The sequence below is a fragment of the Mustela erminea genome, chromosome 14 (genome assembly GCF_009829155.1).
Source record: "Mustela erminea isolate mMusErm1 chromosome 14, mMusErm1.Pri, whole genome shotgun sequence".
Classification (NCBI taxonomy): domain Eukaryota; kingdom Metazoa; phylum Chordata; class Mammalia; order Carnivora; family Mustelidae; genus Mustela; species Mustela erminea.
Window position 1 is genome coordinate 8,971,743 of NC_045627.1, and position 144,179 is coordinate 9,115,921.

The 144,179-nt window shown below is 39.1% G+C and overlaps 4 protein-coding genes and 3 pseudogenes across 11 annotated transcripts; 2 read left to right on the top strand and 5 right to left on the bottom strand.

Annotated features, from left to right (window-relative positions):
- Positions 1–31,498: 31,498 nt before the first annotated feature.
- On the top strand, positions 31,499–32,623 carry LOC116573588 (annotated as a pseudogene).
- Positions 32,413–89,066, bottom strand: LOC116573399. 8 transcript variants are annotated; one of them, XM_032313503.1, is made up of 8 exons: positions 88,786–89,066; positions 87,759–87,844; positions 86,913–86,970; positions 65,299–65,394; positions 37,880–38,006; positions 36,068–36,206; positions 34,391–34,486; positions 32,413–32,507 (listed from the first exon to the last, which is right to left on the bottom strand). In XM_032313503.1, exons 1-6 carry the CDS (start codon positions 89,044–89,046, stop codon positions 36,193–36,195), a joined length of 642 nt encoding a protein of 213 aa, XP_032169394.1. In that variant the 5' UTR covers positions 89,047–89,066; the 3' UTR covers positions 32,413–32,507; positions 34,391–34,486; positions 36,068–36,192. The 8 variants fall into 8 exon arrangements, with proteins under 8 accessions (XP_032169394.1, XP_032169389.1, XP_032169396.1 ...); XM_032313500.1 differs by lacking the exons at positions 32,413–32,507; positions 34,391–34,486; positions 36,068–36,206; positions 37,880–38,006; positions 87,759–87,844 and adding exons at positions 41,077–41,136; positions 58,484–58,609; positions 65,660–65,786 and having other exon boundaries at positions 88,673–89,066; XM_032313498.1 differs by lacking the exons at positions 32,413–32,507; positions 34,391–34,486; positions 36,068–36,206; positions 87,759–87,844 and adding an exon at positions 65,660–65,786 and having other exon boundaries at positions 37,913–38,135; positions 88,673–89,066.
- Positions 45,934–49,882, bottom strand: LOC116572997 (microtubule-associated protein 10-like). Its single transcript, XM_032312575.1, is given in 4 exon segments — positions 45,934–49,079; positions 49,082–49,167; positions 49,169–49,345; positions 49,347–49,882. Coding segments are annotated over 4 exon segments (2,604 nt in total). The 3' UTR covers positions 45,934–47,274.
- Positions 89,067–111,096: 22,030 nt separating the features above from the next.
- On the bottom strand, positions 111,097–126,837 carry LOC116573589 (annotated as a pseudogene).
- On the top strand, positions 117,115–117,855 carry LOC116573562 (annotated as a pseudogene).
- Positions 126,838–140,926: 14,089 nt separating the features above from the next.
- LOC116573591 (zinc finger protein 248-like) lies at positions 140,927–141,632 on the bottom strand. The gene is given in 2 exon segments (XM_032313758.1): positions 140,927–141,535; positions 141,624–141,632. Coding segments are annotated over 2 exon segments (618 nt in total).
- A 4-nt stretch (positions 141,633–141,636) lies between these two features.
- LOC116573592 (zinc finger protein 33B-like) lies at positions 141,637–142,494 on the bottom strand. Its single transcript, XM_032313759.1, has one exon. It carries the CDS (start codon positions 142,492–142,494, stop codon positions 141,637–141,639), a length of 858 nt encoding a protein of 285 aa, XP_032169650.1.
- Between the last annotated feature and the right edge of the window lie 1,685 nt (positions 142,495–144,179).

Genomic DNA, 144,179 nt, shown 5'->3' on the forward strand with positions numbered 1-144,179 from the left:
ATATGGGGTAGGAAGGCCAAGTTTGTGGAGTGGGGGGGTCTTGAGTTAGGGTTTGAGTGTGAAAAATATGAGGTACTTAGATGAACTCCTAGTGGAGTATTTGGGAGGGGTATCAGGGAGTTATCTGGTTGGAGAAGATTTGAGGTTCTTTTCTATTGTTATGTGTCGATGCAAGCCCTGAAAACAAAAGTATGTAACGTGACGGAGACAAGAACCCTAGGGATGTTGATGCTGCTAAGCATGGTTGTGGAACATATTCCAGGGGTCAGCTCACCCTCAGAGGGAGAGAAGGTGCTGGTGGGTGGAGTTCTCTTTTTCTTCGGTTCTCTTTTCCTTTTTGCCCTAACATCCAGAATGCCATGGATTCGCATTCCAACCAGTCTCTCCAACTTAATGTGAGCTCCAGTTTTTGGACATATAATACTTGAAATTCCTAAGTTGATCCTAGCGAGGCAAAATAATCACCAAAAGAAGGGGCTGTATTAACATAAATTGAGCATATTTCATGCAAAGTACTTTCTCATCTTCAGAAAAAAAGGTTACTTAAAATAGGACTGTTTTTCTCAAAAAATCACCCTTTATATGGAAATTCACAATAAATTATTTTCTCTCTGCTTTGGGAAAGGATCACCATTTAAAAGAGTTGCATATGGTTGTTTGTGTTAGTATTCTTAAAAATTCATAATGTTTGTGTGACATGTAGTGACTGGTAATTTTTAAATATATATTTATCTCTAATTCATCTGCTTATAACAAAATACCTAAATACACACACACACACACACACACACACACACACACACTATATATGTAATCCATGAATTATCTCTAATTCATCTGCTTGTAACAAAATACCTAGGCATACACACACAGAGTAATCCAAGAGAAAGGAATATGAAGAGTTGATGAGAAGCTATAAACTATCCAACGTTGAATTAATTACATTGTTTGGACACTAGCTAAGACTAGCAGAAAGCAGAAACCTTTGTTTAGAGAGTGGTCTCTATATGAGACCAAAGGAGCTCAAGAACCAGCATCACTCGGGAAAATTTGCCAGGCTAGGGTGGGAGTTGTTAAGGACTGAAGCCTTGCTGCTTGGCTAGAGGAAGCCACTCAGGGATCAGAGAAGCCATGAGATAGTCCCGATCCGGTAAGGAGTCATTCGGGGTGGCAGATCGGGAGCTGGGCAGGGAGGGTCTTGAAGTGCTGACTCAAGATCTTCAGGAAGCAGTTGGGTTTCATTTGAAACCTGTAGGAAGAGATCATCAGGCTTATGAAGAGACACATTGGTAAATGTGATTTAAGACTTTCAAAGAGTAATTTTTCTTAAATGTGGTGGATATGCCTTGCGTTTGCTCAAAGAATTTTACCTTCCTCAACATGTTTTTAGAAAAGTTTCCTGACTCCTACAAAAAAAAAAAAAAAAAAAAAAAAAAGGAAGAAAAAGAAAATATTTTAAAGGTCAGAGGCTACAAGCTTTTCATTCTTTAGCCAAGAGACATAGATAATATAGTCCATGTATTAGGTTTAATTTAAATAAAATGTCAGCTGGAGGGAATAACTGCTAAACAATTATCTGAAGATAGATTAGAGTGACATTATACTGTGTCCCTCATGTCCACCTGGGGATCTCAACATATAGTAATTCATCCATTTTAAGCTTTATATATTGTTCCTAGGGAGAAAATAGCCAATCATAATTTTAAATGGTCCCTAAATATTTTATGTTGTATTTGCCTTTTCTGTTCAGTCGTGCTGACATCTCCTAATTTGGGTGTGCATAGGACTAGTGGATTGCATGGTTCTCTCCATATTTTGTTGTGAAATAGAATGTCCACTTTTAGACTCAGGGCTTACAGGTCCCCAAGGCACATCATCTGAGGATTTTCCCCCAAGACCAAGTGTCTAGAAAGATCAGTTGTGAAATAATAAAATCAAAGTGTACTTATTTTAATGTTTTGACAGGGATCCTGAAGCAAGAGGCCTTAGGGGATGAAAGTATCTCAAAGTGAATTAGCAAATTCAGATGTCATCAGTATCTTATGTCCGTTCCCCCTAGGCTTGTTTCCTGGAATCTGTTCCAGGTTCTTCCTCTTGAGTCTGAAAGGTGGTCTCTCTCTTAGGCATCTTGAGCAAAACAAATACATCTTTGAGATAAGTGTTCAGAGACTGGAATCAGTCTCTGAAGGAAAAAACAACGGGGCATCTGTCTTTTGAAGAAACCTGCTTTGTTCATGGTACCGTTTGTCGTCCATAACATTCTGCATATGCTCAGGCCACGTGACTCAATAGGAGGCAGGTATGGAGCTTAAGAGAATTAAGGTTGCAGAATCAACACTCTGGAATTTAAACTCTAGTTAGAGATGATTTTCAAAATACCTCAAAGTAATTAATGATAATTCCAGACAATGAAAGGCCTGCAGTTGGTTATAATTTTGAAAGACAAAATAAGACAAAAAGAGACAGAATAAGAACTAGCAGTTTAGGTGAGCTAAGCCCTCTCATGCCTCCCTGTTTGGCAGCGTCACAAAAATAGCGAGCTAATCCCGCTGTTATGCTCAATACTGATGAGACCCTAATGAGTACATTGGTTCCATTACTCAGGAGGAGCATGGAGAATTTGAAAAGGATTTAGAGGGTAATCACAAAGGTGAGTAATGGAACAAAAAGCAGGAACAGTTAAGAAAACCAAAGCGCTTCTCAAGAAGAACTTTGATTACGTTTTTAACTCAAGAACAGCTCCATAAGAGGAGATGGTGGTCCTGTCTGCCTTCCTTCTGCAGGACTAAGCAGACAGCAACTAGGCATAAAGGCTTTGATGCTGCAGGATGAAAAGTTGTTGCTCAACCGTGAAACTGGGAAATAGCAGGTGTGAGAGCTAAGAGATTGTAAAGTTTAATTGTTCAAAGAATTGGGATATAGAGAAGATGTGTTTTCATGTATTTGTCTGGGTTTCTGTAAGTCCTGTCCATTTCTGTGCATTTCTTCCTTGCTCTGGAGAAACACATCTCAGTGCATTTAGGAGTAGAAATCCGATCATCAGAGGGCATGCAGCATTTGTACTGCTGCTGTGTGTTCATCGCATTTCTGTTTGCTCCATGTTTTATTCACACAGGTTTCTAAAAAAGGTATTGAGGGAGGCGCCTGGATGGCTTTGTTGTTAAGCATCTGCCTTAGGCTCAGGTCATGATCCCAGGATCCTGGGATGCAGCCTTGCTAGGTGGGGAGCCTGCTTCTCCGTCTGCCTCTGCTGCTCCCCCTGCTTGTACACGCTCTCTCTCTGTCTCACTCTCACTCTCTGCCAAGTAAATAAAAAATCTTAAAGAAAAAGGAAACTATTGTGATTGGTACCTTCAGCTCTCTACACCATCATGGTCAAATAGTTCAAAACAGGCTGCTTCCTTTTTTTGTTCACAAGGTTACAATAATGTTCAAGAGCACCATGGATTGAATTGCATGCTCCCAAATTTAACCTCCAGTGCAATTTTATTTGGAGATAGGACTTTTAGGAGGTAATGAAGGTCACATGAGTGCATAAGGATGGGTCCTAATCCCATAGGATTAGTGGCCTTGTTAAAAAAAAAATCATACAACATAGCTCTAGCCTTCTGATCCCCCCACCAAGAATCAAATCCTTCAGAACTTTCATCTTGGACTTCCCTAAGCTCCAGAACTGTGAACTGTCTGTATTTCTGAGCCTCCCAGTCGGTAGCATTTGGTTATGATAACGTGAGTAGACTAATAAGAAGAAAGTCTTCTGCTTGACTCTCATAATCTCATTTGTCTCAAGCTGGCTTTAATTGGCAGAAACCTTAGAAAATTATAGACGACTTTCCTCATAAGTTTTGGTGTAGAGGTGAAGGGCTGGGGGCATTGTGGTAGTGGTGATAAGAGCAGGGCGGTAGGATAAGAAAGGCTTATGCCCACCTTGGACCCTGAAAACAGACTTGGGTTATGCTATACGTGGGAAGCATCAGAACACTCTCTAAATCAGACCTGTTTAATGCTTTAGTAAACAGATCAGGAGATAAACCTACAGGGTTTCCTTTGATTTCATACATAGTGGGGATTATTTTTCCAATATTAATAAAAGATGGACTAGCCTCTGGCCAACCCATAAATGACAGGAAGCCACGTTACAGAAAGATGATTTTCAGTTACTTTTCACACAGCGTTAATTTACATATTAGATACTGCGTATTAGGATGCAGTGAGTTTTATACTATTTGTATGGTAAACAAGTTTTAGGTCTTTAGGTATCTGTGAAGTTTAAGGGAATTAAGAACAAAAGTCAAAATATAATGCTTTTGAATTACCTATCAAAAGCAATTATGATTGAGGTTGTCAGTTGAAGACTTTGATCTGATTTTTACTCCCAGTACAACAGGAACTCAGCCAAGAAAGGCACCGTTATGAATTACCTGAAGAAGATAACTCAAAGATAGGGAACTTTGGCATATTTTCTTCTCGGACATCACCGCGTTTGAAAATGTTTTGTTCCTACATTTGTTTATTCATACAGATGACAGCAGTTGCTCAGTAAATATCTTGCATGAAGGAGTGAATGCTCGGAATAAAAGATCGCTGTGAGGGATAGATATTAATCTAAGAACTGACTCACAGATTTGCTATACATGCTTGGAATTAAATGTCTTAATGATCCTCGCCGGATTCAGTATGATCTGGCAAATTTAGAAAATCACCAGGCCTAGAATACACTGAGACAGAAGAATTCCTAAGGGTTTTGCAATTATTAATTTCTCATTTCATCATAGTGCTCTTCTTTGGGGTGGATGTTATGATCATCATTTCTATTTTGCAGATAGGGTAGTTATGGCTAAAAATATTGTTGTTCGCATGAGTCTCAGGGTAGGAGCTGAACCTCAGCGGTCTGGGTCCATGTTACTTCTAGTCTCTCGACTGCATTTTACAGAGAGAGCCCAAGCAAGGGGAGCAGCATGCAGAGGGAGAAACAGATTCTCTGCTGAGCAAGGAGCCCAATGCAGGACTCGATCCCCAGGATCATGACCCAAGCCGAAGGCAGACACTTAACTGACTAAGCCACCCAGGTGTCCCTCAGATTTCTTTTAATCATAAAGAATTTGATCAACATGGAACAAAAAATTTACAGTTACAATGAAGATAACATTATCTTAAGATGTGAGGTCACATCATGCATGCAAGATCTGCTTCATTTTCCATGAGGACAGGCATGTGGGAGCACCCCAGGTCAGGAAATGAGGCACAAATCCTTTGCCACAGGTTATAGGAAGGGAGCTCAGCCAAATCGGGCATATGACCCTGTGTCTGTATGCACATGCCTTATGTAAATGAGCCATCCAAGTTCTGAATCTTTAAAAGGAGGTTTCAAGAAATAAGACAGGGGTGCTTATGTGGCTCAGTCCATTAAGTGTCTCAGGTCATGATCCGGGGGTCTTGGGATCAAGCCCCGCATCAGGCTCCCTGCTCAGTGGGGAGTCTACTCCACCCTCTCCCTCTGCCTCTCCCCCTGCTTGTACTCTTCATCTCTCTCTCTCAAATAAATAAAATCTTAAAAAGTAAAAGAAATAAGAAAAGGTCTTTGGTTTATTAGGTAAAGTGCTTATATAATGTAAATTTGATCTTGCTATATAAAATCTTTTTTCCTATTTGGTATTAGAGTAGTAGAGACTGCCCTCTCTCTGTTTGAAGAACATTTTATTTTATTTACTTTTTACCTTGAGACTCTGGGGTTAAAAATCAAAAGAATGAAAGTATTCCATTCTCTTGTACATTAATGAGCATATAAAAATGATATTGAAAAAATTGAGTCATCATTTGTATTTTAACACAAGCTTAACATCCTAAAAATTATCACACTAATTTTGATCTGTATCATCTGTCTATGAGAAAAGGTAATTTTATTGATAATATGTACAGCTAATTTTAATAAAAACTGCTTTCACTTTCATATTTTTTTTTACTTTTTAGAGTTTTATATTTATTTTTCATTAACATCTATGTTGCAGAGCAAAAAAAAATTCACTCACTTAAAATAACAAAAAAAATCATAGAAATTACAACATGGGTAAAATTGGCATTGATTATGAAAGACTATTTCTACTTTACTTGGGGAAAATATTCATATTTTGTATATCTTACCATATACAACCTAACAAAATGAATTATTATTTTTTGATTGTTGTTAATTACAAAAATTTAGTATACTGCTTTGATATGTTCATACATTGGTATTACTCACATATTTATTTTATCTTAATTTCATTAGAAATCTGGAAGATCTTGAGGGACCAGTAACTAAACCCATCACCCTCGCTGTGATCAGCCATAGTCATTACATGCAAAATTACATGTAAAACAATAATGGCTTTCATGCATGTTATAAACTTGGGTAATAGAAATTCAAACTTGGCCCATAATAATTTTTAAACTATTATGATAGTTATATGAAATGACTTTTTCCCTCAGAGTAGTAATATTTAGAGGAAATGAAAAGGAAATAAAACTCATTTAGAAAATTATTTTTAAGAACCAGAGAAAAATTTTTTATTGCCCTTTAATTATTTCAGGTTTGTTATTCTATTATTGGCTCTTAAACTACACTTACACAGTTATTTAACTTCAATTGTTTCGGTAACATGCTAGAGAGTGTGCACAATTCAAATAGCCTAATTACCCCAAAATGATTTATCTTGATTTCTGTTTTCTTTTCTAATGAATGGATGACATCTGTAGTTACTGTGATATATATGTATGTATTACCTCTAAACTCAACATCTTCTCCATCCTTTCCATGTATGCATTGACATTATCTCTTGAGTTATTTACAATACAGTGAGTAAGTAGACTGTCGTTATCAAGTAAAGTACTAGAAAATACATATCTGGATTTGAAGCCAAAAGACATGATTTCTGGGTTTGACTTTGCTATTTGCTAAAATGTCTGGTCTTGAGTAAGACAATTAACCTCCCTAAGGTTCTGTCTCTTTTAAAATAAAGGTTCTGCTTTATTAAAATAGAGATAATGAGACCTCCCTTGTGGCTTGAATGAAAATCCTATGTCAAAATATAAGTGCTCTTATCTTGTAAACTGTAAAGTACAATAAAAATGCAAGCTCTTAGAAAAAGAAGAACAAACAAAACCCAAAAGCAGTAGAAGAAAGGAAATAATAAAGATTAGAGCAGAAATAAACAAAATAGAGACTAAAAAAATAGAACAGATCAATGAAACCAGCAACTCGTTCTTTGAAAAGATCAATAAAATTGATAAACCTTTAGCTAGACTTGTCAAAAAAAGGTGGGGAACAGGGAGAGGGCTCAAATTAAAAAAAAAAAAAATCCGAAATGAAACCCAGAGAAATACAAAGAATTATAAGATATAATATAAAATGTATAACCTCCCCAAACCAGGAATCCAAATCAGAAAGAAATAGAAAATTTGAACAGAGTATGAGCAATAAAACTGAATCAGTTATCAAAAAAACTCCCAACAAACAATAGTTCAGGAACAGACGGCTTCACAGGTGAATTCCAGAACATTTTAAAAATATTTCACTTATTTGTGGAGCATAACAAATAGCATGGAGGACATGGGGAGATGGAGAGAAGGGAGTTGGGGGAAATTGGAAGGGGAGGTGAACCATGAGAGACTATGGACTCTGAAAAACAATCTGAGGGTTTTGAAGGGGCAGGGGGTGGGAGGTTGGGGAACCAGGTGGTGGGTATTATAGAGGGCATGGATTGCATGGAGCACTGGGTGTGGTGCAAAAATAATGAATACTGTTATGCTGGAAATAAATAAAAAATTAATTAATTTTTTTTTTAAAAAAGAGTTAATAGCTAGTTCAAACTATTCAAAAAATAGAAAAGAGAGGAAGACTTCTAAATTCATTCTGTGAGGCCAGCATTACCATGGTACTAAAACTGAAGACAACAAAAAGAACTACAAGCCAGTATCTCTGATGAACATAGATGGAAAAGTCTTCAACAAAGTATTAGCAAACCAAATCCAACAGTACATTTAAAAAGTCATTCACACGATCAAGTGGAATTTATTCCTGGGATACAGGGCTGGGTCAGCATTCTCAAATCAATCAACATGATTTGTCACATCAACAAGAGAAAGAATAAAAACCATGTGATCATCTCAATAGATGCAAGAAAAGCATTTGACAAAGTACAATATCCATTCACGATGGGAAAAAAAAAAAAAACCTGCCGACAAAGGAGGTTTAGAGGGAATATGCCTCAACGTAATAAAGGTCATGTATGAAAAACCCACATCTAACATCCTACTCAATGGCAAAAACAAGAGCTTTTCCCCTAAAATCAAGACAAGGATGTCCACTCTTACCACTTTTATTCAACCTACTACTGGAAGTCTTAGCCATAACAGTCAGACAACAAAGAGATTTAAAGGGCATCCAGATTGGTATGGAAGAAGTAAAACATTCCCAGTTTGCAGATGTCATGATACTATATATAGAAAATAAAAAAAAAAACCTCCACCAAAAAGTTACTAGAACTGATAAATTCAGTAAGGCTGCAGGACATAAAATCAATGTACAGAAATCCATTGCATTTCTATACAATAATAATGAAATTGCAAACAGAGAAATTAAGAAAACAATCCCATTTAAAATTGCACCAAAAATAATAAAATACCTAGGAATAAACTTTACCAAGGAGGTGAAAAACCTGTACTCTGAGAATAATCAAACACTGATGAAAGAAATTGAGGACAACACAAACAAGAAGACATTCCGTGCTTATGGATTGGGAGAAGCAGTATTGTCAAAACGTCCATACCATCCAAAGCAATCTGCAGATTCAGTGCAATCTCTATCAAGATACCAGTAGCATTTCTCACAGAACTAGAACAAATAATCCTACAATGGGTATGGAATTGCAAAAGACCCCAAATAGCTAAAGCAATCTTGGAAAAGGATAGAACTGGAGGGATCACAATCCCAGATTTTGAGACATACTACAAAGCTGTAGTCATCAAAACAGTATGGTACTGGCACAAAACTAGACACATAAATCGGTGGAAAAGATTAGTGAGCTTGGAAATAAACCCATGATTATATGGTCAATTAATCTTCAGTAAAGGATGCAAAAACATACAAATGGAAAAAAATAGTCTTGTCAACAAATGATGTTGGGATAAGCTACTTCCAAAAGAATGAAACCGGACCACTTTATTACACCATACACAAAAATAAACTCAAAATTGATTGATTAAGGGCCTAAATGTGAAACCTAAAACCATTAAAATCCTAGAAGAGAGCACAGGCAGTAATTTCTCCATCATGGGCCCTAGCAACTTTTTTCTAGCTGTTATCTCTTGAGGCAAGGGAAACAAAAGCAAATATTAATTATTGGGACTACATCAAAATGAAAGACTTTTTCATACCAAAGGAATGAATCGATAAAGCAGAGGTGATAAAGAAGTGTGTGAGGCACACACACACAGACACACACAAACACAGACACACACACGCACACACATACATACACACACACACACACACACACACACACACAAAATGGAATATTACTCAGCCATAAAAAAGAATGAAATCTTGCCATTTGGAATAACATGGATAGATCTAAAGGGCATAATGCTAAGTGAAATAAGTCTATCAGAGAAAGACAAATACCATATTATTTCATTCATAGGCCAAATTTAAGAAACAAAACAAAGGAACAATGAAAAAAGACAAATCAAAAAAGCGGACTCTTACTATCAAGAACAAACTGATGGTCACCAGAGGGGAGCTGAGTGGGGGGGGATGGGTGAAATAAGGGAAGGCGATTAAGATCACACTTTTCATGATGTTCACTGAGTAATGTATGAAACTGTTGAATCAGTATATTGTACACCTGAGACTAATATAACCCTATGTGTTAATTATGCTGGAATTTTTAAAACTGCAAACTTTTATATGTTGTCACTTATCTTGGAAGTTGAAAGTTATTAAGAAAATAGATCATATATGCTCTCTTCACCAAAAAGTAAGTAATTGTGTATGGGGACAGAGGTGTCATTAACCTTAGTATGGTCATATTTTGCAGTATATACATATATCAAATAATCACGTTTACACCTTCAGCTGGCATTGTAAATCACTAATATCTCCATAAGCCTAGAAAGTAAAAAAAAAAAAAAAGAATAAGTAACAAAAACAGGTTATTACAAAAAACAATATAAATCTGTGGCTAGAACTAGTATCCAATTTGGTAGCCACCATCCCAGCCACATGTGACCATTCAGCACTTGAAATGTTCTACAAGTGTGAAATAGACCATATTATGAAAACTTACTATAGAAAAAAATATAAAATACCTCATTAGTATATTTTATTTGATTAATTTTTGAAATTATAGTATTTTGTATATTTAAGGTTACATAAAAGACTTTATTATTATTATTTTTTAATCCAAGTTCTCAGTGTGCAGTAGTGTAGGTGTCTTGATCGAAGCATAAACACTGGTGGTCTCCTGTGTGGTTTATCTCTCACCTGTCATTTTTGACAACTCTGTGACTTAGGTTAAGATCCTGAACCTCTGTGAGTTTCAACTTCTTCACCTTTAAATGAGGGATTAGGAAAACATTCCCCTCTGAGGGCAAAGTGAAGTTTAAACAAGAAATACATGTAAAGTATTTACAGAAGAGTCTGGCAGGTAGTGAGCATAAAATAAATAATAATTCATATTGTATTCTTTCAAAACATGCGTGTTCAGCATCATACTGGCACTTGTAGGACCTGCTCAGAGGGCGATGAATGTGTTAAGAAGAAAACGTGATTTTTTATTTTAGTTTTGTAATGCTGTTATTTTGTAATATTTATTTTCCCTATCAACTGAGTAATACATCTTTGCTGTAAGAGCTCAGAATATACAGAAAAGCATCCGGAAGTAAACAAAACGACCATCAGCCCAACTACCCAAATAGAACCACTGTGAATAATGTTTTAGAAGGGAAAAATACTTGAACCAAAATAATTTCAGGGAAAACAGGGGATGGACAGGGAATGGGTTTGGGTTGTAGAGAAACCCACATTAAGCATGGAAACCAATGGAGGGGAAGGAATTTGGGAAGTTTAATAGAGAAGGAAGCAACAGACTTTCAAAACTACGATAGTTTTAACAAGGACTGAGACCCACTTTAGTATTCCAAAGACTAAAACACATGTCCTTGCTTTGGGCAGAGTCACCCTGATTTCACCATTTCCCCCACAAAATTTCTCCGCTCTACCCGCAGGGATGTCACCAAAGCTGGTTTAGAGAGATAGCCCTGCAGAGAGGGGTCAAGAGGTACACATATAAACCACTTTCCAGTGTTTTCCCCCAGAAAAATAAACTATGGAAAAAAAGAAAACTAATTCTCTGACTCATTCCCATCGTACTTGTGATGTCAGAAACCACTGTCATTGGTGTCTAGGGGGGGAAAAACTGACAACATAAAAAAGTAGGCAGAGAACGTGGAGTAAATTTGACATCCTTGGCTTTCTGCAGACAGAACTGGGGGATTATTCATACACCAGGGCAATTAAGAAAAAAATATTCTGAGAAAGGAATGACAAACCAACTTTGTCAAATTCGGTTTCTAAAAACAGGCATTAATATGTAATTATTATTTTGTAGAACCGTGCACCATGACAGTATTATAAATGCCACGATGTCTACACTTGATATTACTACATAATTAAGAAGAGATTATTTCAGATCTCGAGAAATCACTCTCCTATTTCCTTCTCAAAAGGTCATTTATTTCTAAGTCATTAATCTAAAAGCAAATTTAAGGTAACATATAGGAAAATAGCTTAAAAGTTTAAAGCAGATTTATTCTTTACACGCTGCAGTAATTTAATTTACAATTGGGGACCCCTCCAAGCTCAGAATCCTGCCCGCCTGCTATGCCTGATGCTCTGGAGTGCTGCTTAGTATTTCATCAACAATGAGTGAGGGGAACCAAGTGCATTTGTTTCTTTCCTCGTTTTGTTTTGGAAATAAAATACGTCTTGCCATGAGGCCACTAAACTGTTCAACAGTACATAGGATTTAAGACAAAATAAACATTGACGTACTCCCAGTGAAGTATACACTTAACTGGCAGAACTTAATTCTTCCAAATAGAAAAGCTAATTAGCTAGAATACATTCCCTTACTTAGGCTGAGCCACACTGATTTTCCCTCTGACCCTGTAAGGATCAGCTGCTACCTTCCTGCAGAAGCAATGAGTTCAATTATCAGTTACTGAGGGTCGACTGTGCGTCCTATGGGCTCTGTCTATGGTGTGTGGGTAGCGAGGGTCCTGGTTGTCTGGTCTCAATTGTCCCTCAGGACCATTTGCCTAAGGAAGGTAGTAGACTATCAATTCCTGATAAGCTGGTTAACAGTCATGGTCCCACAAATTTAACACTTTCACCAGAATTTTAAAGTTGTATATACGTATCTATTAAAGCCTGTAAAATAAACAGGTTTGAAAAGAAAAGAGGGGTGCCTGGATGGCGCAGTCAATTAAACAACCAACTCTTGTTTTTAGCTCAGGTCATGGTCTCAGTCAGGGTTGTGAGATTGAGTCCCGTGTTGGGCTCCATGCTCAGCATGGAGTCTGCTTGAGGTTCTCTTTCTCCACTAATAAAATATTTCTAAAAATATTGTAAAATTTTTAGAAATAAAAGAAAAAAGAATGAAAAACACTCATAGCCTGACCACACTAACACAACCACAGCTAGCATATTGATATTTTTCTTTGAAGACTCTTTTTTCTACATCTGAGTTTTTCTTACCATGATTTTATTAACATTATATGTGTAATTTCTGAATCCTCTTTTTTCTTTAATCTATTAAAAGTATGTTCTGGTTTATTACATAGTTTTCGAAAGTTCATTGTTGAGTGGTCTTTTTTTTTAAGATTTTATTTATTTATTTGACAGACAGAGATAACAAGTAGACAGAGAGGCAGGCAGAGAGAGGAAGGGAAGCAGGCTTGCCGCTGAGCAGACAGCCCGATGCTGGGCTTGATCCCAGGACCCTGGGATCATAACCTGAGCCAAAGGCAGAGGCTTTAACCTACTGAGCCACCCAGGTGCCCCTCATTGTTGAGTGGTCTTATGGACTGAATGTTTATGTTCCCACCCCAACTGCATATATGTTGAAGCTCAAACCCCCCTGTTTGATGGTATTTGGTGGTGGGGTCTCTGGGAGGTATTAGAATTATAGGGGGTCACAAGAGTGGGGTTTAGTGCTCTTAGGAGAAGAGACACCAGAAAGCTCATTCTCTCTCCATGCAAACCAAGTAAGAGGTCATATGAAGACACAGCGAGATGGCCATCTACAGGTCAGGAGAAGAGAGCCTTCACCAAGCTGACTTGGACTTCCCAGCCTCCAGAACCTTGAGAGAGAAATTTCTGCTCTCTAAGCCTCCCAGCCTGTGGTATTTTGTTGTAGGAGTCTGAGCTGACTAAAACAAGTGACTATGTCCCATACTCTTTGATTATGTCTAATTATTCATAGATGAACTCTGTCGAGAGTTATGGATACATCTTTGTGTGTAAAGTACTTTTCTCTAGTTCACATTGCTTCCTTTGTGAAGATTCTCAGAAGTGGAATTATCTGATCAAAGATAAGAATACTTGCTAAGTATTTGTAAATTGTTTGTACCAAATCACACAGCCAAAAGGAATATAGAAAAAGCATGTCTTCTGCCTAACAGTGCTGAAAGGAAATATATGACAAAAACCCTCAGAATATTAGAATAACAGAACTGAGTTTGGAACCAGCCTTAAGAAAATAGGGAAGAAAGTTGGGTTTATTTTCTTTCATGTTTCCTTTTTCCTGTGCTTTGTTTTCCTCTCATTCAGCTGGATTGTATTTTCCTTCAGTTGAAAGAAAAAGAATCCCGGATTCCTGTGATTTTAGATCTTTCATTCTTTCACATGCGAAGATGGTGTCTGGTAATTAGAGGTTTGTGAAAGAAATGCCATACACACACTCTGGGCTCTTCCCTCACCACGCCTTGTCCGGTTCTGTCAGGATACCAGTGTTTTCTACCATCCTCTCCCATTTGAGATGCTGATGTCCTCCAGTGTTAGAATTTTAGATTTGGGAAGGATCTTGGAGGCTGTCATCCCAACCTCCCATCCAACGTTGAGTTATTCCCTCTATATCATCCTCACCGAGTCTCGGTGTGAGCATCTCCAGTGCCCAGAAACCCACCAGCTCACTGGTCAGTTACATTTGCTTATATCCATCCTCTGGAGGGATCACAAACAAATCTAATTCTGCTCTGAGTTGAAAGCCTTCAGAAATTTGAAAAGAGCTGTCAAATAAGCCTTGTCCTGGATAAATCATACCAGTCCATCCCCTGTCCCTTGGGTGATATGGCTTTGAGTTCCCATTAACATCCTGTCATCCCCAGAATGGTCTCCTTTGTGGGCATGTTCCTATTAAAGCAGATGTCATAAACCCATAGCCTGCAGCCTGGCTTTTGATCCTTGAGTATTTGGGAGGGGAAAAAAGAAATAGAAAGATCTGAGGGGCTTTATCTCTTTGGTTTGGCTTGTTCCTCCCAGTGTTCTTGCCCCTAGAAGTTCTTACTCATCTAAGTTACCTGCCGACTTTTAGATGCATTTCTGTTTGTGACCTCTGTTTGAAAGGGCAGGTCCCTCAACGGAACACAAAACCATAGGTCTGATTTGAACTGCTTGGAGGAAAAGAGAGCTGTCCGGTCCCTCATTTTACTGACATTCCACAGATGGGTTGAAATCCGTTTCCTGCATGTATCAGCCATTTATACACTTGGCTTTTGTTTACTTTTCATTTATCTTCTTTATAACACCTAAAGTTCCTGAGGCTTTTTCCCACTGTTTGTATGCCCTTTTGAGTCATTTCTCTGACTTTATTTTGTGCTGTTAGTTTTTCTGGACCAAAGCATAGGACTCTCTGTACTTCAGACGAGTGAGCATCTCCTCCTAAAGTCAGTCCAACAAGGCAAAATTTGGGTGTCCTGGTTCTGTCCATCCTTCGCAGGATTGTGCTACACACCCTCCTCTTCCCCCTGGATTCCACATGCTCCTTGTTCTTCTTAGAGTCTGTCCTCCTTCCCTAGGCCTTGGCACCAGTGCGTGGTCCGACTATAAAAGGGCCATCAAGGGGCGCCTGGGTAGCTCAGTGGGTTAAGCCTCTGCCTTCGGCTCAGGTCATGATCTCAGGGTCCTGGGATGGAGCCTGCTTCCCTCTCTCTCTCTGCCTGCCTCTCTGCCTACTTGTGGTCTCTGTCTGTCAAATAAATAAATAAAATCTTTAAAAAAAAAAAAAGGACCATCAAGTTCTCCTCTTCATTCTCACGGTTGAGAGCTGTTCCTCATCCCATTAGATCTCAAGTTTTGTCAGGGGTTACCGACCTCATTTGGCTACCTGGCTCTTACTCTGAATTTCAGTCCACGCTGCATGACATTACCCTACTGTTTTCCTAAAATATCTCATTCATCATGTCCGTTCTGATCCTGAGATTTTAAAACACATTCTTCCCTGTGGGGGGCATGGGCTCGGTGACCCCGTTCCTTTCTGACCCACCCAGTGTTCTGGGCAGCCTGGACTCTTACGGCTTTGCTCCATTCCTTGCTCATACTATTTCTTTCACTTGGAATATTTTCAGGCTCCTTATGAACTATCCAAATCCGAACTGTTCTTTAAAAACCAGATATAGTCCCCTTCCCCTGTAATCTTTTTGCTCTGGTCCACACTAATTAGCCTTAAGTCAGCTCCTAAAGAATCTATTATCACTTCTTTAATAGTTCCTGTTGTGTTACATCCCTCGTTCTGGGCTGGAGGGTAAGCGCCTTGAGAAGGGGCCATGTCACTTAATGTTTTGTCTAAACACCTTTCCTGAAATAGCATAAAAAACATACAGTGGATGCTTGATGAATGTTGGTTTTAGGTTGATATAGTTACCCTTAAAGGCATGTGGTGCTTAAAATAATCACTGATCGATCGCTCATTTAATTTGACTGATTATGGAATTTCAAATCGACGACAGCATTTGGGGGCAATTTACATCCAACCCTTCTAACAAGAGCTCTGAAGAGCCTTCTACTTGCCCTGTGACCATGGCTCTCTCAGATTCAATCCTGGCCTTCCTGTGAAAGGAGAACACTATAGGTCGATCCTGTTTTGAAAACTTTACAGGGATTTTTCCCTTTGCCGAACCATGAGTGTTACTTGAGCTGACTTTCACAGCATTGCATGCATGTTCACTGTACATCTAGGAAAGTAAGCATTGTCTGTCTCTCTGGTTTTTTCCTTCACTTTAATTTCATAAAAGGCATGCAAAATAAAACCTTAGTATTAATAAAGGTTGTAGAAACTTCTTATGTACTCGATCAGTCTCATATTTACAAAAATAAAATTCACCTCATTTGCTGCCTAAAAACAAAACATGAATCCAGTCCACTGACTTTCTGTGGAGACCTGAATCTCTATTCCACAAAAGTGGCATACCACAAGTAACTTACTTCGTTGTGATTTTCAATGTTTATACGTCAGCCTCATGTCTAGTCTTCAACAGATATCATGTGTGGACTGATAATATTTCAAACTGCTTGCAGAATTTCACAGTCTGTTATTCCGTCTCCTAATTCAGAGTTGTATCCCCACCACAGAAGTAATATTAAGTCCCTCATTAGATGTGGCGCTGGGCTCGGTCTTACAGTAAAGGGAGCAACGTGGATAAGCCATATTTTTTCTCTCCTGGGAAAATCTATTTTGCTTGGTTCTCTTATGAGTTTACATCCCTTTCTGGTTCCTAGAGTGACAGAGGAAGTTTCCAAATTGTCTGGAGATTGCATATCCCCATATGCAGAAATCCTTTTAGGTAGAAGAGTTAGCTTTCACTGCTTCTGTGCCTGTAGACTAAAAGCCAAATAGGGGAGTCAGCTCCTAGTCCCAGCCACATTTGAGAGGTGTCATGTTAAGGTCAACAGATGATGAGTCCTTATTAATACAGTACAAATCAAGAAATTCATAAAGGTTCCCAATCAATGACAAAGTCATCTGGAGATCCTTCAGTTTCTTTTGGCTGCCAAATACATGTCCTCTTATTCAAGCCAAAGCAAGCAAAGTCTTATTGTTTTTGTGAGATGATAACTTAATAAGCATTACATTGAAACTATCCCCCAATTTGATATACCTATCCTCAAAATTTTAGACTGGAAATGGTTTAATCAAGTTAACTACAAATCGATAGAGATATCACTTGAATAAGTGCTAATGTCATCTTGTAAACTTTAGTTGGTGAGTCCACTTAAAATTTGTATTTGATTCACTCCTATTCAAAATGTATTTGTTTATTAATTACTGCAGGAGCAATTCATTTTTGCAGCAAGTTTGCCATCTCCACTGGAAAGAAGGGGGAAAAGTTTGGGGGAATAATTCTGTGGGTGGTAATAAGCATTTAGCCTCTGGGCATTTCATGAAGGTCACAGAGGCTTTATCCAGCTTTGTTCATTTTATTTTTTTAAGATTTTATTTATTTATTTATTTATTTGAGAGAGAGAGAAAGAGCACAAGTTGGGGGGCAGAGGCAGAGGGAGAAGCAGACTCCACACTGAGCAGGGAGCCCAATGCGGGGCTCGATCCCAGGACCCCAAGACCTGAAGGCAGAGGCTTAACCAACTGAGCCACCCCAATGTCCCCAGCTTTGTTCATTTCAAAGACTGATGTGAGAATTTTTGGAAATGCCCTCCCACAACATTTTGAAAATATTCTGTATCAACAACAATTTCTGCATAAATAACTTTGAAGGTAGATTACTCAAAAAGATGAGTAGACACACCTGCATACCGAAATCATGCACCGTATCAAAGCCAGTCTGCAACCAGTACTAGTCAGCAGGTGTGGGATGAAACAGATAATGAAGTGCCGGCTGTGGAAATTAGTAATGAATGCAGTCTTTCTCCCACTGAACTGATGAATCGGTTGATGAAAAGACCTTTTGGCCCAACTCAGACTTGAATTTTTATATTGATTACAAAAGGGAAATGTGGTACACCAGATCCTGGGAGAAGATACAACTTGAAAGGACATGGAAAAGAGAATAAACCTTCAGAAGTTCATGTTAGCTTCTTACCAGGAAAGCAGAAACACAGTTCACCACAAGCTTTTCCCAAGGAGCTAGACTTCTCTTACGCAACCCAGGTAACAGAATAAACATGAAGTACCTTCTCTGTGCAGAGCCCTGGGACCAGCATCATGAGCAGTACCAGAAGGAGGAAGAGGTAGTTCTCACCCCCCCCCCAAGGACTTGGTTTATTTTTTAGAGGAAGATATGTATACAAGTAACAACAAGGCAAAGTAGAATTTATTAATATTTATAATAAAGATACAAATAAAGTGCTACAGGGACCGCAAAAAGAAATAAATTTATTCCAGCTAGCCATTTTGCACAATTTATGGCGGAAATCATCTTCGGGCTAATCGTAAATGATCATGAGGGATTCTCTAGGCATATATGAAATAAATAATTTTTGAGAAGTGAAAGTATGGCACATGGCTGGGGAAAAGCAAATCATCCTTTTTGAGTACAGTTCAAGTTATGACTTTACTGGGACTGCTGTAACACAGTATCACTGATTGAGGGGCTGACCCAGGAGAAATGCATTGTCTCGGAGTTCTGGAGGCTGAAGTCTGAAATCACAGTGCCTGTAGGGTTGGTTCCTTCTGAGAGCTGGAAGGGATAATCTGTTCCATGCATCCCTTCAGGAGGCTGCCTACAACCTTTGGTGTTTCTCGACTTGTAGATGCTTCACCCCCATCCATCTTTGCCTTCATCTCCACATGGCCTTCTCCCATGTGTTTGTGTCCCAATTTCCACCTGTTACAGGGACCAGTCACACTGGATTAGGGCCCACATTAACAACCCCTTTTTTACTTAATTACCTCTGTTAAGATCCTCCTCTAAGTCAGATCACATGCTGGGGTTAGGATTCCAACACATCTTCTGGGAAGGAAACAGATCAACTCACAAGAGTATGTAAAGGAGAAAAAAATGACAGGCTGGGAGAGAGTTTCACTATATGTATCTAGTGGACTTGTTATTCAAAATAAGGTATGTAGATAATATTCTAAGCATTGGAGCTCTGTGGCCAATAGATGCAAGGTATGCAAATTACCTCGGGATGCTACATGAGCTTTCATACACAATTAGGATATAAAGTTGTGAAATGAATGTTAGAGGTAGGTGATACTGAAGATAAAAGAGAAATTATAATTAAATACTTTAAATCTGAGAGGAGGAGTTTGAAAGCAAGGAGAATGGTTAATTTATTGAGATGGAAGGATTATGAACTGAGGGAAAGAATACCTTCATTCAACTTCCAAGAGATGACAAAGACGATGCCACAAGGACATCCCATGACCCAGTGTGCAGACCATCTCCTCCCTCCAGAAACGTTGTTGTTAAGCACCCTGTCCTGTGTTAGATTATCTGTCTCCTGGTGGGTTTAAAGAAGAAGAATTTCTTAGCCATGAGGATTTCCACTACTTCCTGAAACTCAGCATCTAGAAAATTTTTTTTTAATTATTTATTTATTTATTTGACAGAGATCACAGGTAGACAGAGGCAGGCAGAGAGAGAGGAGGGAATCAGAGTCCCCGCTGAGCAGAGAGCCCGACGCAGGGCTCGATCCCAGGACCCCGAGACCATGACCCAAGCTGAAGGCAGAGGCCCAACCCATTGAGCCACCCAGGCTCCCCTAGAAAAAATTTTTTACTGCCTTTCTACTTCACAGGCCCTCTCCACACACATGTGTGAAACACCCAGGGACATGTGCAGACATACACATGTATGTGCATGATGTTGGGAAGCACTAAGGAGGTACTACAAAAACTAGATTTATTATCATAGTAATTTCCAGGGAAATGTCAAAACACTGATATTCTTCAGCTTGTGTGAGAGAAGCGAAGGCAGTGTATGGTAGGAGAAGGAACAGACTTGGAGTCTGGTGGGCAGCCTTGCACATGTATGACATCACCCCTCTCTGGGTGACTGTGGACATATGAACTAATCTTACCAACCTTGGTTAATGTACCACGTAAGAGGGGGATAAATGTGTCCTAGACTCATTTGGACAATTAGATGAAATAAGCTATGTGAAGAATATAATAAGTGTTCCATATTTCTTTCATTATTATGAATTCTAATTATCATAACCAAAAGGATTCCAGACATATCTCCTTAAAGATTTAAACATGTGCTAATGTGCCCACTGATTTTCAGTCCTGCTCATAATTGAAAATAAATTAGCCAGGGACTCTTGGGTCGCTCAGTGGTTAAAGCCTCTGTCTTTGGCTCAGGTCATAATCCCAGGGTCATGGATCCTGGGATCGAGCCCCACATCCGGCTCTCTGCTCAGCGTAGAGCCTGCTTCCACCCCCAACCCCTGCCCCGCCTGCCTCTGTGCCTACTTGTGATCTCTGTCTGTCAAAATAAATAAACTCTTAATAAATAAATAAATAAATAAATAAGCTGGAAAATAAAAAATTCTAAATCTCTGGATGGAAAAACCCATAGTTGTTACAGGACTGTGTGATGAGTCTCAGCGAATGTGGTAACTTTTTGTGTAAAGTTTCCTTCAGGTTATTTAGTTTTGCAAACCCAATACAGAGCTTGAACTCACAACCCTGAGATCAAGACCTGAGCTGAGATCTAGAGTCTTTTAACGCTTAACCGACTGAGCCACCCAGTTGGCCCTGCGAACCTGGAGGTTCTGAATAACGAGACACTTGTTTTAGAAGTAAATATCATCCACATTTTCAAATGAATATACTGATGTTTGTTGGAAGAAAACTTCAGGAATGATTTTAAACATTTTACACAGATGTGTGATCCTGGTCTCACAAAGACATTATTAATAACACAGAGGCATTGGTTTTGAAAAAGGATGTAAATAAAACATCCTCCCCTTTTTTCATTGCTTTTGTATTTCTTGTGCTCAATAATTCCAATAGACATTTTCTGGGCAACAGAGTTTGTCAGCAATTATTCTGTTGAGAATGTAGAAGAGAAAACAGTAATTAAATACCTTCACTTATCCTACTTTATCCCTGACTCTGTAGCTAAACTTAAGCATAGATTGAAAAATAAACATACCTTGGGATAACTCAATATATAAAAGAACTGGCTATCTTTGGCCATGCAGCAATTTTTTGTACAGCTGTAGACATTAAATGTCTTTAAGTATACTATTTTAGCTAGTCCCTTCGATCTGTCTCTAACTTGGTGAATAAATACTATGGGATATTTCATTAAAATACGTATTCATCTCCTTAAAAAGGACTGTGTCAGTATCAGAATGTAGTAATTCTGGAACATGAGAGACGATATGGCAGCAGGATGTTTGAGTCGGGAAGTAGCTTGGGGATGGGTGAAAGCGGTGATGGGGATGAAGGAAGGCACCTGTCATGATGAGCACTGGGTGATGCCTGGACATGTCGGATCACTACATGGTACACCTGGAATTCATATTAAACTGTACACTAACTGGAATTTTTTTAAGATTTTGTTTATTTGACAGAGATCACAAGCAGGCAGAGAGAGAGAGATGGGGGGGAAGCAGGCTCCCTGCTGAGCAGAGAGCCCAATGGGGGGCTCAGTCCCGGGACCCCAGGATCATGACATGAGCCAAAGGCAGAGGCTTAACCCACTGAGCCACCCAGGTGCCCCCACTAACTGGAATTTAAATAAAAACTTAATCATGACCTGAAAGATGAAATAAAACAAAATCCAATGTTAGCAATATAACACTATATAGTGTTTCAGAAAATAGGAAAAAAATACTCATTATTCCACTCAGTGATTCACATTTTTATCCTTTTTTCTATTTATGATCAGAGTGTGTGTGTAAAAGTTTACATGCATTTTATAAACCTTAATTAAATATCCCATTATAGTGTAGACTTTTACATGGCTTCATTGGATAGATAATTCTTGTTTTGTCTGATATATAATATTTTGAAAATAGTCTTTTGTCTAGTTGAGTATGTTTCTATGGTTGGACATTTATCACGATCTCAGTGTTTCAATATTTTCAACATGATAAATGATCACATAAGGAGCTTCCTCTTAAATAGCTAAGGATTCATGATATCTGTGTTACCTCAGAATGTAGTTCCTGAGGCTGGACGATTCAGGTTTTCACTCCTCAGAACCAAGAAAGAAAATATACTTCAAATTATATAAATGTCTTGGCAGATGGGTGCCTGGGTGGCTCAGTGGGTTAAGCATCTACCTTCGGCTCAGGTCATGATCCCAGGGTCCTGGGATCGGGCCCCACTTCCAGCTCTCTGCTCAGCTGGGAGCCCACTTCCCCCTCTCTCTCTGCCTGCCTCTGCCTACTTGTGATCGCTATCTGTCAAACAAATAAATAAATCTTTAAAATAAATAAATAAATAAATGTCTTGGCAGGGTTACTCTGAAGGTGTGAAGTGTTTGAAGAACAGATACCCTTACAATGTAAGCATTAAATATTCCATGAAGGAATGGAAAATTAATTTTCTGAGAAATTAGGGAATCCAAATGGATATGACTTTGTGAGCTGAAGCCAAAAGAGGCAGAGAAAGCGTTTCTTCCATCCTGGAAATGGAGTTCATGAGTGAGTAAGATGCCTATTTTCATTTCTTTTGTGAAATATGCAAGGTAGCTGAAGACAGCTGCTCCTCAGAGGCTATAATGGTTAATTAATAATGGAATTTTCAGGAATGTCCAGCTTGTCCTCCACTTGGAGGTAGAAATGGTTTCTGAGCCTGAGGGTGAAAGGTAGCTTGAAGTTCTTTATCTGTGTCTTTCATTGGGCCAATAAGCTGTTTCATCTGCGGCGGTTTGTTCTTCTGGTTCCATGACAAGTTCAGCATGAACCAACCTTCACGGTCTGCATCAGCAAAAAGACATTGTCATTAGCCAAAGTTGGTGGCATCACAATTCTAGACTTCAATTTCTATTACAAAGCTGTAATCATCAAGATAGTATGGTACTGGCACAAAAACAGACACATAGATCAATGGAACAGAGTAGAGAGCCCAGAAATAGACTCTCAACTCGATGGTCAACTAATCTTCGACAAAGCAGGAAAGAATGTCCAATGGAAAAAAGAACCTCTTCAACAAATGGTGTTGGGAAAATTGGACAGCCACATGCAGAAGAATGAAACTGGACCATTTCCTTACACCACACCCAAAAATAGACTCAGAATGGATGAAAGATCCCAATTGGAGACTGGAGTCTATCAAAATTCTTGAGGAGAATACCGGCAGCAACCTCTTCAACCTCAGCCACAGCAACTTCTTCCTAGGAACATCACCAAAGGCAAGGGAAGCAAATGCAAAAATAGATTATTGGGACTTCATCAAGATCAAAATCTTTTGCACAGCAAAGGAAACAGTCAGCAAAACCAAAGGACAACCAACAGAATGGGAGAAGATATTTGCAAGCAACATATCAGATCAAGGGCAGTATCCAAAATCTAGAAAGAAATTATCAAACTCAACACCCAAAGAACAAATAATCCAGTCAAGAAATGGGCAGAAAACATGAAGAGACATTTCTGCAAAGAAGACATCCAGATGGCCAACAGACACATGAAAAAGTGCTCCATATCACTCGGCATCAGGGAAATACAAATCAAAACCACCATGAGACACCACCTCACACCAGTCAGATGGCTAATATTAACAAGTCATGAAATGACAGATGTTGGCAAGGATTTGGAGAAAGGGGAATCCTCCTACACTGTTGATGAGAATGCAAGCTGGTGCAGTCACTCTTGGAAAAGTGTATCGAGTTTCTCCAAAAAGTTGAAAATGGAATTACCCTATGACCCAGCAGTCATACTACTGGGTATTTACTCCAAAGATACAAATGTAGTGATTCAAAGGGGCATGTGCACCTGAATGTTTATAGCAGCAATGTCCACAATAGCCAAACTATGGAAAGAACCTAGATGTCCATCAACAACCATAAATGGATAAAGAGAATGTGGTCTATATAGATAATGGAATTATATGAAGCCATCAAAATAATGAAATATTGCCATTTGCAATGACACGGATGAAACTAGAGGGTATTATGCTAAGTGAAATGTCAGTCAGAAAAAGACAATTATGATATGATCTCTCTGATATGAAGAATTTGAGAGGCAGGGTGGGAAACTTGGGGGTTAGGGAGGGAAGAAATGAAACAAGATGGATTAGGGGAGGGAAATAAACTGTAAGAGACTCTTAATCTCAGGAAACAAACTGAGGGGCACTGGAGGTGAGGGGGGAGGGATAGGGTGGCTGGGTTATGACACTGGGGATGGTATGTGCTATGGTGAGTGCTCTGAGTTGTGTAAGACTGATGATTTAGAGACCTGTACCCCTGGGGCAAATAATACATTATATGTTAATTAAAAAAGAAAAAAAAGAAAGGCTCTTTATCATTATAAAGCAAAAGAAACATCAACTACATTTTCTTTAAAAATCCATATTTTGGGCAACACTAGAAGGTGGACTAGTGGAGAGTATTAGAATTTTGTCCTGCTTGTGACAGGCTGAGTTCAGGACAAAGTCAATGACCACTGCCCTTTGTGAGCTACAGCTGTGTTTCTCCAATTCTGAACCATGTCCCTTCTTAAAATCACTGACCCACAGAATAAAATGTGGTGATAAGTAGTGTCACAGGAGGTCATGTCATGCTCGAGACTTAGGTCTCAAACTAAGACAAAGAAGCAGAAACTTCCCTGCATTTCCAAGAGAGTTGTCAGCAGTAGGTCTCTGGACACCAACATTAATTAAGGGCTTAATGAGAGACAGGCCAATCCATTCTGCTACCCTCACTGAAACTTTCCTGCCACACTCCTCTGCCTTCAACATGAGCAGAAACCTCAGGGTGAGGGCGATGGGGGAAAATGGTGGCAGGAGAGAAAAGAGAGGCGTCTGGGTCCTGAGTCCACTTGGCGCAAAACCATAGAATGCTCACCATGTGCCAGACCACACGGGGACTTCTCTGGGACAGACGTCAGCAGGCTACAGCTCATGGGCCGAATGCAGCCTGTCATCTGTTTTTGTAAATAAAGTTTAATTTGAACACCACTATGCTCCTTGCTTTCCATATTTTCAACAGCTGCTGGATCCCTACAATTGCAGAATTGTGTAGTTAAAGCAGAAAGTACATGGTTCACGAAGCTGAAAATATTTACTATCTGGCTCTTCACAGAAGAAGGTTGCTGACCCCCACCTACTCTGGGAAAATCATTTACAGAGATTATGGGTACTGGCAAAAGAGGGAGACAGGACCCCATTCTGGGGACCTGGATATCTGCTGGTGCCATTGGTATGTGTGCCTACCTAAACATAGGAAAAAAGAAGTCCAGGAAAATGGCAGAGCAGGGAACCAGGTATGACCAAGGAAACACGTGTCTGGCCACTTTCCAGCATAGAGGGGCTGCAAGGATTTCCACAGGCCAAGGGGAATGATGGGAGGTTGTGGAGCTCGAAGCCATCCTGGGAGTAGCCCAAGTTAAGATGTCAGTCATTTGGCAAGGGATAAAAGCAGCAGCACAGATGGGGCATCATTGTACTATAGCAGATCATTTACAGAGGGTGGAGGGTGAACTGATATCAAGGTCTTGGATATTGGGAAGGTCCATTTCATCTAACAGAACCCCTCAAAGAACTCACACATGCATGCCTTGAGAGCAAATTTTTGTGTATCTGTTACTCAGCTGGGCCTGATGGCCACCTAGCTCCAGCCAGGGAAGCAGAGAAGCCATAGGAGGACCACGAGGACACCAGTTACGTAAGAAACACTGTGCTTTGTCATACATCCCTTCCTCACCCCAACGCAGAAAAGCTAGAATGAAAAGCTAAAGCCAAAAGAAGGAAGGAGGAGAGAAAGAGCCCGCCCCTTCCTCCTCTTACTTCCCATCCCCGATGCAGAGGCTGAAAGGTTCCTGGGAAGCACTAAGGGGGAATTGACAAAGTACATTTGATGAGTATGGGGACTGGACACCAGAAGATGGCTTGCTGTGTTACCCCCTCTCCTCCCCATTCCACATTTACACCCAGCAGTTTAGCTCGTGAACCATGTAGGTGACATTAGTTTGAGTTTTGTTGAGTAATGTATTATCCACTTTCAGTTTATTCTCCTTACTAGCTTTCTTGGTTTTCTTATTGCATTAAAAATACTTTGCTTTTATTTATAAATGAGAAATATTCTCTTAGCATTCCTAACTTAATCGTGAATTTTTAGCACTGAGTACCTGGTACCCAGTAGCATATGATACCAGAAATGAAATGGCTGAGCACAAATTCTTAGCTTCAATTTTAAGAGCCGGGATTTAAAAAAAGAAGAAGAAGGGAGAAATAAAGGGAAAAAAAAAAAGCCAAGGTTAAAAATGGGAATACCTGCAAGATATTCAAACAGTAGTAGTTGGTAGCTAGGGTGTCCCACCGGGGGCATCATTTGTCACCTAATGCAGTACAGAATATTACCTTATACTGGGCTCCCACCCAGGATTCATAGAATAAGAATATAATGCATTAGACTTCTTTCTCATTAATAAGAGTCTTTAGGGAGTAGGCTTTAGGGAGTTTTTTATTTTTATTTTCTTTTTACTATTAAAGAAAGTTATTTAAGCCTTTAGAAGGTGGATGGAGTTTAGAGAAATTTACTATCTTCTTAGAAAATATGTTATTTATACGTTATATAAATAATTTCAATACAATTTAAATCTTGAAATTAAAATGTTAAATGTTAAAAATATATATGTTATTTAAAAGCCCTAATACAGAAAATCTCTTTGAGGAAGGCTATTTTGTGTTTAGTGTCCGGAAATGGATTTTTCAAACTATTAAGCAAGATAGAAGGTCACACTGACCCTTCGTTCCAGGTCATCCATTCTATTCTGGACAAGGCTTTTTAAGATTAAAGGTGCAGCTTGATCCACAGGGAGAATTAAGGCAGCAACATAAACACATGTTACCTACAAAGGAAATTACATTTCACTCTTGACATTCCCCCAAAGCTAAGTGAAAAACAAAAATCAAGATTTTTCTTCTAACTTGAGATATTTTCCTACAGTTACTTTCTTGTGTTATAAAAGTAGCCAGCTTCCAAAGCTGGAATTCTGTAAGTGATAGCCCGAGCATGTTATTATAATCACCTGCTTCATTATCTGGGTTTTTCAGTAGAATGTCAAGCACATAACCAGGGATAGTGTCTGACTTGCTGCTTGTGTATTCCTAAAGCTTTTCATCATGTCTGATACGTGGTTAAGTACTCTATCTGCTGAACAAGCAAGGGTTGATGAGAAGTATGGAGGGTAGGTACCATGCCTAGAGTTAGCTGGAATATTGTAAAAGTCATGATTTACCCCACACTGCTTAGGAATCAGTACAGACAAAACTATGGTCTAGTCATTTGACTATATATCTCTTCTGGTTGTCCTTTCAATAAGGACGTATTTACAATAAGATCTCATACTTACAATAGGCTATTTGAATTGTCAGCATCTAGCTTTGGTTTCATGCTGAATGACTATCTTGTGGCATGCCCTATCTCCTGAAATAAAAGTACTCAAATCTCAAGATCACAGCACTAAAAATTCCAGGAAAAAGTTTAAAGGAAATTTCCCAAGCTTAGTGCCAGGAAAATTCAGTCGAGGGAGAAAATTTTCCCCACTGGGTAGCACATTGTTATCAGAAACTGAAAAATAAGCAAAGTGCATTTGAATGTGTAAAGAAAAAAAAAAAACCACTCCTTTCGGTCATTCTAAATTTCAAAGGATGTACAGGAAGAAATTCAGACCTCATGGATTGATTTTTAGTGAGCCTAAGCAAAAACTGATTTGGGAAACCTACACTTCATTTAGCCTAGAATGAAACCTGGTGTGGCAGGAAAGGTGTACAGCGAATAGAAAACATTAAATTGATGCTTTAATTAACCCAAGAAACAGAGAAATAAATTTGTCATAATCTTCCCTTTACATTGTGAAAAACTCTGAATACTGTCCAAAATATAAATTTGTTTCAAAAGAGTTAAATGGAAGTTGGTTCTCCTTACTATATATTGATAAAAAGAAAGCATGTGTGGTAGACCTGTGTTAAACACACACACACACACACACACACACAACTCCAGTTATGCTCTCCCTGTGTCCACCACCCTGTGCAGTGTGAGTCTGTAGCTCTTTGCATAAGTGGCAACATCTCTTTGCCTTCGCCCTGCTTGTATCTCAGGAGACCTTGTGACTTCCTTTGACCAATGAAATGAAGAAGATGCAACACTGTGGCAGCTCCAAGTCTAGTATCAAGAGGCTTTGCTTGATTCTGTTCCTTCTCTTGGAACCTTTGCCTCTAGGATGTCAATCAGCTTGGGCTCTCCTGCCAAATGTTGGGAGCTCATGTAGAAGAAAGCCAAGGCACCCCAGCTGAGTAACAGCGCACCCCAGTAGCAATTCTGGAAAGAGCTCAGCCAACACATCCAAGTCACAACCACCCCCACCTGACAGCTGGAATAATGGGCAATAGTGAATCATTGCCCCAATCTCTTAAGGGGGTTCTTTTGTTTGTTTGTTTTTTACAGAGCAATGAAAACGTGATAGTTCACCCATTTAAAAAAAGTTTCACCCCATAGCTATGAAAGGAATTCAAGCTGAAACATCAAAATATGCTCATTTATCACCTAGGAGATGGGTAAAACTAAGCAAGAATTTTATACAGAGGCTTTTTGCTTACCTGGAAGGTTGAATTGTACAACCTTTTTGAAAGGCAACTTGGAAATATATGTTAAATTTTCAACTATGCCAGCTATTACTCTTTTTGGATTTTATTCTTTTTAGGTAAGGGGTAGAGGGAGAGACTCTTAAGCAGGCACCAGGCCCAGTGCAGAGCCTGACGTGGGGCTCCATCTCACCACCCTGAGATCATAACCTGAGCTGAAATCAAGAGCCAGATGCTTAACCGACTGAGCCACTCAGGCCACCCTTTGGATTTTATTCTTAAAAGATTATGTAAATTTGATGATGTATCTACCTCCTTTATAATAAGTAGATAAAGTTAGGGAATTAAATAGAATTTTTTTATAAGGGAGGAGCTTTGAAAAGATATGGTGTATCTGCACAATGAATTACATGTATTGACATGGAAAGACTGTTATATCACTTATTGTTATTAAATTTAAAAAGCATACAGAGAATATAAATAGGATGGTTCCTTTTCCTTTATTTAACAAAAATATCTCTGCATATAGAAATTGTATAAAAAGATGTGTCAAAATATCAGTGATTATCTCTGGGAATGGGATTACATGTGATTTTCCTTTTCCATTGACACATCTGAATCACTTGACACAAACCAAATTATTTATAACTTCTAAATTTTGAAAAATCAATTCCAGTTTTTAAGTAGTTTTATACTTTATTATAAGCTACATTTTCAAACTAAATTGACCTATTTGATGACAAACATTGTTGTTGACAAAAAAACAAACACATTTTTAATTTTCCATAAAGAGCATTCTTCTGAATAAAGCAATACGTTCTAGTTTTAAATGAGTATAAAACCTAGAGGTTTAATTTTTTCCCTGAGAAATAGCAGATGGAAAGTTTTTCAGACATCATGAAAACATCATGAACTTAGCGATATATTAATAAACAATTTCTGTGTATTTCAAATAGAGATGCTTGTCCAGGAAGAATTAAGGAATATTCATCATGGCAAAGATTAATTTTTACATTGTAATCAAATCAAAAGAAACTTTTTTAGGTTTTTGTAAGAGGTCTGGAAATGAAGACAGAACTGGTTAAAATTAATTAGAAACAATAATGAAGTGTCTACTGTGTACACAAATTATTTTGGTTGGAATGGACAGAATAACCAATCCAAAAGTCTTTATTTGTATTACATTACATAAGCAAGTAATGCAAATGTAAAGTAAATTCACTTGCTTCTATAATGTAAGAGTCCAAAAATTAACTCTTTCCAGATGTATGACCCAGGAGTCAAATGTGACCAAGACCGAGTTTGCCTGTTTCCATTTTGGAGTGTTGGCTCCATATCCAGGCAGTCTCTCTCTAGTGGTTGCTTCCAAGATGGCTTCCAATATACTTCATCCTTTAGACCCAGTGGGAAAGCGAGAGAGTTTCTCCCAGAAAAGTTTTAAAACATTTCCTCATGCGGAGTCATGTGCCGAACCAATTACTGTTGCCTGGGAGAGGAAATATGCTTGTTGTTTTAAACTAGCAGTGCGGTTAAGCTCATCAAATCACATTGCTCAAGAGAAGAGGTGGAAGGTCATCCCCAGAGGAAAGTAAATATTGTATCCAAAGAAAAGTGAATGGATTCTTAGTTACAAGATTAATAGATGCTCACTATAGCCCTCTAGGAGATGATTTAGACAACGCAAAGAGGCTTAAAACACACCCCTAGCCACAAAATTTATCACGTAAAGTGAGGAATAAACCACAGATACATATAAAAAGAGTTGCAATGGAAGATTAATAATCCTAAAGGGTAAATTAGTTGTACAAATAACAAATGCATTTCAGAGGAGGAAACGCTGGTGCTCTGTTTTTGGATAATTAGACAGACATCATTCCTTCATTTCATGGCTCTAGGAGTAGCATGATGGTTTAAAATATTCCTGCCCGACCCAGGGTTCTTTGGACTCTCAAGTTTTTAACCACATTATTAAGTGATTAGGCTTAAGGACTTAGACCAAAGATCTGAGGCTTTGAAATAGTTTTCCTGTGATTGCAACAGAAGTAAGAGTTTGGTTACCATTTGAAATGCTTTTCCAGTGGGTTTCATGTCTCTCTCTTTTTTTAGAACATACATAATGGAAAACATCTTTGTAATTATACCCTGTGCTGAAACTTTAATCTCTATTGTGTAATTGAATTATACTCTGCAGCTAAGTGGCTTTTCTAGATCTTCAGCAGGCTAAGAACATTTAAATATTGATCATTCCTTGGGGCAGGGAGGAGAAGGCATGCATATGATGTCTTTCTCTCTCCTTCCCTCCTTCTCTTTTGAGAAGAAAATTATCTCCTCAGTTTCCAATGACATTTATTGTGAACCTCTTCAGAAAACACTACTTGGTGAATATTCTGACATCTATGCATTGCACAAATATTTATTGAATGCAATCATGTGCCAGAATATAAGGAATTGTATTTAAATCTGGGTATATAATGGTGAACAAAATAGTCATGTCTCTGTCATCCAAAAGTTTAGAAGTCAAATGATAAATAAAATAAATAGGAAATAAAGCAAACCAAAAAGAAAAAAAAAAACTGCCAACATACATAATTGTATCTTATTATAAACTCTGAAGTAATTAACAGTATATAATGATAGGACATAATGAGGCATGGACAAGGTGGGATAGAGAAATCAATCTTGATAAGATTGTCATGGGGTCTCTCTGAGGAAGCGACATTTAAATCAAAACCTGAAGGATGTTGTTACACCTGTGGTATGCAGCCTTAAGATGTGAAACTTACACAGTGGATTTTATTAAAAAGCAAATTGAAGAGTTCAACACAGGAAAGAGACATTTAGCCAACATGATGATAGAAGATCCAGAAACTTTCACGCAAGAGGACATTGACAGAGCTATTGCTTACCCTTTTCCGAGTGGTTTGTTTAAGAATCAAGCCAGGCCAGTAATGAAGCATCCTGAACAGATTTTTCCAAAACAAAGAGCGATCCAGTGGGGAAGATGGCCGTCCATTTCATTTTCTCTTTTATACCGGCAAACAGTCATATTATTCATTAATGCATGAAGCATATGGAAAGCTACTAGAAGCAGAAAAACGTCAGAATCAGTTGCAAGCCAAAGGTCTATTTTCAGAAAAAAACTGAAACCAAAGACCTGATTGGCAGCAGATGGCTGATTAAGGAGGAACTAGAAGAAATGTTAGTGGAAAAACTGTCAGATCAAGATTATGCACAGTTCATTCGGCTGCTAGAAAGGTTATTGACACTGCGCTGTGGTGCTGAAGAAGAATTTGTACAGAGATTCCGTAGGAGTGTAAACTATTCAATCAAAAAAACACCTGATTGAACCTGTGCAGTATGACGAGCAAGGAATGGCCTTCAGCACCAGCGAAGGTAAAAGAAAGAGTGCAAAAGCAGAAGCAGTTGTTTATGAGCATGGAAGTGGAAGAATAAAAGAAAATGGAATGGATTACCTGATTTACTTTCCAGTGACACAAGACAGAGAACAGATGATGTAACCTTCCACTTCCTCGACCGACTTGGAAAACATGACACGACCTGCACAGTCTCAGGCAGTGGGCGGTCGTCCCAGGCTGGAGCCATACGTCTGGTGGTGGCCAGAGCCTTGTGCAGTTTTGTCACTGAAGAAGAGGTCGAGTGGATGAGACAAGCTGGACTGCTGGCTGCCGATCCACGTGTCTGAGAATGGAAGAAGCCAGGCCAAGAGGGAGCCCACAGAAACTTTACCTGGAAGAAGCGCTAAGTGTTCTTTCACGGGCAAGGAGAGGAAACGCTGTGTATATGTGCCTGGCATGCGGCAGACATACAATAAATATTTTCTGGCTGGTATGAGGGCAACACTATCAGGCATTTGAGTTGGGAGAGGATTTATTTTTAAATGCTACTTTGTAAAGGTTACCTTATATGCATAATTTAAAAAAAAAAAAAAAACACCTGAAGGATGAGAAGGCACATGTGAAGAGTGGAGTAGTAAGTGTTCTATGAAGGGGATCAAGAGTTCCCTCAAAAAGGAAAAGTGAAAAAAAAAAAAGTGAAAAAAAAAAGAAAAGGAAAAGTGTATGTAAGGGTCCTGAGGTATGATTGAGTTCACCATGTTTAAGGACAACAGGGAGGACAGTGTGATTGGGGTAATGAAAGGCAAGTTAGAGGGAGGTATGAGATGATCTTGGGGAGGTCAGTAGAGATCCCATTGTACAATGTTTGGGAGGTCTATTATAAAGAATTTGGATTTTATACAAACCCTAAGAGAACACCATTAATGAGTTTTAATCAGTGAAGAAATATTATCTGAACTTTAGTTTTAAAAAGGGCTTTTGTCTGCCCCACAGTGAGTAGACTGAAAGAGAGGCAAGAGTAAAAATGGGAAGACCAGCAAAGTAGCTACCGGTTAGCCATGGCAAGGAGAGAAATGTGTAATTTCAAGATGTAAGTAGGAAGTTGCAACAACAGGGTAGGATAAGGAGCTGGATGTAGAAGATGACCAGAAGGGACTTTTTCTGTCTTGAGAAACCAGAGGTGATGGCAATGTCCTGTGGCTCGGAAGTCATATCAGTCAGAATCTTGGGGAGAAATAAGTGGTCCCCTCTAATATAGTAACTGAGGATCATTTAACAGAGGAACTCTGGTTGAATATGTAACAGAGTTTAGGGGGCCCATCAAGGGGTGGTGAAGGACCCCAGGACTCATAATGCCAGGAGCCCTTATCCTTGGAACTCAGAGAGAACATAGTCATTGCTACAGCTATAGAAGAGTGTCCCATGGAAACCATGACCTTCTTCCTATGCCAACCCTGCCCAAGGCTGACAGGAAGAGACTCAGGGAACTCTCCAATCTCCTGCCAGCAGCTCTGCTGATAAACCTAAAACAGAAGCTGGACTTCACAGCTTGTTGGTGGCTGTGCTCCACAAAGGTGGCAGAGTGGGGTGGGGAAAGGTAGAGTTGAGAAGGTATAACCCAGAAAAGTACAACCCAGAAAACTATATGGACTGTTTTGGGGAGTGGGAACCAAAGTCACATTGTTGCTAAGTGTGGGACACACTTGAGACTGGAACTCAGAAGAGATATTTGTGCTGGAGATTCAAACAGGGGATCATCACCAGCTGGGTGGGTTTGGAAGCAATTGGAGAGACACATAATATAGACAGGAAGTTAAGGTGGGATTAAAAGGAAGGGCAGGGTAAGAGTGAGAGGGTCCCGTATGCAGATGCAGAGTAAAAGAAAAGAAAAGATTTGTTCTGAGAATCTAGAAAGGGAGGGAAAAACCAAAAGAATGTGATGTCAAGGAACCAAGCAAGAGAGAAGGAAAAGCGGGAAAACATGTTGTGTGCAAATGAGAAGACAGTAAAATGAACAAAAAAATCCATCTCATTGGAGTCTGCGAGAGTAAAATATAACCCTCAATGCCTTTGTTACCTTTCAAAATTGTATGACAAGCTGTAGTCAGTTTTATACATTTTGTGGCAGTGGTATGCTCTGTTTTTAAAACTTTAGGAAACAACAACCGATTTGGCATTTTTAATCACATTGAACTAGGTCCCCAACACAATCTAAGCAGCAAATACTACCATAAAGGAACAGCTGTCTCAGATAATTTTTCACAAAAGACTTACCAACCCTTCAAGGTCAGACCAATCCTATCCCATCCAGATCAATCCAGAGAAGAGGAAGGAGAGGTTGTATGATGTATTTTTCAAGGATGCTATAACCTTGATATGAAATATAGACAAACAATACAAGAAAGGGCGATTTGTAAGTAAAGTATAAACCAATGAAATACAGTAATATAGATAATAGAATACATCAAGACCAAGAAAGAAAAGCAAGGGTGATTCAACTTTGGAAAATCTCTTTTTTTAATTCACCACTAGATTGGAGAAGAAAAGCATATGATTAGCTCAATAGACACAGAAAAATGCTTGATAAAATTCAAGACATATTTATGGTTTAAAAAATCCCATAATAACAACTAAAGTACTAAAGGGAACCTCTTTCCAAAGTGTTTATCTATCAGGCACCTCAATGATGGAACATTCCTTCTAAGGTCAGGAATAGGAGAAGGATGTCCCTAATCACTGCTTCGTGTAACATTGAGGAATCCAGCTCTAGACCACAATCTTAGGTGTGACTTCTCAGGCTCGACCACTGGAAATTACCAGGGCTTCATGTGGCAGGAGTCATGAGGGAAGGCTGCCTTCTCACCACACACTTGGAGCACAGTCAGCAAGGAGGGGCCTGCTGACATGTACTCAGCACCAGGCCCCATCCCAGTACTTTTAAAAATGTTTATTTATTTTTATTTTTTTATTATGTTATATTAGTCACCATACTGTACTTCATTAGTTTTTGATGTGTTCCCTGATTCATTGTTTGCATATAACACCCAGTGCTCCATGCAATATGTGCCCTCCTTAATACCCACCACCTATCCTTGTCTCGTCTCCCTCCCCTCACCATCCTGGGTCCACAAATGGTGGGAGCCTGGTGTCATTTGGCAGGAAAAACTAAACACCGGTGGAGCCAGTCTCCTTTCCAGTTTAGATTTTTGCTTCTACTATAAGTGTGACTGGATTGTTACTCTAATTTTGTCCTGTTTTAACTGCCCACTTTGACCTCTGTGAGTTCCGCTCAGCTCTTGACAAATGTACGGCAAGAAGAGGTCCTTGCCAACACAAAATACTCCCTATCTTTCCCTGAACCCCCCAAGAGGTATAAGAGCTTTAAAACCGTGTTTTAGATCAGTGTGGTTTTCTGCATAAAAGAACCAAGAAAACCTATAGATAGGCCATTAAAAAGAAGAGGAGGGGGAGGAAGATGAGGAGGAGGAGGAGGAAGAAGAAGAGCTTAGGAAGGTTGCTGGAATGAACACTAATGCACAAAAATCAATACCATTCCAATTACATACAAGCAAACAGCCAATTTGAAAATATGTGTTTTTTTTTAAATGTATTTCTTTTTCTTAAAGGATTGATTTACTTATTTGAGGGAGAGAAAGAAAGAGCATGAGGGGGGAAAGGGGGCAGAGGGAGAGAGAGAGAATCTCAAGCAGAATCCCCACTGAGCATGGACCCAGATGTGGGGCTTGATCCCATGACCCTGAGATCATGACCTGAGCTGAAATCAAGAGTGGTTCCTGGGTTCCTGAGACAAAAAATAAAGCTTGAGAACTGCTGGTTTAGACAATATAAAAGAAAAAGAAGGGAGTAGACTTGCTTTTCTAGGTTTCAGTACTTACTGTAAAGCTAGAGTAGCTAAATATAGCAGGAAAAATTAAAATGTCTAGTATTTACCAAGTTTTGCAGTGGAATATGAGGAATTCTCATGCCGCTGGTAGCTCAACCAGCTGTTGAACCACTCTGGAGAGGGAGTTGGCAGTGTGGAAGATGTGTATTATCGCTGAACTTGGCAATTCCATTTAGGTATAAAATCCTGCGGAAATTCAAGCACAGAGGGACAAGAAAAATATTAACTGCAGCATTGTTAGTAATAAGAAAAATCTGGAAACAACCTACATGTCCCCCATCGGGAATGGGGAGGAAACACAATAACCCCAGAGTAATGTTTATCCCCTGGAAGGGAAAACAAAGAAATGGGGGAGGAAACAAGGGAGCTGCCTGTTGTATCTGCATGTTTTGTTCACCAGGGAGGGAGCATGACAGGGAGAGGGAGGGAGGGACCCTCAGAGAGGGAGAGACCATAAGGCCAGCACTGGCTTAAATCTGGACAATGGAATTAGTTGTATTAGTTGTATTTTTTCTTCTTCTGAATGTTTAAAATATTACATGATAAAAACAAGTGAATGGGTCTGCCAATTTGAAATCAAACATATTCATTTACACTCCTGTTCTTTAAAATGCCCACAATGAAACTGGTTGCCTATAAAGGGAATGTTAAAAATTTAAATCTAGGTACAAAGTGGTCTAAATACACACCACAGTCTAGCTCTTCCTAACACCCTGAGAGTGTTAAAGGAAGTTTTATTTGTTGTGAGTTTTATAACCAAGCTATTCCGAGAAATGCAGTCGAAGCACAGAGATCAGAATATTTCAATCTTCTGGTGCTTCTTAGGAGATGCCATATGTTGAAGGAGCTGTCGGCCTGGAAAACATCCGCTGCAAAAGTGCACACAAGCTTCTGGGGAGTCGGCTTGCGTAACCGATCTCCAGAATGAACTTGGAGAATGGAGGTGACATCCAGAATGGGCAGAGGTTATCTTCCTGCTCTGTGTTCACCTCTATTCTTAACCCAGGAAGACCTAAAGATTATCAGCCAAAAGAGTGGGTTGGAGGAATCAACCAAAGAGTTTTGGTCTTGGTTTATTCCTTAGGACAGCAGGACACCAAGTGAGGGGGTTTCATGGATCACCATTCCCAGTGTCCCAGCCCACAAATTTCGGGATGGCAGGGTAGCACGTAGCTAAGCAGCAAGGCAGACAAAGCATAGACTATCCTACTTTGTCAACTATGAATAGATACTGGCTTTAATTATTGCTTCTGTTCAATTGTACAACATCTATCCAAAATGTACAACGTCCACTATAGTAGGCTCCTTGCTGGGGATGAGGATGAGAGACAAGACTGAATAAGACAGTCTCAACACTCGACAGGAGAAGATGCCCAGCACAGGAAAGGTTAGTTTCAGCTATCTGGCACTGCCAACTACCTTTCTGTAATGGCACACAGAAGACTCCTTAGGGAAGTTCTTGGACTCTTGTCAAGAGCGAGATCCCTCTTAGTTTTGTAAATTTAAGTAGAATATACATCCATTTTTTTTAATTGGCCTTAAGGATGAGAACCTTCTTGTGATTTGATGGAGAAGGTAAGTAAATTTGGTGGGCGTCAGATAGGGTCTAGGGAAGAACAGGATCAAACCATGAGTCTTTCTCTTTAGATGTTTGAAATTATTAGGAATTCTGATGTTTTAGGATAATATATGTCCAAATTCTCTCATAGGAAAGGATCCTAAAGACACCAAAGGAAATGAGAAAAATAAGGACCTGTCTTTGTGATCCTTGCTCTGTGGAACATCTAGATCATCAGGGAGAAGGTATTCCAGCCACCCTGTGAATGAGAGATTAGGAGTAAAAACCAAAATAACTGTACCTTCGTGAACTGAGTTGGAGTCAGGACCAGGGAGAGACAAACTTCGGATGCAGCACTGTCTCAACAACGGGAACCAATGAAGCCAAACACCAAGGCCAGCTCGTGGGCAAGTCCCATGGCCTGGCATCTGTAAGTAGGACAGGCCACTTAATTGAGACCAAGTAAGCTTCTCAGACCTTGGACATTTGGGGTGGTACAGTTCTCAAAGTTTTATGCTGGACCTCCTGCTAACATGAGTATATGGAGCGGGCACAAGAATAATCATCATATTTGCACCCTAAACTAGGGAAGTGGGCCTTCCTGGTTACACATACTTATCCACCAAATGTCTGCAAAACAAACCATTTTGAGGACATAGTACTGTAAAAGTCTGCAACTGGTTCTGAGCAAGCATTGTGGAAAGAGTTAGTCTTAAAAAAAATCCATAGGAATCACTGTAACTGACAAGAATACAGTTCATAAATGGTTATGTATTGTTCAATAATTTTATGCTATGCACTGAAAATATTGTATGCAGAATTATACTGATTCTACCTCCAAAGAGTTGCTGTAATTCTGTACAAAAGTTTCAGAAGCCAAATTCGTCACTAGTGTGATATGTAGGCATTTTAGTTCAGACTGCAAAATTAAAATTTAAAAGATAATGTTCAGATTCTTCAGAGGAAATGTGTAGCCTTCAGCACAGTATTCTCAAGTATGATACACAACAACCATGCCCAAAAAGGTTGTGCCAAATATTATGTACATTTAGATAATGCAGAGGAGAGCCTGTAGGTAATTGGATTGCCTTTTACCAGCTTGGAGTAACAGCTAGGGCCAGTGACAGAATTTGGGGAGGCTCCATGAAAAGTCAAAATGTAGGACTCATTGTTCAAAATAGAGGGAAAAGTCACTAAGTATAGAGCCTTTCCCTTTCTTCCAGGGTCTCTCTTGATTTTTCATGGTGATTTTTCTTGGCGTTTTGTATTAATTTTCTATTGCTGCATAACTAATTGCCATAAACTTTGCAACTTAAAAGAACACCTGTAATATGTGTATTATTTGTGGGTTAGGACTCCAGGAATGCTAAGTTGGGTCCTCTGTTCAGGGTTTCATAGGCTTCAATCTCATTTTTGGGTGGGGCTGGGGTCTCATCTTTCAAGCTCACGCTGGTGTTGGCAGAACACATTTCTCTTAAGCTATAGAATTCAGAAATGCAGGTCACAGAGCTTCTCACTTGTAATTCTCTTGAAAGTGTTCACCTGATTAGGTGCGGCTCACCTAGGATAATTTCCCTTTTTATTAACTTAAATTTAACTCATATGGGATTTTAATTTCATCTGCCAAACCCTGTCATGTCCACCATATTCTATTAGAAGCAGATTACAAAGGCCTAGATCTCTGGGGATCATCTTAAAATTCTGCCATGAAGTGTTTTTCTAGTTAAAGAAAAATTAAGAATTTAAATGAGTCACATAAATCTTACTGTTCATCTTTATATTCTGCAATGCCAGTTTTAAATACTACTAAAACATTTACTTGTATGTGGAATCATCAAAATGATACAATTGTTATTTTGTAATGTTTATGTGCACAAGGACTGTGGAAACCCTGCCCCAAACCAAACTAACTCAACTGTTTTACTCACTTCTTGATACTTGCACATTCTATCAACACCCTCTGCCATTGGCCTACTGATGAGTAAGTAATAACTGAGAAGATAAGGAACTTGGGGCTGCTAACAACATGACTCCTAATACTAAAATACTAGAAATAATCCAAATGCTCATTAGCTGTAGCATATATAGTAAATTGGGATGTACAAGCACAATGAAAAATCAGAAAACAATGCGATATGATAAACTACAGCTCTATGCCATGATATGGGTGAATCGCAAACATAAGATTGAGCAAAAGAAACCAGGCACAGAAGTGTGCACACGGTATGGCCTGTGAAACTATCTAGATGTTGGAGTGCAGGATAGCATTTCCCTTTGTGATGGTTGGGTGAGGGGAGAGAACAGCTGGAAGGGAGCGTGAGGAGGTTGACAGGGTTGTGCAATGTTTTATTCCTTGATCCGGATGCTGTTACACAAAAACTCTCCTTAAGGAAATTCCCAGAACCACACTCATATTTTGCACACTTACATGTATGAATATTATACTTCAATATCATTTTGCATAAGACACATATGTAACACAAAATGTAAAGAGAGAGGAAAAGGAAGGAGAGGGAGAGAAAAAGCAGGAGAGGAAAGGAGGAAAAGAAAGACTAGAAACAAGCTAAAAAATTAAGAGATATCTGTATCCAAGGTAATTACTAAAGTAGTTACTAAGTAATTACTAAGTAGTTACTAAGTAATTACTAAGTAGTTACTAAGTAATTACTAAGTAGTTACTAAAAAATTAAAATTTATAACAGCTTTCTGGCAGTTAATTTGAACTTTTGGATGATACAAAATGTTCTTTAAGAAGACTTGCCCTGGTATTAATATTTATTCTAAAGCTGTATATTCAAGAACGTGGAAAAGTAAGCAATGGAAATGTAGAGTGCTTCAGAGCATGGATGAGACAATTTTGGCTTGAGGAAAAATGTAAAGGTTGGTATTACCAATAAGCTGACCCATCTGGAAAAAGTCTGCATTTACCAGATTTGGGGAAATAATGATGGCCAATATATCTTCATAGGTGTCAGGGATTATGCTAATCATTAATATTTCCTCATTTAATCCTTATAATCTTATAAATATCATTGATTTCTCTATTGTACAGATGTGAAAACTGAGTCCTTGAGGGACCTGCCTAACGTTATAGCAGGGATGTGGACTCTAACAGGTTGGCCTGCCCCTGGTCCTAAACATAATGCCTTTCCTGTGACACAGAGGATGAAATTCCCACATCTCTGAATGAGTTAATTCTTTGGTTAGTGTTTTCAGTGTAAATGTTCTAGAATCCAGACATACAATTTGGGTTCTGTGTTTCCCATTTGACACATGAAGTAGCATTTTCAAATGGAAATAATCTTATAGTGGGTGAGGGACCAGCAAACTCCATTTCTTGGGGCCATGTTCCTTTTCTGTAATATGAAGGAGCTGAATTAAATGATTCGTAAAATCATTTCTAGTTCCAAATTTCCTTGAATTCGAGTTTTCTTTTCTGGCAATAACTGGCTAACACTCTCAGCTGCCTTTTAATACCACACCTGGATTCCTTTAGAGTATAATCATAGTCTCGGCATACGGATGAGTTCCTCCTTGTGGATGCAGAAAAGCATACACCTGGTTTAGTAAAAACAACTGAATTAGAAGATAAAAACAGAAGACACCAAAATAATAGGGAGGTCTGAAATACAGCACAGTTTTATAAAGTTCAAAATTAAACTTTATCTATTCATAGGTTCTTGCTATCCACTCTGACTCTGGAAATGATATAAATAATGAAGGAATATTAACTTCCTAATATTTATACTAAGAGCCTTTCAGTTCTTCTATGGCAATGAGAAAGGTTATGGATATGGAAAACAACCTCAGCTTCCTTGTCTATATTAATGCTTACTCATAGGATTCTTCTGAAGATATTGTCAGGCACTGGAAGCTCCTCATCAGCTGTAAACTGCTTATCAGAGTCAGGAAGTATTAGTGTTAATGACAATGGAGACCACATAACCAAAATACTTTAAAAAATCTATTTCCAGTGAAAAGCTAGACCATGATTTTAGTAAAATCCTACCTCTAGCACTGGTTCTGAGAGATTGACAGAATAAGCTCATGCTGTGATCAGTGATACAGCAAGAGAGTACCATGAAATCATATATTCCAGAAAAGGAGCATTGGAACGGAAGAAAGTTCCATCTGAAAATAGGTCTGTCCTCTTAAATACTTGGCTTTTGGCTATTACAGAGAATATCCAGGATAGAGAGTACTTTGCTAATGAGAAGCCAATGTTCATATTTCAGACCTTCTTTTTGGAAGATTAGAAATATTTTTTCCCTCATGTTAACAAATACAGTCCCAAAGTTCTTGGAAATATTCATAAGAATTTTGGATATGTAAGCAATCATTAATCATTTATTTTCAAATCTTCTGACAATAGTTTCCTCCATAGCTAAAGCAATCCATTCATTGTTTTTTATGTCATTCTGAGTCCAGAATTCAGTCCCAATTCAGTCTACAGGATTGACACCGAAATCACAAGCATGAAATACAGTACTCCACACAGTTGTTGGGTGTAAGCCCTGAAATTGAAGAGTTACCCTTAATAAATCAAAAAGAAAAACTTCAAGGTTTCCAGGACAGAAGAGATAACTAAAGGAGAAATTTTTGGATAGAAAGGAGCAGCTTTCGAAGAGCCCCCATATCTTCTTTGTCTTTCAGTATGTAGACCCTGGGAGTATACTGCTCGTCTGTTAGGATTTCAGCTAAGTTAGGAGTACAGCCCAATCCATTTCCTATTACTCTTGAGCTCAACTAAAAGATCCTTCAAGCATGGATTGCATGGAGCACTGGGTGTGGTGCAAAAATAATGAATACTGTTATGCTGAAAAAAAAATTTTAAAAAAAGAACTATATTAAAACCAAGAAGGAAACAAAAAAGGAAGAAAACTGATAATATTCTTAGTTGTCAAGCTTACAAGTATGGGTTTCTGATCCTACAGTAACTAACTTAGCTACTGACTCAGACCTGTTCCAACCCACATTCTTTCTTTATGGTATATGACCTCAGCTGTTAACTTGTCTTAAACTTGGCTGATCTCCTACCCTGGTCTGTTCCCAAACACACACAAATATTCTTTACTAAAACCTGAATATTTTGATTCCTGTTGCCATGGATCTCCCTATTCGGTTCCAATATCTGATCTGAAAGCTGTCTCATCTCTTCCCAACTCATTCTCAAAGTTTCTGGTTCTTTTATTATGACTGATTTTTCACAGCTCCTTCCCCACTCACTGCATCACTTCCAAGGTGTATAAAGGGGCAAATATTTTTCTGCGTCTACTATAGAAAGACTTGAAATATCCAGAAAGAAAAATTTTAAAACAAATTTTAAAGACGTTTTTAACGCAACCTCCTATAGTCCAAGGCACATAGGTTTGCTTTATTATTTTAAAAAAATTTGTCCTTACCTATGCCCTGGCTCAATTCCCTTTCTTAATGAATGGAAAGGAAATTTTGCATCCCCTTCTCCCTCCAAACCCTTCTCTCACCACTGCCTAATACGCTGCACAAAGCTAGATGCCCCCCTGCTTAATATTCTGAGAAGGGCTCCTTCTTCTGTGTGGTTTTGTGGCTCTGCCCTCTGTCCTAAACAGTCTTCTTCACTGGCCAGAAGTTTTGTCTTGCTTTATCTCCATGCTTTACCTTTTTGCCTTGTTGTGCCATGGAAAATTTGTTCAAATCTTTTGAAGAGTTGATTTCCTGAGATTTTAATTAAAAATATAGGGCCCCCTAGGACAGAAATACAGATACCATGGTATAGTCTCTGTAGTTCTAAATTTACTCAACACTCACACGCATATTCACTGTCCATTTGCTAGGTAAAGTTGGTTCAATCTTCAAACCAATCCTATAGTGAAGAAATAGTCTCCAAGAATTCATATAACCTGACCGAGGATGAAAATTACCATTCGTCCATCTCCAAAGGCCAGGATTAAAGTGTTAGTGGTCTCCCCAGTAAAACTGAAAAAGATGTTTTAAAAACATTTTGGTGTCGGGGCACCTGGGTGGCTCAGTGGGTTAAGTGTCTGCCTTCGGCTTGGGTCATGATCTCAGGGTCCTGGGATCGAGCCCTGCATTGGGCTCTCTGCTCGGCAAGGAGCCTGCTTCCTCCTCTCTCACTCTGCCTGCCTCTGCCTACTTGTGATCTCTGTCAAATAAATAAATAAAATCTTAAAAACAAAAACAAAAACAAAAATAAAAACATTTTGGTGTCAAAAAGCAAAAATACTAGTTTTCTCTTTGATCCCAACAACTTTTCTAGTAGATAAACCTTTAGTTGGGCTCCAACTTCTCACATCCTCAGTTCTGCTCTGCCCCCAAGTTGCCCACAACCTGCTTCTATTCCTAAGTCGACTTCGTTTGAAGTATATTTGAGGTTCTTCAGAAAACAAACCCTATCTTCTCATTTCTCCAGCAGCTCCCACCCTGGACAAGGCTGATGGGTAGGTTTCTAATACATTTTTCATCAACCTTATTCCACCAGCATTTTATCTTCCAGAAATTCTTCAAATGGTCCTGTCCTCCAGCAGCATCTGCCTTGTTCTCCAGGGCTACTAAGGGTTCATTCTTATTTTTACATCAGTGATTTCATTGGGGTTTTGGAAGGAAAGACCAAAACCTTCCCTTAATACACAATTTTGTAGCAAAGACTTCTACCTGAATTTTCTATTTTTTTCTAGAGTTAATACACATTATTAGCATAACAGATAAGTATTTGAAAAACAAGGAAGTAATTATATTCCTATGGCTAGGCACTCCAACCTAATGATGCTCTTCCTGAAATCTGTTATTTCCTAGAATGACAGATAAATTTCTGGAGAAAAATAGAAAAATGCCTTGGTCTTTGACTAAGCATGTTTTTCTTGCATTGTTTTAGGTTAAAAATGAGAAGGATCCAGCAAATATTGGCACGTAAATTATCATTCTGCACAATTCCAGTTATCCTAATACCAATAAAAGTGTAAGTAGCCTAAGAGATGGCTATACCTCTAGGCCCAAGGACAGTTTATGATTAGACAAATGTAAATATTGTTTATCTTGTTTATATGTTGCTTTGTTATGAAATTCCTTTGACTTTCTAACCATGGTGTGTTTTTTATTTATGATCTTTAACTCTATGTTTGCAGAAAATAAAAGCTTGGTTCCCAAATAATTCTGTGACAAATGCACTGCTTTTATATGCAGAAAATAAAAATTAATTGAGATGGGAAGGGGTGGCTCTCTACAGAAAGCCAGAAGCCCAAGGCAGAAAGTTCAGTATCATTGTTCCTTGTATCTGAAGCTATGGGCAGTGTACCTATGACCGAGGGAAAAACCAACATATTGTATGCATCCGCAGAGCCCTCTCAGAATCTGTGTACGCGTCATAGCTCAAAGGACTTGTCACTGTTGACAGCTGCCTCCTAAGGTCCTAACATTTTGTGGCTCACTGCTTCTTAGATCCTCTCCCATTCAGTTTTTCCCACAGCAGCTCAGCTACCTATGCTATTCAGAAAAGCTGAATTGCAGTAGCTTAGTTTTACAAACAATTAAATAACAGGTCTCCCTTATTTAAGAGCCTGAAATACTATTTCATGTTTCAATGATTTTAAGCAATTCAGGGTACAGAGAACATTTCAGGAATAGTATCTATTATGATATTCTTAAAAAACTAAGCTTCTAGGTTGTAGAATTAAAACAGGAAGTAGAATTTGAAGATAGATTGAAAATAGAAAGTACTAAATGCATGAAAAGAAGTATTTTTCACTATAATTAAGCTATTAATACTAACACCACAATTCTAGAAATAAATACCAATGGAGTGACTTGAAGAGAATCTTATTTACCTACTTAGTTTTGTAATCTAAAGTACATTAATGCTTTAGTCTTTGTTGTACCCCAGACATACTGAATTAATCATTTTTCTCATCTATTCTCATCACAGGCAATGACTTACTCCTAATCAAATAAAAGCTGATTTTTAAGGAATTATTTCTCTAATGTTTCTGACATTATTGCTTATATTTTTCTCTTCCATAGTAGTGAAAAATTGCTAACAATTTACACACTAAGCTGATATTTAGCTATAACACCTAGCATTAAATTACTTTGATTTTCTGAGATGATACAGTAGATGCTTTATATTAACTGAAAAATTAAGATCATAGCCATTAGCCATTAAGAAGCACTTCATATTTCAAAACATTTACTGGTATAATTTCTGTGCCTTCAGGAAATTATTTCAATAATTTCTAATATTCAAACTGCCATGACTACGTATTGGTGCTCAACTGTAAATTAAAATACTCTTTTGTTTGGATTGCTTAGGTCTTTATTATTATGCTTGGGATTTAAAGCTCCCTACAATCGGGGACTTTTCTTACTCAACAAATATCCTTTCAACCACTCTACCATTCTAATCAAGATATTTTCTCAGTCCCATGAGTACATTATGTTCATTCCCATATTTCTTTTATGCATATTGTTTCTCAAAATATAGTATCCTCATCTTTTACCACCTTTCTAAATTTTACTATCATTCAAAAGATAATACCTGCATTGTTATTTGATTACTTACAAAGGAAGGAAAATTAGGGCCTCACTCTATATATCTAAAAAGATCAGATATATTAAAAGTATAAAAATTAAAATATAATACATAAAAATTACATGTAAATAGTTGAACACAATAAGGTCTAAGTACAAAACCAATGAAAGAAATTATAAAGAAATGATCACTAGATAAAAACAAACTTTGAATACCTTAAAAATAACTATGGAACAACCTGAAATGACAACAATAAACTGAATTTCTATATAAGAAACTGGAAGACACCTTTCTTAGCTTCCTTTCCCAAATACTTTGTTGAACATCTGCAGGCTGTTTATAGACACCAAAACAAAAATATTGTAGTCAAATAACCATGTTTCCAATAAGGATTTTCTGCTGCTTATTCTTAGAATTTTTGCTTGTTTGACTGCTTAATTCTATTGGCTACCATCAGGTTATTTTAAATGTGTGGCCTTCATTAATTTGTTCAACACATGATTTTATCACACCCCAACCAAGGCCAGACTGTGCTAGCTACCAGGAACATATACTGGTGGGCAAAACAGATACAGTCCCTTCCTTCGCAAAACTTAAGAAGATAAACATTAATCAAGTGATCACACAAACTGCATTTAAAAAAAAGTAGAGCACATGATGACATATAAAAAGGACTTTACCTATTGGGGTATGTGATGTGTATATATCAAAGATTTCCCTAAAGAATTCATATATGTGTAAAACAGTAAGCTCTACCTACAGGGGCTGTATGTTAAACATTTTTGTACCTTTCTGCATCTCACACAGTAAGTTCTTCGATATTTGTCAAATGATTTATTCCCGTTAGAAGCTGAGATTATCCTTATTAACTAGGCTTCTTTTTTAATGGTGTGCCTGAAGTCTGCTTTAGGATGACTGATTTTTTCAGAGTTTAGAAAGATACTTTTATTCTTCTAAGATTAAACAACTTCAATCTTACCTAGGTTATAAGGTAATTTCATGATTAATATTGTTCAACTTAATAAATACTATCTAGACATCAAAATAACATATTTCTTTAAAAATTACCCATGTAATTTATGTACTAAAATAATGTAAAAAATTATTTAAAATTGTTTCACTAACGGTACACATAGGTTATACAAAAATAAAATGTTTTTTAAAAGCACGTATTTTCACACTGTATATCCTGGAAGTTTATTTATCACTAATTCACAAATATCCTTGAATTGATTGTAAATACTTAGTGAGGCAACTTCATCATCTTTGTCAAAGTGATCTGGTGCACTGCTGTCCAGGACATTAAGTTCCAGGTGCGACAAGTTAGATGGCAGATAAGAACTCACTTGTGATGTCCGAGGGGACTAGCTTTTTTCTGAAGACTTGCAACCAGTTCTTGTTTTAAGTTTAGTAGGGAGGTCCTGACCCCTCTTTAGAACTTCAGTATTATGCATACTGTTTTGATCTATCTGGTTTTCTTTCTCCTCAGTCCAATGTGATGAAGATAAATCACTGGTAGAGATACTAGACGTTTCCTCCAAACTTTTATCTTTAATCTTTGAAATATAAGATCTTTTACATGAGTATACTGGCGACCCAGTTGAAAAAGGCAGGCTAAGAACAGAACTCTTTTCACTGCTGTTTTTTCATTTGGACAGTATTGCTTCACTAGATTTACTTGTATATTGATTATGTTTTGGATTTTCTGACCCGGGACTGCTATCATGAGTTTGTAAAATTCTGCTAGTGTCCTCAGAGGTAGAGAAATCTTCAGAAGAGCAAGGGCTGGTGAAGTCATCGGAATACCTGAGTTCTGAGATGCTTTCAGAGCAACTATTTTTACATGGTTTATCTTCACCGACATCATCATTAAGAATGTCATCATCAGTGGTTTTGACCTGTTTATCTTCCATTTCTTTATCTACTACAGTTCTGTCAATAACTGCAACTTGTTGGAAAACACATGGACTTTGGACTTTCATTTCTACTTTTCCTTCCAAAATACTTGCATGCATAAACCCTTGTGGAACAGTGGAATTTGCAGGCCTCACAATTTCTTCCAATAAACCATTATCTGTTCTATGTTCACCACAATCTACAGTTTTTTCAGTTGCACATTTCAGGTTAGTTTCTTTAGTCGTGCTAGGGTCATCAAAAACTCCACTGATTTGCTTTGAGTTATCACTGTTTTCAGCAAAAGATGCATCTAAGCCCAAACACTCGTCTTTTGGCAGTTGGCATGGCTTCTGATGTTGTTCTGCAAAGCTTAATACTTTAACTTTGGATGAAGGAATTCTGAGTTTTGCACCCAACATTTGTGCTTGCATTTTTCTATACTGCTTTCTTCTTTCATGTACTACCAAAATATCAAGATTTGTCTGCTTTAAATGTAGTTTAAGTGTATTTGTTAGACCGTAAAGCAGCTTCCCCCTTGGGACTCTTCTGGGGGGGTCACCACTGTTCTTTTCAAAATGTTTACCTTTTCTGAGATTTTCGACTTGGTTCTTTTTATACTGAAGATTCACTGACTTTTCATTTCCCTCCACAGGAAGCTTATCCTTAGATTCAGATTTACATGTGCATTTGGCAGAAGATCCTGGTGACTTCTTATCCTCAGTTCTATATAACCAGGCTAAGTGAGGATGTATTTGAGTAGGGCCTGCCACAGGTTGGTTATATAACACGGACAACTCAACCAACAAGGCATTTAACAAAGGCAGCTGCCTTATTGTATTAATTCTATTTTGTTCAGTTTGAACATGATCTAAAGTTTGGTCACGTGCTCCTGCATCCTGAATGTGCGGAGGATTTATGGGCACTGGAGGATTTTCATGTGCCCCAGAATTAGTACGTTTCAGAAAATCAGTATGTTTGGGGGCAGTTGCACTGTTTTCCTCCACACAAATACCATCCGGTTCCTCAGGTACATTTATCTGAGGCTTAATGGTGATTGTACCCTGTACAGGGGGCATCTTTTCTGGGTCAAATGAGTGTAATACAGAGGAGGGGGGCAAAATGTGTTTGTTTCGATGTCTAACTCTGTGACTTCCTGATTTGGGGGGGCTAAAGCTCCTCACACCACTAGAATTTAAGTTGGTTTTGCCATGCTTCACAGAAACCGTGTCACCAGAATTGGTCTTACTGGGGAAAGTTCCTTCCTCCAAACCCTTCTGTGCTTTTGGGATTTTTAAAACCACGAGAAAACTGTCGGCATGTCTTGTTCTTGGCTCTGAGCGTGGCTGCTGGTTTTTCCTGCCGGGTCTGGGAACCGATCTCTCCGTGCTTCACCCCACCTCCCGTGGAAGCGACCGGCCTCTCAAGATGCCCCAACAAGCTGCTTCCTAAATCGGTTAAGTGGTAGCCCAGGGCAATGTCCCCAATCCGCTCCCCAACTTGGTTATACAGCGGGAAACTCCCTGGATAGCCATGGGAGCAGCCAGGGGCGGCCTGCCCCAGGACCTTGTGGGCGGCGGCAGCCAGAGAGATGATGCAGGCACCGAGGAGCTGCGGGGCGGGCGTGGGACGCCCCGGTGGGGGGGGGAGGCGGGCAGCAGCAGCAGCAAGGTGTAAAGCGGGGTCCAAAGGAGCTGGCTGCTGCAGGGTGGCGGGGTGCAGGCAGAAGAGACAGGACTTGCCGCGACCGAAGCTGACCAGGCCGGGTCGGATCTCCGGGGCTGGGGCGCCGGGGCCTTGCGGACGGTAAACCAGCAGCTTGGGGAAGTCCAGCAGGCAGAAGAGAAAACTATGAATCTCATTATCTGATATGTTGAGTGTGATATCCATCTAGGTGGAAGGTAGAAGTTAAATTTATGAATCTGCAACCTTGAGAGATCTAGGCTGGAAATACAGGTTTACAAGACACCAAGATGGTGATGGTAACCTAATTTCTTCATAGAAGGCATAAATTATAAATAAATATGGCACTGAGACTTTTTTTTTTTTATGTGAGTTATCTCGGGACTCTGCAGACTGTAGGAATTTTGGCTTGATTTCTAAGGAATTAAGATGAGATACGATGCTAACATCCTTTTCTGGGGCAATAACTTTAGGGAGAAAAGAGACAAAGTTGGAATCATTAACTAAAGAAAGGCATGATGAGACTAATAATTTTGAGAGGAAATAGTCCCTAGATTAATGAAACTGATTGAACTGTGAGTCTGGCTCTCTAAAGTACATTGTATCATAAGGGCTGTAGACCCCAGGGACAGATCCCACAGATGGGATGGGTTAGCAGGAATTGTAAAAAAATGGCAATAGTAGAATTAAGTAAGAGCAGCATTGAATTTTGGGTGGCTGGTCTACTTTGGCACGGAAATGCAAACATGTGGGAAAACATCAGCTCCTGCAGGAGCGTGGTGGGGCTGGCAGAAAACCACTTAGATGTCATGGCTCCAACCTGGTTTACTCAGCTTCGGAAAATGGAAGTTAGCTAAGGTGCTACTGAGGGACGTAAAATGGACATTGAATTTTATGGGCCAAACAAATCCCATGTAGGAGGAATCTGTTACTCAGGAACCATGAAAATGCCCAAGACTTAGTCTAGAAACACCAAATACTAATTCCAAGCCCCATTAGTAAAGGCATTCTGCTGTCTGCAGACTTCTGGATTAGTCCAGATTAGCTCCAAAATTAGATATAACCACCTGTAATTGATGTGGGCTGAGAGGGCTGAAGATGATTGCCAGAAGGAAGGTCTAATGCTGAGTAATGAGACAGGCTACATGGAGCTAACTAGGGGGAAATCTACAAAAGGCTTAGACCTAACCTTGGGCTTATGGTGAAAAAAATTGAAGCTTTCCCATTAAGATCAGGAACAAAGCGAGGGTGTCCCCTTTTACCACTGCTTTTTTTTTTAAATTTCTTTTCAGCACAACAGTATTCATTGTTTTTGTACCACACACAGTGCTCCATGCAATCCATGCCCTCTCTAATACCCACCACCTGGTGCCCCCAACCTCCCACCTCCCACTCCTTCAAAACTCTCAGATTGTTTTTCAGAGTCCCTAGTCTCTCATGGTTCACCTCCCCTTCCAATTTCCCTCAACTCCCTTCTCCTCTCCATCTCCCCATGTCCTCCATGCTATTTGTTATGCTCCACAAATAAGTGAAACCATATGATAACTGACCCTCTCTGCTTGACTTATTTCACTTAGCATAATCTCTTCCAGTCCTGTCCATATTGCTACAAAAGTTGGGTATTCGTCCTTTCTGATGGAGGCATAATACTCCATAATGTATATGGAACACATCTTCCTTATCCATTCGTCTGTTGAAGGGCGTCTTGGTTCTTTCCACAGTTTGGCAACCGTGGCCATTGCTGCTATAAACATGGGGGTACAGATGGCCCTTCTTTTCACGACATCTGTATCTTTGGGGTAAATACCCAGTAGTGCAATTGCAGGGTCATAGGGAAGCTCTATTTTTAATTTCTTGAGGAATCTCCACACTGTTTTCCAAAGTGGCTGCATTAACTTGCATTCCCACCAACAGTATAAGAGGGTTCCCCTTTCTCCACATTCTCTCCAACACATGTTGTTTCCTGTCTTGCTAATTTTGGCCATTCTAACTAGTGTAAGGTCTACCAGTGCTTTTCAACATTGAACTGGAATTCCTAGCAATAAGACAATAAGAAAAGAAAAGGAAAGGAATATAAGGTATATCGATTGGCAAGGAAGAAATAAAATTGTCTTTGCTTGCAGATGACATGGTCATCTATGCAGAAAATCCAGAAGAACTGCCAAACTCTTGGAGCTAATAAGTGATGATAGCAACATTGCAGGGTATCAAGTTAATATACACAAGTCAGTAACTTCTCCATATACCAGCAATGAATTTGAAATTTGGAATTTGAAATTAAAAACGTAATACCATTTATTTTGGTACCTCCCCCAAATGAAATATTTGGGTATAAATGTAACAAAATATGGGTAATATCTAAAACCTTGAGTGTCCCACAGGGCTAATAAGGTCAAAACTAGCAGAAAATTTAAAGCTTGTTTTTCCGAGAACTGTTTCTCCCTAATCAGCTATTGTATCTCCTCTGACCCCACTGGCACATCCACTAGCTCTCTCTGCAGAAGCCTGGACTCAGTGTCAACTGATAAGGCCCAGCTTATGAAAAGGCAAGACCGTGCATTCCTTACCCAAGCTAACAAGCCCAAGACCCCATCCAGCTTACACCAGTTCTCACAGCATGCTGCATCTTGTCCTAAGCTAACTTCCTGACATCAGGGGCTGAATTTTGCCTTCTTCTGGTGTGAAGTCTCCACCCCAAAGTGAATTGGGGTGCATGTTCCGTATATGTTCCATGCTCCATCTTTCTTCATGAAGAGTTGTTTTCCCGCCCATTTCATCAATATGTATATAGTCTCAACCTTGTTCTCTCTGCCTTTGGAGCGGTGAGTTTGAGACTCATTTGGCTGCCTCTCTTCCCTGCTGCCCACCCAATGTCTCAGTGATCGTATTTGCTGTTCTGTTATAGATTTATACTGAGGAAAACTAGAAAACTCTGACAAGATCAGAGAAAAACTAAATAAATAGAGTCATGTCTATGGACAGGAAGACTCAATATTGTCAAAATGTCCTTTATTCCTGACTTGACTATAGAGTCAACGCTGAGCTAATCCAAATCCCAGCAAGTGACTTTTGTGGTTATTAACAAACTAGTTCAGAACTCTAGACTGAGAGGCAGAAGGCCCAAAATAGCCAACACAGTATTGATGAGCAGAGTTGGAGAACTGACATTACCATCTTCAAGTCTTACTATAAAGTAATTAAGACTTTATTTACCCTATAGTAAATAAGACAGTGTGGCATTTGTGAAAGCACAGACAAATAAATCAATGGGACAGAAGAAAGCCCAGCAATAGACACATGTAACTATGATCAGCTGATTTTTGACAAAGGAGCAAAGGTAATAGGAAAAAAGCAAAGGCAGTCTACTCAACAAATGCTGCTCAAGTATCTGGACACCCACACTGGAAAAAAAAAAACACAACTTTCACAAAAATCAATTCAAAATGGATCATAGTCTTAAATGCAAGACATAAAACTCCTTGAAGATAACATAGGAGAAAATCTAGATGACCTTGGGTTTAATAAACACTTTTTAGATACAACTCCAAGTGCATTATCTGTGAAAAAAATAATAAGCTATATTTTGTTAAAATTAAAAGTGTTTTGTGGCGCCTAGGTGGCTCAGTGGGTTAAGCCTCTGCCTTCAGCTCAGGTCATGATCTCAGGGTCCTGAGATCAAGCCCCACATTGGGCTCTCTGCTCAGAAGGGAGTCTGCTTCCTCCTCTCTCTGCCTGCCTCTCTGCCTACTTGTGATCTCTGTCTGTCAAATAAATAGATAAAATCTTAAAAAAAAAGAAAAAAATGTTTTGCTCTGTGAAAGACACTGTTAAGAGAATTAAAAGAAAAGCCAAACCCTGGGAGAAAATATTTTCAGAAGACATATTTGATGAAGACCTGTTCCTCAAAATATGTGAAGAATACTTAAAGTGCAACAATAAGAAAACAATCGACCCAAATTTTGGCCCCCTAAAATGGGCCAAAGACCTGAAAAGACACCTCACCAAAGATGATATGTGAATGGAGAATAAGCATGTAAAAGGATGCTCCAGGGGTGCCTGGGTGGTTCAGTGGGTTAAGCCTCTGCCTTCGGCTCAGGTCATGATCTCAGGGTCCTGGGATCGAGCCCTGCATCGGGCTCTCTACTCAGCAGGGAGTCTGCTTCCCTTTCTCTCTCTCTCTCTCTCTCTCTGTCTCTCTGCCTACTTGTGATCTCTCTCTCTGTCAAATAAATAAATAAAATTTTAAAGTAATAATAAAAATTAAGAAAAAATTTAATAAGGATGCTGCAAAAACTGTATCATCAAGAAGATGCAAAGGAAAGCAACAGAGTGATACCACACACGTCTATCAGAATAACCCAGATCCACAAAACTGACCAAATGCTGATGAGGGTGTGAGTAGTAGGACTCTCATTCATTGCAGTGGGAATGCAACATGATACCACCACTTGGGAAGACAGTTTGTTAATATCTTAAAAATGTAAACCTATTCTTACTATACAACCCAGCAATCACCGTCCTTGGTATTTATTTACCCAAAAGAATTGAAAACTTAACAGCTACACAGAAGCCTGCTCATAGATGCTTATAGCAGATATTTCATAATTGCCCAGTGACAGTCAAGCAATCAAGATGTCTTTTGGTAGGTGAGCAGAAAATTAACTGTGGTACTTCCAAACAATAGTACCGTATTCAGTGCTAAAAATAAAATAAATAAAATAAAATAAAATGTGGGCTATGAAATCGTGAAAAGACATGGAGGAAAACTACCTTGATATATTCTGTTAGTGGTCAAGATGACTTGCTTTTAATCCTCAGAATGTGTGCAAGGTTTGAATGTGGATCTCTTTTTCTTTCTTGTCTTGTCATTCCCTTCCCCTCCTAAGTTTCTGGATAGGGGAATCATAGCTTTTTCTATTATGCTGTTGTTAAATCCAGGACAGGGTTAGAATCAGAACCATGAATTCCACTTTGCACGTCACAGACATGAAATAGCTGTTTGTAAATAGTGCAGATAATCTAAAGAAACTGTGAATTTGTCCCAAGGCTCTGCACTGCATCTTCAATTTTTATTTTAAACTTGCCAGAACTTGATACTGGAAATCCCTTCTCTTAAGCTGGCCAAAGAGAAAGACTGAGGGGTGGGTGGGAGGGAAGGCAAGGCATGGGGGTTGGAGTGTAAGTAAGCAAAAGCAGTACTAGTGATTAAAGGGGAAGAGGGACCTAAAAGACCAATCGGATAAATCTCTTCCAGAAAGAAATTAAGGGAAATCACGCAGCATCTTAAGGCTTTGAAGGTATGAGTTCATTAATAAGCTCAGTGTTGCTGAAGATTGATAGAGTGGTTTAGTGAGAGCTCTGTGATGGTCCTTGGCAGTTAGAAACTTGGACTAGAGGAATCGACATAGGCTTTGAAGTCTAAGGGTCCTTATTCCAATAGCAGCTTCTTCATTTCATAGCTGTATAACTCTGGGACAAGTTCACCAACTCTGGGAAGTTTGCACCCAGAATTTCCCGTAGATTCTCAAACTGTGGCATGCACATTCAAAACTAGACTTGGGCCCAGACAATTCTGATGCACGTGTGTCTGCAGAAGCATCTGAAAAAAGTATGTTTGTATAATTTACTTTAACATGAACATGAGCTACGCTGCTATAACAATGTCTTTGTTAAACACTTAATTTTTAAGTATTCAATGCAGCTCTGATTTTTACTCAACAATGTTTCTGGCAGCCATAACTCCACCTATGATTTTCTTCCAACACTCTGAATAGATACTAAGTCAATCGTGTTTAACAAATGGTTTTTATCAGAATTAACAGGAGAGCCTTACCAAACACAAGTTTTTAGGCATCATACTGAAAGATTTAGTGGTTTAATGTCTGTACTTTAAAAAAATATATTTCTGTAAAAACCAGCAAAAATGGTAAAATGCTAATGAAAGATTTTTAAAAAGAATATATAGAATAAATTTAATATTCATGATATTGTTAGTTTTGTTATGAAAATACATATTTAAATGTTATTAAGAAATCTATATAAACCCCATCAAAAGTGTCCTGTTCCTCCTAACACTTGGTGTGTGTGTATGAGGAAGATGATACAAGAATGATAACAAGGTATGGTTTTTCAGTCTCTATGTCAATGTATACCTGGCAACTCAGAGTCTAATGCTTGAGAAACTGGCATGTATGTTTACAAAGTTTGTAGTGATGACCTTCTGAATTATTACGAAAATCTGGCTCTATGTGGCTGCATGGTCAAGCAAAATCGTTAATAATGTGTAATTCTGGATTATTAAAGAGTGAAATCAAGATCTTTCTCTTTGGAAGAGCAAAATCCTGGGGGTTAAAGAAGTCTCGTAAAATACTAGTACCTAATTATATGACCAGGAATTAACTTCTTAATGGACAGACATGGAAGGAGAAGTGAGCTTGTTTCAAGTAAAGGAAATTTGGGATAAAGATTATAAAACATATGTAATGAACACAAGAAGCCATTACTTCCTGTTATGCACTGTTCCCATATCCTCTGTTGTTTCGGTTTCTCATTTATAACCTCCATATTTCCTACAGTACTTTCAACATTATCTTTTCTACCTCTGTTTTTTCAAATTGTGTTTTGATAACTGCAGTGATTTTATTCTTTTTTTTCCAGTTATTTCCTGTGATATAACATGGTTCATAATACAACTTCTTGTGGTCTTATCTCTTTTAGAATGTCTTATCTCTTTAAGAATGTCTTATTTACCTATTTTATGTTCTTGCACACCCAAAGCCATTATTTCATTGTTATTTTATAGTAAAAACTAGTGACAACATTTAGGCATTACATGACAACATTTTTCAGGTGAATTACCACTTGCTTATCCTGTCTTCTCCTGTTTCCTATAATAACTTCAAATATATCTTGTGATTGCTGTTGTTGTTGCTGCTGCTGCTGTTGTTGTTATTATTATTATTATTATTATTATTAATTTTAATTCCTAAGTACTAACGGAGGTGAGTTTTTCCTGATCCAGGTTTTCCCATGGGGTGAACAGAGAACCGTACTCCAAACTGGCAAAAATATTTCTTAACAAGCGCACTGCATCCTATCCTCAATCTTTACTATTCTTCAACTGAGAGAAGTCCTTTTAGTTTTTTCAAGTATAAAGTCTTTTTCATTTTCTATTACTTCACAGATGGACTGACTACAGCTTTCCAACACAGCCCGTGTCTGCGAGTCCTCCTTCTACCCCATCCCTCTGCTCCTCAGAAAGCAAGCCAGTACACAGATCTACCACCACCAGGAAAGTCCTTCCTGCTGTTCTAAGAGATCAGGTTTGACAGTGTGAGGTTCCACCTTCGGCAGTAGCAGCTCTGAAATCTGCAGCTCGGCACACACCTCCAGTGGGTATTTCACTGCTATTAGCAACCCTTCCCCTTGTTGTGTCATTTAACTTTCTTCTTGTTCTTTCAAAAGTGGGGTTTGATTTACATCTGTTAGTTGTTCTTGTATTCCTTTCCTGTTTATGTTTCCATCTTCAGACCTGAGGTCCATTTACTTCTCCTTGAAATACATTCTTCTCTTGGCCTCCAGAATATCATATTCTCTCAACTTTAGTCCATCCTCACAGATTCCTCCAACTGTCCTCACCACTCAGTCCCCCTCATTTTCATCACTTCTAAACCCCTAAACCTTGTGGGGCCCCAGGATTCAGCCAAAAGATCATGTCTCTCCTTTATTTATACTCACAAGCAAGAAGATCTCATACAGTTCCCATGACTCTGAACATCTTCACACTGCTGGTGTCCACACTTACATACTGTTACACATAGTTTAACCACTGAAAGACTAAAAATTTTCTGAAAGAATATATAACTAAAAACTAATAGAGGCAAAAGAGTATAATTTTTAAAAAATCCAAAAGGAGCTGTGAAATGAGGAATAAAACAAGAAAGAAGACATGGTACATAAAGAAAAGAAATAGAAAGACTGCAGGCTTAAGTCCAGTTATACCAGTAAACATAAATGGACTAAATAATCTAAATAAGAAATTTTAAATGTCAGACTAGATTTAGCAAACAACTACTGCTTTCAGTTTATAAGAGACACACTTTAAATTTAAGAGCACAGTAAGGCTGACCGTAAAGAATAGAAAATAATATACCATGAAAATGCAAAAGAATGCTGCTGTAACAATGCTAATACCAAAATCAGCCTTAAAGGCAAAAGTATTACTGCATATATGGAGACAGGCACGGCATAATGGTTGAAGAGTCCATTAAAAAATGGGATGTAACAATCCTAAATTTCCATTTGCTGAATTAATACAGCCTCAAGAAATATCACAGTTGGGAGATTTGAAAACACCTTTCTTAGTATCTGACAGGACATCAGACAAAAGACAATCAGAATACAAAAGACCTGAAAAAATACCAGTGCAGGGGGCGCCTGGGTGGCTCAGTGGGTTAAAGCCTCTGCCTTCAGCTCAGGTCATGATCCCAGGGTCCTGGGATCAAGCCCCACATTGGGCTCTCTGCTCGGCAGGGAGCCTGCTCCCTCCTCTCTCTCTGCCTGCCTCTCTGCCTACTTGTGATCTCTGTCTGTCAAATAAATAAATAGAATCTTAAAAAAAAATACCAGTACAGAACATTATACAAAACAATTACAGACTATACCTCCTTCTCAAGTGTGCACGGAACTTTTATGTATTGACAAATTTCAAGCAACTGAAATTATTTCAAGAAACTGAAATTCTCTGTATTAAGTTAGAACTCAAGAACTGAAGGATAACTAGAAAAAATGATTTTAGAAGCAACTCACTTCTCAACAGCCCATGAGTCACAGAAGAAATCCTGATGGTTTGGGGGGTGGGGAACCTAAAATAAATGCCCATGGCAGGCCTGCAGCTCTGCCCCGGCCGGGGTCCACACAGCTGTGACTGTGAACCTGCCAATGGTAAATTAGCTGTTAGGAGTTGCTGCAAAATATGCACTAAGGGAAGGGGGGAAAAAAAGGAATTTTTTAAAACAGCATTGTATTGTTTTGTGGCTACTACACCCAAATATGTGGTAGAAGAGAATATGGCATAAGTCCTAAAGACAGTCATCCCCACCGAGGAAATAAGGTGAGGAATTTTTTTAAAGATTTTATGTGTTTGAGAGAGAGAGAGAGAGAGCACACGCACAAGCAGTGAGAGTGGCAGAGGAAGAGGGAGAAGCAGGCTCCCTGCAGATGCGGTGCTCAATCCCAGGACCCTGAGATCATGACCTGAGCCACCCATGTACCCCTATGGGTGAGGATCTAGTGTCCCTGTCTAGAAAGTTACAATACTGGAGGTAGAGCAAGCCTCTATGACTGAGGATTTTGCCTAAGAGAGGGAGTGTGCAAAGGAGAGAACATGACAAGGGAGGCAATGTCCAAAAAGAGACTTTGGAAGCTGTCTTTTGGAAAAGTCATTTTGAGATTGCTAATCAGCTCTTGTTAAAATCTGATGCTTAATCCACTGGAGACTGATGATGGGTCCCTAGCCTGCTGAACCCATTTTTTGGGTAGATCAACTTGGAATCTACCACGGTCAAGGTGAAAACGGCTTTTTACAATAAAACCCTGCAAGAAAGGCTTTGTTGGTAGCTCTGCAAAGCCTGGAGTCACAGAGGTTTTTCCTACCTGCTGCTCTGTTGTAGCCTTCAGCTCTGCCAAGCAGATGCTGTGACTATGATATGTCAGAAGCCAGCCCTGTGGTGCTGTGAGCTATGTAAACACCGTGGATCCTGGCAGAACCATCCAGGTCATTACCATGGGGCTAGCTCTGATGCAAGGACCTGAACACAACCCATACCACAGAAGCCGACTGTATTCTGACCTCAGGATTCCTGTGGAAGGTACAAGGTGGTGGGGCAGTGAATCAAAACTCAATTTTAACTTCCTCTAGAGGCTATCTCACTACTGTTGACTTTCCAAGAATGAGCAAGAATAAGTTTATCTGTGCCACCTCCTTCCTGGCACTCACACCTTAGCAAAGCAGACTATTGAATGCAGCTATTCTCAAAAAGGGATGGTCTCAACTCTATTTACTGGGTATGATTAGGAAAAAGGAGATGCATGTGTGGGAGCGGTGGTAGTAAATGCACTTATTTTGAAAATTCTGAAAATTCAAGATCTCACCCTGAACACTCCCCTGGACATGACCTATCTCTTTCTCCTGTCAGCTACTCCAGGCCAAGAGGATGGCCAAAGAACAGTTTCAAGGATTAGAATTAATTCTGTTTAAACTGTGTAAAAATGTTTTTCTTTTAAAGGGCTTTGGTCTCCCTTTCACTCAGACACCCCAAGATGAAATTCTGGTGGAGAGTAGAGATAACTGGAAAAACATGAAGTTACAGTTACCGATAAGATACACAGATTTTGGGGCACCCGGGTGGCTCAGTTGTTAAGCATCTGCCTTCAGCTCAGGTCGGGTTCTCTGCTCTGCAGGAAGCCTGATTCCCCCTCTCCAACTACCCCTGCTTGTGTTCCCTCTCTGGGTGTCTCTCTATCAAATAAATGAAATCTTAAAAAAAAAAGAAAGATACACAGATTTTTAACAATGGAAGTAAAGCAAAAACTCTGACACCTGGGAAAGTGAACCTTTATAACAACATGGAGACAGAGTTCTTGTTCACCTTCGTCCTTCCAATCCATCCTTGGAGCTCTCCCAGAGGAGAAATGCCTCTGCTGCTCTCCCTAACTGCCATCCATCCTGCTTCGCCCAACAACAAACTGTAGTGGATCCCAGGCATTCAAACTGGCAGCTGCTTCTCTCATGCATGCTTGATGTTCTGATCAAAAGACAGAAGATAACAGTCCCTACCTTTTCCCTGCAGAACACCTTGAAGTGTCATGCACACCTTAGAGAACTGGGGCGGTTGGAATGGATCATGGACAAGCGGGACTGTTTGGAACTGACTGACTTAAGGCAGTCCCTCTGAAGAGACAACAAAATCAAAGATTTGGACTGGTGGGGGTGGGGATTCCAAAGCTCACCATACAGTGAAAGTCATGCCAGGGGCCAGGTTTGGGGCGGGGTTAGGGGTACTCCTAACAACTGAAAAGATCTTTCTTTCCAGGTATACTCTCTGGGATTGTGCTTTTGTGTGTGCATGTGTGAAAATAAACCACTAATTTGCAATCTAAGTGTGATCTGCAACCAGGAGTGATTATCAGAAGCTTTCAAGTATTTGAGGAAATACCCGGTAGTGTAGCAGACCTTGGACATGCCCTCTTGGAGCAGGTTGACCTATACTACAGTTATTAGAAAGTGGTACAGAATCTGTTTCTGTCTTGAGCTGAAACGCTCCATGACCCTGCCTCAGCCTGCAAGGCATTCAAGTCAGCTTCAACTGGCTGGCCAGAGCTCTATAGGTAATAGAATGTGCCACAGCTCTATGGTAACAGAATGTCCTTGTAAGCCAAGGCAAAGTCTGGGCAAAATGCTAAGACAAATTGCGGGCCCTGGTTTGGTGCCCTGGGCCAGGTAAAAAGGCAAATGAAAATGAAGAGCATCTAGCTTTCTAAGACACATCTTGGTGGTTAAAGACTAAACCAAAATGACTGAGGAGTGGCATGTACATAGAAAAACTGGCCAGAAATTGGAAATAAAATGAGTGGTATGTGGGAATGTAGGGAAAATAAATTTTATGTTTCTGCACAGCTAGACTTTTTAAGCAAATTTAAATAAAACTTGGAGCTTAAGGTAAAAGAATGAGGCTTGGAAAGTAATTTATGACTAATTAGATAGGGACAGACTCCAGAGAGACTCACATTTCAGTTGGGGGTACCAGAACCAGGAGCCCTGGTGACATCATGGGTATAAGGCTGGAGACACTGGTCTTCTCTCTGCTCTGAAGAAATCTACTCATAGTTCAAAGGGTAAAGTGTGAACTCAGGGTCCTTTCCAAGGGTGCAAAGGTTTTCCTCCCTCCTTTTAAAATGGTAGAGGGATAACTAACTCCCTCCTCTATAGAAACACCCAGATTCATTTTACCAGTATTTTTCACCCAAAATACCAACTTTGTATATATATGTAGAACACCTGATTTTTATCTCATTGCTCCAAGAGTAAGGAACTGAGGTATACTGGAACCACAAAGTTGTTACTTAGTTTTAAGTAAATACTAATTCACCTGCTCTGTTCCAAAAATCTCATGTGTTGTACTTATGGTAAAATTAACAAAGATGAATACTAAAACTTTAACAGTCTAAAATTTAAAATCTCCACCAAAAGATAACCTCAAACCCCAGAAACTTCACAGGTGAAATCTTCCAAACATTAAAGAATAACATAATCTCACATAATATCATCCACAGAATAGAAAAGTGTGAAATGCTGCTCAACTCATCTTATCGAGGTAGTACAATCTTTCTTTTTTTTTAAAGATTTTATTTATTTATTTATTTGACAAAGAGAGGGACAGTGGGAGAGAGAACACAAGCAGAGATGGTGGGAGAGGAAGAAGCAGGCTTCCCGCTGAGCAGGGAACCTGATGCGGGGCTTGATCCCAGGACCCTGGGATCATGACCTGAGCTGAAGACAGACACCTAATGACTGAGCCAACCAGGTGTCTCCAAAAGTAGAACAGTCTTCAACCCCAAACATGAAAACATTACAACAAAGGCTAATTACAGGATAACAGGTCTTATGAACATACACACACACACACACACACACACACACACACAGAAAAATCATAAATTAACTTGTAAAAAGCCAAATTCAGAGATTATGAGAGCAAAATACATTATGACAGAGAATGTATTTCAGACATATCAGGTTGGCTTAACGTTGGAAAATTAATCAAGATTACTCACCATATTAATAATAAATATGAAAAATCATGATTATCTCAATATATGCAGAGAAAACTTTTGACAAAATACTCATTCATGATTCAGAAAAAAAACAATAAGGGGGAGCACTTCAGTGGCACAGTCAGTTAAGCATCCCCACCATGCATGTGCTCTCTTTCTCTTTCTCTTTCTATAATAAATAAATCTTTAAAAACAAAAACCCTCTTAGCAAACTAGGAATAGAAGAGAACTTCCTCAAAATAATAAGGCACATTTATAGAAATCCTTCAGTTAAAATCAAAATTAATTCTAAAATACTCAATACTTGGGCGCCTGGGTGGCTCAGTTGGTTGGACGACTGCCTTCGGCTCAGGTCATGATCCTGGAGTCCCGGGATCGAGTCCCACATCGGGATCCCAGCTCCATGGGGAGTCTGCTTCTCCCTCTGACCTTCTCCTCGCTCATGTTCTCTCTCACTGTCTCTCTCTCAAATAAATAAATAAAATCTTTTAAAAAATAAAATAAAATACTCAATACTTTCTTCCTGAATTCAGAAACAAGACAAAGATGTTCACCTTCACCACTTCTGTACAACATGCTATTGGCATTCTTAGCCAGTACAAAATTAGGAAGGAGAAGTACACTTGTCTTTATGCATATACAACACAATTATTGACCTAAATTTTTTTTTAAAAACTATAAAATAACTATCAGAATAAGTAAACTTAGCATGATTGCAGGATACAAAGCCAGTGTGTGAATACCAACAATTTTTCTATACACTAGAATTAGATGCCAATTCTCTCCAAAATGATAAATGCAACCCCAATAAAAGCCCTAAAAGAGGAGGTATAGGGGTATGGATGGGTGTGTGTGTGTTTTTGTGTGTGTGTATGTGTGCCTTTGTGGAAACTGACAAGCTGATTCTAAAATTTATATGAAAATGTAAAAGTTCATAGTACCATAGCACTGTCCATAATATCTGGAAACATAGAAATTATTTTAATATATTTTGTAGATTAAAGATATTCTTGGCAACATTCTGTATTCATGCTATAGCCAAGCAACCTTGAAGAAAACAGCAAAGCTACAAGGCTAACACTGCCAGATGTCATGACTTATAATTGAATTATAAAGATAAAAGATAATGGTAATGTCAAGAAGATGGATAAATGGAACCCTTATTAGACAGCCAGTAGGGGCACCTGGGTGGCTCCGTTGGTTAGGCAACTTCCTTCAGCTCAGGTCATGATCCCAGACTCCTGGGATCAAGTCCCACATCAGGCTCCCAGCTCCATGGGGAGTTTGCTTCTCCCTCTGACCTCCCCTCTCATGCTCTCTCACTCTGTCTATCTCTCAAATAAATAAATAAAAATTAAAAAAAATAAAAGACAGCCAATAGAACAAAGCAGAAAGCCCAGAAACAAAACCACAAATATATGTTCACCTGATAAATGACAAAGATAAAACCATGATTCAGCAGAAGAAAGGACAGTCTTTTTAACTGTCATCAGAAGTCATCAAGAAAATGGTAAGACAAGGCTTATATAATTGAGAAAAGGCACTGTCAATACATACATTTGTCAAAGATTCATATTTGGAAAAAAAGTTCTATAATTCAACAGAAAAAGACTAATGGTCCCATAAAATATAGGCAAAAGATCTGAACAGTTAACTTTGCTAAAGAAGATGCAAATAGCCAACAAACATATGAAAAGATGCTCAACATCAGTCACCAGAGAAATGGGAATTAAAGCCTAATGAGATAACACAACAAAATGAGTAAAATGGCTAAATTAGACTGACAATACCAAGTGCTCACAACAATAAATGGCAATTAAAGCTCTCATACATTGTTAGGGACAACAGGATTTAGGGGTACCTCTTTGGAAAATTATTTAAATTAAAAAGTGTTGTAGGGGCGCCTGGGTGGCTCAGTGGATTAAGCCACTGCCTTCGGCTCAGGTCATGATCCAGGGTCCTGGGATCGAGCTCCGCATCAGGCTTTCTGCTCAGCGGGGAGCCTGCTTCCCTCTCTCTCTCTCTGCCTGCCTCACAGCCCACTTGGGATCTCTCTCTTTGTCAAATAAATAAATAAATAAAAAATCTTTGTGCTCGCTTTGGCAGCACATATACTAAAAAAGTGTTGTAAAGCTAAGTATGTGATCACTCTACCAAGCAAGTCCATTTCTGGTCACACAACTAACAGAAGAGTTTACATACTCCTCAGAACAACACACACAATAATTTTTATAAATGATTTTCCAAAAAACCTCAAACTCAAAACAAATGTTTCAAAACAAATATGTTTCAAATATGTATCCTAAATATGTTTCAATAACATAATAAAGACATAAACACTGTGGTAGTCACAGTGGAATGCTACACAGCATTAACTAAAGCAATAAGCTAATCATAAACACAATGTGAATATTTCTCATAGACATAATAGTGAATCAAAGCAGGCAGATACTAAATACATACACACACACACTGTGTGTTTATATGTATATTGTATATACACACATATATAGTACATGTGTATACTTAAGATCTGTGTATTTAACTCTATATAATTTATTCCTAAGGAGGAAAACAAACATAACATTGTGTATAAAAGTGACACTGGGAGATACTGGGTGATTGAGTGACACTGAATATTTGAGTCACGTCAACATGCTACTTTCAAAGGTCCAGAGCCTCTAAAAAGTGATTCTTAAAGACCATTTCAATGGCCTTAAAGCTCTGAACTAAGGCTTTGTGATCTAATTTCCTCCTAAACTCCATCTGGCTCATACGTACTCACTCACCTGGTCATTCTGGCTCAGGAACTCTTCCTCTAATATCCACGGCTCCTCTCCTTGCTCCAACTTGAGGATCACTTTCTGTTTCAGGGATGGAATACCCTGTGAATGAGAAGTGGGACAAACTGGATGAGTTTCAGGGCCTCTGAAGGGAGAGGACATTATAACTCAAAGACCATACAATAAAAAAAAAAAAAATAATCCCTGTTATGAGGGAAAAGAAAACAAATCCCTTTGGATAATCAAAAGGTCATCCTTGACCTCCAAATTTCAAAACTAAATATTATATTCCAAAAATCCTGCAAGTTTCTGTAAATAAAAAAGACACACACACTGGGGGTCTATGTGAGAAACAAACACTACCTACCCACTAAGACAAGGTGGCTATAGTTTTCCAGCATCACATCCCTGTACAGGGTCCTCTGAGCAGGGTCCAGGTGCTGCCACTCCTCCTGGGTAAAGCCCACAGTCACATCCCTAAATGACAATGATCCCTGGAAAAGCACATTTCTGCTCAGTCTGAAGTGGTCAAAATCAAGTGACAGGAAAAAAAGAAGTTCAAAGACCAATTCTTGGGGGTATAGCTCTGTGGTAGAGCATTTGACTGCAAAGACCAATTCTTACCATTTTTTACTGTTGAAAACTGGCCAGAAAATGTTACTAAGGACCTCTATTATAGAGCTTCTTTTGGGATATGCTTTGTGAGTTTAAAAAAAAAAAGATCATAATAGAAATACCATTGGTGAATTATTTTGTTACTTAATACAAAAAATCTGAGTGCCCACATGTACCTGTAACTGCCCTAGTCTCTGAGAATTCCAAGTTTAATAAAATACTCTTACTGGTCTTAAAGAAGTTATTCTCATAAGGAAACATACAAAAACATAGCTACCATAGGACTTAAAGTATCCACATCATAAACACGTGCAACAAAAACACGATTTATAAAGGGGTTCTGTGCAAGTTCCCCTGCTCTGAGGACCAATGCCTCTAATCACACAGGTGCAAAGAGGCACACAGCCACTGTTAGTGAATTTCCCCAGTTGCTGCAAGTCCCCTTAAGTTTGTGTTTTCCCCTTTTCATTTTCTCCTCCTTCATTCTTTGCCTTTCCCCCTTTAGGAACCAAACACTGAAGACCAAGACATTAAAAAATAACTGCATATAATAGGAGAATCAGAAAGTAAGGGTGAATACCCAAGGACAGGCTCAGAAAACACTAAGACATTAAGTTTACACATCAGGCAGATCCTTGGCACAGAGACAGCCTACAACAATCAAAAGATAAATGAAAATAAACAAAATCAGTAAGAAAATAAGGAAAACATTGCAGAATGGGAAGAATCTGATTTTCAGAGTTACCACATTATTAGAGTCAAATGCCCAGTGGTCAATCAAAAAAATCACAAGGCATACAAAGAAACAGGAAAATATGTAAACATAAAACTCTAGAAAAAAACACAGGTGGTAAGCTCCTTGACACAGGTCTAGGCAATGATTTTAGATTTGACACCAAAAGCAAAAGCAACAAAAGAAAGAATAAATAAATGGGACTACATCATAACTAAAATTTTTATACACCAAAGAAAAATCATCAACAAAATGGAAAGGCAACTTACTGAATAGGATAAAATATTTCCAAGTAATGTATCTAATAAGGGAATGATATTCAAAATATATAAAGAACTTATCAACTCATTTTTTAAAATTAAAAAAATCTGATGAAAAATTGGGCAGAAGATCTGAATAGTCTTAATTCAAAGAAGACATACATACAACTAACAGGTTTATTTAAAAGATGCTCAACATCATTAATTATTAGGGAGATGCAAGTCAAGACCAAAGTGATATTACCTTACACCTGTTAGAATAGCTATCAAAAACACAAGAAATAACAACAGGAGCTGGTGAGGATGTTAAAAAAAAAAAGGAAACCTTGTGTGCTGTTGGTGGAAATGTTAATTGATGCTAGAAAAATGGTATGAAGGCTCTTCCAAAAACTAAAACTAGATCATATCATCCAGCAATTCCACTTCTGGGTATTTAACCAAAGAAAATAAAAACATTATCTCAAAAGGTTATATACATTCCTATGTTTATTGCAGCATTATTTAAAATATCTAAGATATGGGAACAACCTAACTGTCCATTGATAGATGAATGCATAAAGAAACTGTGGTATATCTATACAATGGAATATTATTCAACCATAAAACAGAATGAAACCTTGCCATTTATAGCAACATGGCTGGACTTTGTGGCATTATACTAAGTGAAATAAGTCAGAAAGAGAAAAAGACAAGTACCATGTGATCTCTCTGATATGTGGAATCTTAAAGAAAATACTCTCAATACAGAAAACAAACTGGTAGTTGCCAAAGGTGGGGAGTAGAGTGGATGAAATGAGTGAATTCTTTTTTGTTGTTGTTTAAATAAATTATTTTAAAGAGAAAACTACTGACCAATATCCTTTATGAACACTAATGTAAAAAATCCTCAACAGAAGGGAGGAGTCAAGATGGCGGAGAAGTAGCAGGCTGAGACTGCTTCAGCTAGCCGGAGATCAGCTAGATAGCTTATCTAAAGATTGCAAACACCTGAAAATCCATCGGCAGATCGAAGAGAAGAAGAACAGCAATTCTGGAAACAGAAAAACAACCACTTTCTGAAAGGTAGGACTGGCGGAGAAGTGAATCCAAAGCGACGGGAAGATAGACCCCGGGGGAAGGGGCCAGCTCCCGGCAAGCGGCGGAGCAACGGTGCACAAAATCAGGACTTTTAAAAGTCTGTTCTGCTGAGGGACATCGCTCCAGAGGCTAAACCGGGGCGAAGCCCACACGGGTTCAGCGTGGCCTCAGGTCCCGCAGGGTCACAGAAGGATCGGGGGTGTCTGAGTGTCGCAGACCTTGCGGGTATTGGAACGGGAAAGCTGGCTACAGAGACAGAGCCGACAGTAAGCTCACAGCTCGGTGTTACCTTGAACTGGTCGCAGGCTCGGAGAGCTCGGAGCGCAGCCGGAGGTCAGGCAGACGGGAATAACTGGGCGCTGTTCTCTGAGGGCGCACTGAGGAGTGCGGCCCTGGGCTCTCGGCTCCTCCGGGCCGGAGACCAGGAGGCCGCCATTTGTTTTCCCGTCCTCCGGAACTCTACGGAAAGCGCTCAGGGAACAAAAGCTCCTGAAAGCAAACCCGAGCGGATTACTCACCCCGGCACCGGGTAAGGGCGGTGTAATTCCGCCTGGGGCAAAGACACTTGAGAATCACTACAACAGGCCCCTTCCCCCAGAAGATCAACAAGAAATCCAGCCGAGACCAAGTTCACCTACCAAGGAGTGCGGTTTCAATACCAAGGAGAGCAGCAGAATTCCAGAGGAGGAGAAAGCCAAGCACGGAACTCGTGGCTTTTTCCCTGTGATTTTTTTTTTAGTCTTGCAGTTAATTTAATTTTTTTCTTTTTCATTTTTTGTTTTTTTTTTTCTCGCCTTCGGGTAAAATTTTTTTTTTTTTTAATTGTTACCTTTTTCCTTTTTAACGATTTTTTACTAGTTTATCTAATATATATATTTTTTCTTTTTTACATTTTTCTTAGGTGTTTTCCTTTTTTTTTTAATTCTTTTCTTTTCTTTTTTCTTTTTTTCTTTTTTATTTTTTTTTCTTTCTTCCTTTTTGAACCTCTTTTTATCCCCTTTCTCCCCCCTCACGATTTTGGATCCCTTCTAATTTGGTTAAAGCATTTTTTCCTGGGGTTGTTGCCACCCTTTAAGTATTTTACTTGACCCTTCATATACTCTTATCTGGACAAAATGACAAGACGGAAAAATTCAACACAAAAAAAAGAACAAGAGGCAGTACCGAAGGCTAGGGACCTAATCAATACAGACATTGGTAATATGTCAGATCTAGAGTTCAGAATGACAATTCTCAAGGTTCTAGCCGGGATCGAAAAAGGCATGGAAGATATTAGAGAAACCCTCTCGAGAGATATAAAAGCCCTTTCTGGAGAAATAAAAGAACTAAAATCTAACCAAGTTGAAATAAAAAAAGCTATTAATGAAGTGCAATCAAAAATGGAGGCTCTCACTGCTAGGATAAATGAGGCAGAAGAAAGAATTAGTGATATAGAAGACCAAATGACAGAGAATAAAGAAGCTGAGCAAAAGAGGGACAAACAGCTTCTGGACCACGAGGGGAGAATTCGAGAGATAAGTGACACCATAAGACGAAACAACATTAGAATAATTGGGATTCCAGAAGAAGAAGAAAGAGAGAGGGGAGCAGAAGGTATACTGGAGAGAATTATTGGGGAGAATTTCCCCAATATGGCAAAGGGAACAAGCATCAAAATTCAGGAGGTTCAGAGAACGCCCCTCAAAATCAATAGGAATAGGCCCACACCCCGTCACCTAATAGTAAAATTTACAAGTCTCAGTGACAAAGAGAAAATCCTGAAAGCAGCCCGGGAAAAGAAGTCTGTAACATACAATGGTAAAAATATTAGATTGGCAGCTGACTTATCCACAGAGACCTGGCAGGCCAGAAAGAGCTGGCATGATATTTTCAGAGCACTAAACGAGAAAAACATGCAGCCAAGAATACTATATCCAGCTAGGCTATCATTGAAAATAGAAGGAGAGATTAAAAGCTTCCAGGACAAACAAAAACTGAAAGAATTTGCAAATACCAAACCAGCTCTACAGGAAATATTGAAAGGGGTCCTCTAAGCAAAGAAAGAGCCTACAAGTGGTAGATCAGAAAGGAACAGAGACCATATACAGTAACAGTCAACTTACAGGAAATACAATGGCACTAAATTCATATCTCTCAATAGTTACCCTGAATGTTAATGGGCTAAATGCCCCTGTCAAAAGACACAGGGTATCAGAATGGATAAAAAAACAAAACCCATCTATATGTTGCCTCCAAGAAACTCATTTTAAGCCCGAAGACACCTCCAGATTTAAAGTGAGGGGGTGGAAAAGAATTTACCATGCTAATGGACATCAGAAGAAAGCAGGAGTGGCAATCCTTATATCAGATCAATTAGATTTTAAGCCAAAGACTATAATAAGAGATGAGGAAGGACATTATATCATACTCAAAGGGTCTGTACAACAAGAAGATTTAACAATTTTAAATATCTATGCCCCCAACGTGGGAGCAGCCAACTATATAAACCAATTAATAACAAAATCAAAGAAACACATCAACAATAATACAATAATAGTAGGGGACTTTAACACTCCCCTTACTGAAATGGACAGATCATCCAAGCAAAAGATCAGCAAGGAAATAAAGGCCTTAAATGACACACTGGACCAGATGGACATCACAGATATATTCAGAATATTTCATCCCAAAGCAACAGAATACACATTCTTCTCTAGTGCACATGGAACATTCTCCAGAATAGATCACATCCTCGGTCCTAAATCAGGACTCAACCGGTATCAAAAGATTGGGATCATTCCCTGCATATTTTCAGACCACAATGCTCTAAAGCTAGAACTCAACCAGAAAAGGAAGTTTGGAAAGAACCCAAATACATGGAGACTAAACAGCATCCTTCTAAAGAATGAATGGGTCAACCGGGAAATTAAAGAAGAATTGAAAAAAATCATGGAAACAAATGATAATGAAAATACAACGGTTCAAAATCTGTGGGACACAACAAAGGCAGTCCTGAGAGGAAAATATATAGCGGTACAAGCCTTTCTCAAGAAACAAGAAAGGTCTCAGGTACACAACCTAACCCTACACCTAAAGGAGCTGGAGAAAGAACAAGAAAGAAACCCTAAGCCCAGCAGGAGAAGAGAAATCATAAAGATCAGAGCAGAAATCAATGAAATAGAAACCAAAAAAACAATAGAACAAATCAACGAAACTAGGAGCTGGTTCTTTGAAAGAATTAATAAAATTGATAAACCCCTGGCCCGACTTATCAAAAAGAAAAGAGAAAGGACCCAAATAAATAAAATCATGAATGAAAGAGGAGAGATCACAACTAACACCAAAGAAATACAAACTATTATAAGAACATACTATGAGCAACTCTACGCCAATAAATCTGACAATCTGGAAGAAATGGATGCATTCCTAGAAACATATAAACTACCACAACTGAACCAGGAAGAAATAGAAAGCCTGAACAGACCCATAACCAGTAAGGAGATTGAAACAGTCATTAAAAATCTCCAAACAAACAAAAGCCCAGGGCCAGACGGCTTCCCGGGGGAATTCTACCAAACATTTAAAGAAGAACTAATTCCTATTCTCCTGAAACTGTTCCAAAAAATAGAAATGGAAGGAAAACTTCCAAACTCATTTTATGAGGCCAGCATCACCTTGATCCTAAAACCAGACAAGGATCCCACCAAAAAAGAGAGCTATAGACCAATATCCTTGATGAACACAGATGCGAAAATACTCAACAAAATACTAGCCAATAGGATTCAACAGTACATTAAAAAGATTATTCACCACGACCAAGTGGGATTTATTCCAGGGCTGCAAGGTTGGTTCAACATCCGCAAATCAGTCAATGTGATACAACACATCAATAAAAGAAAGAACAAGAACCATATGATACTCTCAATAGATGCTGAAAAAGCATTTGACAAAGTACAGCATCCCTTCCTGATCAAAACTCTTCAAAGTGTAGGGATAGAGGGCACATACCTCAATATCATCAAAGCCATCTATGAAAAACCCACCGCAAATATCATTCTCAATGGAGAAAAACTGAAAGCTTTTCCGCTAAGGTCAGGAACACGGCAGGGATGTCCATTATCACCACTGCTATTCAACATAGTACTAGAGGTCCTAGCCTCAGCAATCAGACAACAAAAGGAAATTAAAGGCATCCAAATCGGCAAAAAAGAAGTCAAATTATCACTCTTCGCAGATGATATGATACTATATGTGGAAAACCCAAAAGACTCCACTCCAAAACTGCTAGAACTTATACAGGAATTCAGTAAAGTGTCAGGATATAAAATCAATGCACAGAAATCAGTTGCATTTCTCTACACCAACAGCAAGACAGAAGAAAGAGAAATTAAGGAGTCAATCCCATTTACAATTGCACCCAAAACCATAAGATACCTAGGAATAAACCTAACCAAAGAGACAGAGAATCTATACTCAGAAAACTATAAAGTACTCATGAAAGAAATTGAGGAAGACACAAAGAAATGGAAAAATGTTCCATGCTCCTGGATTGGAAGAATAAATATTGTGAAAATGTCTATGCTACCTAAAGCAATCTACACATTTAATGCAATTCCTATCAAAGTACCATCCATCTTTTTCAAAGAAATGGAACAAATAATGCTAAAATTTATATGGAACCAGAAAAGACCTCGAATAGCCAAAGGGATATTGAAAAAGAAAGCCAACGTTGGTGGCATCACAATTCCGGACTTCAAGCTCTATTACAAAGCTGTCGTCATCAAGACAGCATGGTACTGGCACAAAAACAGACACATAGATCAATGGAACAGAATAGAGAGCCCAGAAATAGACCCTCAACTCTATGGTCAACTAATCTTCGACAAAGCAGGAAAGAATGTCCAATGGCAAAAAGACAGCCTCTTCAATAAATGGTCCTGGGAAAATTGGACAGCCACATGCAGAAAAATGAAATTGGACCATTTCCTTACACCACACACAAAAATAGACTCAAAATGGATGAAGGACCTCAATGTGCGAAAGGAATCCATCAAAATCCTTGAGGAGAACACAGGCAGCAACCTCTTTGACCTCAACCGCAGCAACATCTTCCTAGGAACAACGCAAAAGGCAAGGGAAGCAAGGGCAAAAATGAACTATTGGGATTTCATCAAGATCAAAAGCTTTTGCACAGCAAAGGAAACAGTGAACAAAATCAAAAGACAACTGACAGAATGGGAGAAGATATTTGCAAACGACATATCAGATAAAGGACTAGTGTCCAGAATCTATAAAGAACTTAGCAAACTCAACACCCAAAGAACAAATAATCCAATCAAGAAATGGGCAGAGGACATGAACAGACATTTCTGCAAAGAAGACATCCAGATGGCCAACAGACACATGAAAAAGTGCTCCATATCACTCGGCATCAGGGAAATACAAATCAAAACCACAATGAGATATCACCTCACACCAGTCAGAATGGCTAAAATCAACAAGTCAGGAAATGACAGATGCTGGCGAGGATGCGGAGAAAGGGGAACCCTCCTACACTGTTGGTGGGAATGCAAGCTGGTGCAGCCACTCTGGAAAACAGCATGGAGGTTCCTCAAAATGTTGAAAATAGAACTGCCCTATGACCCAGCAATTGCACTATTGGGCATTTACCCTAAAGATACAAACGTAGTGATCCAAAGGGGCACGTGCACCCGAATGTTTATAGCAGCAATGTCCACAATAGCCAAACTATGGAAAGAACCTAGATGTCCATCAACAGATGAATGGATCAAGAAGAGGTGGTATATATACACAATGGAATACTATGCAGCCATCAAAAGAAATGAAATCTTGCCATTTGCGACAACATGGATGGAACTAGAGCGTATCATGCTTAGCGAAATAAGTCAAGCAGAGAAAGACAACTATCATATGATCTCCTTGATATGAGGAAGTGGTGATGCAACATGGGGGCTTAAGTGGGTAGGAGAAGAATCAATGAAACAAGATGGGATTGGGAGGGAGACAAACCATAAGTGACTTTTAATCTCACAAAACAAACTGAGGGTTGCTGGGGGGAGGGGGTTTGGGAGAAGGGGGTGGGATTATGGACATTGGGGAGGGTATGTGCTTTGGTGAGTGCTGTGAAGTGTGTAAACCTGGTGATTCACAGACCTGTACCCCTGGGGATAGAGTATTATGCCTCCATCAGAAAGGATGAATACCCAACTTTTGTAGCAACATGGACGGGACTGGAAGAGATTATGCTGAGTGAAATAAGTCAAGCAGAGAGAGTCAATTATCATATGGTTTCACTTATTTGTGGAGCATAACAAATAGCATGGAGGACATGGGGACTTAGAGTGGAGAAGGGAGTTGGGGGAAATTGGAAGGGGAGGTGAACCATGAGAGACTATGGACTCTGAAAAACAATCTGAGGGTTTTGAAGGGACGGGGGGTGGGAGGTTGGGGTACTAGGTGGTGGGTATTATAGAGGGCACGGATTGCATGGAGCACGGGGTGTGGTGCAAAAATAATGAATACTGTTATGCTGGAAATAAAAATAAATAAATAAATAAATAAATAAATCCTCAACAAAATATTTTCAAACAGAAGGATTATAATATACTACAAAGCTATAGTAATCAAAATACATGGTACTGGCACAAAACAAGACACAAAGATCAATGGAACATAACAGAGACCCCCGAAATAAACCCATATCTATATGGTCAATTAATCTACAACAAAGGAAGCAAGAATAAAGACTGAGGAAAAGATCATCTCTTTAACAACTGGTGCTGGGAAATCTGAACAGCTACGTACAAAATAACGAAACTGGGACACCTTCTCACACCATACACAAAAATACACTCAAAAGGGATTAAAGGTTATAAAACTCCTATTAGAAAACATAGCAAGTAATTTCTTTGACATTGACCATAGAAAGATTTTTCTAGATATGTCTCCTAAGGCAAGGGAAACAAAGCAAAAATAAATAATTGCAACTATAAAAATAAAAAGATTTTGTACAAATGAACCCATCAATGAAACAAAAAATTTACCCAGCGAATGGAAGAAAGTATCTGCAAATGATATATCCAATAAGGTTTTAATATACAAAACATATAAAGGGCATATACAACACAACACCAAAATAAAACAAAATAAACAAATGAAAAAAGCCACTGATTAAAGAAGACATAACAGATGGCCAACGGACACATAAGAAGATGGTCAACATCACTTATCATCAAGGAAATGTAAACTGAAAACACCTTACACCAGTCAGAGTGCTTACTATCAGAAAGAAATAACAAGTGTTGGTGAGGATGTGGAGAAAATGAGATGCCTGTGTATTTTTGGTGGGAATGGAATTGGTGCAGCCAATGTGGAAAACAGTATGGAGTTTCCTCAAAATATTAAAAATAGAAAAATCATATGATCCAATAATTCCACTTTCTTTGGGTATTTATCCAAAGGGAAAAAACAAACAAACAAAACTAATTTGAAAAGATATATGCAGCATATGTATGTTTACTGCAGCTTTATTTACAATAGCCAAGATATGGAAGGAACCCAAGTGTCTACTGATAGATGAATGAATAAAGAAGATATGGTATAGAGACAATAGAATATTACTCAGCCTTAAGAATGAGATCTTGTGACAAGATAGGAGGACCTAAAAGGTATTATGCTAAGTGAAATAAGTCAGACAGAAAAAGACAAATACCATATGATTTCATTAACATGTGGAATCTGAAAAAGAAAACAAAGGAACCAATAAACAAAATACAGATCCATAAATACAGAGAACAAATAGTGGTGCCAGAGGGGAGGTGGGGAGGAGACTGCTGAGAAAATGGATTAAGAGTTACAAACTCACAAAAGATATAAAATAGATATAAGAAGAGTTATAAAATACATAAATTATGGAGATGAAAAGTATAGAGCAGTAAATAAAGTCAATAATACTGTAATCATGTATGGCAACAGTTGGTGACTACACTTACTGCGGTAAGCACTGACTAATGTATACAATTGTTGAGTCAGTATGTTGTACAACTTAAACTAAATAAAACTGTATGTTACACTTCAATTAAAAAATAAAATAAAACAAAATAAAATGGATTATATGCCATGACCAAGTAGATCTATTCTTGGAATCCAAGGATGGTTCAACACACAAAAATCAATCAGTATAATACACCACATCAAACAATGAAGGAAAAAAACACATGACCATCTAAACTGACTAACCCCATATAATAAAAGCCATGTATGCAGAAAATACAGGAAAAATTATACTCAATGACGAAAGGCTGAAAGCTATTCTTCTAAGATCAGGAGCAAGGCAAGGCTGCCTGCTTTCATCACTTCTATTCAGCATAATATTGGAAGTTCTAGTCACAGAATTAGACAAGAAAAAGAAATAAAAGTATTCAAGTTGAAAAGGAAAAAGTAAAATCATCTGTGCAAATGATATAATCTTATATGTAGAAAAACCTGAAGACTCCACAAGAAAAGCTGTTAGATCAATGAAATGAATTCAACAAAATAGCAAGATATGACAACATACAAAAATCAGTTGCATTTCTATACAGGAACAATGAATAATCTGAAAAGGAAATTACAAAAGCAAATTCATTTACAAAAGCATCAAAAGAAATTTTAGGAATTAATGTAATCAAAGATGTAAAAGATTTGCACAATGAAAACTATAAAACAGTGCTAAAAGACATAAAAAATGACATAAATAAATGGAAACACATCCCATGTGCATGGATTAGGAAACTTATTGTTAAAATGTCAATATTACTCAAGGCAATCAACAGATTCAATGAATCTCTAGCAAAATCCCAATAATATTTTTTGCAGAAATCAAAAACATTCATCCTAGGGCGCCTGGGTGACTCAGTGGGTTAAAGCCTCTGCCTTTGGCTCAGGTCATGACCCAAGAGTCCTGGGATCAAGCCCTGCATCAGGCTCTCTGCTCAGTGGGAAGCCTGTTTCCCTCTTTCTCTCTCTGCCTGCCTCTCTGCCTACTTGTGATCTCTGTCAAATAAATAGATAAAATCTTAAAAAATATTTCATACTAAAATTCATACAGAATCTAAAGAAACCTGAATATCCACAACAATCTTGAAAAAGAACAAATCTAAAAGAAGGTCTCAAAAAGATGTCTGTACACTCATTTTCATAGCAGCATTGTTATTCATAATAGCTAAAACAAGGAACAACTCAAGTGTCCATGGGCAGATGAATGGATAAGCAAGATGTATATATACATACAATGGGATATCACTCAGCCTTAAAAATGGAAAAAAGCCTGCAGTATGCTACAACATGGATGAATCTTCAAAATTCATGTTAAGTGAAATAAGGCAGTCACACAAGGACAAATACTACAGGATTCCACTTATATGAGGTACTTAGGGTAGTCAGAATTACAGAATCAGGAAGTATCATAGGAGTTCCCAGAGGGGAGCTATTGTTTAATTTGGGTACAGAATTTCAGTTTTACAAGATGAAAGACTATGGGGATGAACGGAGTGACAGAAGCACAAGAATGTGAATACACTTAACACCACTGAAGCATACACTTAAAATTGTTTAAGATGGTAAATTTTATGTTATGTTGTATTTTACCACAATAAATAAGAAAAAAAAAGTGAAAATGTACTGGTAAGTACTTCAACATGGATGAACCTTGACAACATGCTAAGTGAAGGAAGCTAGACACAAATGCCCATATACTGAATGACTCCATTTGTAGGAAATACTCAGAATAGTTCAGTCCATAGAGACAGAACACAAACAGCTTTCTGCCAGGGACTGGGTGAATAAGAGAATGGGGAGAAACTCCTTAATGAGTAACAGGCTTTATTTAGAATGATGGGAATATTCTGAAACTCAATTAAGGTAGTGGTTGCATAACACTCTCAATGTACTAAGTGCCACTGAACTCATTTGGTCACTTTAAAATAGTTAATTTTGTATGTGAATTTCACCTCAGCAAACTTTCTTAAAGACATAAAAACAAAGTGTGGAGAATAAAATTACAATGAAAGATGAAGGAGCTAAAACCATGTATCAGTAACAACAAAATGAGAACATATTAAATTCTCAATATAAAGGACAGCACATTTCATATTAGGCCAAAAATGTCTAGTTACATATTCCTTACCAAAAAGTTATGCTCACGAAGAATACGGAAAATCTTACTAAGGTGCAACATCCCCCATGACCCAAAACCCCCCAAGACATGAAAGGAAGGAATGGATGGTGAGTGAGAATGGATAACATCTCCTTTTTGAATCAAGCAGTTTTCACTTACTTGCTTTCAACTAAGTTGAAAGAGAAATTAGAGTTGAATTAAGAAAACGGTTTCATTATAATAACATCTAAAAGAATACTTAAGAATAAATTTAAGCAAGGATGCGTAAGCTTTGCACACTGAAAAACTACAAAACACTGCTGAAAGAAACTGAAGAAGACCTAAGCAAATGGAAAAACACCTCACGTCCACGGACTGTAAAACCTAATACCGTTAAAATGTCAAAATTCCCCAAAATGATGCACAGATTCAATGCAATCCTTACTAAAATCTCAATAGCCTTTTCTTTGCAGAAATAGAAAGGTTAACCTAAAATTCATATGGACTTGCAAGGGACCTTGCTGTAGAAGAGTTTGGTGGTTTCACAATAAATGCAGAACGACCCATTAATTTTACTTCCAGAAAAGAAGTGAAATAGGTCTTCAAACAAAAACTTGTACATGAATGTTCATATCAGCACTGTTCTCAATACCCAAACATGGAATCACTCCAAATGCCCACCAACTGATGGATACACAAAAGGTGGACGACACATCAGTGGAGTATCATTCAGCCATTAAAAAGGTAGTAGTGGTACATGCTATGACATGGATGGGTATCAAAACATTAAGCAAGTGAGAGAAGCCACACATTACAGATTTCATATTGTATGATTCCATTTATATGGGATATCCAGAATAGACAAATCCATAAACAGAAAGCAGATTAGTGGTTGCTAGAGGCTGGGGAGATGGCAGAGTAATTTGCTCATTAATTATGGCACTGCTCATTAAAGGTATAAGGTTTCCTTTTGATGTGATGAAACTATTCTGGAAGGAGAGGGTGGTTACGGTTGCACAACATTGTGAGTGTGTTAAGTGTAACAGTTCTACAATTTAAAAAGGTTCAAGTGTGAATTTTGTGTCGTGTATTTTACCACAATTGAAAGAGGAGAGTCACTCACCAGACTGCAAAAATTTAGATACTGCCCAATGCCCAGGACTGTCACAAAGCCTATTTCATCCTACTGATTACCCTGGATCACTGTGGTCTGCCTGTTGGGATCAATTCCTCATTAAAACATGTTAACCCCCTGGGCCTGCTTGGGCCTACTTAGCCATAGTGACTCCATGTTGCCTAGGTAGACATTTTGTTGTCTAGAAAAGTTACTGCTCTCAGTTCCAGGTAACTGTTACGAAAACACAACACTTAAAACAAGGTAACTGTTACTAAAACACACACCTAAAACAAGGCCAATTCCAGGTAACTATTACTAAAACACATACCTAAAACAAGGCCATTGGTAACCATTACTAAAACACACAGGTAGGAGACATCCAATCAGCCAAAGCCACATATGCAGATGTCTGCAATTGTGCCCTATAAAAACCAGCCTGTAAGACCAAGGGGCGTCGCTCTCTTCGGAGGTGGCCCTGGCCGGTCAGTCTGACTTCTAATACTTGGCATAGAATAAGGCTTTGTGTAACTTTTCTCAGTCTCGTTCCTTTGAAAACGGACCCAACATATGGGGGCTCGTCCGGGATCAAACAATGAGAACTGAGCCAGCATCAGAATTTCTGGGAAAAGCCTCCGGAGGTCAGATCTCCATATTCTGTGAGATCTGGTCTGTTTGGTTGTTGAGCTCCAGGGTATGGCCCACCGGGGAGAAGCTGGATGCAGTCATGCTCTCCAGGGCTAGAGTGGATGTGGGGACGCCCCATCCCTCTTCTGGTAGATCGTCTGTGGGTCTAAGCACCCCGAGGCAGTCATCTGGGTCTGTAGGGGCCGGGTAACCCCCATCTGTAGGAGGCAGGGAAAACCCCCACCAGCTGGTGAGGTCCGCTGGGTCTGTGTCTTTGTCTTGTCTTCTTGTTGTCTGTTTTGTTACTCGTTTCTAGGGGACCGAGAAAATCCCCACCAGGGATTTTTGTAGGGGACTGAGAAAATCCCCCCCTAGTGGCAGGTTCTAGGTAAGAGCCACTGGGTCTGTGGTTGTCTGTATCTTGTCTGTTATGTTGTTTGTAGTGTTTGAAAAATAAATGGGACAAGCAGAGAGTAAGGGGACTCTGACTTTCAACTCTCCTTTCCACCTAATAGATGTGGGACTTCTCCCTTGCTCATTTCTTATGTTAATGGCTATAACTAGAGCCAACTGTGGTTGGTCTAACTCGAGACAGAGACTTTAAGGAATATTCCCAAGCAGCTGCCAAAACTCCCTTTGTTTAGGGGAAGCTCCTTGCCTTCTCTGGCCCGACCTCGACTGCCTGGCCCTTCTCCCTTGCTGGCGGGGCCTTCTGGCAGCACTTTGTTTGTTCTGTCTCCTCCTTCTGTTTCTGCACCAACTTGGGTGCAGCCTGCATAACTGGCTTCTAGACCATCCTTGGTGCTTCCTGCACCACGGCTCCTTCTCTCTTCACTGTCAAGAAACAAAAAGAGCACCCCCCTGGACCTAACACCCCCCCAACTCCAGATATTCCCACCTGTGTCTCAGGTAAACATTAAAAGTGGAGTGGGTCCAGGTGAAACGTAAATCAGTATTTAAACTGAATTAAGTTTGTTGGTTTAATTAAAATAGACATGGCTTTAAAGTTACATCAGTAAATGTGAAACTTCAAAGTTTACTGAAGGTCAAATAAGCTCATGTTATTTGTTAAAATCTGCTAGCAAAGAAATAACTGAACTGATGATTAATTGTCTGTCTCAAAGTTTTAAGGGATAATTGTTAAAATAGCTTTCAAAGTCTTTAGTAACCTGAAACACTGAAGGTTTACTTGGATGACAAATGGAATTAAATTTCTTGGACATCTAGGTCTTAACCAAATGGGGTAAAATACTAAAGCATGAATTACTGGAACCAGGTTTATGCTTTTGAGTTCTTACTGCAAAGAAACTAAAAATATTTAAGTCTGTTGATAAACATGTTTTGTGCTTAACTGATTCATAAATTTGCCATCTACAGAATTCTGTTATAACTATTCACAATTGGTTAATACTTAGCCATCACTAGAGACTAACGTGTTTCTAAGAATAAAAAAATTCTACTAACTGTAACTAAGACTGAAGAAAGTAAAAAAAAAACACCCTATATATAAAAAGTAGGAGATACACAAAAAAAGCGGGGGGGATAAAAATACATTTCGTTAAAGATAAAAGGTAATTTTGTCCTAAATGAGATAATTATTTTAAAAAATGGCTTGGGACAAAACCTAGATACAGAAAAATTATAAAAGGTTTGTGAAGAAAAATCTTCAAAAAAATTTTAGGTATGGTCAGGACAGACTAAAATTAAAATGAATTTTAAAATGTAGCACATCAGAATAATAAATCACATAAAATGACTCCATGTATTCTAGATTACCAAAAGAAAAACGACATTAAGGTTTTTATTAAAAGTTTTAATGTTATCTAAAAAAAAAAAAACAGAGAAAAGGCAGTTGACTGATAACTAACAGTAAGTTTAGAAAAACTGTACACACAAAAAAAGAGGGCCTAAGACAGTAAGTAGTTTTGTCTTAAAATAAAAATATTTGGTTGCATCAGAACATGAAAAGAAATAAAAACTAAACTTGAGGGTATTTTGTAAGTCATAAAAGGCTTGGGGAAAGTGAATTTATTTGCCTTGGTTTATAGGTTTAAAAGAGAACAATGAAATATGTTGGAAATTTAGCCGTATTAGATCAGTTTTGATGGATGTATTCACAAGGAAAAAAAAAAAGTTTTCTTAGATTAATTGATCTACTGTTAAGGAGAGAATATAAATGGTTTTCTCTTTGCCAGACCAGAAAAACCAGTTTCTATATTTTGTTTGATCCATAATCCTATGTAAGCATGTGCTTTAAAACTTAAATTTCAGCAATTATAAGCAAGATTTAAATTGTAAATGAGATCTCTTTGACTCATAAGGCTTTTCCTTGGTATGCTAATTACTCAAAAGGTACTGCTAAACCAATGCTAAACCTTGGGTTACATATGGGCAAATGCTATAACTATTATAGAAATTCTATGCATTTCCTAAAATTTTAACCTTTTGATAAGGTCATCATTTGATATTGTAATTATTGAAATGTTATGTGTCACAGAAGTAACTTGATTTTCTTGCCAGTTAAACTGTAAAACCATATCTATTCTGAATTTTTGTCATTTATAATTGTGTTAATTCTCTTATAAAATAAATTCTGCCTTGAAGAAAATTCATATGGGAGACTTCCAGGACAAATACAGGTCTTTGATATGTTAAAATCCTGAAACTGAAATGGATAAAAATTTCCAGAGCTTACTAAAACTACATTCATACTAAACCAGAATTAGTAACATGGGACCTCAGTCCCTGGCGAATGAAGAACTACTGCCCAAAGGAACCCCCTGACTGGAACCCAAACTCTGATAAAGGTAAGGAGAGTATATGTTTCTACCGCCAGGCTCTGCTGGGAGGCCTCCATGCGACTGCAAGGAGACCCATAAATTTATCTAAAATTAGTGTGGTGACTCAAGATAAGGATGAGTCTCTGGGGCTTTTTTAGAAAGACTTATGGAACCCTATAAAATATATAGCCTGATTGACCCTGAGGCGCCCAAAAATCAGAGGGCAATAAATCTTGACTTTGCCAGTCAGTCAGCCCCAGATATAAGGAGAAAACTTCAGAAAATTGAAGGATTTAAAGGAAAGAATTTGACTGAGTTAATGGGAATAGCAGAAAAGGTGTTTAACAACGGAGATACACAAGAAGATAAAAAAACAGACTAGAAAAATAGTTAAAGTTTTGGCATTACATGAAATGGGGAGAAAACAAAGGAAAAGAGGTCAATGGAAAGGAAAAAGGCAGGTAAAAAAATGGTCAATGGAAAGAAAAGCCTAAGTATAGAAAAAAAAAAAAAAAACTGATGAGAAGACTTAGCTTCAAATCCGTGTACTTACTGCAAGGAAAGAGGACACTGGGCCAAACAGAGTGCCCCAAAAAAAGACGGCAATGCTGGCCACCAGAGACTAAAGGGATTATGGTTCAGAACCCCTCCCCAAACCTCAGGTAAAAACTCAGGTGGAGGGAAATCAACTGATTTTTTTATGGACATGGGAGTCCAATTTTCATCATTACTACAATCTATGACAAAACGATCTGAAGAGGAAGTCTGGGTACACGGGGAAAATGGCACAAAAGGATATAAATAAACAACAGAAAAGACCTTAAATTTGGCCTACAGCTGTTCGCATCAGTACTCCCTCCCCTGGGAAGCAAAGGAAGGGATCTCCATAGAACACACCTTTGCTTCCCGTCAAAAGGCCCAAACTGGGGAGTACCAACCTTTTCAGGACTTGCGGAAAGTTAACAAATGGATTAAAGATATCCACCTGATGGTGCCTAACCCCTCTACCCTACTCTCCCTCCTGAGCCCCAAGAGAACCATGTATACTGTCTTAGATCTCAAGAATACAAAAAAGTCCCTTTTTGCTTTTGAGTGGTCCAACAAACAGAAAATGTTCCAAGGCCAGCTCACCTGGACAAGAACAAACGCCTGAGTGATGGGGTATCAGGCCCTCCTCCTCAACGAACTGAAAGGGAACTTTCCATTCCCTGGCGGTGCTAAATCCAGCCATATTGCTGCCAGAGGAGCTAACTGATCACAGTACTTGCTAATAGCTGCTGAGGACTATAAGTCATGCTTGCGGGGGACAAGCCACTTATTTAGGCTTTGATCTCCAAGAAGGAGTGCATTTACTGTCTGAGTCCAGGAAACAGGTAACCAATGGATACCCCTGCCCCACCCACACTACTGCGGGGAGGTCCTAACCCAGGTCACAGGAATAAGGCCGGATTTCAGAAACGCTCCCCTCCCGGACATGGGACTTTGTTCACAGACGGGGGGTAGCTACATGGTGAATGAAAAGAGGTATGTGGGGGCTTCAATGGTTTCTCCTGAGCAGGAACTCTACTCTACAAAGCGGCCCTGCCACACATCTCTAGGAACAACAGGTATGTCTTTGCTACTCTCCATATACATGGGGCTATTTATTAAAAAAAGGGGCCTATTAACAGAAAAAAAAATTTAAAAACAAAGAAAAAAAATACTAGCTCTCCTCCAGACTATTTGAGACTCGAAAGGTGGCCATTATGCATTGCCTGGGACACCAAAAGGGGACTGATCTGGTTTCAGAAGGAAACTAATTAGCAGATCAAACAGCAAAGCAAGCAGCCAGAAAAATGACTCAAAATGGGTTATACTCCCGGCTCCAGCCCTACCAGAAAAACTGGATTATTCAGAGGAAGATTTAAAATATTTACAAAGATGGACTAAATTAGGCTATAAAGGGGACTGGGCTAAGACTGGGACAGAAAAGTTAATTCTTCCTCGAAGACTAGGAAAAAAATTAGTAAACCAAATACATCAGGGTACTCATTTAGGGACACGGAAACTTAAAAAAAACTCATGGGCAAGCAATTTCAGGTATCTAAATTAGGGCATATGGCTCAGGATATAGTTAAAGGATGTGCTCAATGTCAGGCAGTAAAAGCGGAAAAACTAGGGAAAAGAAAAGAAAGAAAAAGAGGTAGGGAACCAGGAATTTATTGGAAAGTAGATTTTACAGAGATAAAACAAGAAAAATATGGACACAAGTATATGTTAGTTTTTATAGATACATTTTCAGGCTGGGTAGAGGCTTTTTCCACCAAACAAGAAACGGCAGGAATGGTAGCCAAAAAAACTACTAGAAGAAATAATTCTAGATTTGGGCCCTCTCGCGATCGGGTCAAACAATGGTCCTGCATTTGTGAGCTCAGTCTCATAGGCATTAGCCAAGGCCATAGGCACTAATTGGAATCTACATTGTGCCTACCGGCCCCAGAGTTCCGGACAAGTAGAAAGAATGAGCCAGACTCTTAACAAAAACCTTGACAGAGTTAATTCTAAAAACTGGTGGTGGATGGATGGATCTCCTTCCCTTCAACCTCCTTAGGGCGCGATGTACACCCTAGTTAAACAAGGTTACCCCATTTAAAATAATGTTCGGGAGACCCCCTCCACTCTGCTCATGGCTACAAAAGGTTACCCTAACAAAAATGACTGATCAGTCTGTATTCCAGTCACTACAGGCACTACAGTATGTCTTAAAAAGAGCCCATGCAGGGATCCAAGCTGCCTACACTGAGATGGAGACAAAGATGGAACCACATCTTTACCAACCCAAAGACTTTGTTTGGATACGCCGCCATGGAGTGAAAAACTTGAAGTCTCATTGAAAGGGACCATTTACTGTCATCCTATAGAAGACCCGAGGGATTCCAACATCTTGCTGCAGAAATAAAATGGACAAAACATGCGGCTCCCATCCTAATTTCAGCACTAACTTATTCTTTAAAAAGTCAAAGAAATGACTAATCTCGAAAGAAAAGGGGGGGATGTTGGGGTCTATTCCACATTAAAACATGTTAACCCCCTGGGCCTGCTTGGGCCTACTTAGCCATAGTGACTCCATGTTGCCTAGGTAGACATTTTGTTGTCTAGAAAAGTTACTGCTCTCAGTTCCAGGTAACTGTTACTAAAACACAACACTTAAAACAAGGTAACTGTTACTAAAACACACACCTAAAACAAGGCCAATTCCAGGTAACTATTACTAAAACACATACCTAAAACAAGGCCATTGGTAACCATTACTAAAACACACAGGTAGGAGACATCCAATCAGCCAAAGCCACATATGCAGATGTCTGCGATTGTGCCCTATAAAAACTAGCCTGTAAGACCAAGGGGCGTCGCTCTCTTCGGAGGCGGCCCTGGCCAGTCTGTCTGACTTCTAATGCTTGGCATAGAATAAAGCTTTACATAACTTTCACTTTGTCTCAGCCTCATTTCCCTGGCCGGTCAGTCTAACTTCTAATGAATGGCATAGAATAAGGCTTTGTGTAACTTTTCTCAGTCTCATTCCTTTGAAAACGGACCCAACATGCCCAAACTTGCTCCTTCTTTGACAGCCAAGAGCCCTAATGCTGGCACAATTCATGTGCAATTCAACTTTTCCTCTGAACTGGACAAGAATTACTCTATGCCCACCACTTCTTTTTATCATTGCAGGACTGTCACTGGAAGGTACATAATGCCACCAAATGAAGCTTATCAAAAAACTTTCTTATGTTCTGGTTTCAAAACTCAGTAAGATCACAAGATGTGATCATTTATCTACAAGGCCTCTTTGCCCTACTATAGTAGAGGTCAGCAAACTGCAAACAGTTCTGGCAAATGGCCACGTAATAAATATTTCAGGCTTGCCAAGCTACAGAGTCTCTGTCACAACCACTCAGCTCTACCCCTATAATATGAAACCAGCCACAACCACCTCATTCAAAGGAATGCGCATGGCTGGGTCCCAATAAAACTTTATATAGACCCTGAAATCTGAATTTCATACACTTTCCCATCACAAACTACTGCTCTTGATTTGTTTCTCAACCACCTAAAAGTTCATGGTTTGTGGGCCATGGAAAAATAAGCAGCAGGCTGTATTTGGCCCATGTACTGTGATCTGTTGACTTGTGCTCTGCGTTTTCCCTAATTTCTACTATTTCATATGAAGGTAGAGACATTTTATAAACCTCACATATAACAATCACTGTTAGGCAAAACTGTGAACAAATGAACAGCTCACCTGGGATGTGATCATCTTCTGCTGGCCCTGAAGAGTGTGGATAACCATGAGGGTACAGCTGAGAGGAAAGAACCAACATGAGAGATGCCGTCAGCCTGAAAAACTCCACACAGCTGTGGGCAAAACACCCCTGAAGCAGAGATGCCTTGAGAAAGGGAAGAAAGGAGGACAGGAAGGGAGGGAACAGCCCATGAACAATTCCATAGTGCTTGGACACACTAGTTTTTAAATGCAAAAACATTTGTTTTCAGGTCATCTGGCAGGATCAACTGGTGGGGCAACCAACTCTTGATCTTGGGGTTGTAGGTTAGAGCCCTATGTTGGGTGTAGAAATTACTTAAAAATAAAATCTTTAAAATTTTTTTTTCTCCTGATTTACTAACAATGTATGCTCTAAAACAGAAAAATGTAAACAACACGGTACACTAAATAAATTAGAAAAAGCCAAGGAATGGAACATAATGCTTTCATTAAAACTGATTCAGAGCAAAATATTTCAAGTTATAATGGTCATTATAAACCAGAGAATCCTACTAGTTTCTGAAAAAATGGATGGGGTTTTAAGGGCTGGTCTTTTTCCAAAGGTGGGGGGGGGAGAGTTTGCTTTAACTCAGTTTCAGGTTCTCAAACATATCTTTTGATTAAAAACAACAAACTGCTTCTGACTTATCTGTTGTCAAAGCAGAAAACAGCTGCCTGGGCCATCAAGCGATTCAATGTCTACTCTTATTTCTCCCACAACAAAATGCATGAGTAGGAGCAGGTACGTGAAAGAAGACCCATTTCCTTCCCACCCTATCCCAGTCCCATCTTTAAGCAGAGCACAAATAGGTAAGCCTTAAAGACCTTTCCTGCAGTTCCATCTCGGATTCTATCAGACCAGGACAGAGGGATGGCGCTGGCTGTGCTGTAGTGAGCCGGCCGCTGAGAATCTGGGAGTGGAGGAAAGAGGAAGGGATGGAGGCGGCAGTTTGCTCCTCTGTGGCTGCTAAGCACTTCTTTCCACATGATGCCCCACAGCTCTCCAACAAGCTGTACCTTCGGTTCCTGTTACCCTACCCTCCTCTCCCAGCCATAGCTGACATCCCTCCTGAAAGCTGGGCAAATACATCCACCATCACCCAGTTTGCCAGAATCTGGCTATGAACGTGGTTCTGGCAGCAGGACCCAAACTGCTTCGAGCTAAGCAAGTCTTTGCCCCTTCCCCTTCACTCTAGATCTGGGGACCAACTGACTGGCGTCTTAGGTGGGGTCCCTGTTCCTGGAACCCTCCTTCTCCCTCACAAGAGTTGCCTTGTTCCAGGAACACCAGGCATAGCCAGCTGGAATCCCCATCCAAGATGTAAAGCTCTTGGACCTTCCCGACTCCCTCAATCACAAGCTGGACCTTCCGTAAATGCCAAGTGCTGCTACTGAGGGAACAGGGAAGGGTGCAGCGGGTGAGCGGGGCCGGATGCCTCCACTCAGGTGCCAGGCTCACAGGTCAGGGCAACAAGGTCAGGGCTCCTGCAGCTGTTTGCTGTTGGGTCTGCCTCACGCCCAGGTTTGATGCGGGCAGAGGATGAGGCAGGTCCTTCTAGGCCACCTGGGGCTTGCTCTAATCACCTCCCGGCCCCGCACGCGGTTGCCATGGGGACGCTACACTGACCACAGGTGAACTGGAAGACCAAGAGGAACCGTGAGTGAAGAAGAACAACGTTCCCCCCAAAAGAGAAGCGCCCAGCGACAAGCGTCCCGAGGCCGGTTTCCGCCGGTCTTACCGAGGCCTCTGCCGAGCCCTCACGTCGGAGATGAAAACACCAAGCTTCGCTCGGTAACAAGCGCTGGGACGTGCTGGTTCGCATTCGATGCATGAAGACGGAGGAGGACTCACCCCGAGCTCAAGTACCAAAGCCTCTTCCTCCGTCAATCGCCTCTCCGCGGGGAACCTCCCATTTAAAGGGTCACCTACGCCCAAGCCCCCGGGGCTCACTGGCTGCTCACTCACCACCTGAGGCCGTGCTCTCACCGCGGAAGCATCAGGGACGGTTTTCTCGCGAGGCCGCGGCCGCCTACGCGAACTAGACGGGAGCGGCGCAGCGCACATGCGCAGAAGGCCAGGAGCGACTCCCGTGTCCAGCCGCAGGGTGCCCATCAAGTTTCCCAAATACCTGTGCCACCGCGCTGGAATACGACCTTCAGACTTGGGGGATGTTCGGTAGAACTGCTTGATTTAGCAAATAAGGTATAAGCAGGGGACCTACTGGTAATACAGTTTTATTTTTATTTTTTATTTATTTATTTTTAATTTATTTTGTATTTATTTCAACATAACAGTATTCATTATTTTTGCACCACACCCAGTGCTCCATGCAATCCGTGCCCTCTATAATACCCACCACCTGTTACCCTGACCTCCCAGCCCCCGCCCCTTCAAAACCCTCAGATTGTTTATTTATTTTTTAAGATTTTATGTATTTGACAGATCACAGGTAGGCAGAGAGGCAGGCAGAGAGAGAGGAGGGGAAGCCAGCTCACTGCTGAGCAGAGAACCCGACGCTGCCGATCCCAGGACCCTAGGACCATGACCCCAGCAGAAGGCAGAGGCTTCAACCCACTGAGCCACCCAGGCGCCCCTATTTTTATTCGTTGTTTACCCAAAATTATTTAAGTATCTAAATACATACCTATTTCATTAGTTTTTTTCCCTGATAGATGGGCTCTCCTGGCAGTTCCTTGTTTTGCAGAATGCACTTGGCAGAATTTCTTCCAGAGACAGTCTATGTTCCGTTTACATTGTAACGTATCTTAAACAGTATCCATGTCTCTCGCATTTCCTTTTGTCCTTCTGGACATTCACTGATGAGGAAACACACCCGATTTAGCATTATGTGTGGCATGAAGTTAACACTGGGAATTGCTCTTCAAAATCTGATTGCAGAAATACATAATACCGTCTTTCATGGCGTAATTTGCCTTTCCCATTCTTCAAAATTACATTGGCTCTCTTGATTAATGACTTTTAAAAATGTTGTCCACTGACAAAAGAGAACTTTTTTTTTTTTATCTTTGCCAACTTTTCCCTTCCTCTTTAAAACTACACGTGATAATTCACTTGTTCCCATGCTGGAAAAGCACTTAGTAACATTTATGTAAAAAAAAAAAATCAAATTCTTCAAGAGATGAAACTCATTTCATAAGACAGTCATGGCAAGTACAATGATGATTATCCATAAGTCAATTTATTTTCCTATTCATAAGCATTATTTTCCCTTTTAAGAACAAGCTTGACACAAAGATTTCATCAATTCTTCCTTTGATGCTTTCACATTCCACTGAAAACTGGAATATTTAATAATACTTTTTGCTTTTCTTTCAGTTTCCATAATCCTGTTGCTAAGAAGATACTGAAAACTATAAACAAGAGATAAGCAAATTAGTTTCACTCAATGGATTATTTAAAAAGACAACAAGAAAAAATAGTCAGCAATAATATTGGGACATTTTCTTGAGAATTGAAATATGATTTCAGTGCTTTAAATAAACAGAACTCCCTTAACAGTGTTTGTTAAAGAGAGCCAGTGGGTTCCTGAATGCAAGATAAGTGAAGAATACTGAATGCCAACAAAAATCACATAAATCTCTTAGTCACTCAACTCAAACACAGCATAAATTCAATTACTTCAATGTGTATAGAGAGAATATCAAAAGCTATTTGAACAGCAGGTATCATGCATAGAGGCATATGACAGCCAACAGCCCACATCTTCCATAGAATCATTCATGCTTTGTTTCAACTTGGAATAAACATGTCTGCACCTTTATGCAAATATCCTCCAAAATCTGTATTAGTATAGGTATATATAGGAATTATTATAGCTCCACCAAAAGCAGCACAGAAGCAAGGGGAAAATATTTATTTTCTACATTGTAATTACTTGAATCCATGTGATGCTGTTAAAAGGTGGCACCATTTGACCTTGATAATCTCTGTAATCATAAACGGAGCTATTATTTTTGTTGTTAATTTCATCCTGGCACCTGAAATTCTGATTGCAATTTCAGAATCAGAAAACACTTCTGTCAGCAGTACATTCGAACAGTCTATCTGAGCTGAGAGACTGTTGATGATGTACAGCATACTGGGTGCTTACAACTTCTGTTGAAATTACTGTATCTCAATCTGAATTCCTCATAATAGTAAATTTATTTTATCACTTTCTATAGAACTAGTTGAGGAAATAATACAACTCTTATGTTAAACTATTAGTATATGCTGGTTTATACCTGACTGCTATCTTTGCATCCTGGACAGAAACCTTCAAAGGAAATTTTTTCTTGCTTAATCAATGTACACCTTTTAGAAAATCTATCACATGATTTACACTTGCATTTTGACATTTTAGGATTCAAATATATGCAGATAAAACAGATAATACCAAGTACTGCAAAAATTGAAACGATAATCTCATAACTGCATTACATCAGAACTCATAACTAACCACAAAAACGCTGAATCATTGAAAGCATTGCAAACTTGCAAACTAAAAATGTATTGAAGTCAGGTGCCTGGGTGGCTCAGTGGGTTAAGCCGCTGCCTTCAGCTCAGGTCATGATCTCAGGGTCCTGGGATCGAGTCCTGCATCAGGCTCTCTGCTCAGCGGGGAGCCTGCTTCCTCCTCTCTCTCTCTCTGCCTGCCTTTCTGCCTACTTGTGATCTCTCTCTGTCAAATAAATAAATAAAATCTTTTAAAAAATGTATTGAAGTCACATTATCATTTAAGTGGATGTAAACAGCTGTCCTTCAAAGGCCTGCTTATACGTTTTACCCATGGTTAGTACCTGGGAACTTGGGTTTTAAAAAGGCTTGAGAACTTGGACTTCTCAAGTGTTCCTACAAGTCTACCTGATAAAAGTGGCTTACATGTGGGCGCCTGGGTGGTGCAATTGCTTAGGTGACTGCCTTCGGCTCAGGTCATGATCTCAGGGTCCTGGGATCGAGTCCCCCCTCAGACTCCCTGATCAGCGGGGGGCCTGCTTCTCCCTCTCCCTCTGCCTGCTGCTGTCCCTCCTTGTGCTCTCCCTCTCTCTACCTTGTCAAATAAATAAATAAAATCTTAAAAAAAAAGTGGCTTACCGTGTGCCTAAATTTCTTTGTACAAACAATATGGTTTATGCTGAACACCTACTTTCCTTCTGAGAATCTGGAATTTTAGTATGTGTCAGGCAGAGGGACATACATAACCAGCCCCCATAAAAACTGTGAGCACAGAGATTCTAATGACCTTACACGGTAGAAAACATTCTACATGTGCTATCATAGTTCATTGCTGGAGTTATTAAGCACATCCTATGTGACTTCACTGGAAGAGAACCTTTGGAAGCTTATGTCCAGTTTCCTCTGGACATTGGCCATGAGCCATTCCCCCTTGCTAATTTTTCTGGAAAAATTTTAGCTATGAGTATGACTGTATGCTGAGTCCTATAAAACTTCCTAGCAAATCACTGAACCCAAAGATGGTCTTGGGATCTCCAAATCAATTGACATCAGAAGTGGGATTATCTAGAACAGAACAGCACTTACTCATAGAAATATGGCTAAATAATTGTTTTGTCAAGGAAGAAACAGAGCTGAACAGTGAAGCCAAAAACAAACAAATAAGCAAACAGATTTTATTCAGGGCTGTTGCAGTAGGGAAAAAGAGATCTCAATACACAACCAGGCTAAATTCTAAATGCAGCATGGGCAGTAGGAACTTATAGTTGAAGAGCAGGGCTGGGATCACTGGATAGAAAATTACTAAGAGGAAACATCAGGGTTAAGGAGGACTTAGGCTAAATCAACCTAACAAGAATCTTGTTAAAGACAGGCCAAGGCAATCAAACATCACCTGGAGGATGAAAAACCAATCAGATATCCAGAGTGATCAGTTACAGACGATGAAGGGTTCTGGTTAAACTGATTTACCCAAGAAAGCTACCCAAACAGTGGGAATCAGAAATTTCCAGCCAGAATTGTCATTTGGTCTCCAATTGCCTGTACCCCACCTTACATGCTTACTTTGCTGATATATTCAATTTTAGCAAACTCCAACTCACAACACCATTGCCTCAGGTTTGCCTTCAATTATATACCCCACTAGTTTTCCATCCCAATTGCTCCTTAAGGAGCTTGTTAGAAGTCCATTTAGGGGTCCACTTGCTGGACCAGAACTTAAAGAGGAATTGTTTGAGAAGACAATTATGTCTCTCCCAGAATTGTGTATTTTGAAAGATAAAATATGTGCTTTGGATACAACTAGTACTGTCTTGTACTTTGAAGGGAAAGAGGAATGTCTTGGCAAATCCTTGTATCATAGTGTTAGTATATAGAGGGACATGTGATTTTTTAAAAATATTTATTTATTGGGGGAGGGCAAGAGGAGAGGGAGAGAGTCTTAGGCAGACACCATGCTGAGCAAGGAGCCCAATGTGGGACTCGATCTTATGACCCTGAGATCAAGACATAAGTCCAAACCAAAGGTCTGTTTAAGACTGCACCATGCATATACCTGAGATGTAGGATTTTTGTTTATATTTTTAAATTTATATTGTATTTTGAGCATCCATGAGCAAGAGATTCCCAGAGTTCTTTGAAGGGATCAGCTCTTAAGGAATGTGTCCATAGTTCATAATAAATGTGGAGATGGGACTCTTTTTTGGCAAAAGCATCCAGTGCTAAAATGACTACCTGAAGTTTGGCCAATTTTGTTGATTTTTTTGGGGACTCATCCTTTAAACAAAGACCTCCCAAGTGAGGGATGGAAACACCAACATCCCACCAAGTTATATCATCTTTATGATGAATAGTAGTACCAACAAACTCCTATTGTTGTTCATTTGACTAATCCCAAGGGACTCTCCAGGCAGTTCAGGGGTCTTGAGGAAAGGTGGCCTCCTCTTGCACCACGGTATTTGGCAATGGACTGGGGACAGGGGAGGCCACCCCACCACTGCAGGTGGATTAGGCCAGAGATCCCAGGTTTGGCTCCATCCTATATTAAAGAGGCACTGGTAGCTAGTGAAGTTTGTGAGGTGTTGTTTCCACCACCTAAGTATAATGGGCATCTGCATGTGGAGGACCATAGGCTTAGGGTCTCTGAGAGCCTTCATCCCTGAGATACCCCAGGATATAGCCAGTAATTTGTTGTTCTAATGACGTACTACATGAAGCTAAAAGGTTCAGTCTCTTCTATCAGAAGCTCTTGGGCAACTTATGGCCATGATATGTAGTCCAAGACTCTAGGAGGCATGACATGAAGCTGTCAAAGTCTCTTTAATGAAGGAGTTTCTAAGCACTCACAAGAGTGCCTGTTGATTTCAATATGGACAGATCTTAGAGTTTTTTGGCTGGAGAGAGCCCCACTTGAAGTGAGTTAATTTGTAAGAAGCAACAGCAGTGACAGTAAGCAAAATTTATAGATGAGGATTATGTTATCACTAGAACCTCCAAAAGACTAAAAGATATTGGATTTCTATGTCTTTAATGAGTGTGTCAAAAGAATCTCCTCATAGGAGGATGTCACCAATATCATGTCATACCTGTGCTGCAATGTCAGCCACCTGGACAAAGAGTGGTGCAGTTAATAATTTGTCTGCCAAGATTGAGAAGAATGGCAGAACCACTGAAGTATGCTGTGAGTGGTCTGAAAAAGGTGTGTTGTGTCCCTTGGGAACTGAAGGTAAACTGCAACTGAAAGGTTATTAAAATAAGCACTGAATAGGACATGCTAGCCAAGTCTACAAGAGCAAACTATTTATTAGCTGCTGATTGGACAGAACCAGTAATTTAAAAAAATATTGGATAGTAGGAGGGCTGTTATGGCCTGAATATTTGTGTCCCATGAAATGTGTATACTGAAGACCTAACTCATCATGTGGCTATATTTGAAGAAAGAAATAAAGTTAAATGAGGTCATAAGGGTGGGGTCTTGATCCAATAAGATTAGTGACCTTATAAGGAGAGCCCAACAGTGAGCTTTTTCCTCTTTCTCTCCAGGTGCCAAGACCCAAGAGAGCCAGAGAGGACACAGCAAAATGGCAGCTGTTTGCAAGCCAAGAAGAGAGCCCTCAGTGGAGCTGCACACTATCAGACCTTGATCTTAGATGTTCAAAGAGATCGTTCTGAGGTCCTTGAGAAAGACATATTAGGTTGTAAAACTGCCAAGAGGAATTTAAGAAGATTTATGTTCATTCTCAAAGGCACAGAAAAAGAAAATACAAAGAGAAATGTCTCTTGGTTTTTAGAGGAATATTAAACCTCATCCTTTTAATTTTTATTTGTCCTCACACCACTCTTACCACTTAAAGTTAATATTGTACTATGATATTGTACTAAGGGCCTAGACAGGGCAATTAGGCAATAAAATAGAAGAAAAGTGATCCACAGCGGAAATAAAGTGGTAAAACTATCTCTGACTGCAGATGATGTGACCTTATTATTTAGAAAATTCTTATGAACCTGACAAAAACTTCAGAAGTTTGCAGGGTACATGATCAATATATTAATATCAAATGAATTTGCACATGTTAGCATTGAGCAATCCAAAAACAAAGTTCTCAGTAATGAATTTAACAGAAGGAGTGTAAGACTTTTTTCCAGCTGCACCCTGGATAGTTGTATAATGTTAGATGGAGGAAGTATGACTTTGTTATTGTCCTTATTTGGAGATTAAATATGGAATATGGTATTAGAAACTAAGATCTGGGCACTGCATGTACATACTGCTTCTAGAACATTGGTGCACCTATATCCTTAACTGACAGAGAAAAAGATATATTTTGTGTATAATGCAGTTAATAATGCACTGTGTATATAAACGTAAAAACATATATGCAAGCATATGTATCTACATTCAGTTAAATATAAGTTCACATTGATTTTTCCAGCTCTCACCCACTACCACATGGATCACTCTAGCATCCTTTTCTTGCCCATCTGTGACATCCCAAAGCAACAGTGATAAACCTAGCTCTTCCCATCTGCTACACATTTACTTAATTGTTTCATCCCAGAGTAAATGTATAGCAGTACCAGAATTGTTAACCTGTACCCCATGGAAAACAACTTTTTCAACTAGGGTAGAATGGTTATGTGCAGTTCTTTGTCTTGAGGCTTATAGTCTCCACGCATTTCCATAGTTACTTAAATCAGCACACGTCACCCTCCACCTCCTTCAATGAGGTGGTTCCATAATTAGTTTACAATCCCTTCTGGTATCCTTGGAACCCCTCAATGGCTTTTTAAATCTGCCTACATTAAGTTTCCTTATTTATACTGTAAAGTCCTACAGGTCTGAACAAATGCGTAAAGCCATGCATCCACCATAATGGTATCCTACAGAATAATAGCTTCACCACTGAAAAACTTTCCTGTGAATCATCTGTTCAGTCCTCTGAACCTCCCCTTGAAGCCTTCTAAATGTTAGTCTCTATAAATCTGGTTCTCCCAATGTCATATAAAAATGCCTGGGTGGGTTAAGCCTCTGCCTTTGGCTCAGGTCATGGTCTCGGGGTGCTGGGATTGAGCCCCACATCAGGCTCTCTTCTCAGTAGGGAGCTCCCCCACCCCGCCTGCCTCTCTGCCTGTGATCTCTCTCTCTCTCTCTCTGTCAAATAAATAAATATAATCTCAAAAAATTAAAAATAAAAATCAATCATACATCAAGTAGCTCTTTCAGACTGACTTCCTTAACTAATATGCATTTAAAATTTCTCCATGACTTTTAGTGGCTTAATACACCATTTTTTAAATGACTGAATACTATTTCATTGTATGGATATGCCAGTTTGTTTATCCTCTCATCTACTGAAGGGTATCTTGGTTGCTTCCAATTTGGGACATTATGAATAAAGTTGGTATAAGTATTCGGCTGGGATATTCGTGCCTAGAAGGGGTTAACCCAATAGAGCAACAGTTCTTGGGAACCTCTTCAACCGAGGACCTTCACAGGTGTCTCCCTGGTGATTGTTACAAGAACATTGTAAGGTTTGGCTTGTTTTCATTGCAGCTTCTGTCTCAAGACTAAGCTAATAAGGCTCCTGTGTTTTGAGAATATTGAGTTATGGCCTAAGTGTCCAAACCACGAAGGTCAAAGCTGTCTGATATCCCTGCATGGCAAGCTACTCTCAGGCCAAAATAGAAACTAGATGTACAGAAGGCGATTCTCTTACTGTGTGGTATAAATCGGAACTCTGCAAAATAAACTTTGGCACTTGCTCGATGCGTTTGCCTGTGTCCCTCCTGTTCCCCACCTTCCCTTCCTTCATTCTATCCTTCAACCCTGTTCCCTCCTGTCTCGCCTGCCGTGACAGTATTCATATGCAGGCTTTTGTGTAAATGTTAAGTTTTCAAATAAGTTGAGTAATTACCTAGGAGTGCAGTGCTTGGATTACACCAGACTATGTTTAACTTTGTAAAAACCTGCTAAAGTTTGCAAATATTTTTAACCTCAATATATAGTAAGAAATACACTTTAATTCATGATCCAATATAAACAAATATTCATTTGATATTTATCCATTGAATATTTACAATGTGCCATAACCTAGGCACTGTATTTATAGTACTAACTAAAATAGAGAAAACTCCCAGTTTTGATGGTATTTACATTCTAGTGAGGGAATATAAAGAAAATAAGCAAGACATTTCATATGCTAAATATTGCCTCTGTAAAAAGTTACAGTAGGAAAGGGAGCAGTTTACAGAAAAGGAAAAACTATGGAGACAAGATAAAATAACAAATCAACACTTCCCTTGTCACCCGGTGTGAAGCTATTTAGCAGCAAATGCTTTATTCCCCCTCTATAGTTATTAGTAAATACCATCATAAACTGTTTGCTTTCTGCTGGCAAGGCCAGCAATACACCTTCACTGTCCTATCTCATGGGCTTATCAACTCTTCAGCCCAATATCACAGTCTAGGCTACAGACAGCCGGATTGTCTTTATCTTCCACCTGATGTCTTGCTGATTCATTAAACTGGTGATATAATGCTGGTTGAACCTACTGTGCTAGGGAAGTAGCAAATACTCAAGACACATTGGTAAGACACTTGTCTGCTTCAGGGTGGGATCTAATCCCACAGAAAGGCAGGGGAATGCCACCATGGTAAAATTTCTAAGGGTCCAGTGTTGTAGGGCATGCCAAGGTATTCCTTCTAAGGTAAAGAATGAATTGCTCCTCCTACCAATAGGAAAGAGTACAACCATTATCGGGCCACCTTGGATTTTGAAGACAGTATACACCACATTTGGGCCTGCTACTCCAAGCCATTTACTAAGTGAACAGAGAAGCTACCAATTTTGAGTAGAGTCCAGAACAGGAGACTGTTCTGCAACAGATCCGAGCTGCCAAGCACATTGCTGTGCCATTTGGGCTGTATTAATCAGCAGATCTAACATTGCTTGAAGTATTGGTAGTGGAGGGTCCTGCTTAGAGTTTTTGGCAGGCAAATATATGTGAATCACACCGCATACCCTTAGGATTCTTTAAGCAAAGCCATGCATCCTCTGTAAACAACTATTCTTTTGAGAAACAGCTTTTCGCATGCCTGGTGGGCCACAGTGTTAAGACTGAACACTTAACCCCAGGCTACCAAGTTACCATGTATCCTGAACTGTCCATCAAGAACTAGGTGTTGTATGATCCACCAAGCCATACAACTGAGTACTCAAGCAGCTCTTCATCATTTAATGAAACAGCATATAAAAGATTAGTCTCCAGCAGATTCTGAAAACTCAAGTATGCCCATGACCTCTACTGACGCCTATATTCTACCCTCTTACTGTCTTCAGTTCAAGCTATAGTATCATGAGAAGTTTATGACCAGCTGACTGAGAATGAAAAAGCTCAGGCTCTATGTACCGAGTGCCCAGTATATGACCAACAACTGATGCTCCAGTGGTGTATATGGCAGGGCCGAAGAAGGTAGTTTCTCATGCCAGAAGCTCACAGGCAATTAATGGCGAAGATGGATGGTCTACAAACTCCAGGAGGCATGAGAGGAGATTGCTAAGGTCTCTAGAGGGAAGGAAGGGCATTGACAGGAGTGCCTGTTGATTTCAATCTGGATTGATTCTAGAGTTTATTTTTGGAGAAGGTCCTGTACAAGTTGAGTCAATTTGAAATTAACAGCATTAGTGAATTAAGTGAACCTTGTAAGTGGAGAACAAGTTGCTTGCAGAACCCAAAAAGGACTAAACGATGTATTTGCATTAGCATCCTGTGTGCTAAGAACACACAATAGAGAGAATCATCAATAGCTATTTCTTGATAGTGCCAGGGATGGAGCAGCCCTTGGTTTACCAATACTGAGCCAGATCTTTGCAAATATGTATGGGAAAATGAATTATCCACTTTTGTGATTCTTTTGTATCTGTATGTCGCCAATGAATGTGTGAAATAGCTCCTCAGAAGAGGATGTCATCAGTATCATACCTGTGCTCCTAAAGAAATGTGGATGCAATTAAGATACTGCCTGCAAAGACTATGTGCAGAGGCAGAGGTGCTGAGATATCCCACTGGTAGCCTGGGAAAGGTGTACTGTGCCCCTTCGGAGGTAAAGGCAAATTGTGGCAGAGGCTATTGAAGAGGGCACTGAACAGAATATAGTAGCCAATTTTGTGAGAATAAAATCTGTAGTGGTGGCTATTGGGATAGAAGGAGTAATTTCAGTAAAGTGGTGTTGGGTCCTGAACAGATGGGCCATAGCACCGAGGTTACTGTAACCCACTGTGACGTGCCATCAGCATTTCCAGGTTTAAGAAGAGACTATACTGGACTATTAAATGGAGAAGCAGTAGTGATAATCACTTCTCTGAACTTTATAATGGTTTCAACTAAAGGTGTACGGTACATGAGGGGTCCCATTTTGTCAACTGACTGTTTAGTGCCCAAAGTTTATATTCACTGGATCAGAACCTACTGTGGGATGGTGCTTTAAGTCAAAGGGTGCTATACCATGGAGAACTTTGGCTACAGTTCTGTTGGTTAAGGTTAAATGAACCTATTTATCCTGAATGTCTCAGATTGTTCAGGTTGTTAAAACAAATTATCAGAGACCAGGTGGCTTATAAACAACAGAAATTTATTTCTCACAGTTCTGCAGGCTGGCAAGTCCAAGATCAAGTCACCCTGCAGTATCAGGGTCCGGTGAGGGCCTGCTTCCTGGTTCACGAACAGCTGTCTTTCTGGGTTGTCCTCATGCAGGCAAAAAGCTGAGGGAGTTCTGGAGTCTTATTAGGGCACTACTCCCATTCATGAGGGCTCCATGCTCATAACCAAACTTTATCCAGATACCATCACAATAGGGTTTAGATTTCAACAAGTGAATTTTAAGGAAAACACCAATATTTAGTCTATGGAACTCCTATTTTATATTCAGTAACTCCTCCAAGATTTTAAGGAGTAACATGATTAAATTGAGTGGAATGCCCAGATACAGCCGTAATCTGAGCCCTGTTTTAAGGCCACGGAAATTTGCCAATGGTGCATTTCAGCAGATATTTAAGTCATTTCAGAAACTAAATAGTAGAAGTACTTTGTCTTTGTTGTATAAATTAAGTATGTTCCCCCAGTTGGGTCAATCCGTGGACCTTCATTTTCATCATTTTGTGGTCGCCTCTTCCTGTATCCAAGACCCTCCCCCTTCCTAATTATTTCTTTCTTTCTTTTTTTTTTAATTTTTTATTTTTTATAAACATATATTTTTATCCCCAGGGGTACAGGTCTGTGAATCACCAGGTTTACACACTTCACAGCACTCACCAAAGCACATACCCTCCCCAATGTCCATAATCCCACCCCCTTCTCCCAAACCCCCTCCCCCCAGCAACCCTCAGTTTGTTTTGTGAGATTAAGAGTCACTTATGGTTTGTCTCCCTCCCAATCCCATCTTGTTTCATTGATTATTCTCCTACCCACTTAAGCCCCCATGTTGCATCACCACTTCCTCATATCAGGGAGATCATATGATAGTTGTCTTTCTCTGCTTGACTTATTTCGCTAAGCATGATACGCTCTAGTTCCATCCATGTTGTCGCAAATGGCAAGATTTCATTTCTTTTGATGGCTGCATAGTATTCCATTGTGTGTATATACCACATCTTCTTGATCCATTCATCTGTTGATGGACATCTAGGTTCTTTCCATAGTTTGGCTATTGTGGACATTGCTGCTATAAACATTCGGGTGCACGTGCCCCTTTGGATCACTACGTTTGTATCTTTAGGGTAAATACCCAATAGTGCAATTGCTGGGTCATAGGGCAGTTCTATTTTCAACATTTTGAGGAACCTCCATGCTGTTTTCCAGAGTGGCTGCACCAGCTTGCATTCCCACCAACAGTGTAGGAGGGTTCCCCTTTCTCCGCATCCTCACCAGCATCTGTCATTTCCTGACTTGTTGATTTTAGCCATTCTGACTGGTGTGAGGTGATATCTCATTGTGGTTTTGATTTGTATTTCCCTGATGCCGAGTGATATGGAGCACTTTTTCATGTGTCTGTTGGCCATCTGGATGTCTTCTTTGCAGAAATGTCTATTCATGTCCTCTGCCCATTTCTTGATTGGATTATTTGTTCTTTGGGTGTTGAGTTTGCTAAGTTCTTTATAGATTCTGGACACTAGTCCTTTATCTGATATGTCGTTTGCAAATATCTTCTCCCATTCTGTCAGTTGTCTTTTGATTTTGTTAACTGTTTCCTTTGCTGTGCAAAAGCTTTTGACCTTGATGAAATCCCAATAGTTCATTTTTGCCCTTGCTTCCCTTGCCTTTGGCGTTGTTCCTAGGAAGATGTTGCTGCGGCAGAGGTCGAAGAGGTTGCTGCCTGTGTTCTCCTCAAGGATTTTGATGGATTCCTTTCGCACATTGAGGTCCTTCATCCATTTTGAGTCTATTTTTGTGTGTGGTGTAAGGAAATGGTCCAATTTCATTTTTCTGCATGTGGCTGTCCAATTTTCCCAGCACCATTTATTGAAGAGGCTGTCTTTTTGCCATTGGACATTCTTTCCTGCTTTGTCGAAGATTAGTTGACCGTAGAGTTGAGGGTCTATTTCTGGGCTCTCTATTCTGTTCCATTGATCTATGTGTCTGTTTTTGTGCCAGTACCATGCTGTCTTGATGACGACAGCTTTGTAATAGAGCTTGAAGTTCGGAATTGTGATGCCACCAACGTTGGCTTTCTTTTTCAATATCCCTTTGGCTATTCGAGGTCTTTTCTGGTTCCATATAAATTTTAGCATTATTTGTTCCATTTCTTTGAAAAAGATGGATGGTACTTTGATAGGAACTGCATTAAATGTGTAGATTGCTTTAGGTAGCATAGACATTTTCACAATATTTATTCTTCCAATCCAGGAGCATGGAACATTTTTCCATTTCTTTGTGTCTTCCTCAATTTCTTTCATGAGTACTTTATAGTTTTCTGAGTATAGATTCTGTGTCTCTTTGGTTAGGTTTATTCCTAGGTATCTTATGGTTTTGGATGCAATTGTAAATGGGATTGACTCCTTAATTTCTCTTTCTTCTGTCTTGCTGTTGGTGTAGAGAAATGCAACTGATTTCTGTGCATTGATTTTATATCCTGACACTTTACTGAATTCCTGTATAAGTTCTAGCAGTTTTGGAGTGGTGTCTTTTGGGTTTTCCACATATAGTATCATATCATCTGCGAAGAGTGATAATTTGACTTCTTCTTTGCCGATTTGGATGCCTTTAATTTCCTTTTGTTGTCTGATTGCTGAGGCTAGGACCTCCAGTACTATGTTGAATAGCAGTGGTGATAATGGACATCCCTGCCGTGTTCCTGACCTTAGCGGAAAAGCTTTCAGTTTTTCTCCATTGAGAATGATATTTGCGGTGGGTTTTTCATAGATGGCTTTGATGATATTGAGGTATGTGCCCTCTATCCCTACACTTTGAAGAGTTTTGATCAGGAAGGGATGCTGTACTTTGTCAAATGCTTTTTCAGCATCTATTGAGAGTATCATATGGTTCTTGTTCTTTCTTTTATTGATGTGTTGTATCACATTGACTAATTTGCGGATGTTGAACCAACCTTGCAGCCCTGGAATAAATCCCACTTGGTCGTGGTGAATAATCTTTTTAATGTACTGTTGAATCCTATTGGCTAGTATTTTGTTGAGTATTTTCGCATCTGTGTTCATCAAGGATATCGGTCTATAGCTCTCTTTTTTGGTGGGATCCTTGTCTGGTTTTGGGATCAAGGTGATGCTGGCCTCATAAAATGAGTTTGGAAGTTTTCCTTCCATTTCTATTTTTTGGAACAGTTTCAGGAGAATAGGAATTAGTTCTTCTTTAAATGTTTGGTAGAATTCCCCCGGGAAGCCGTCTGGCCTTGGGCTTTTGTTTGTTTGGAGATTTTTAATGACTGTTTCAATCTCCTTACTGGTTATGGGTCTGTTCAGGCTTTCTATTTCTTCCTGGTTCAGTTGTGGTAGTTTATATGTTTCTAGGAATGCATCCATTTTTCCAGATTGTCAAATTTATTGGTGTAGAGTTGCTCATAGTATGTTCTTATAATAGTTTGTATTTCTTTGGTGTTAGTTGTGATCTCTCCTCTTTCATTCATGATTTTATTTATTTGGGTCCTTTCTCTTTTCTTTTTGATAAGTCAGGCCAGGGGTTTATCAATTTTATTAATTCTTTCAAAGCACCAGCTCTTAGTTTCGTTGATTTGTTCTATTGTTTTTTCGGTTTCTATTTCATTGATTTCTGCTCTGATCTTTATGATTTCTCTTCTCCTGCTGGGTTTAGGGTTTCTTTCTTGTTCTTTCTCCAGCTCCTTTAGCTGTAGGGTTAGGTTGTGTACCTGAGACCTTTCTTGTTTCTTGAGAAAGGCTTGTACTGCTATATATTTTCCTCTCAGGACTGCCTTTGTTGTGTCCCACAGATTTTGAACCGTTGTATTTTCATTATCATTTGTTTCCATGATTTTTTTCAATTCTTCTTTAATTTCCCGGTTGACCCATTCATTCTTTAGAAGGATGCTGTTTAGTCTCCATGTATTTGGGTTCTTTCCAAACTTCCTTTTCTGGTTGAGTTCTAGCTTTAGAGCATTGTGGTCTGAAAATATGCAGGGAATGATCCCAATCTTTTGATACCGGTTGAGTCCTGATTTAGGACCGAGGATGTGATCTATTCTGGAGAATGTTCCATGTGCACTAGAGAAGAATGTATATTCTGTTGCTTTGGGATGAAATATTCTGAATATATCTGTGATGTCCATCTGGTCCAGTGTGTCGTTTAAGGCCTTTATTTCCTTGCTGATCTTTTGCTTCGATGATCTGTCCATTTCAGTGAGGGGAGTGTTAAAGTCCCCTACTATTATTGTATTATTGTTTATGTGTTTCTTTGATTTTGTTATTAATTGGTTTATATAGTTGGCTGCTCCCACGTTGGGGGCATAGATATTTAAAATTGTTAGATCGTCTTGTTGGACAGACCCTTTGAGTATGATATAGTGTCCTTCCTCATATCTTATTATAGTCTTTGGCTTAAAATCTAATTGATCTGATATAAGGATTGCCACTCCTGCTTTCTTCTGATGTCCATTAGCATGGTAAATTCTTTTCCACCCCCTCACTTTAAATCTGGAGGTGTCTTCAGGCTTAAAATGAGTTTCTTGGAGGCAACATATAGATGGGTTTTGTTTTTTTATCCATTCTGATACCCTGTGTCTTTTGACAGGGGCATTTAGCCCATTAACATTCAGGGTAACTATTGAGAGATATGAATTTAGTGCCATTGTATTGCCTGTAAGGTGACTGTTACTGTATATGGTCTCTGTTCCTTTCTGATCTACCACTTGTAGGCTCTCTCTTTGCTTAGAGGACCCCTTTCAAGATTTCCTGTAGAGCTGGTTTGGTATTTGCAAATTCTTTCAGTTTTTGTTTGTCCTGGAAGCTTTTAATCTCTCCTTCTATTTTCAATGATAGCCTAGCTGGATATAGTATTCTTGGCTGCATGTTTTTCTCGTTTAGTGCTCTGAAAATATCATGCCAGCTCTTTCTGGCCTGCCAGGTCTCTGTGGATAAGTCAGCTGCCAATCTAATATTTTTACCATTGTATGTTACAGACTTCTTTTCCCGGGCTGCTTTCAGGATTTTCTCTTTATCACTGAGACTTGTAAATTTTACTTTTAGGTGATGGGGTGTGGGCCTATTCTTATTGATTTTGAGGGGCGTTCTCTGAACCTCCTGAATTTTGATGCTCGTTCCCTTTGCCATATTGGGGAAATTCTCCCCAATAATTCTCTCCTGTATACCTTCTGCTCCCCTCTCTCTTTCTTCTTCTTCTGGAATCCCAATTATTCTAATGTTGTTTCGTCTTATGGTGTCACTTATCTCTCGAATTCTCCCCTCGTGGTCCAGTAGCTGTTTGTCCCTCTTTTGCTCAGCTTCTTTATTCTCTGTCACTTGGTCTTCTATATCACTAATTCTTTCTTCTGCCTCATTTATCCTAGCAGTGAGAGCCTCCATTTTTGATTGCACCTCATTAATAGCTTTTTTGATTTCAACTTGGTTAGATTTTAGTTCTTTTATTTCTCCAGAAAGGGCTTTTATATCTCTCGAGAGGGTTTCTCTAATATCTTCCATGCCTTTTTCGAGCCCGGCTAGAACCTTGAGAATTGTCATTCTGAACTCTAGATCTGACATATTACCAATGTCTGTATTGATTAGGTCCCTAGCCTTCGGTACTGCCTCTTGTTCTTTTTTTTGTGTTGAATTTTTCCGTCTTGTCATTTTGTCCAGATAAAAATATATGAAGGGGCAAGTAAAATACTAAAAGGGTGGCAACAACCCCAGGAAAATATGCTTTAACCAAATTAGAAGAGATCCAAAATCGTGAGGGGGGAGAATGGGGATAAAAAGAGGTTCAAAAAGGAAGAAAGAAAGAAAAAAAGAAAAAGAAAAAAGAAAAAAGAAAAAAAAAAGAATTTAAAAAAGAGAAAACACCTAAGAAAAATGTAAAAAAGAAAAAATATATATATTAGATAAACTAGTAAAAAATCGTTAAAAAAGAAAAAGGTAACAGTTAAAAAAAAAAAAATTACCCGAAGGCGAGAAAAAAAAAAAAACAAAAAATGAAAAAGAAAAAAATTAAATTAACTGCAAGACTAAAAAAAAATCACAGGGAAAAAGCCATGAGTTCCATGCTTGGCTTTCTCCTCCTCTGGAATTCTGCTGCTCTCCTTGGTATTGAAACCGCACTCCTTGGTAGGTGAACTTGGTCTCGGCTGGATTTCTTGTTGATCTTCTGGGGGAGGGGCCTGTTGTAGTGATTCTCAAGTGTCTTTGCCCCAGGCGGAATTGCACCGCCCTCTCCTGGGGCCAGGGTGAATAATCCGCTCGGGTTTGCTTTCAGGAGCTTTTGTTCCCTGAGCGCTTTCCCTAGAGTTCCGGAGGACGGGAATACAAATGGCGGCCTCCTGGTCTCCGGCCCGGAGGAGCCAAGAGCCCAGGGCCGCACTCCTCAGTGCGCCCTCAGAGAACAGCGCCCAGTATCTCCCGTCTGCCTGACCTCCGGCCGCGCTCCGAGCTCACCGAGCCTGCGACCCGTTCAAGGTAACCCCGAGCTGCGAGCTTACTGTCGGCTCTGTCTCTGTAGCCGGCTTTCCCGTTCCAATACCTTCAAGCTCTGCGACACTCAGACACCCCCGATCCTTCTGTGACCCTGCGGGACCCGAGGCCACGCTGACCCCGTGTGGGCTTTGCCCCGGGTAGCCTCTGGAGCGATGTCCCTCAGTGGAACAGACTTTTAAAAGTCCTGATTTTGTGCGCGGTTGCTCCGCCGCTTGCTGGGAGCCGGCCCCTCCCCCCGGGGAAGATCTGTCGCTTTGGATTCACTTCTCCGCCGGTCCTATCTTTCAGAAAGTGGCTGTTTTTCTGTTTCCAGAATTGCTGTTCTTCTTCTCTTCGATCTGCCGATGGATTTTCAGGTGTTTGCAATCTTTAGATAAGCTATCTAGCTGATCTCCGGCTAGCTGAAGTAGTCTCAGCCTGCTACTTCTCCGCCATCTTGACTCCTCCCCCTCTTTCTTTCTTTTTTTTTAAGATTTATTTATTTGACAGAGAGAGATCACAAGTAGACAGAGAGGCAGGCAGAGGGGGGCAGGGGAAGCAGGACCCCTGCTGAGCAGGGAGCCTGACGTGGGGCTCGATCCCAGGATCCTGGGATCATGACCTGTGTCTGAAGCAGAGGCTTTAACCCACTGAGCGACCCAAGCGCCCCCTCATTCTTTCTTGCTGCATCTTTCCTTTTTGTTGTCACTAGATAGACCTCAGGGTTTTTTTCTTTATTCTGATCAAATTTACAAATTTCCTTCCCCAGAGATCCTCCAGTCAGGATCTTCAAGGCCATGGGTCTGCTCCATGGTAATAGTCGCTTCTTACAGATTAAAGATCCTGGGCTTAAGTCGCATTCGAATAATCCCCTTTGCTGAGGCACAGAATGAGTGTTTTCCCCTCTAAACAAGAGGATGAGAATTTCTTTCCAACACAGGCACAGGGAGAAGACTGGAGCAGCATGAGTGTGCTTGGCCAATTACTCAGTGGTTGATGGATCATCTTCTCTATGGTTGTCTCTTTTTTTCTACCATGCCCATCATCTTCTCTCTCTCTTTTCTCTCTGTACAAATTCCCTCAGAGTATTTTGGATTTCTAGCCATGTAAAGTCACAGGTTTCTATTTTCGTCACCTGTAGCACGGACCTGGGTGGTCAGAAAGCAAAGCACCAGGGGCGCCTGGGTGGCTCAGTGGTTTGGGCTGCTGCCTTCGGCTCGGGTCATGATCTCAGGGTCCTGGGATCGAGCCCCGCATCGGGCTCTCTGCTCCGCAGGAAGCCTGCTTCCTTCTTTCTCTCTCTCTCTCTCTGCCTGCCTCTCTGTCTACTTGTGATCTCTGTCTGTCAAATAAATAAATAAAATCTTTAAAAAAAAAAAAAAAGAAAAAAAAAGAAAGCAAAGCACCAGAGCCTAGCAGTCGGCCTCTTTGGCAGTTGTCGCTTCCTCCAGGGAATGCCAGTCAATTTCCCGGGGGTCAGGGTTCACAAACAGTAAGGTCATTTGTCCATAGCCCGGGTCAAAGCCATTAAGCTCCATAATTCCAAGGCTAGACCCTTGGAGTAGTGATAAAACAGCAGTGCTGAGCAGACCTCAGGTTCACTGGCTAAAGGTTTTGCATCAGAAGAGCATTTGAGCTACTTTCTCTGGCGATTTGGAAGGGATCTCTTTTCTTATCACCAACTGAGCCACAGGATACCATAAATGTGCACCTCAAAACCATCGGGCATCAGATGTGTACACAATGGCAGCAGGGGAAGGAGTAGCAGAGGAAAGAGGGAAGGCTCCTGCCCTGAATAATGTGAGTTCTTAATTTTTTAAGTATAGAAGAAAGCAGCTTCACAGATTCATCTACACTGCTACATGCAGGCAGGGTTGTTTAATACACTTTATTTTTTAGAGTACTTTTAGAGTTACAAAAAAATTCTTGAGCAGAAAGTACAGAGTTCCTATATACCTCCTTCACTTTTACCCACTGCTACAGTCCCCTTATTCCAATTTTGCATTAGTGTGGTACATTTGTTACAACTAATGAGCCAATATTGATACATTATTACTAACTGAAGTCCACAGTTTACCCTTTGTGTTTTACACTTTTGGGCTTTGACAAATAAATGACATGTATCTACTATTAAAATATCCTACAGAATTGTTTCACTGTCTTAAAAATCCTCTACAATCCACCTATTCAACCTTCCCTGCCTTGCCCCAAACCCCTGGCTATCTCTCATCTTTTTACTGTCTCCACATGCTTCTGCTGTTATCAGAATGCACTATAGATGGAAACCAAAGTGTAAAGCCTTTCAGATTGGCTCTCTTCATTTGGCAACATGTAAGTAAGTTTCCTCCATGTCTTCTGTTCCTGAGAGCTCATTTCTTTTTACCATTCAATCACTGTACCTTGTAACCTTGTTATAATTGCTTACCAGTGTCTAGGTATTCTATTGTTGACTCCTTGGAATTTTCTATCTACAGAATCATGTCATGTGTGAATATAGGCAGTTTTATTATCTCTTCCTTCCAAATCCAAGTTTATTTTCTTTGTCATACTGTGTTAGCAAAGACTTCCAGAAGGAGGCTGAAAAAGAGGTCAAAGGGGCCCCCTTCCTCCTTATCTTACCGGGAAAGCATCTATTCTTACCATTAAGTACAATGTTAGCTATAGGGCTGTTGCAGATATGTCTTACCGAGTTAAAGAAATTCCCTGTATTCCTAGTATGCTGAGATTTCTTATTGTGAATGTGGGTTAAGATTTTGTGAAATGCTTTTCTGCACCTATTGGTATGATCATATGGTAATTTCTTCTTTTGCCTGTTGATGTGATGGGTTACATGAACTGATTATCAAATGTTGAACCAGGACTGCATACCTGGAATAAACCCCACTCGGTCATGGTGTGAAAATGTATACTGTTGGATTCAATTTGCTAATGACTTGTTGAGGATTTCTGCATCTATGTTCCAAGACATAGACTTCTGTCTGCAGTTTCCTTTTCTTGTAATGTCCACCTCGTTTTGGTACTACAGCAATGCTGGCCTCACAGAAGGAGGTAAGAAGTACTTCTGCTTTTACTTTTTGGAAGAAATTGTAGAGAAATGGTATCACTTCTTCCTGAAGTGTTTGGTAGAATTCACTAATGAACACAATTTGGGCCTGACACTCTCTGATTTGGAAGATCAAATATTAACTCAATTTCTTTAACAGCTTTATGCCTAGTTAGATCTGTGAGTTTGGGCAGATTGTGTCTTTCAAGGAACTGGTCTATTTCATTTCATCTAGGTTGTGAAATATGTGGACAGAGAGCAGTCCATATTATTATCCTTTTAATGTCCATGGAATCAGTTGTTATGGCTTTCCCTCATTCTCTTGTCAGCACCTTGTATCTTCTCTTTTTCTTAGTTAATTTAGCAAAGATGTTTATCAATTTCATTGACCATTTCAAATAACTAAATTTTGGTTCTACTAAATTCTGCTTGAAGTATTATTTCTTTTGTTTTGTTTATGCTGGATTTAATCAGCTCCTTTTCCTAGTTTCCTAAGATGTAAGCTTAGACTCTTTGTGCAAGTTAAGATCATTTGTTTCTGTAACCTTGTTTGTGTAATCTCACTGATGGTGTAATTTATCATACCACCTTTATACCCTGTTAGTCAATAAATGCCCCACTCCAGCACCACCCGCTCCAGTCTCAACCCACCTTCTTACAGAGCCAAAAATCTCCAAGGGCTCAGATCTGTCTCTGGCTACACCGGCCTCAGCCTTGGGCAGCTACTTGCAGAGGGTTTGTATAAAATTTGGGCTGAAAACTAGAGGACTCACATATGTACATTCGAGGCACCTCCTGGTTTGACATGAACCATGAATGAATGGGGAAAATGAGACTAGGAACTAGATATCCCTCTGTACTGAATACATTCTACTTGCCACTTTGCTATTTTGATTTATACATTCTAAAGGGTTACAAGTTAGCTCTGTGGGCCTCCTTTTACAAACTGCTCAGCCCTTACACACATGGGCGATGTGCCTGATATGGTAACAACTGCCAAATTAGGAGTGTCTGTTCTGTGTTCACAACTAGATTAAGTTGCATGATGCATATGAAGCACAGTTTATATAAGGTACCGTATGTGGATATGCAAATCCTGTACACTTGAGGGACGCTTCACATAAGGATTTAAGGCTGTGGCCCTAGTTACTCAGTTTATTTCTGCTTTTAAAAAGCTTCATATTCACATGATTGCCAGAATGGGGGCTGCAGTATGATTAACACGAGGGAACTTCTTGTGATGAAATCGTGATTCCCTTGTAATTCTAATGCAACAGAAACTCCAGATTCCTTTTCAATTTTGTAAGCTATGTTGATGGTTACTCAAACTATTAAGTGATAAAATTTCACAGAACTACACGTACACACAAACTGCATATAAAAACTGAAGTGAGAATAAGGACTGTATGTGACTTAGTACTGTGGTACCATCAACTCCCTGTGCTTGACAATATACCATGGTTGTGGAAGTCAGCAACAAAGGAATCTTGCTGGAAGGCACGTGAGAATTCTATGTACGACTGCAACTTCTTGTAAGTCTATTTTTTCATTTTACTTTTTTTTTTTTTTTGGTTTTTAAAGCTTTACAGGGCACAATATACTTCTATAAATTACAATTTCTTATGTTTTCCAAAGATAAATACAGCATCAAAACCCAAAACTCAACTTCTAATGTTGTGTTACTTCTAAAAATAATCTTCAAGCTATATACACCAAAATTGAAAGGTTTCCCTTTAATATAAATTCTGACATAACCTAGTCTGTATTTTTGCTAAAAAAGAAAACAAAGATACTTTTACAAAATAAAAAAATCTGTAACGCTTTATACCAGTATTTGCTTGGTGACATTCAATGGAATTTTACTTAACAAGACTGTCCTGCATTTGTCACAGTCTACTTTGGAGTAAAATAAGGCCAGTTTGTGTGGAAGAAGGTTCCTGAACATTCAGGATGTCAACAGAGCTTCTGCCAGTGTGAATTCTTGTGTAATGGCTGCTGAAGTGCAGCTCAACACTCCTAACATCCCCTTCAATTGTAAGATTTTTCTCCTGTGTGTGTTCTCTGATGTACAATGAGGTTTGACTTTTGAGAGGTTTTTCCACATGCATTACATTCATAGGGCTTCTCCCCTGTGTGTGATCTCTGATTTTTAGCAAGGTCTGACTTGTGGTAAAAAAATTTTCCCACATTCAATACACTGACAAGATTTCTCTCCTGTGTGAGCCCTGTGATGTACTGTGAGGGATGATTTGTCACTGAAGGATTTCCCACATTCATTACATTCATAGGGTTTCTCCCCTGTGTGTTTTCTGTGATGTAAAATAAGTCCTGACTTCACACAGAAAGATTTCCCACATTCATTACATTTATAGGGCTTTTCTTCTGTATGAGTTCTCTGGTGGAAAATTAAGGTGGACTTATGACAGAAAGCCTTTCCACATTCATTACATTCATAAGGTTTCTCACCTATGTGAATTCTCTAGTTCTGTGTGAGCTGAGACTTCTGACAGAAGGTTTTCCCACAGTCGTTACATTAATAGGGCTTCTCCCCTGTGTGTGTTCTATTATGTTTAGTTAGGTATGATTTATTATAGAAGATTTTCCCACATTCGTGACATTCAAAGGGTTTCTCCCCTGTATGTGTCCTATAATTTTGAGAGAGGGTAGACTTATGGCTGAAGAATTTCCCACATTCAGGACATGCAAAAGGCTTCTCCCCTGTGTGAGTCCTCTGATGTACTGTGAGGTCAGACTTCAAGCAGAAGGTTTTCCCACATTCAGAACATTCATAAGGTTTCAACCCTGTATGAATTATCTGATGCTGGGTGAGAACTGACTTGTGGTAGACTGTTTTCCCACATGTGTTACATTCATAGGGTTTATCCCCTATGTGAGTTCTCGGAAGTTGTGTAAGATGTGACTTCTGACAGAAAGATTTCCCACAGTCAGGACATTCAAAGGGTTTTTCACCTGTATGAGTTCTCTAATGCACTGTAAGGTATGAATCCATACAGAAGGAGTTCCCGCATTCATAGCATTCATAGGGTTTCGGCCCTGTGTGTGTTCTCTGGTGTTTAGTGAGTTCTGACTTCTGATAAAAAGTTTTCCCACATGCATTACACTGATAGGGTTTCTCACCTGTATGTGTTCTCTGGTGTAACGTGAGGGCTGACTTGTGGCTGAAGGCTTTCCCACATTCACTGCACACATAGGGTTTCTCTCCTGTGTGTGACCTCTGATATTTAGTGAGGTCTGACTTCTCCCAAAAAGTTTTTCCACATTCATTACACTGAAAGCATTTCTCTCCTGTGTGTATCCTCTGATGTCAAGTGAGGTGGGATTTCTCCCAAAAGGTTTTCCCACATTCATTACATTCAAAGTGTTTTTCTCCTTTATGAGGTTTCTGAAGTCGTGAAAGGCATAAATTCCTCCTGAAATTATTCCCACTTTGATTACATTAATAGTGTTACATATATGCCCCATGATGTTTCAAAAGGGTAGATTTTATACATAAGGATTTTCCACAACCACTAAATCCACAGTGATTTTCCTCTGAGGGATTTATCCGATGGACTAAGAAGGAGTTATCAAAGAAGGTTCTCCCATATTCATTACATTCACAGTCATTACCTTCTGCAATCTCTCTCTTGTACATACTAAATATTGCCTTTTCAAGGAAGGTTTCTTGATAAGTATTATAATCAAAATTTTGCTCTAACATTTGAATCTTCTCAGGATGAATAGGGTCCTCATCATGACTCAACGTTTTCCCATTTTTAAAAAATTCACTTTTCTCTCTAGTATGAGTTTTCTCATGTTTAATACTGAGTAGCAATTTCCCACAGGCATTAAATTCATCAGTCTTTTTTCCTAAATAGTTTTTCTTATCGATAAACAATTCTGAAATACAGCTGAAATTCACTCCACATGAGTCCCACTGACAGAGGGTTCTTCTGGAAGGAAAAGACTTTGTGTCCAAGTTAAGTGGTTTTTCTACTACATTACCTTGTTCTTTAGTTAGTGTTTTATTATTGATGAATGCAACTTCCCACACATGTTTAGGCTGGTTTCTGTGGCTTCTTTCTTTCTTATGATCAGTTTTCCAGATTTCTAAAAATAAGAAAAATTAACCTTACATAGAAATATTAACACATTTTTTATAGAATGCAATATATATACAAATGCCCTATATTATAGCTGACTTGGATTTCTTTTTTAGTCTCCAGAGAAGAAAATAATTTTAAGCACATAATTTTTTTTCTACTCTTGAATTTGATATGAAAAAACAGAAATGAAAACAAGAAACAAAAGCCTTGCACAGTGCAAAAAGGGAGCAGAAACTGGCTATTATAATGTGTACATCTGCATTCTGATGTCTAAAAAATAACAGCACCTATTAAAATCTGAATGTCTCCATCTCCCCTCTAAACAAATGTATGGATCAATATAAGGAGAGCAAATAAAATTATCTACTACAACCCACAACTTTGGCATAACTAGGAGATACAAAGTACTACTAAATTCAAATCACCACTAAGGAAAGAAACATTTAAATACAGAAGAAACTGATAACAAACCCACATCCATTGAAAGAGTCAGCTACATACTATAGCAACCACACATAAAGAAGAGAGAGGGAACTCAGAGATAATTAAATGTAAATAGAATCATTCCCAGAAAGGGGAAGTCCCACTATGAGTGGGGCAATACTGAGATGACATGTCAGTTCTGATACATGACAATTCAGACCACTCAGGGAACTCAGGGACCACTCAGGGAACTCCAAGAGTATATGGGAACTAAGGACACAACGCTTAGTGATCTAGGTGAGGAATAATATTGCAAAAATGACAATGTGACCTTGGAATAGACTTAAATTACAAGGAGCCAGATATGAACTGAATTGCCCCTCTCCCAAATTCATATGCTGCAGCCCTAATTCCCAATGTGATTGTATCTGGAGACAGTGCCTTTAAGGATGCAATTAAGGTTGAATTAGGTCATCAGGGTGTAGGGCTAATCTGATAGGAACAGCATCCTTATTAGAAGTTGGAGACACCAACTTCCTTGCTCCCACCATGTGCACAAAAAAAGTGATGTGAGGCTACAGCAAGAGGGTGCTGTCTGCAAGCTGAATAGATATGGCTCACCAGAAACCAACCCTGCTGGCACCTTCACCTTGGCTTTACAAACTCCAGAAGTGTGAGAAAACAAAATTCTGTTATTTAAGTCACCCAGTCTGTGGTGTTTTGTTATAGTAGTCCAGGCAGACTGACAGAGAGCCCAAAGAGAAAAGAGACTTCACTGGAATTTTAATAAATAGCATTGAAAAAGGCATGATGACAGAGTAGAAAAAAATGACAATAAAACTAAAGCAAGAAGAAATGGATCACAAGGAAGGCCCCGGCTAAAGAAGGTAGTCTGCAAAATAGATAAAAATTTTTAAAACAAAATTATATGCATATATGTAGGATTATATTCTCTATAGAGGATAAACCCTAGAAAAGAGAAAATTAAACCCAAAAGCAGTAAGAGAAGTAAGAAATAAACCCAAAAGCAGTAAGAGAAGTAAGTAATAAAGATCATAAGGAAAATAATGAAATCAATGAAATACTATACACATACTTCATTTCTAATATAAAAATTTCCTATATGTTGATTTCCTACTAATTCTGTTTTCATGAACATTCAGCTCAAATAGTTTCTAATTTACCCTTCAAATTCTTCTCTGAACCTTCAAGTTATGTAAAAGTGTGCCATTAATTTTCTAACTATTTAGGAATTTTACAGCTCTTTCTGTTATTGATTTGTAATTTGGCTAGATCTAACTCTACTCTGGTAAGAAAAAATATTTTATATGACTTGACTCCTTTTAAATTAATTGAGATTTGTTTTAGATCTTAGAATGCGATCTACCTTGGTTTATGTTCACGTGTTCCTGAAAAGAATGTGTATTCCACTGGTTTATTTGTGTGTAGGGGTAGGGGATATTTTATAAATGTCAATTAAGTCAATTTGGTTACTCAGTGTTCTTCTATTTATCAGGAGAGAGATATTGAAACAGACTGTAACTGTGCATCTTTTTCTCATTCAAGTTCCATCAGGTTTTCCTTTCTAACACTTCGAAAAACCATCTGTCATCCTAGTAACACTGGGCACCCCCAAGGCAGAGCCCTCTGACAAGAGTCATTAGAAACATACATTGTGGAAGGAAAGGACTTTAAATAATCCAACCCAGTCATTAAACAAATAAATAAGCAAGGAAAAATAACAACAGGCCCTTTCAGAGAAAGAAGGAATCAGTATAAGGCTATGTACAAAATATCTAAAATATCCCTTTTGTCCAAAGGAAAAAAAAAAAAAAGAAAGAAAGAAAGAAAGAAAGAAAGAGCGAGCTTTGTCTTGTGATTCATAAGACAAAGAGGAAAATTTCACATATATGGGGGAAGGAGCAGGCAGCTAACTGCCCTTGAAAGAGTCCAGATATCAGACTTAGCACTTCTGAAAGCAGCTTTTACAAACACCCCCAAAAGGCAACCATGTTCAAGGAAGTATAGGAAGGTAATGATGGCACCCTCATCACATAGAGAACATCAACAAACTGAAAAGAATGAACCAAAAATTCTCAATTTGAGAATTATAATATCTGCACTGTAAATTTGCTAGACAGGCTCGTTGATTCAAGCTTATAGAAGACGAATTAGTAAACTTGAAGATACATCAATAGATATCATTTACACAAAAGAAATAAGAATAAATAAAACTGAAGAAAGCCTCAAACAAATGAAAAAAAGTGCTACCTGCACCAACATATTCATAATGGAAATATCAAAAGAACAGAAGGAAGAGTGAGAGGAGAAAAATCATTCAAAAGAATGATGGCAAAATCCTGCAAATTTAAGAGAAAAATAATATGCAAATTCAAGAAGATAAACTCCATTTGAGATAAACAGAGATCCACGCCAAGATGCATCATAGTAAAAATACTAAAAAAGAATCACAAAAAAGAAAACAAGTATCAAGAGAAATACAACTCATCACATATAGGGAGATATAGGGAACTCCAGTGAGACTGATACCTGACATTTTCTGTATGTTATTTTTTAAATTTTCCTCTGGGCTGTCTTTTATTCATGCTTTACTTACATGTGTCTTGTCTAATTCTGAAGTGTTTAGGTATTTTTCTATTGCCTTTTTTTAAGATTTTATTTATTTGACAGATACTGATCACAAGTAGGCAGAGAGAGAGAGAGGAAGGGAAGCAGACTCCCCGCTGAACAGAGAGACTGACTCTGGGCTCAATTCCAGGACCCTGGGATCATGCCCTGAGCTGAAGGAAGAGGCTTTAACCCACTGAGCCACCCGGGTGCCCTCTACTGCCTTTCTATTACTGATTTGCAGTTTGATTTCCTTGTGCTAAGAGAACATAGCACAATTTTGGTTTTGCTAAATTTACTAAGATTTGTTTATGGCCATCCTCTCACTCGTGTTCTTTCTGTCTCTCAGATAAATAAAATAAATATTTAAAAGAAAGAATAAAAGTGAACACCAGGGACATTGTGCAAGTGGCCGGCACCATGAAGATCTGGACTTCAGACCACGTCTTTGACCACCCATTGGAAACTATTACAGCTGCAACACAGAAAGGCCCAAATGTGGTTGGAGGTGATGTACTGGACAGACATACAGATCACTCTGGAAAGCTGTACAGCCAAAGACTTCTCAGCACAGAGTAGGGGCTGCCTTCCAATGTGAAATCTCACATTGCAGCAAAAACTAAAACATTTGTGCAAGAACACTCTGTACTTGATTCTGCAGAGAAAATGATGGAACTTAAATCTACTAATATTTCACTTACAAATACAGTTTCTGCAGTTTATACACAAACCAAACCAGGACCCAGAAAAAAATATTTTGACTCAAGAAGTTGTGATCACTGAGGAAGGAGTCAGTCTTAGCAGTTACCTTGAAAGACTGATGGCAAGCATGGTATCTTCAAATGCCAATAAAGGCCAAGAAACAGTGGAATGGGTAATACATCAATTAAATGCTGAGACTGAAGACTTGGCAGCTTCAGCAAGAGGGAGCATGAAGACACCAATGGCAGTGGCAGGGTTTGTAAGAAAAAATGAGGATGAAAGCTGTTACATGATACACCCGCTCCCCACATCTCTGCAAGCTGGCAATATATACTTGTTATTTAAAAATCAGAAATATATTTTAGGTAGGATATTTCTTAATAAGCTGAAGAAAAGCTATATGATTTTTGATCAAAACAAAGAGGTGGCAGATTTCTAAATAAAGGGATCATCTGAAAGTAGTATTGTTTGAAATGTCCATCTAATTCCTGAGGATTCTAGTAGTTATGTGAAAATTTAGCAATTTCTGAAAAGGACCTAGAAAATCATATTGGCATATTACATCTCCTTTAATGCAGAACTATAAAGCTTTTCATGCATTAGTACTCTTCCCAGCTTTGGACTAACCCCAGAACAAAGCTGAGCCACCTAAATACATATAATTATCTTGCTACAGTAAACCTAAAGAGCCTGCATTAGGGAAAGCTTTAAAAAAGAGAGAGAGAAATTATAGGGGCACCTAGGTGGCTCAGTTGGTTAGGCATCAGTCTTTGGCTCAGATCATGATCTCAGGGTCCTTGGTTCAAGCCCCACATCAGGTTCCCCACTGAGCAGGGAATCTGCTTCTCCCTCTGCCTTTGCCTCTTCCCCCTGCTTGTGTGAACACTTGTTCGCACTCTCTAAGTAAAATCTCTAAAACAGAAAAAGTTTTACAGTTTTAAAAGATATTGATTTGTATAAAATAACTTGCTCTGTTATAAACCACCATTAAAGACCACAGTGTTTTGTTTGGTACTTAAATGACATTTTTGGAGTGAAAATTATTACTAAAGTAATACATAACTCCAACAACAGCAACAACAACAAATAATTTTATTGTATTAAAGAGTACTGTACTAATTTGCTACAGTTTTGTAACTTAGGAAAGGTATTACCTTCCCTGGATTTGTCCTTTATGACTTAGTATGCTATAAAGTGGGCTTAAGATGTTATCTGAAAAATAAAGTCAACCTGGAACTTTGTAGCACTCCAAAGAGAGAAGAGCTGTTCACATCGTTTAGCATTTCACATTTGAATAACTTATAAACTGCCAGGTGTCAAAACCATGGTACTCTAATTGCTAAAGCATAGCATGCCAGGTTATTTGGATAGAATTACTTTTTGAAGTAATTGTGACTACAAAACATCTTTTTTATGCGATCGGGAGGGAAACAAACCATAAGAGACTCTTAATCTCACAAAACAAACTGAGGGTTGCTGGCGGGGGGGGGGCAGTTAGGGAAAGGGTGTTTGGGTTACAGACACTGGGGAAGGTATGTGCTATGGTGAGTGCTGTGAAGTGTGTAAACCTGGCGATTCACAGACCTGTACCCCTGGGGCTAATAATACATTCTATGCTAATAAAAAATTAAAAATTTAAAAAAAAAACCACATCTTTTTTTACATGAAGAACTCCACGTTATTTGAAATCACTCAATCACTGTCTTTCTGAAGCATACATCCCAGGCACTTAATGTTTTTAATAATATGGTGCAACTGCAGGGAGGTGGGGCATGGGAAGGGGAGTGATAACGAGAAGAAAAGTACTGATCTAAACTAAGCCCTACATGAATTGCTTTGGAGATTTTATTTACAGGAAATCCTTAAGGAGCAGCTGCAATCTGAAAAACAATCCAGTAAACATATTTTGTTTCAAATTTTGTAGCAATTATTAGCTAGTAAATACCTTTGATATTTGCAATTGTTACATAGAATACTATAGTTAGAAGGTAATTAGCTCTTATCCTGGATTATGTAATGCTTGATGTGATAAACTCATCAGATTTCCTATAAAAGAAACCAGTTGATATATGTTTATAACCACAGAAACAGTATACCAAACTATTTAAAAGTTCGTGTTTTCCTACTTAAAATATTGTTCAGCTTAAGACTTCTTAGGATATTGGTAAAACCAAGTTAAATCCAAAGAGTTTTTTGTTTTAAGATTTACTTATTTTATTTTTAAAAAGATTTTATTTATTTATTTGACAAAGAAAGGTCACAAGTAGGCAGAGAGGCAGGCAGAGATAGAGAGGAGGAAGCAGGCTCCCTGCTGGGCAGAGAGCCTGATGTGGGACTCCATCCCAGGACCCTGAGATCATGACCAGAGCTGAAGGCAGAGGCTTTAACCCACTGAGCCACCCAGGCGCCCCTTGATTTACTTATTTATTTTAGAGAGAGCGAGCACACAAGCAGGAGGGGCAGAGGGAGAAAAAAAAATCTCAAGCAGACTCTGTGCTAAGCACAGAGCCCAATGTGAGGCTCAATCTCCCCACCTCAACACCATGACCTGAGTGGAAAACAAGAGTTAGACACCTAACCAGATGCACCGCCTAAGCACCCTCTAGTAAGGTTTTTGATTACTTTTTGCAACTGAAGATGGTTTTTACAACTGAAATAATATTCTGGCAAAACAAAACATTGCTAAACATTGATATTTGATAAAAAGCTGCCGTCTATAATTTCTGTAAATTATACTTGTTCTGAAAAAGATGCAATGCCCTAAAGATAAAAAGATTTCTCAACAGGGTGCCTGCATGGCTCAGTGGATTAAGCCTCTGCTTTTGGCTCATGTCATGATCTCAGGGTCCTGGGATCGAGGTCCATATTGGGCTCTCTGCTCAGCAGGGAGTCTACCTCCCCCCCCCCCGCTCTCTCTGCCTGCCTCTCTGCCTACTTGTGATCTCTGTCAAAAAAATAAATAAAATAATAAAAAATTTTCTAAACAAACAAAAGTAAACATCAAGTCAATTAAAACAGGCATAAATGTGAAAGCCAAAACAAAAAAATTTAAAAATAACAGAGGAGATTATCTATCTGGCCTTAGAGTAGGAAAATTAATTTTAAACAGGACATGAAAGATGGCAACATTAATAAATTTAATAAACTAATCCAAGGATCTGGAAAGTCTTCCTTGTAAAGATCCAGACAGCAAATACTTTAGGTCTTCAGGGCCAGATGGTCTTCATCATTTCACTATTTAACGCTACCACTGAAGCCACTGATTACACACAAATGAATGACCAGCATAGTAACAGGTAGGGATTGTGAGAGGAGCACAAGGGAGGCTTTAGAAGTGCTGCCAGTGTTTGCTCTGACCTATGTATTAGTTATGCGGGCATTAGATTTGTGGTAATTCACTGGGCTCTACACTTACAATCTGTGGATTTTTTAATACATTTGTTGTATGTATAAAAATAAGATTAAAGGGGCACCTGGGTGGCTCAGTGGGTTGAGCCTCTGCCTTCGGCTTGGGTCGTGGTCTCAGGGTCCTGGGATCAAGCCCTGCATCTGGCTCTCTGCTCGGCGGGGAGCCTGCTCCCTCCTCTCTCTCTCTGTCTGCCTCTCTGCCTACTTGTGATCTCTGTCTGTCAAATAAATAAATAAAAATCTTTATTAAAAAATAAGATTAAAAAATAAAATACATTTTAGGTTAGTGATCAAAGAAGGCATCAGAAAGGAAACGGAAGCCTGTGTAGAAAAAAAAAAAAAAAAGCACCACATATTGATAGTTGGTACTGATTCTGCAGCCAAAGTAGTAGTAGAGGGAAATTATATCCTTACATGGGCATAACAAAGAGCTTTACAATAAACTCATCTTCAAAAAAAGTTACAAAAGGGGCACCTGGGTGGCTCAGTGGGTTAAGGCCCCTGCCTTCGGCTTGGGTCATGATCCCAGGCTCCTGGGATCGAGCCCCGCATCGGGCTCTCTGCTCAGCGGGCAGCCTGTTTCTCTTCCTCTCTCTCTGCCTGCCCCTCTGGCTACTTGTGTCTACTACTACTGTCTGTCCAATGGATAAATAAAATCTTTAAAAAAAAAGTTACAAAAAACATCCTATAACCAAAGATATCTGAAGGAAAGAATAAAGGTAAAAGCAGGAGTTAATAAAAATAACAGTGGAATGGAGCCTGGGTGGCTCAGTGGGTTAAGCCTCTGCCTTCGGCTCGGGTCATGATCTCAGGGTCTTGGGATTGAGCCACGCATTGGGCTCTCTGCTTGATGGGGGCCTGCTTCCACCCCCAGCCCCACCCACTGCCTACTTGCGATCTCTCAAATGAATAAATAAAATCTTAAAAAAAAAAAAACAGTGGAGGGGCGCCTGGGTGCTAGAGTCAGTTAAGCATCAGTCTCTGGATTTCTGCTCAGGTCATGATCTCAGGCTTGTGAGGCTGATCCCCACACTGGGCTCCAGGCTCAGCATGGAATCTGTGTAAGACACCCTCTTCCTCTCTCTGTGCCCGGCTTCCTGGGCTCAGGCATGCCCATGATCACTCTCTCAAATAAATAAAAAAAAAATTTTAAGATTTTACTGATGTATTTGACAGAGAGAGAGATCACAAGGAGGGAGAAAGGCAGAGAGATAAAGAGGAGGAAACAGGCTTCCTGCTGAGCAGAGAGCCCGATGTGGGGCTTGATCCCAGGACCCTGAGATCATGACCAGAGCAGGAGCAGAGGCCTAACCCACGGAGCCACCCAGGCGCCCCAAATCTTTTTTTTTTTTTAAAGGGAAAAAAACAGAGTGAAAATCAATAAAACCAAAAGCTGGCTCCATGAAGAATAAAATACTATCTGTGATAAATATTAGTTCAAACAAATTAGAAAAGCCATTAGGAATAATAAGGAACAAATTAAATATTTTTTCCAAATTTTTATTTAAATTCTAGTCAGTTAACATACGGTGCAATACTGGTTTCAGGAGCAGAATTCAGTGATTCATCACTTGCATACAACACCCAGTACTCATCACAAGTGCCTTCTTTAATACCATCACCCATATAGTCTATCCCCACCACCTCCCTCCACCAGCCCTGTTTGTCCTGTCCTTAAGAGTCTCTTATGGCTTGTTTCCCTCTCCTTTTCCCCCCCTCCCATATATTCATCTCTTTTGTTTCTTAAATTACACATATGAGTGAAATCAAATTAAATATTTTTTAAATGATTAAGAATACTATAGACAAGGTTATGGAAAAAAATACTGACAAACAGAATTACAGTTATCATCAAAAGAGTAACACTCTTCGACCAAGTAGGGCTTCTTTTAAAAAATAAAGATTAGTTTTTAAGAAATATGGAAATATAATAGATCTAAAAAATTATATCATCATTCCCATTAAATGTTAAGAAAGCATTTGGAAAAATTATTCTAATTTTCAATAAAATAAGACTCCAAGGATACTTTGTGAACATGAAAAAAACCACCCAGTCCAAAGTCAGCAACGTGCATAATGGAGAAGAAACACGGCAGGCATTCCCACTCATGTGCATTGTGTTAGTCCTTTTATTGTTCTGCTTATTTTTTAGAGATGCTCAAATATAAAATCAGATCCCTTATCACATTATACTAAAAAAAATTCTAGATTAAGGTACTAAATATTTTTAAAAACTCTTATTAGAAAAAAGAAAACAGAAAAATGTCATCAGGCCCCCAGGGTCAGGAAAACAATAATAAAAAATAGAAGAGGCAAAAGGGTTGTATCACAATGTAAAATTTCCAGAAATACTACTACTATATTAAAAGACAAAGCATATCGAGAGAAGAAAATTGATAAAAATTATCATGAAAGATTACCACCTAGGGGTGCCTAGGTGGCTCAGTGGGTTAAAGCCTCTGCCTTCGGCTCAGGTCATGATCCCAGGGTCCTGGGATTGAGCCCTGCCATCGGGCTCTCTGCTCAGCAGGGAGTCTGATTTCCCCTCTCTCTTTGCCTGGCTGCCTCTCTGCCCATTTGTGATCTCTGTCAAATAAATAAAAAAAATCTTAAAAAAAAAAGATTACCACCTAAAATACGTAAGAATTCTTACAAAACTCCATAGCCTGAAAGAACTTAAAAAGCCAGATTTATGAAAGTCAAAAAAAACTCAACAACCAGAAAAATGGAAATTAAAGTTTTCACCCCTTAGTGTAAAAATACTTTTTATATCTGGAGAGAAGAGAGGAAAAGTAGTCTTCTAATGAATAAGTTTACCTAGAAAAATTAGAAATGCTCATATCCTGTAACTCAAAAATACTAATCATTGGACTATAGAGCAGTAATTCTTAAACTTGATGTGCATGAGCATCATATGCACACCTTGTTAAAAATAGGGATTTCTGGGGCACCTGGGTGGCTCAGAGGGTTAAAGCCTCTGCCTTTAGCTCAAGTCATGATCCCAGGGTCCTGGGATGGAGCCCCGCCATTGGGCTCTCTGCTCAGCGGGGAGCCTGCTTCCTTCTCTCTCTGCCTGCATCTCTGCCTACTTGTGATCTCTGTCTGTCAAATAAATAAATAAAATCTTTTAAAAATATATGGATTGCTGGGCCTCGCCCTCAAATTTTTCTTCCAGAAGGTCTGGAAGCATACATAAACATCTGCATTTCTGACGAGTTTCAAGGTGATACTGCCATTTCTGGCCAAAGAACCTAACTTTGAGAAGCACTGCTCCAGAGTCTGGAGACACACTTGCATCTATCCAGAGAGAACAAGTATATTCACAGCAGCATTTATATTAATGAAAAGTGGAAATTACCTAAATGCCTATCAATAAAATATAGTATTTAGAATATAGTGTACTGTACAGTGGGAAAAATAGAGCAATAAAAGGGCTAAACTATATATGAATAGATCCCAAGTTACTGGTCAATTGAGGGGGAAAATGTCCATTGCATATTCATGAAGATAATTTATACATTTCTAGAAGTATTCAAAACAATGAACAGTACTATTCAACTCTCTACCTATCTTTTCAATGTTTGCACATTGATATGATGATAAAGCTAGTATACAAAGGATAAAAAATTGGAACCGAACCATACGGCTCAATGAGGAAGACTCCACAAAAGAGGCATTAGAAGACTTGCCCCAGGAGCTGCAGTAGAGTGATGCAGCAGTTCTTCAAGGAAAACAATTACAATTAAATCTTTGGTCACCTTTACCTGGGTAGATCCCAATAGCAGAGGGGAAAGACCAGGACAGAATTCTATGGGAAGAATTTGACTGGGAAGCTCAGACATACTTACCAGAGAATTTAGCTCTGAACCACTGGCTGTGCAACTTTAAATACACAAGCTGGCTAAAGTCCTCACGGAGAGTTATTCTAACAGGCATGCAGGCCATTCATTCCTCTGAACATACCAGCTTTTATAGCAGGACCAAATAAGACCATTATAAATGCACTACTTTAACTATGTCTTGCACCCTCTTACTCTCAGTGAGGAATGGCTTTAGGCAATCCCTGCAGGATTCATGAAGATAATTTATACATATTAATATGTATATTAATTATAATATATATAATTATATTATATATAATTATATTTATAATATATACAATTATATTATATATAATTATATTTATAACATATATTTATATAATTATTATATCATTATATATCACTATATAATAATTATACATAATATATAATATAATATATATAAAATATAATTATAATCTATAATTATATAATATAATATAAATTATATTATATAATTAATTAAAAAGTTAATATATAATTATATATTTATATATTTATGTGATTTATATTTATATGATATTTATATATTATTATATTTATATATTTATATAATTTATTTTAAAACAATTATAATTAATACATATAAATTATACAATATATAAAATTATATAATTTATATATATTAATATGTATAGATTATATTATATATATTATATGTTAATATGTATAAATGTATATATTAATAATATATGTAATAATATATGTGATAATACATATATTAATATATGTATTAATATGTATAAATTATGTTATGTATTATATATAAGATGATTTATACATATTAATAATAATATATGGTTATATATAATATATTAGATAATTTATACATATTAATATATATTGTATATAATGTAATGTTATATTATATTATATATACATGTCACTGGAAGGTTATCCACTATGTGGCCCTATGTTAAGACCAAAACTTGTACCTTTCAAGAACTTCTTGTGTTTAAAAAAAAAAATGTCTGTCTGTATCCAAATACAGTGTCTTCCTTTTTCCATGGTTATCAGAAACAGCAGAGATGTATTTGTGGATCACCTTAGAAACTCTAAGATATATAATGATCAGTATGTATCTATAAGCCAACCTGGCCTTGCTCCTGATGTTACTTTGTATTTTTCTGTAAAGTTAGATTTTTATCAATTACTAATTTTCCCCATCTTAACATGTGGAATCCTACAAATCTCACAAAGTCCACTTTAAAAAAAAAAGGTCGGAATGAACAAATAACTTACCTGGGACTTGTTCATTTTCCGCTGTCTTGGATGAAAGCAGACAACTCTGAAGATGTGCTGGGTTACAAGAGGGAAGGGGCCATGGAAGATCTGGCGTGCCTAGCAGCTCCAGAATCCTCCTGCCCTAGAAACTACACACACCCAACAGACAGGAAGAACGTCAGTACCTCCGACCTTCGGATGCTGAAACACCCCTTATATACCATGACTCTGATATTATCATGTAGTAGCTCCTGGACATAACGTTTTTCACTGGGTAAATGTAAATATTTGCTCCCTGAGGAGTTAACAGTTTAAGCCTCCCCTGATGCTCACACACACAAAAATGTTTAAATAAACCAGTTCAGACCAAACAATACACCCAGTGAAATAACATTAACTCTTCACCGAAACTGTTCAAAAAATACTCCGACTAACCCGTTTATCAATTTCCCTACTGTTACTAAACCCTTGGTTAGTGATTCCGCAGAAAGCTATAAAAAGCAGTGCTTTAAGGAAAGGTCTAGGTTTCAATTTCTCTATGTTTGTTGCCATTTTTCAAAAGGAACTGTAAATGTAAATTTGCTTTTCCTTGCGTGTAAAAGCAGACAGTTCTCTCTCACGAGTCAGGAGACACGACTCTTAGTCCTTGCCACTAACAGGGTGATTCTGAACAAGTCGCTAACCTTCAAGAGAGGAATTATTTATTTTTTTTTTAATTTTTTAACTTTTTTTTTTTTCCGTTAAATAAGACAAAAGCAGAAAATTCTTGAAGACGCTTCGTGAACGCCAGGGCAAGTCAGGACTGATTAACAGCGCACATCGGGATGCAGTGACGGGCACGGCTAGTGGGCAGCTCAGCCTCCAGGAAGAATAAAGGGAGAGCGGAGGGAACGGGTCTCCCCTAGGCCGGGCGGTAACCGCACAGCCATGGCGGTAACCGCACAGCCCGGGTGGGCGCGCCCCGCTTCCCCGACCACCGCACGTAAGCACCCACCGCGCACGCGAAGACGTCCTCCCCGCAGCGCCACCCCCTACCCAAGGGTTCCGCACACCCACCGTGCACGCGCACACCCCCGCCTCCTTCGGCCTCCAAAATGGGGCTCCACGAACAGCCCCGCACGCTCCGCGCAGGGGCCGATCACGTGGGGTCTCCGACCCCTAGTCTTGATGCAGACGTCCCCATCCTGCCGTGGGCGGGCCGCAGATTTCCTTCACTGTACTGGGCACAGACCCCCTACACTCGACCGGCGACCCCGGACAGCAGGGCGCCACACCTCGGCCTTTGTCCAGCTCTTCCGGGCTCACCTGTCGGTTTCTCGTTGGGAGGGACTGGCCCGGCAAAAGCGCGGACATTCAGCCGCGCAGGAATCGCCTCCCACGCGAGACTTGAATAGAATGGGGGGTTTGGGAGTGCTGGAAGGAAGTGCACAGAGGCAGAGGGCGGAACTAGGCATGCGCAGAAACAGGCATGCGCAGAACCTGGCAGTCCGGGCAGTCAGTGCTACCAATTGAACTACCTTTCCCCGCTACCCGTGGTGCGAGATTGGCTGAGAGTGCAATCTTCTATCGAGCACGAGAAAGTTTGGGGCTCTTGAGATAGCTCTCCAAGCAGTCAGAGCCCGTCAGGGACTCCCCACAGCTTACTGATTATAGCTGAGTTCTCTGCAAGTGTGCAATTTAGAGCTGTCAGGGAACTGAAACCTGCACATAACGTTCACTTTTACAATGCTAGAAAGTAGATTCCACCAAATACAGTAGAAGAATGCTTACAGGCGCCTGGGTGGCTCAGTGGGTTAAAGCCTCTCTGCCTTCGGCTCAGGTCATGGTCTCAGGTTCCTGAGATCCAGCCCCACATCGGGCTCTCTGCTTGGCAGGGAGCCTGCTTCCCCCACCCTCTCTGTCTGCCTCTCTTGACTACTTGTGATTTCTGTCAAATAAATAAATAAAGTCTTTTTTTAAAAAACCCATAAAAGAATGCTTTAAAAAATTGTATCTGACACCATCAGCGATTCTCTCAGAAAATGAAAAGCCAGGGGGAGAGGGTGGGGTCAAGAAAGCTAATTCATCAAAAATCATGAAAGCAAGAAACGAAAATTGTAGATAAATCATAAAACAGTCCAAAAATATATATATTTATTTACATAAACATATTCTTTCCTCTGCGACATTAAGGTTATTGAATAAACGAAGATCTACCCTTTCAGAGAATCAATATTCTTTGAAAACATTCCACTATGAATCTCATAAACTTTTATATACATCTTTATCTCTTTGATTTTTGTATACCTTAAGTGTACTTCACAAAAAACATTCTCAACTTCATCTGGAATAAGTAAAAATCCAAAGTAACAGAAAACATTTCAAAAAGAAGAATTCCTAATAAGTATCAATATGCATAATTTTACTCGACTAAAGATAGTTTGCCATCTACTTCATGGAAACAAAGCCATGATTAGGTGTATGTTTTGAATGTAGTATAATAAATGTAGCACTTCAAAGTACTGAGGAAGCAATGGAACATTCCAAACAGCAATCCCTTCCTAACAATTTGGTGTAAAGTTATGTACATAGATCACACATGGTACAATTCACATGGATTCAAGATTTAAAATAAAACACTAAGTTAATAAAAATAGAGGTGACACATTGTGTCACCAAAATTAGAAACCATAAATTAAGTATCTGATACATTAGAAAAATAACAACTCAGTTCTATTTTTTTAAAAGCTAAAAACAAATAAACCAGGAAATTCTATTTTTACTATTTGGAAGAAAAGATTTATTAATTTAAAGAGAGATCTTTAAATCAACAGAAAGAAAATTTTAAAACAGGGTACAGAACTAAGCACTAATATAATGAATGACAATATATAAGGTGAAAATGAATGACAAATGTATATAAAAGTCCATTATCAGAACTGAAACAATGCAAATGCTTAAATAGAAACATGTAAGATATCATTGACATTTAATTTTTTTAAAGTTCTGTACACAAAAATTCATTCTGTAGTTTTATGAATTTTGACAAAGGCATAGGTCTGTGTAACCACCACCACAGTCAAAATACAGAACTGTTTCATCACAACCCCCCCAAATTCCTTCATGCTACCCTTTTGAAATTAAACTTTCTCACCACTCTTCTCCTTTGGAAGCTACTATCTCTTCTTCATGCCTACAGTTTGCCTTTTCTGGAAAGTCACATACATGGAATCTTACCATGTGTAATCTTATGAATCTGTTATCTTTTACTTAGTACAATACATTTAAGATTCATCAATGTTGCTTCGTATACCAATACAGTTTGACTTTTATTTCCCAGGTCCTACTCTATGGTATGAATTCACCACACTTCACTTATTTCTTCCCCAGCCAAGTGACCTTAACTTCCAATCTGGGGAAATTATGAATAAGTAAAATTCCATTTTGAAGTATAAGACTCATATGTTTTTTTTAAAAAGAGTTGAGATATAATTCAACTTGAGAAAATTCAATTTGAGAAAATACTTATTCCTACTCACTTGTACTGAGGGTTTAATTCATGTAAACTCACTGGAGGTTCATTTTTATCAAATTCTGAAGGAATTTTAAAGATTTATTTATTTATTTATTTATTTATTTATTTATTTGACAGACAGAGATCACAAGTAGGCAGAGAGGCAGGCAGTGAGAGAGGAGGAAGTAGGCTCCCCAAAGAGCAGAGAGTCCAATGCGGGCTCAATCCCAGGACCCTGAGATCACGACCTGAGCAGAAGGCAGAGGCTTTAACCCACTAAGTCACCCAGGCGCCCCTCTGAAGGAATTTTAATCTGGCAATTCCACTTCCACAACTACACATGACTTTATAATAATGCAATTAATTTCCACTGATGTACAAACATCCACGGATGTTTACATCTGTCAAAGTCCAGATGGGAACAGAAACCAAATATGACAAGAGAGGGAAATTTTTTAAAAGATTTTATTTATTTATTTGACAGAGAAAGATCACAAGCAGGTGGGGATGGGGTTCGGAAAGCAGGCTCCCTGCCAAGCAGAGAACATGCTGCGGGACTTGATCCCAGAACCCTGAGATCATGACCTAAGCTGAAGGCAGAGGCTTAACCAACTGACCCACCCAGGCGCCCCAAGAGAGGAAATTTAACAGAATAGATTAAAGCAGGTATTTTTATTTTATCTTAAAGAATTTATTTACTTATTTGACAGGGACCAAGTAGGCAGAGAGGCAGGCAGAGAGAGAGGGGGAAGCAGGCTCCCCACCCAAGCAGAGAGCCCAATCCCAGGACCCTGGGATCATGACCTGAGCCGAAGGCAGAGACTTTAACCCACTGAGCCACCCAGGTGCCCCCAAAGCAGGTATTTTAAAGGCAAAAGTGAGCACCAGGGTAACAGGGATAATGGCAGATGGCAGCTACCACCCCAGGGTAACATGATGGAAGAAGTTGAAGAATCCAAACTTAGCCCTCAAGAGAGGATTCCACACCTGAAGCAGGGGAGGTGCCTGGGGTATGTTATCGTACATAGGGAGAGAAGAACCCAGCAGAACTGGAATTCAGACCTTCAGAGGGTGGCCGTCCAGTTCCTGCAGGCCTGTCAGAAAGGTATGGGGGGGAGGATAACACCTCTGAGGGGTATCCTGCTCAGCTGGTGCTACCTGTCAGAGAGGGATCAATATGGCTACATGTGAGAGAGCTAAAAGAAGCTGGAGAGTGAGAGAACCTGCTGGGATTAGATACTAGTGTTGTTTGCACAACCTTGTGAATATATTTGAAACCACTGAATTTTCTGCTCTTAATGGAGTGAATTTAAAGATTTGTGAATTATATCTCAATTTTTAAATAATCCAATAAAAGAAGCTGTAGTGTACCACTAGTGACCAAGGTGAAGAGCCACTGCTGGGGTGCTGTTAAGGAAACATTCTGCAAACAGGAAGAAGGAAGTTGGTCCTCCAGTAACCCTGTCCTCCAAAATTCCTGTAGGATCTCCTAGGGAAAAGCCTAACAGGCATCAGGGTAAGTATAAAATGTGGTTTACACAGTCCAAGCACCAATATCCCAATGCACAGTAGAGAATTCTATGTTTAGTGCAACTAAGCTATAACAACATAGCTATAACTAAGAGGATTCTGTAAAACTTAATTTATAAAAGCAAATACTAGAAACAAAATGTCCTTTTAGTTTGTGTAAGTAAAATAAAATTAAGACCATATAGTGGAATGCTAAGATGCTATGATGTTCAACAAAAAGAAACTGGTAATGCAGAGGTGTACTGAACTTACACAGGGGGTTGATTACAAAATACCTTGAAATTAAGAATTTGGTTTATATAAGAATATCTAAGACAAGATCACATTAAAAATAAAACATAGAGAGGGGTGCTTGGCTTGTTTTGGCTGCTTGGCAAGCAACTCTTGATACCACAGTCATCGAGTTTGAGCCCCACACTGGGCATAAAGATTACTTAAAACAAAAGTGGAAAACAAAAATGTTCTAGAGAGTGACATCAACATGATGCTGTAGTATAAGACGTTGGTTCCTCCTTTTTCTCTCTCTTTTTAAACAACTAATCTGACATCCATCCATGAACAAAAATGCCTTGATGGTAGTTGTAGAACCCAAAACTATATGCTAGGAGACCCAGAATGAGTCTCCTCTACCTGTGTACTTATTAATAGGCAGGCAGACCTTGTTAAGAACTGCAGAACCAGCAGAGCCAGCAAACCTGCCTCAGTCCCTTTTGCCTTGGGAAAAAAACTTAAAGAGTGCTCACTTAGGACAGATGGATGGCAAACAAAACATATAAATACATTCATAAACAAACACACACATCAATATTATTCAGCCACGAAAAGGGAAATCTTCCATTTACAATATTGGCTACACATTGAGGGCATTATGCCAAATGAGGTAAGTCAGACAGTGACAGAAAAATGTTGTATGATCTCACTTATATGTGGAATCTTTAAACAAAAACAAAAAAAAAACCCAAATCATAGTACAGATGAGGGGTTGCTGGAGTCAGGGTGTGGGGAGTGGGTATAATGGGCAAAGGGGCTGAAAGGGTATAAACTGCCAGTTACAAGATAAATAAGGCTGGGGGACATAATGTCTGGCATGGTAATCATAGTTAACAATACTGCATTGTCTTTTGAAAGGTGTGAAGAGAGTAGATCTTGAGTGGACCTTGAACCTGGATAAAGGTTCCGTGCCAAATGAATTTTTCCTACAGACTCAGGTCCCAGCACAATGAACAGGAATCCAACCTGGAAGATAAAACTCTCTTACCTGAGTGTTCTCTCTTCTCTCTCTCTCTCGAGCTAAATCACAAAGGACAGAACCCTCCAAAAGAGCTTACCTTGCATTTCTGTGAATCAGAATTTGTTATTTATCTCCCAAGAAGTGGGCAAAACCTGCAGGATGTCGCCATTCTCAGAAGCCATCAAAGACTATGATCCCAGGTTCAGAAAGGAGGACCCGCTGGAGCTGCAGGACGTGACACCAGCAGTCTGTGCAGGATATGTCACTTGACTGAAGGGACATCTCCTCAATCCTCCTGGTCTTTCACAACCTTGACACTTTGATGAATAGTTACTGATTACTTTGTAGAATGTCCCCCATTATGTTTGCCTGATGTTTTTTGCATGATTGGGATGATGTATGGAGTGGGACAATATACCACTTGAGAGATGTGTGCTTGTCAGAGCATCCTATCAGGGATTTCATCATGTTGCCATGTCATATGACAAGATATGTTAACCACTCTGTTAAAGTTATGTCTGCCAGGGTCCTCTGCTGTAAAGTTACTACGTTTCCCATTGTAAACTTAACTAATATCTCAATATGAGCATCTGTCTTCAGTAATCATTGATGTGTGGTTTGCCTTATGATGGCTCTCTTATTTCCTTCATTTAGATGACTTTTAAAGATTTTTAAGAAATATTTTCAATTTTAACTTGTAATTTAAAAGAAGCCCAAATCATTAAATCACCCATAAAACCTCCTATGCACTTATGTAAGAGTGGGGCTCATTCACAGGATAACAACAATTATAAAATTTAGACTTATTAGTTAAAATATCATTACCACATGGCAACCAGAGGCACAGTTTCATTTGGGAAGTTAGTTTTAACATTTTATAATAATTATTAATTATTGTTAATTAATAATTAATAATTCAGCAATTGTATTATTTTAACATTCCTAATAATAAATACCAGACTTCATGAATGTTGTTATATTATTCAAAATTTGCATACCAAAAATAATCTTAGACATGGTATTCTTATTATATATTCTTTCTATGTACATATATGTGGGTTTTAAATATACAGGAAAGGAAGATGTTAAAGGTTACACACTGAACTAAAAGCAATGGTTACGGCAAAGAAGATTACTGATGTATAAGGGGGGGTCCAGAGAAACTAATTATTTAATGGTTTATTTTGAAATAATCTCAAACTTTAGGAAAGTTGCAAGAACAGTGCAAAAAATTCCCATATCCCCCATTCCTACATTCCCCAACTGTTAACATTTCTCTGCATTTGTTTCATATCTGTCTGATCAACTATCCTATCAGCATTATTCTTTTCCTGAGTATATTCGCTAGAGCTGCAAGCGTCATACACCACACTTCCGAAGGGCTCCACTAGGCATGCTCCTAAAACAAAGACACTGTCTTACAGAACCACCAACCAAATAAGCAAGTCAGAAAATCAACCTTGACAGAACACCTTTGTCAAATCCACAAACCCCATTCCAATCTCGACAATTGTCTCAACAAAGTCTTTCCTTTCTAGTCCTGTATCCCAGCAGTCTGGATCTGTCCTGTTGTTTCTTCATTATCAGACTTAGGTCATGCTTTCTCGGTAGTCACCACAGAAAAGATGGACCAGTCAGTAACATGTCAGGGGCCACACAGTGCTGATGACCATGGTGTCATTCAGCCTGGATCATCTTGTCATTTTGGTATCTGCCAGGATTCCCTGCCATTATAGCACCATTAAGCCCTTTGAAATTGGTAATTGTGGAGATATATATTCTGAGATTATGCCAATAATCTGTTCCTCATTCACTCACCAATATAAGTATCTATTAATAATCTCACCTGAATCAATCACTATGATGGTTACCAAATACTGGTTTTCCATTTCCATTATTCCTCATACATTTACTAGTAAGGAAGAAACTTCCCTTCTCCCCACTTATTTCTGTATCAATATGGATTCATAGCTTTCCGTTTTATAATGCAGGTTATATTCCAAAGTTACTATTCATTTTTATGACCAAGTTGTTCCATATTTGGCCAATAGAAGCATCTTCAAGATGGCTTTTATGTACTTTTGCTATGCCCCCCATTATTCCTTGAGCCATTCCTTGCCTTCTCTCACAGGAAGATGTTTTAGGCTCATCAGCTTTTCCAAGTCCAGGCCTGGAATCAGGCATTTACCAAGGGGTCGGCTTCCTTCAAGTGGAAAATAGTATCTAGAAACCAAACTCTAAAAGCCAGGCCTCATTGCTACTGGGATGGAGTTGCTCCTAAGCAATCTCAATTTCCTAGCATAAAGAGCTAGGAAATCTGTGTAAGGAGGACATTCACACACACACACACACACACACACACACACACACACACGTATACCTGCATGTACATGTGCATGTGTCTACACACATATGTACGCATACACCCATAAATGGATCTAACAGTGCATGTATATTTAAAAAATGATTAGCTCCTACAAATACCTCTAATTCTGATTCAACAACTCAAGGTTCTGTTCAGTCTTCTGCCTTTCTATATTTATAAATACTTTCAACAGGAAGAAACTTGGCTCCTATTTTCAATACATCCATCTTCCCCTCAATGTGATCCATCTCCAAACATGCCAGTAATTTCCTCTATAATCTCCTTAGCCGCCAACTCCCAGTGTCCCATGTATCTGTGATAGGAACAGTTGTATTACTCTGTTCCACTGTGTGGACATTCTCTCTTCAGATACCTCAAGAGAGGTCTTGACCTCACTGACCTCCAATGGGACTGCTGTCCCTGTGCTGGGAAGGGAAGGGAAAAGAAAGGAATAGATGTAATTTTAAAAAAGAACCCACTCCAGTATTATCTGTAAAGTAGAAATAATAAAAATGAAGAAATAACACTATAGAATATTTATGTCCCATATCAGCTGTTCCCTCCAAAACAAATCATGTGGCAAAACTAATTCCAATGTATTAATATTTAGAGGTGGGGCCTTTGGGGGATGATTAGGTCATGAGAGTAGAACCCTCAACGAATGGGATTGGTGCCTTTATATAAGAAACCCCTGGGGCACCTGGGTAGCTCAGTGGGTTATAGTCTCTGCCTTCAGCTCAGGTCATAATCCCAGGGTCCTGGGATTGAGCCCCACATTGGGCTCTCTGCTCAGTGGGGAGCCTGCTTCCTCCTCTCTCTTCCTGCCTCTCTGCCTACTTGTGATCACTGTCAAATAAATAAATAAAATCTTTAAAAAAGAAAAAATCCCAAGAGATCCCTTACCATGTCTGCCTTGTGAGAACACAGGGACAAAAGGGGCTTCTATGAACCAGGAAGTAGGTCTTCAGCAGACACAAATTCTGCCAGTGCCATGATCTTAGATTTCCCAGCATCCAGAAGTGGGAGAAATAAATATCTGTTGCTTATAAACCACCTAGTCTACGGGCTTCATCATAGCAGCCTGAATGAACTAAGATGTACAATTATACAACATGGGTCTAGAGTTTTTGGTCACTTTAAGGATTCTAGGAGGTTCCCACCCTTAGCTCCTACATTCCACAGGCTGCTGACAGTGGTTTCTCCTCTCTGATTCACATTCTTATCGTCATTACTACAGCCATTCATTCACTGGCTCAGTATGAGTTAAATTTGACTATTTCTAGCTCAAGACCTGACACGAAGTAAGTGTTCAGTAATATATGTTTAGTCACTATACAGAGGGTCCAGAGAGGGACAGTTACCTTAGATAGCCCAGCCACTCCCTTCATCCACACAGGACATTCACAACGCCTCTTCCTCCCAGTACAATGGCTGGTGCCAGCCCAGGAACAAAATGCCTGAGCCCAGAGACCAAAGACTCAGGAGTATACATAGGTACCAGTCACAGCTGCCAATGTCCTCCAATTTCATTTACTTTTTTTTAAAGACTTTATTTATTTATTTGACAGAGATCACAAGTAGGCAGAGAGGCAGGCAGAGAGAGAGAGAGAGAGAGAGAGAGGAGGAAGCAGGCTCCCCACTGAGCAGAGAGCCCGATGTGGGGCTCGATCCCAGGACCCTGGGATCATGACCTGAGCTGAAGGCAGACTCTTTAACCCACTGAGCCACCCAGGTGCCCCTCCCTTTACTTTTTTAAAAAAGAGATTATGCTGAGTGAAATAGTCAAGCAGAGAGAGTCAATTATCATATGGTTTCACTTATTTGTGGAGCAAAACAAATAGCATGGAGGACAAGGGGTTTTAGAGAGGAGAAGGGAGTTGGGGTAAAATGGAAGGGGAGGTGAATCATGAGAGACTATGAACTCTGAAAAACAATCTGAGGTGTTTGAAGTGGCAGGGGTGTGGGAGGTTGGGGTAACAGGTGGTGGGTATTATAGAGGGCATGGATTGCATGGAGCACTGGGTGTGGTGAAAAAATAATGAATACTGTTTTTCTGAAAATAAATAAAAATTTTTTAAAAAATTAAAAAAAAAATGGGACCCGAAGACCCATGTGTGAGGAATAACACATGGAAGAGATATGAGTTCTAAGTACACAGTAATCAGCTCAGAGTCCAGGCTCTTCTGCTCAGGATACTTGAGCTTCCTCTAGAGAAGCCTCTTAGAACCAGTTTAATTTTTAACCAAGCCTAAAATTAACCAATTTTAATTAATAGCTTAACATTATTAACAAAGTTAAAGAAACAAAGGTTAGGTGAATTATCTATCAAGCACAAACTATATTATTCTTTGAAAATAATCTTAAACTTAGGAAAAGTTTGCAACAATAGTGCAAATAACCTTTTATTCTCCAAATTACTGAGAGCACGTTGTCGACATGCTCCAAATACTTTAGTAACAAGCATATATAATCACATTTCAAACATCAAAATCAGGAAACTAACACTAACACCTACCACCTAATCCTCAGACACCATTCACTTTTCACCCATTCTCCAAATCATTTCCTTTACAGCCGAATGATTTAATCCAGGATCACACGTTGTGATTTCATCTCTCTTCAGTCTTCAACCTGGAACACTTTCTCAGTTTTCTTGACTTGCGTGAACTTGACATGTTTGGAGATTATGAGCCACTATTTTAAAGAGTGCACCTCACTGTGAATTTGTTTGATGGTCCCTCCTGCTTAGACTCAGGTTAGACACTTTTGGCTGTATTCTCATTGTCTCCTATTAGATGGCACACAAATCCAATACTATTGAGTGACACCAAACATCAGTATTATTCATGTTAATTTCAATCACTTGACTAGGTTGGGCCCGCCACCTTTTTCTACTGTAACCACACTTAGGCTTTACCGGCTGTCATGCTGGCCAAAAGTATTCGCTTGAGGGCTGCAAGGATGGAGGAGGGCAAAGGGACATGCTTCTTCCCGTTGGTCTCCTGTGGGCTTCCTATCAGCATCCTGAGCCATCAACACCTTAGCAATACTGTACCATGCCAGTCAGGCACAGGGTCTTCTGAGAGCAGAAGCTAAATTCAGTTTGTGGTTTTGGTAACATGTGGATACTGGCGTCATCTTGCCCCATCAGAGAAACCAGTGCCAGGCAGCCAGCACTCTCTCTTCAGCCAGTATGAGCCCTAATCCCGTGAGGCCCCTGCTCTGGGCTCGGACACCCACATGAGTGGAACAGGTTCCTTTCAGAGGCCTGCACTTTGGCTCTGAGGGATCCTCCCGTTCCCTCCATTTGACCAGTCTAGAGCTGGTAGCTGCTGCCTGCAGTTGCTACTTTAGTGGTACACTTGACTTTTATTCTTCCCTTTCAGATTGCTGCCATCTTCATGATACTCAGTGTTCCTTTTACCCTTTCAGATCCCTAGTTAACAACTGTACATCAAGTTAACAATGCTCTCTATCATATTGTTTTTGTTCAAATCACTGCTATGGTTTCTGTCTTCTGACAACTCTGATACGTCTCACTGGAACTGAATCTCAGGAAGAGGAGAACTTTTGTTTTATTTACTGCTGTACAATGCCCTCTACTTAGTAAGTGACTAATAAATACTGATCAAATCAACAAACATTTGTATTTACAGTCACTAAAACCTTATTTCTCACTGTGAGTTAAGGATTCAGCTCTACTCTGTATGAAATACTCAATGTCCAAAATAGTATTGTTCATAATTGTGAAAAATTAGAAACAAGAAGCCTTTCAACAGAATTAAGTTAATTTAATAGAACGGAATGTAAGATGCTAAAAAGTAGTCAGAGCTACATATATAAACATGGATGTAACCCAAAACAATTTTGCCGAGTTTTTTTAATGATTTTATTTATTTATTTGACAGACAGATCACAAGTAGGCAGAGAGGCAGGCAGAGACAGAGGAGAAAGCAGGCTCCCTGCAGAGCAGAGAGCCCGATGTGGGGCTTGATCCCAGGACCCTGGGATCATGTCCTGAGCCGAAGGCAGAGGCTTTAACCCACTGAGCCACCCAGGCACCCCCATTTTGCTGGTTTTAGTAAAGGAATAGTGCTCAGGATAAGGCACAAAGCGTGACATGACAAAATGTTACTAGAACCACTGAAATTCACAATGAGTTTATACACAGCAGCAAAAAGCAGAGAGTGAAGAACAGTGAAATCATCAGTGTGGGGTAGTAGGGTGGTGTCCTATGGTTGGCCCATCCACATTGTGTACCACCAGTAGAATAGTGGGGACAGGAATGCAGGGCCTAAAAATTTAACAGCCACACCAAAGGATACATCTGTATACAATAAAAATGTGGTTTCAAATCGGTGAAATAGGGGTGAATGAATCAAAAGGTGAAAGATCAATTGGATATTCATTTGGAAAAAAACAAAGTTGGGGTTTTTAGTTTACACCATATTTAATCGACAACAGAAAGAGATCAGCAGATTATTCCATTTACCTTAAACACATTTGTTTCGTATGTTTTAAGGACAGACCTGACAAAACAGAAGGTTTTAATAAGTATCTTCTCGTACCAACTCAAGAAGCAGAAACACTTTTCATACTGCAGGATGACAGACCATTTTATTTCTAATGTTTAAATTCTAAACATAAATGCCTTTAGCTCTAATAACAGAAAACTCTGACCCTAACCGTACAGTATCTGTCAGGTAGATAATATTATCTCCATTTTGCAGATGAGGAAATTGAGGCAGAGATTAAATCACTACATAGGTTACTCAAATAATAAGTGACACACAGAACGGCTTGTCTGAAAAGACCTTGTATAACTGTAGGAGGAAACATGTGTCATTCAACCACACTAAATACAAATGCAGACAGTTCTCTTCTCACATAAAATTTGAACTTCACTCTTAAAACTTATATAAGTATTCTTTGGACATAACACAAATATAAAGTGGGGAAAATTTCTTCAGTGAAAGCACTGCTTTCAATCTGTACAGTATAATAAGTAACTAACATTCAAGACCAATGTTGAAAATTTCAGATGTGTATTTTAAAGGCGTACTGAATCACTGTATACATCAAGTAAATCTTGATTTTATCAGTCATTATTTGGCTTATTTACTAAAAGAACGGTTTATTAACAATGCCTGTACTGATTTAAATGTGCCACCAGAAAGCAGAAAACATACATGACATGTAGTATTTCACACATTCAACGTTTCTTTAAAAAATACATATTGTGGTAAAAGTATGTGATGGGACAATACCAGTTGGTGTCAGAAAACATAGTGTATGTCACAAAAATTACTTAGGTAAGAGTGCATTGTTCCTACTATAACTATTTGGGAACCTAAAACAAAAATCAAGCATACAGAATGTAGCCGTTGAAGGGCACACTCCTATGTTTAAGCCTGATTAAGCTCAGAGGCTTATTATTCACCTAAACACATAATGCTGTTACTTTATTCACAGAGACACTTAGTGCTGTTACTTTGTTTACATATATTATTCACATATATAATTAGTGCTATTACTTTATTCATATATACACTTAGTGCTGATGTTTACAAAGTGCTGCTATTTTAGTCACATACACACTTAGTACTGTTACTTTGATGTCTCAACTCACTTGTGCAGTCTCAAAGCCACATGTTGACCATTGTGGTCAAATAAATATCCCATGGTAGATTATTAATAAGATTATTTAGTGTTGCATCCAAAACATTGCTTCTAGAATAAGATTATTTCTAGACAAGGATGTTTTCCTCACTTCCTAAACTCACAATTTTCCTTTGTTATGCATTCTCTGATAAATAAATTTTGAAGTGTTTTTCAAGTCATTAGCTTCTATTCTCAATTATATGATGGCCAATCAGAAGCAGATTGTGAAAATTCTCCTACATTCATTTCATTTTTATGTGTCTCAATTTGTAAACTTCTGATTTACAAAATGCTTGACTTGTTCATCAAAGTTTATTAAGATGCAGAATACTGAGAGCAATTTCCCCCTAATGAATTCTCTGACATACAGTGTTTCTCATGCCTTCATTAGATTCACAGGGTATATGAAATAAGGGATGGCTAGGATATACTATGACAACAAAAAGCCCTAAACGTGTAAAGTCTGAACAAATCTGAAATTTATTTCTGGTTCCTGAGAATACTTACAAGGAATGTTAGAGAAGGCAGAACTCTGCCGAGGACCCTGGTTTCTTCAAACCTGTGAAACTATAATCTCTAATGACTAGCTCCCAAGTACCCTGAGGATGATCCCTTATGCCCTTTGATACGGAAAGAAACATGGAAGTAGGAAAACTTTCAGACAAGGTCCTTTACAGGCTTGGAATTTATGCCAGAGGTCACATGGCCTCATGTGAGTGGAAAGCCAGAAAATCTTGACTAGTAGGTAACCACAAAGAAAAATGGGTATGAGGAAAAACCCAGGAAGTTTTTGCTACAGAGTTTCTGCCCTAGGTGAAATACTCGATGATTAGTAAGGGCTGATTTCCGGCCAAAAGTTTTTCCACATTCACAGCACTTATAAGGTTTCTCTCCTGAGTGAATTCTCAGATGGGTTGTGAAGGTAGATTTATGATGAAAACTCTTCCCACACTCATTACATTCAAAGGGTTTTTCTTCTGTGTGAGTTCTCTGATGATTAATAAGAGTCGACTTTGTAAGAAAAGATTTCTCACATTCATGACACTGAAAGGGCTTCTCTCCTGTGTGAGTTCTCTGATGTACATTAATGGCTGACAGATGACGGTAAGTTTTACCACATACATTACATCAAAAAGGTCTATCTCCTGTGTGAGTTCTCTGATGTTGAGTGGGGGCTGATTTCTGGCAGAAGGTTCTCCTACATTCATTACATTCATAGGGCTTTTCCCCTGTGTGAGTTCTCTCATGCCGAGTGAGGGATGATTTCTCATAAAAGGATTTCCCACATTCATTACATTTATAAGGTTTCTCTCCTGTGTGAATTCTCTGATGTGCATTAACATCTGACTGCCACAGTCATTACATTGAAAGGGATTCTCTCCTGTGTGAGCTCTCTGATGAACATTAACTTCTGACTGCCAATAGAAAGTTTTACCACAGTCATTACATCAAAAGCGTTTCCCTCCTGTGTGAGTTCTCTGATGCACATTAACGTCTGACTGACGATAGAAAGTTTTATCACATTCATTACATTGTAAGGGTTTCTGTCCTGTGTGAATCCTCTGATGTGCATTAATATCTGACTGACGATAGAAAGTTTTACCACATTCCTTACATTGAAAGCATTTCTCTCCTGTCTGAGTTCTCTGATGAACATTAATATCTGGCTGCCAATGGAGAGATTTACCACATTCATTACACCAAAAGGGTTTTTCTCCTGTGTGAGTTCTTTGATGTGCATGAATGTCTGATTGCCAATAAAAAGTCTTACCACATTCATTACACTGAAAGCGTTTCTCTCCTGTAAGAATTCTCTGATGTGCATTAACATCTGCCTGCTGATAGAAAGTTTTGCCACATTTGCTACACTGAAAGGGTTTCTCTCCTGTGCGAATTCTCTGATGTAGCTTAATGTCTGACTGCCACTGGAAAGTCTTTCCACATGCATTACATTGGAAGCGTTTCTCTCCTGTGTAAATTCTCTGATGTGCCTTAATGTCTGACTGGCGATGGAAGGTCTTACTGCATTCATTATGTTGGAAGTGCATCTCTCCTATATGAGTTCTCTGATGTTGAGTGAATGCTGACTTCCTGCAGAAAGTTTTTCCACAATCATTGCATTCATGGGGTTTCCTCCCTGTGTATGTTTCCTCATGTCGAGTAAGAGATGACTTCTTGCAAAAGGACTTCCCACATTCACTACACTTATAAAGTTTCTCCCCTATATGTGCTAACTGATGGTCTGTGAGGGGTGACTTATGACTCGTTTTCCCACATGAATTAAATTCATGGGGTTTCTCTCCCATATGTGTTTTCTGATGCACTGTAAGGTTTGACTTGTAGTTGAATGTTTTCCCACATTCATTACATTTGAATAGACCCTCACATCTCTTTTTTTCTGAACTTGAGTAACATGTGACATCCTGCTGAAATTATTTTCAATTTGATTGCCTTTGCATTGTCTCATTTCAAAGGAAATCCCATGAAATTTCAAAAGAGATGACTTCTCACAGGTTTCTCCATGTCCATTATATTCACAGAGTTTCTCTCCTGTGTTCATTTGCCTGTGTGGGATTATTGCGGTCTTTTTTCCTAAGGATTTTCCACCATCATATTTTAAAGTCTTCTCTGAAGACTGTGTATTTACATGCTGAATAATACCATTCTTATGACCAAGGGCTTTCTCATATTGATTATTTTCATGAGAAACTCTCTTGAGTATGAGGTTTTTCCTGCTTCATATCAAGTAACTGCTCATACACATTTAACATGTGAGACCTTTTCCTTGAAGAATATTTATTACTACCAATTAATACTAAAATATTTTTCCAAATTCATTCCACATAAGTCATGTTTACAGAGTATTTTTCTTGAAGGAATAAAATCTGTACTTTCATTAGATGATTTTCTTAAAGCATAAACTTTCTCTGAGGTCACGTTTTTGTTGTTGAATAAAACTTGTGGCAAATATTTGTCTTGGTTTTTCTGGATTCTCTCTGCTACATAATAAGCTCTGCTGTCTTCTAGATATGAAAATATTGCTGAGTGAAATAAGTCATGCAGAGAGAGTCAATTATCATATGGTCTCACTTATTTGTGGAACATAACAAATAGCATAGAGGACAAGGGGTGTTAGAGAGGAGAATGGAGTTGGGAGAAATTGGAAGGGGAGGTGACCCATGAGAGGCTATGGACTCCGAAAAACAATCTGAGGGGTTTGAAGTGGCGGGGGGGTGGGAGGTTGGGGTACTGGGTGGTGGGTATTATGGAGGGCACGGATTGCATGGAGCACTGGGTGTGGTGAAAAAATAATGAATACTGTTTTTCTGAAAATAAATAAATTAATTTATAAAAAAAGAAAGAAAATATTGAACAAACCATAAGAATTTTACAGTTCGAATGGAACTGGATTAACACACAAATGTGCTTTTATATATTTGACTTTGGTTTCAGTAGTGTCTCAGGATCAAAGTGCCTCTTTCCCCACCTAGTTTGAGAAAACATGTGGAAAAAGGAAGAAAAGCTATTAACATGCAGACATATAATTATTCAGCACTTTATAAGTAACACATTCAAAATGGACAAAAATGTAGATTTTTTAAAAAGATTTTATTTATTTATTTGACAGACAGAGATCACAAGTAGACAGAGAGGCAGACAGAGAGAGGGAGAGAGAGGAGGAAGCAGGCTCCTCACTGACCAGAGAGCCCTATGCCGGGCTCGATCCCAGGACCCCGGGATCATGACCTGAGCCGAAAGCAGAGGCTTTAACCCACTGAGCCACCCAGGCGCCCCAAAAATGTAGATTTAACTTCAAGAATCAGTAAAGAGAGGATGGAAGATTCTACAGGAGTGACAGATTCAGGTAGGAGAAAAATCACAGGAAATAAGATGGGTCCAACTGAGCTAATGAAAAGTAATTGGAATAACAAGAAAAATGAGTAGGAAAAGATGTTCGTGGAGGAAAATGTGACATTAAGGAGACAGAGTA

What these genes read in the sequence shown, in the direction of transcription:
- LOC116573399 (XM_032313498.1), bottom strand. Translation starts at nt 89,046, where the DNA reads ATGGGCACCCTGCGGCTGGACACGGGAGTCGCTCCTGGCCTTCTGCGC. An exon ending in AGGGCTCGGCAGAGGCCTCG is followed by an intron (nt 86,971 to 88,672) that starts GTAAGACCGGCG and finishes CTTTCCTCTCAG; the next exon opens with CTGTACCCTCATGGTTATCC. An exon ending in AGAAGATGATCACATCCCAG is followed by an intron (nt 65,787 to 86,912) that starts GTGAGCTGTTCA and finishes GTGCTTTTCCAG; the next exon opens with GGATCATTGTCATTTAGGGA.
- LOC116573592 (XM_032313759.1), bottom strand. Translation starts at nt 142,494, where the DNA reads ATGGGAGAGAAACCCCATGAATTTAATTCATGTGGGAAAACGAGTCAT.